The 144,179-nt window shown below is 36.7% G+C and overlaps 1 pseudogene; it reads right to left on the bottom strand.

The window, feature by feature from the left end:
* Window positions 1-53,644: 53,644 nt before the first annotated feature.
* LOC113260660 (ferritin light chain-like) lies at window positions 53,645-117,482 on the bottom strand (annotated as a pseudogene).
* Window positions 117,483-144,179: the final 26,697 nt, after the last annotated feature.

The following is a 144,179-nucleotide window of genomic DNA, read 5'->3' as shown; positions in this document are numbered from 1 at the left end:
AGATTACAGACAGTTAGTCACAACCACTAATAGTTACAAAATTGTGGTGATATTAGAATCTGTGTAGGACTTGATAACAGAGTATCTGAAAAAAGAGTCTACAGGTATTCAGTGTAAATCCTAGTGGGTGAATTTATAATCAGAAGTTAAAACTGAAATGAAATTTGCTCATCCATAATGGGCAGCTGTGTGGGATACTGATGAGATTTGAAGGACCAGAAGTACACTGATCCTGTTTAAGTCCTAAAAGCTGACTCCTGGTTTCTGGTTCCCATGTAAGGAGCTTGGAAATTGCCATTTCATCCTAGTATGTAAAAAGCTGGATAAAATGAAAAACCAACAACTCTTCTTGGATCTATATGAGAGGAGAGGTCACAAGGCAAGCTGCTCCTCCCAAGATTGTAGAGTCTGGCGCATAGAGGGAGTCACAGCATACTGGACAGAGATTCACAAGCAGAAACTGCCCAGGGAGCCAATGCTGGAGTTAGGCGAACCTGAGCTATAACTGGTGAATTGTTGAAGGCTCACTGTAGGCAAGTCTGAGAGTTAAGATCTGCAGAGGAACCCAGTCATGGGGAACCCCACAATATTGTGAGTTTGATCTTTAGGAACTGGACCAGATCCCCACAGTAAATATCAAAGAAGAATCCCTTCCTTCTTACGGCAGGGGGAAGGGAAAAGGAACCATTTGGAAATAGACCAGGGCAATCTGTTCTTAACAAGGCCTGTCCTCAGGAGAAATGAGTTTTTCAGAGCCTAACCTGCTGTGGTATTATCAGAGTCTAACTGATGTAGGGGAAGGCAAATCTGCAACTCTAGGCATTCTAGCCTTCCTGTCCCACCTAAGAGTGGAGAGGAAAATGGAGAAATAGCTGTGAACTCACAGCCCAGAAGAAATGGGGTCAGGAGAAGACTATTACATAATTTTGTAGGACGGTAGACTGTTCCCCCACCCTGCAGTACACATTGCTAAAGGCCTAAAATCACGTTCAAATTATAGACAAAGATAAAAAATCCTGAAAGAAGCCAGAGAGGGAAATATCTTACCTATAGGGGAACAAAGATAAGAATTACAACCAACTCTTCCTCAGAAACAATGCAAGTGAGAGGAGAGAGGAGCGAAATATTTAAAGTGTTGGAGAAGAAAACTACCCACCTGGATCACGGCACCCTGTGTGATGACGCTACAGAACAGAAAGATAGGTACACACACGCAATACTGATCCCAGGCATTGTGTAAGAGAAGGATGGTGGTTGAGACTTTGAAAGGAGAAATATTCGCATAGAAGAATATTCAGAGAACCCATGAGGCATCATGGTTTAGTGAAAAGATCCTGGATTTTAGGTCTAGGTATTCAGGGATCAAGTTCTGAACAGTTTTGGACAAATGACTCCTCCATTAGTCTGAGTATCTTCATTGGTAAAATGGGGATAATACTTTAAGACTTACTATAAAAAATGAAATGTTGGATGAATCTTAGAGATAAAATGTAGAACAACGACAGCAACAAAAAACAAACATTAAAAGGTCCATGTTACATGATTCTTTATATCAAGTTCAAAAACCAGGTAAAACTTACTATGGTAATAGGAATCATGGAAATGGTTTCCTTTTGGGATGGTGGGTTTTGATTGGGAAGGGGCACTATGAAAACTTGCAAGTTGGCTGGAAATGCCTATATCTGGACCTAGTGATTACAAGGATGTAAAAATTCATTAAGCTGAACCATTAAGATTTACGCATTTTACTGAATGTAACCTATTGCTCAATAAACCACTGTGCTTCCCATATTTAACAAAAGAGTTAGTGAAATGGCAAATATAAAGCACATGAACACAGTGCTTGGCACATCACTGGAACTCAGTAAATGTTGGCTTTCTTCATTAAAGAAGACATCAAACATGACATTTAAAAATAGTATTAACAGACAAAAGAGCTTCTATAATAGAAAAAAATACCATAAATATGAATTAGTGTATACATCTTGCCAAATAAAAGTAGTGAAAAGAACTGGAGACATTTGCTTTGGATAAAATACTTAAGATAATAGTTTTTAGACATTTGAGTGTCCCTATACCAAAGAGGGAGTGGATTTCTTTTGTTTTTAGAGTGACTACAACTAGTAAAGGAAAAAAAAAAATCTTACCAAATTGTCTCTTAAAAGAGAGATTTCCCTGACCCTAGAGGTATCGAAGCAGAAGCTGAAGGACCCTATTAGGGATGTGATAAGAGGGTCCTGGCTCAAGATATTTAAGTTTCTGCGATTCTAAAAAATAAATGTAGAAGTCTCAGAAAGATGCAGAATGTTCGGTGTTATTGCCATATCCAAGGAAGCATGCACTCTACCCTATACCCCTGAATTACATGACCCAGATTTATGAATTTTCAGGTCATGAATTTGGAAGTCAGAAAAGTAAGTATGAAGGGAGCATCATATCATTGTATGTAGCTCAGTCAGATGGCAAAAGGAGGAAAGGGTAGTGAGAGAGGGGAGAGGCAGGCTCATATTATCTCAGATGGTAGTGGTTTATTATAAGGATTCCTGTAAAGTGAGAAAGTACAAAAAATTGTTTGAAGGTGGAAGAGTCAGTGCTCATCACAATAACCTTCCATAATATGAGCTTCATAAGCTACTCACAAATCCAATAAAAACATTCTACCATTTTGTCTTAATTTTTTCAACTGAGTAAACCTACAATGTTTCCCTCAATAAAATTTTTTTTTTAAAAGGATGTTAAGTAATCTCTACACCCAACGTGGGGCTCGAACTCAGAACCCTGATATGAAGAGTTGCACATTCTACCAAGTGAGCCAGCTGGGCATTACTCAGTAAAGCTATTTATCCTAAAGAAAAAAAATGAGACCAAAAAACCTTAAGTACGTTGAGGCAGAGCTTACCATTATATGTGAGCCAGCTAGGAATAGTAAATGTGAAAAATCCAAGGCCTCAGAACAATCCTTCAAATAATCAAGTGGAGTAAACAAAATGTGTGTTTGCTATAAAACCTGGATATAGAGTTTTTGTGGCTCTGACCACACTGTTTTATGAAGTAGATTAGTAATGCTATGTCTTATCTGTGATATCCAAGTTCCTAATTTAAAATATATACATTACCAGAGTTGGACCAAGTATTCCATTTGTGAAGCAAAATTTCTCCATTGCCTAAGTACCAGTTGTCAGTGTTCTCGCCACTGCAGTTTAAGTAAGCAAATGTCTTTCTTGAAAAGTCTTGGATGGAATATTGTTAAGAGATGAGAATATATCAGCTCTTCTCTTTACATTCAATGAAAGAAGAAAAGGTCTTTTAAATTTTCCTTACAGATAGAAGAAATAACTTGGACTTTACAAACACACGAGACCCGACTTTGGTCTGATTTTATGGGCAACAGGAAACAGATACTGAGTGCTTTGATCGATGATTTACGTTTCTTTTCATAAAGGACCAAATTTTTCATTCAACAGGCATAATATAGTATTAAAATGCAAATATTCCTTAGGAGGAAACATTAGGACTTACTTGTCTACAGACATTTAATGCATAAACAGATGGAGATGTTTCTTAGGCTATTTGGATAGACTCCAGCAGGATACCTAAATCTTTCTGCAGTGTTCCCAGTGTGTCCTCACACAGACATTACTTTAAATCAGTAATATTAGATTCATCCTGGAAGGCAGGTTTTAGTAAGGATTTGGGGGAAGGAAAACCCAAAAGGACAAAAGAAATCTGAAAATATTTACAGGGTATTGGGTGAGATGAAGAGCAAGAATAATATGGGGGCTCCTGGGTGGCTCAGTCAGTTAAGCATCTGCCTTCAGCTCCGGTCATGATCTCAGAGTCCTGGGATAAAGCCCCGCAGGGAGCCTGCTTCTCCCTCTCTGTCTGACCCTTGCTTGTGCTTGTTTTCTCTTTCTAGTGCTCTCTCTCTCAAATAAATAAAAATCTTTAAAAAGATACAAAAAGGACAGTAGGGTTTTTCCCTCTTTCTCTGTTTTACTCTCACTGTTGGCCCCAATTTAAGTTTTACGCTATATTTCAGTAGTAAGAAGAAACATTAACTCTTTTAACCTGCTAGGCAGTCATTTAGTAAATTAAGTCCAAAACCACCAAATGGGGTTCCATTTCATTATTTCATTAAGGCAAAGGTGTCTGTTAAAATATGAGTTGAAATGGTATGAGCTATTTGAACATCATGTTACATTTTAAAAACATGTCTATAATAATCCCTCAAACACTAATAAAGTTATCATATGGAAGCAAGTTTTACACACACAAAATCAAATTTGATTTAATGACACATAATTTTATACTGCTCTCACCCCAGTGCTTTAAATTTTTCTTAATTCCTGTAATATGCGTTGCTACTTCTAGCCTTCTCATGTACCCTTCCTATTGGAAGAGCATTTAATCTGAGTCTTGTTTTTTTAGATATTTCCAGGTGCTATCGGGGCAATCACTGCTTACTGCCATTTCAATTCCTATGGCACAGTATTTAATGAGGAAAAAATCGTGTATTACTATTGTTCCGTGGTTCTTGTTAGAATGGCCAGTAGTTTTGGATTATTCGGTAATTTCCATCATATTCCATCTGTGGAAAAAATATGACTAAGTTTCAAAACTTAATCATAAGCCCCATAAAACAAATTTATTTTATTGTTCTTCATTGGATGGCTTGTAAGCTCAGATGCACCAAACCATATCATATATATATATATATATATATATATATATATATATATTTTTTTTTTTTTAAGATTTAATTTATTTATTTGATAGAGACAGCCAGTGAAGAGGGAACACAAGCAGGGGGAGTGGGAGAGGAAGAAGCAGGCTCCTATCTGAGGAGCCAAATGTGGGGCTCGATCCCAGAATGCTGAGATCATGCCCTGAGCCGAAGGCAGACACTTAACAACTGCGCCCCAAACATATTCTTGAATATACAATAAATGTGTATATGTCTTTGACTACTCAGAAAAAGACACAATAATTCTCCAAATTGCTTTAAAATACCTTGGGGTATTATATTTCTATTTGAGAACACTTGAAAAGATTGGAAACCATCATGTTTGAATAACTGTTTCTTAATTACATTATCAACTAATTAGATGTTTTCAGGTATTTTGAGTTAAACTAATATTTTGTCTATTAAATGCACACTAAAAGGTATTCCTTATTTACTCTGTTGTTAGGATAATAGTGTTATCATTGTATTTATTGCATTATAGTCTAGAGTATATATAGGATGTTTCCAATGAATTAATGGTCAGTATTTTCAAAATACCCTCAAAGTATTTTGGCATGATATGACCATGAATCTTATTTGGAACGAAGAATTCTTCCCTTACTTTTTCTCTGCTCAAGCAATGGCTTTCTAATTTTTCAATGGTCCTAATAGTCAGAAATTTATTGGACACCAATAATTAGTAACTGCACCAAACATATTAACACTAATTGGCCCTAAAAGCCAGAAGTAAGTTATTTTAAATGATAAAGCCAACATTAATATCGATCACCATGCTAATTAGTCCTTGTGGTAAAAGTAGACAATTTGATCAACAGCAATTAGTTTTAGCTTTTTACCCACTATAATCATCCAGACTCATTTTAGCATAGTGCTAAAATCAGTGAGTTTCTTATAATTTAGATTATCATTTATTTCTTTCATCACCAACATGAATCCTGGCCTATGTATTTGTAGCAGTCCAAGCACAACTGACAGAATCTTACAATAAACTACTGTTAGTTTGGGAATGGAGCAATGTAAAGGCAAAGGCCTAATAATGTCACTGAAGTAATTTGATGCCTTCAAGAGTTCCTCTAGGTCTAAGCCCCCTTTAGCTGATCAGCTGTCGCAGTATACAACAACTATGATCGTTAACATCTTAATGTAACTGTGGCTCTATCCCAAGTAAACTGTAGTCTAAATAGTCTAAATTCAATATACTATGTTCATAAACTGAAGAAGGATATAATTTTCCTCTCTTTCCTGAGTAGACAATGAACATAAATTTATACAAAATTATCATGATACTACTATTTTATACCAAAACTTTCACACATAATAGGCATGTATACATTATGCATTTACATGAGTGGATTAAAGCATTTGTCTGTTTTCACCTTCTTGGACTCTGATTATTTCTGCCTGGAAAGTCTTTGTAAGCTCTGTCAACCTGGAAAATACCTACTTATCTGTCAAGAATCAGCTCACCTAGCATATTTTATGGGTCATGATCTTGAAGGAACAACTTGGGGACCAGGAAGTGCTCCAGGTAATAGAAGGTATGCAATGATTGTTGAGAATCTGGTTCTGCTTTTAAAAGGATCACATCACACTGCCTGAGTTTGTGTAAGCTTCAGCAAATTATATTTTCTGATCCTCAGTATTGTCAACCTAAAGTGAGAATAAAATAGCACCCATGTCAGAGGATTGTTTTGGAGACTGCTTAAGAATATATGTAAATCATTTAAAATAAAGATTATTGCATAATAAGTGCTCAATAAATGTTAGATAGTAATATAATAACAAAATGAATGCATAAATATATTTAAGGGAAAATATTAAATATACAAAAAGAAAGGTTCAAAGGAATTGCAATGAAGATTCAAACATGAGAAAAGACTATAGTAAGCAGTAATCAGTAATTAAAGTTTCTATCTCTTATAAGATAATTGGAGCTATCAAATTAGCATTAGTTAATATTGAAAGATTATATTACCCTCTTGAACATATGTCTCAAAATGTCTTCTTTAAGATCCTTTATTGAAGCACAGTGAGGTGGGCCAACTCAGTGTTTGGTGAGCAACATTTGCTATTCTTGTTTCTTGAACATGTAAAAGAACTTTTCACATTCATCATTGGAATAAAGAACTAGGTCTATTCTAGCACCATTTTCATATCTCATGGCAGCTGATTAAAATGTATTGCTATTTTATTCATGAATTTTTGTACACATTAGTGATCAATTGTGGCATAGACTATTGCAAGTAACAAATAATTTATCATCAAATTGTGTATAGATGTACCCAAGGTCAGACATTTTCTTGAAGCTGCTTAGATTGAATGAATCACCAGGGCTCAAAGTTTACACCCATTTATTGTTAAAGATTACTCTAAAGAAAATCCATGCAATATTTTGCAAATCTAATTTACATTCACTTTTTAAAATTTTTTTTAAAGATTTTATTTATTTATTTGACAGAGATAGAGACAGCCAGCGAGAGAGGGAACCCAAGGGGGAGTGGGAGAGGAAGAAGCAGGCTCATAGCGGAGGAGCCTGATGTGGGGCTCGATCCCATAACTCCAGGATCACGCCCTGAGCCGAAGGCAGACGCTTAACCGCTGTGCCACCCAGGCTCCCCTACATTCACTTTTTGAAAGTTAAATTGTTACTCCTTTGCCCTTATTTTCTATAATATCAGATGGGGAGGGAAACTTTTAAATTAGGTAGATCCAAACTCGTGAATTCTCTACCATGGTGCAGTGCAATGCATGCTTCTTTCCCTGAATGTTTTCTCTTCTGTCCCTCATACTGAGCTGTGCATCCATTTAAATCTCTTTTCAGACTTGACTGAATTAAAGTATTTAAATAGGACTGATGTAAGTGCTAAATGAGAAAAGTACTATAAAGCTAAGGAGCCCGATCAAATGAGTTTGAAAAATAAAGACAGATGGCAACTATTAGAGAGTCTTCTGCACTCATTCGAACCACAATGCTTACTCTTAAAGTTTGTTTTATAACTGGCTCATTTGCAGATGTACATATGCACTAGGCAGTAAATGTTATATACTAAGTATGCTGTATATACTTGGAGCATGGATTCCTGTTTCTCTAGGCCTTGTCAGTGAAGAAAGAGTGCATGTGTGCTGAAGCATGCACACACACAGAGTTGAGATTAAACTGACAAAGATTTGGGACAATAGATTTTACTTAATTTCTATACTTGATCTACTTTTTACCACACTGAGAATTCTCATTTTCTAGGTTAAAGTATAATAGCATTAAAATATCCCATGATTATTCCCATGATCATTTACTTTATCCCATGTTATGGATTAAGTTGTGTCTCCCAAAAGACTTTAAAGTAGACTTCCAATATTTGTGAATGTGACTTTATTTGGAAATAGATCTTTGCAGATGATGAAGTTAAGATGAGGTCATTAGGGTAGGCCTTCATCTAATATGACTGTATACTTTTTAAAAATTTAGACACAAAGACTCACAAAGAAGGAAGCTGCTGTGAAGCTATAGAAAGAACCCCACTGACCTACAAGTCAGTGAATGCCTGAGGCTAGCAGAAACTAAGAGAGGTGTGGAATAGAATCTCCTTCATATTCCTCAGAAGAAACCTACAATGCCGATGCCTTGATTTTAGACTTTTAGTCTCCAGAAATGTGATAATTTCTGTTGTTTAAACCACCCAGTTTGTGGCACTTTGTTACGGCAGTCCTAGAAAACTAATACATCCTACAATAAAAAAGAAAATATTTGAAATTTCAATATTAAGTTTTATCAACCTTATGATTCTTGAAATACTTATTTTGTATATACTTTGCCTATTCACCCATTTTTTAATAGCCTGTTTTCTACATTATAAAAATACATGACCACTGCATACTGTATTTTCTTCCCATTAATTTTCATTCAGTCTTAGTTTTATAAGTAACTATATATATTTGAAATTTATCATCTATTATTAAATCTATGTCTCTTTATCATTTTGTTGTCTGAAGGTTATCTTATAGATTCCTTAGGAGGAGATCACTGGGAAAATAGTCCTTAATCTATCCCATTTTGGTAATTCTTTTATCCTCTTGTACTTAACAATAGGTTTTGCTGCATATAAAAATCCTTGGCTTATTTTTTCCCCCTCGAATTAAATGTGTTAATTCCATCATTTTTTGGCATAAAATGTTGCTGTTGACAAGTCTGAATGTTATTTTTTTTTCCGTATGAGTAACTTCCTCTTTTTTCCCAGATGTCTAAAGAATTTTTTTCCCTATGACTTTGAACACCACTTGTTCCTTGCTTTAGGGATCTTCTCATCCTATTATGCATATGTTGGATCTTCTTAGCCTGTCTTTAGTTATTTTCCATTTTTTTCTAAGCTTGCCTATTTGTAAAAAATAATAATAAAAAATCACTCACACTATATGCATAAGTCTATTTCATATCTATCTGCTCTCATTTCTTTGAGCCAATATAAGCTGCCTTGATTATTGTACCTTAATAGTTTAGAAATCAGTTATGGTAAATTGGCAATCTTGTTCCCCTTTGTCAGAAGTCTATTGGCTATCCTAGCTGTCCTATTTTCCCATAAGAATTTCAGAATAAGGTAATCAGTATTTTCAAAAAGACCTGCTTGGATATTTGTTGGAATTGTGTTGAATTGATAGGACAATTTGGAGTTGAATGACATTTTAATAATTTTAAGTATTTTAAGGGTGAACATCATCACTCTCTTCATTTATTTATGCCTTATTTAATTTATTTTGGCAAAATTTTGTGGTTTCAAGTCCTGTAAAGAATTTGTTAGCTTTATTCTTAATTTGGTTTTTATTCCATTGAAACTTATCTCAAAATTTTAATTTCCAACTATTTATTGCTCACATTAAGAAATACAATTGGGTTTTCTAGGTTGACCTATACCCTGTGATCTTGGTAAGTTACTTAACTCTTGTAACTTTTTTTTGCAGATTTTACAGGATTTACAAATAATTATATCACTTTAAAATAACTTCTTTCTTCACAACTGTGTTTCTTTTCATTAGGTTTTGTTTTTGTCTTTTTTCGTGGACTAGGATATTCAATACAATGTTTAATAGAAACTTGAGATAATATATACTTGGACTGCTAATGATCTTAGGAGAAAATTATTCATTTTCATTATTGAGGATGATGTTAACTGTAGGTTTTCTGTAGATGTTCTTTATCATGCTCTGCCATTCCTATTTTGAAGAAAGCTTTTCTCATGAATGGATATTGAATCTGTTAATTACTTTTTCTGTATATATTGAAATATTGATATTGAGGTACATGTATTCATTGCATGATATTTTTTCTCCTTTTTCAGTTAATATAATTTGCATTGATTTACTGTTTCAAGTAAAGCCAGCCTTTGATGTTGGAGATAAACCCTACTTGATCATCGTGTGCTATTCCTTTTACGTATTGCTGCCTTCATTTGGGTAATATTTTGCTAAGGATTATTACTACTACTCTCACTATAAGGGATAATGGTCTGTAGTTTTCTTTTGATTTTTTTTCTGTTTTTTTTTGTATGACAATAGTCCTTTCTACATAGAATCACTTGGGGATTGTTCCTTTTCTATTTTCTGAAAGAGTTTGTATAGAATTGGTTTCATTTCTTACATGTTTGCTAGAAGTAATTAGTAAAGTCAGAGGACTCATAGTTAACATTATGGAAAGGCTTTTAACTACATATACAATGTCTCCAATTGTAGAGTTATTCAATTCTTTTTGTTATCTGGGCTAAATGTTGGTAGTTTATATCTTTCAAGGAATTTGTTTGCTTTATCTAAATTGTGGAATTCATGACATAATGTCATTTTCAGTAATTTCTCATTAACTTTTTAAAGTGGGGTAATGACATGCCTACTTTTATTCCTGATACTCATATGTCTGCTTTTTATTTTTCTTCAGTCTGCCTACAGATCTATCAATTGTAACAATCTATTCTGAAAACCACATTTAGCTTTATTGAATCTTTATTTTTTTCTGATTATACCTCACTGCCTTATGCTTTTATACTTATTATTTCTTTCATTTTGATTAATTTTATTTTATTTTCATTTTCTATTTTTTTGATGCTTAGGTCATTTATGCTAAAAGTTTCCCGAAAGATCTATTTTAGCAATAGTCTACACATTTTGATATGTTTTTATTTTCATTTAGTTAAAAATAATTTCACCCCTTGTCATTTTTCTATCCATGTCATTTACAAGTATGTAGTTTAATTTGTCGTTTTTCTATCCATGTCATTTACAAGTATGTAGTTTAATTTCTAAATTATGTTAATATTCCAGATATTTTAGTGGTTTTTATTTCTAAGTTAATTTCTTAGTAGCCAGAGAACATAGTCTATGTAATTTCAAACCTTTAAAATTTATTCATAATTATTTTATGGCCTTTCCCATGGGCTATCTTGATGAATGTTCCATGTATACTTGAGAAGAATGCTATTTCAGTTTTTGAGTGGACACAGTGAACCTGTGAAGGTCATTAAGATCAATTCAAGTTGGTTGTTTTTTCAGATTTTTAGAATGCTTATTTTATTTCTGCTTTTTCTATAAATCACTAAGTAAGAAGATTCCAATTTTCCCACAATCTGATTGTGGGTCTATTTTTCCATCTGGTTTTACCAGTTTTGCATTATGTACTTTAAAGCTCTTATATTAGATGCATGCACATTTAGACTGTTATGTCTTCTTGATGAATTTGCTCTTTTGTTCTTATAATACATTCTTCTTTAGCCTTAGTAATAGTACTTGTCCTGAAACCTACTTTGTCTGATTTAATAGAGACACTGCAACATTCTTTTGATTCTTGTCTTCATGGTTTATAGTTTTTTTTTCTAAGTCTTAACTTATAATCAAGATCTTTTCTGATATATAAAGTTGGTTTATTATAGAGAGCATATAGTTGAATATTAAGGTTCTCTCTCAGTGTTATAATTCTGTGAGTTTGGACAAACACATAATGACATGTGTTCACTATTATGTATCATAACAGAGTATTTTCACTACCTCAGCATCCACTGTGCTGTATTCATCCTTCTCCCCAGACCCTGGCCACGGCCAACCATTGGTCTTTTTACTGCCTTTATAGTTTTGTCTCTTCCAAAATATCATATAATTGGAGTCATGCAGTAGGGAGTTTTTTCACATTGGCTTCTTTCACATAGTAATATGCATTTTAGGTTTTTCCATGTATTTTCTTGGCTCATTTCTTTTTAGCACTGAATAATATTTCATTTTTCTGAATATACCACAGTTTATTTATCTGTTCACCTATCGAAGGGCATCTTAGTTCCATGTTTTGGCATTTATCGATAAAGCTGCTATAAACTTCTCTTTGCAAGTTTTTGTGTGGACATGTTGAAAAGCCTCTTTTGGGTAAATACTGACGAGTGTGATTGCTAGGTTGTGTGGTAAGAGTATGTTTAGCTTTTTAAGAAATTGCCAAATGGTCTTCCAAAGTGCCTGTACCATTTTGCATTCCCACCAGCATGAATGACAGATGTTGTTGATCCACATTCTCTTCAGCATTTGCTGTTGTCAGTTTTCTGTACTTTGACCATTCTTATTGGTGTATGGTAGTATCTCACTCTTGTTTTACTTTGCATTTCCCTGATAACATATGACATGGATCATCTTTTCAGATACTCATTTGCCATCTGTATATTTTCTTTGATGAGACGTCTGTTAAGGTCTTTGGCTGATTTTTTAATTGAGTTATTTGTTTTCTTCTTGATTTTTAAGAATACTTGGTATATTTTGGATTACAGTCCTTTACTCATTGTGTCTTTTGCAAATATTTTCTCCCAGTCAGTGGCTTGTCTTCTCAGTCTCCTGATGTTGATTTTATAGAACAGAAGTTTTTAATTTTAATGGAAACATTCAGTGTATCAGTTATTTCTTTCATGGATCAGATCCTTGGTGTTACATGTAAAAGGTCATCACCATGCCCAAGATTATTTAGGTTTTCTCAAGTTTATCTTCTAGGAGTTTTATTGTTTTGCATTTTACATTTTGGTTTGTGATCCATTTTAAATTTTGGGAGGCATGTAAGGTCTGTGTCTTAGTTTTTTACATGTGATGACCAGTTGTAGCAGCACCATTTGTTGAAAAGACTATCTTTGCTTCATTGTATGGCCTTTGGTCCTTTTTCAAATATCACATGACTATATTTATGTAGTTCTATTTTGTGTCTCTCTATTCTGTTCCATTGAACTATTCATCTGTTTTTTCAACAATACCACCTTATATATCTTAATTATTGTAGCTTTATAGTACAATTTGAAATTGGGTAGTGTCAGTCCTCCAACAGGTACATAAGTTATTGGCTGATTGCCATGAACTTGTAGAGGCATTTTTTAACACTTTGTAGGATGAATTCACTTAAGTTTTATCCTTAAACTTTAGGCAAATCCTTAGCCCTTTAATGGAGTATCTACTCAAAAGACATGATACTTTTTTGCATATCAGTGGAAACCCTAGAACTTTTTTCAAGCCATTCCAAGTTGGCAATATTCAAGGTCCAAATAGACTCTTCTCTGATGGGCAACTGAAATCTCTGTCCAGCTTCTGCTGTGGTCCTTGGCTTTTTCTCTCCAGACACAATTCAGGAATGTTTCAAATATTTGAGGGGAGTCCTGTTCATCCCTCAACTTCCAGCTCCTGTTGTGGCCCTGAACTTTGTACTGTGACCACTCACGTCACTAAGACTATAGCCTTCTGTTTGAGTTCAAAGAACCCTTTGCTATGTTATTTGAAGAGGACTTTCAGGAGAAAAACCAAATTAACATGGCTCTCACCCTGTGCATTTACTCCTCAGAAAGCTTGAATTGCCTATAGGGTTGACCCTTGAACAACACAGGCTTGAATTTCACAGATATACTTACTTGTGAATTTTTTTCGATAAATAAAATACAGTAGTATAAATAAAATACAGGAGTATTTTCTCTCCCTTATAATGTTTTTAATATTTTCTTTTCTGTATCTTACTTTATTGTAAGAATACAGTGTGTAATATATATAACATCAGAAATATGTATTAATCGACTGTTATCTGTAAGACATCAAGTCAACAGCAGGCTATTAGTAGTTAGATTTTGGAGGAGTCAAAGGTTAAGTGTGGATTTTCAGCTGTGTGGGGAGTTGGTGTCCCAACTGCCTGTTGTTCAAGGGTCAACTGTACTATCTCCATGCTTTCGTTCAATTCCCAGTGCCTTTAAAGAGTTGTTTATGTTTTATCATTTTTTTCCCCAGACCTTATAATTGCTACTTGTTAGTAGATTAGTCCAATAGCAGTTATACTGAATTTAGAGCCAGAGCCCCAAGACATGGAATTTTAATTGTCTTGGCTAAGTAAAAGCCAAAGTCTGAGCTTACTGATGTTTGCATTCCCTATAGTAACTGATATTGGCCTATGTGCTAAAGGCATACATGAATGTTGGCTGAGTAATAGTTAATTAAATCTGAGTGACTGCACAGTATTGGAGAAAGTGACACCACTAAACAGATTGATATTACTGTAAGTTCATGATCACTGGCTTCAAGTAGGTCCAAAATATTGCCTGACAATTCCTCTGTATTTCTGTTTTCAACTTGGTCTCTCATTTTTGTAACTAGTTCAAACTTTCTCATGCTCCTTAGATTTCTGGCAACCTTGTTTCATCAGGCCCACTGCCTGCATCACTATTAGCACATGACTTCACTTCTTACTGTAGAGTGAATAATAAAGCCATTAGAAAGAAATTCTTTCAACTTTTTGCTGTCAAACCTCAACCTACCTGTATCTGAATCAATCCAAAATGATTGGAGTAGTGACTGACATATAATAAGCACTCAACAAAAGTAATAATAATCATCACCATCATCATTATTATACTTATTGTTTTCATTATTGTATTATTGTTTCCTGTCTTGTTATATAAGATTTTTTTTCCAATTCCTTCACTTGTCCTTCCATCCATATTCTTTCTTGAGTTCTCAGAAATTTTATGTTACCACTTGACCCCCTTTCTCCTTTTCACCTGGATCATTAAATAAAATCTGTACTTAAGATTAGTCAATCAATCAATTGGTCTATCAATTAAGCATATCTTTAAACAAAACTTATTCTTTCTAAAAAACCTTTTTTCTCTCCATACATCTCTTGAAATTTCACCCTATCTTTTCTCTCTTCTCTGTTTTCAATGAAATTTCCTCAGTGAATTATCTGATAGATACTTAAAGTCCTTATCTTCTCATAAGCTATTCCCTCCATAACCCAATCTATTGAACTGGATAAATCAAAACAGCTCTCTCTGTGGGGGCACATGACCTAAACTAACCATATTCAATAGTTCTTTTATAGTTCTCACCTCTTTTGATCTCACAGCAAAATTTGACATAATTGATCACTCTACCTTCTGAAAACTTAGTTTTCCCTTGGCTACTAAGGCATCAGTTGCCCCTGTTCCTTCATAGTTATCTATGAATTCTTTTTATTTTTCTTTCTTTCATACTCATTCTCCTCTGACCTACCACCACATATTAAATTCCTCAAGGTCCTCTCTTCTTACTTTCAACCCGCTCCTTTGGCAATCTTATCCACATATCATCCCTTTCATAATGACTCCCCAACAACACCCGTGCACTGCTTTTACATATAAATACAAATCAATGGATATGTGTATCTCCACCTCAGGCCCCAATTCTGAGTTCCTCATAAGGTTACCCAACTGCATATTTAACATTCCATTTAGATGTCTCAAGGGAAACTTAAATTCAGTATGTCCAAAACTGATCTTCTATTTCCCAAAAAACATTTTCCAGTCACTTCTGACTTCTTTTCATTCTTAATTTCCAAAATTAATCCATAATTATCTTCTTTTAAGTGTATATGCTGAATACTTCTCAATTCTATCACCACCACTACCATCATTGTAATTAATGCTACATCATCTTTCATAGTAACTGTTGCTATAGACCACTTTACTTCTTAAAGTTCTTACCCCCCATATATCATATACTACAGCCAGAGTGATATGAGGAAAATGCACATATGAGTAAAACACCTACTTGTTAAAAAACGTTTAATACTTTCCGATCACTTTTAAGGTTAAGACTATCTAGGACTTGCAAGGCTCTAGATAGTCTGGTCTCTGCATACCTTCCTTGTCTTATCAAAGATCTTGCAAGTACATTGAATTTTTCTCAGTTTCTTACATGCACCATTTTCTTTCTCATTACCTTGTATATACTGTTCACTGCTAAACTTACCTTCTTCCCATCTTGATCTATTCTAAAACATTTAAAGCCTATATTGATCATGTCAGATTAAGCTTAGAATGCCAGTATCGAGGCTTAAGTTTTATAAAAAAAAAAAAATTGTTGCATCATGTATTATATCTAATTCACTCAATTTATCTTTCAGTTTTCAACTGGAGTCACTTTGTCAGGGAAGCCATAATTGACTCTCTATTGTAGGATTGGTTGTTGTTGCTGCTGTTGTTGTTCTTCTTTTATTTTTTTCGTTTTAAGGTTTTATTTATTCATTTGCGCGTGTGCGCGACAGAGCGCGCACACGCGTATATGGGGGAAGGAAAAGAGTGGGAGGGAGAAAGGGGAGGGGAAAGAATCTCAAGCAGGTTCTATGCCTAGTATAGAGCCTGAAGCAGGGCTCGATCCTATGACCCCGAGATCCTGACCTGACCTGACCTAAAACCAAGAGTTGGAGGCCCAACTGACTGAACCACCTAGGCACCCAGATTGGTTTTACTGTATGCATTCTCCTAATAAAACCCTTTCTTTACAGCTTATAATTATTTTTGTAATCATGATTATTTGATTAACACCGTCCAGGTAGGTCAAGGACTCTGTTAGAACATGAACCACGTTGGGTTTTATGCAAAATTTTATCCTGAGAGCCTAGCACAGTCCCTGTTACAATGTTGTTCAATAAATATTTTTCAAGTGAATAACTGAGTAAACAAAAGGATAAAACGAGATGAGACATAGTCCTAGAATAGGATTAAGGTAGAAATAAGAAAGGGGTTAGGTGAAAGAAAAAAAGGAAGCTGATAAGTGAATAACATACCTTAACCAATATTGAAATCTGCCTCAGTTTAATGAGTTAGAAATTAGGTCTGTAGTTGGCATTTGTTCTGTAGGTTGAATTTTTTTCTTTGTTTCTTTTTTTAACTAGAAAAAAACCTAATAAAATTCACTTTAATTAAACATTAGATGAATTAAAATTAAATCTAATAAAATTCAGTTATTAAGTAATCCTATAAATATTTATTAATTATGATTCTCTAGGCATTATACTAAGAACGTGTGATAAGTGTTAATAAATCTTGGTCCCTGGCTTCATGTTGTTGAGTATTGGCTAAAGATAGACATGGACAGAGAGCTGAAGTATGAAAATGGCCATATTGATTCAACAGGAACAGAAGAGAATGTATATCTCAGAAGACGTTAATGACCAGAATTCAGACTGACTGGGATTCTTGCACTCTTCGTGTCTAAAAGGGAAATGAGGAAACAACACTGGCATCCATTAATTAATTAGCCAATCTAGTTATCTTAACGTATGAAGAACTGCAAGCACACCTGGCAAATTCAAGATTACATAATTAGGTGATTCTAAAACTGAGACAAGAATCCAACTCTATTTCTTATTTCACTAGTTATTTTAAAGATAACACTTGATTTGGATGAGCAAAACAATTAGTAGAAATAATAACATATTTATTGGATGTTTACTCTGTGCTCATTAGTGTGCTGAATGCTATACATATGTTATTTCATTTAAATCTCATGATTGTGTAAGATGAGTAGTAGTATTAGGACAGTTTGGCACCTTAGGACACTAGGATTTATGAATCCTAAGTAACTAGCCCAAGATCCATCAGCTAGTAAGAGTTGAGGCTTAAACATAATTTTTTCCTGTGTAAAATCATCACCCTAATCTCCATATCAGCAAACCTATTGTGGTTTTACCTATGTAATGTTTCAGGCAAATCCACTTACAAACATGGTATCTTCTGTCACTTACATAGTGTTCACAATTTCGTGGAGTGCAAGCTGTGCGTACACAGTCTGCCTTTGGAAACTGTATGCTGATCAGTGTAGTGCAAACTACCTTCCCTTGTCAAAATAAAAATGATAGGTACTGCCAGAGTAAAAGCAACCAGGTTTGATTATAGTCTTTACCTCCGTGATACACACTTTAGAGTCTACAGGATTCTTGTGAAATTATAGTTCTCCATGTTTCAGTGTTTCAGTCTAATATGTTCTTTATTTTTACATTGGCAGCATGTCCCAAGAAAGACAGTATTTGTATTGATAGAGTTTTGCCCAATGTGTCCCAGAGAGTTTTTCCACCTTCATTATATACATAACACATACAAATCTCAGATCATAAGGTAGGGTTGGCAAGAATTGTCATTTCCTTTTTCCTCAAAGAAAAAAGTTTTTTCTTGAGCCTCTCATCTAGTGGGAAAATATTTAATCTTAGTCCACCCGAGATAAATTCATTCATTCAGTTCAGTGCTTCTCAGTCCAATTCAGAGTTTTCTCCCTTTCAATTTATCTCCAGGGTACATCTACAATCCATTTTCCACAGGACCTCAAATAGCATCATGGCATCGTTGGAAGTAAAGATGGGCATTGTAATTCTCAGTCAGGACGTCCATCCTGACATCCTCTTAAACTTATATCATGCTATCTGATTGTGGACCTCGATACCTATATGTTTCTATCTGCTGAGTGAGAAATTCATGTTCTCAAGGAGTCTCTGAGCACGTGAAAGGAAGTCCTATGCATTTTATCCTGATGATGAGTCTTCTCTAGTTCCAGCCTTCTCACTCACCACCTCCACATCACTCTTTGGGGTATGAAAATAATTGGTTGGTCTCAATTTTCCCTCTGGGCTATTAAAAGCTCTCTGCAGTTGTTGAAGAACTTTTATGTAGAAATATCAGGCAATAATTTTTCTTCTATAGCCCTTGATGGGTTGAATTGTGTTCCCCCAAAAGATTGGTTGAAGTCCCAACCACTGGTAGCTGGGAATACGATCTTATTTGGAAATAGGGTTTTTGTATATATAATCAAGTTAGGGTGAGTTCATTAGAGTGGGCTCTAATCCAGTATAGCTGATATCTTTATAAGAAGACAATGTGAAAACAGAGACATACAGGGAGACAACAGCTATGGGACTGTGAGGCAGATCTTGGAGGGACATCTACAAAGCCAGGGAACACCAAGGATTGCTGGCTTCTAGCCACTAGGAAGTAGAAAGGAAGGATTTACTCCGAGTCTGAGAGAAAGGCCCTGCTGACACTCTGATTTTTGGATTTCTAGCCTCCAGAACGATGAAGTAATAAATCTCTTATTGTTTTAGGTCCCTCAGTGTGTGGTACTTTGTTATAGCAGCTCTAGGAAACTTACATAAGTCCCTGTGCCTTGTTGGCAGAAGGTCATTTATTAAGACTCTCCAAGTCCCAGGAATTCATCCAGGTGGAGGTGCAGAAGTTCCTTGTGTTCTTGGATCCTAAAACTCATTTGGGGATCTCATTACATAGCCCACCCTGGAAATTAATCTGAGGGGAAAGTGATTAGAAAGACATGGTACACGTCTGTTTCTTGGGGCTTACTTTCCTTTGGCTTCATTTCCCTTTCAGTTCTAAGTCTTCGGTTAGTTTAGGTTCATGGAAATAAGAGTATCAAACTGATCATTTCTTATTCAATGTCTGTTGTTTCTGTATAGACCATTCCTTGAACTGTCAGGATTCTTGTCTTGATATTCAAAAAGAAGTTGCTTAAAACTTACAAGTTTTTTCCCTCGGGGTGCCTGGGTGGCACAGCAGTTAAGCGTCTGCCTTTGGCTCAGGGCGTGATCCCGGTGTTATGGGATCGAGCCCCGCATCAGGCTCCTCTGCTAGGAGCCTGCTTCTTCCTCTCCCACTCCCCCTGCTTGTGTTCCCTCTCGCTGGCTGTCTCTATCTCTGTCAAATAAATAAATAAAATTTGTCTCTGTCACATATTTCAAAATTATATTTTGAAAGTCAGGCTGGGGATTCACCTTCTCATTCGTATGGCATGGACTAAATGGGAAAAGACTAAAAGTAACAGAAATTACCAGAAAAAGAATTACCTTGATTAATTTTGCAAAACATCATGTTATCATTTACAAAATCTTTTCAGATTAGTTCATCAGATTTGGTAGTTTGATTTATTAACAGAGTATGTGGCTTTATAAGCCTTCTCTCTTTGGTGATGTTATCACTGAGAATGTCCACCCAGCTAGTACTCTCTCAATAGTGGACTTGAGCTTGGGTCAGTATGAAAATGTTAAAAGGAATTAAAATGTATAATTTTCTTCCTTATAAAGAGAACTGAGGAAGCTTAAAAGAAAGTGTGAGTTTAGGAGTCAAGTTTTAGATTGTGCTTTACGTTTCACAAACCTTTTTGTGTATGTTGGTTCTATTTAGGACTTTAAGTTGGTTATAGCTCTAGGATCAAGGATTGTATGATTCTTGAAGTTGACCCATTTCTACATGGACCCTGAAGGAAAGGTACACACAGAGGAGAGAAATCAACACACATGAACATATCCTCTCAAAGCTTTTGACCTCAAGCCACAAGTGGAATTCTGATGAGTTAGGATGAACCATGTGGAGGAGTCTGTGTGCATGACTTAGATTCTTCAGCGTTTGTGCTAGACTTTCTGTTGGCATCTTGGCGCAAATCCACCTCTCTTCTATGACATTTTCTGTGCTGTGGAGAATGGAGCTCTTGATACTGTATTTAAGACTTCCTGAGAGTTTAGCTTTTACCCAGGAGAAATAAAGCTGGCTCAGGCAGTCCATCCTGAGCTTTTAGTTTTTGGGTGGCTAACAGAGTTTCAACTCTATCCTCCCTACCTATATCTGGAAGAAGATTATCTTTAAAAATCCCAAGTGATATGTGACAGAGCTTCAATCTTAAAGTAAAGAGATAATTCATTCTTTTCTTTTTTTAAGATTTTATGTATTTATTTGAGAGAGAATGAGAGCACAAGCTGGGGGGGGGGGGGTGTGAGGCAGAAGGAGAAGCAGATTCCCCGCTGGGTGGGGAGTCTGATGCAGGGCTTGATCCCAGGGTCCTGGGAGTCAAAGGAAGATGCTTAGCTGGCTGAGCCACCCAGATGCCTCAAGAGATAATTCATTCTTAACCTTCTCATTAATTTATTAAGTTGGGTATGCCACGTACCCAAATTGGGCTTCCTTTTCTTTTTCTGTAAAATGAAAGAGTATGTCTATTGACTTAGAATTTACCCAAATTAGTCCTTAAACTCTCATAAAGGTTCTTATATAGCAAGGAAAAGATATACTTGTTATAGACATCTTTTTATTTCAACAGGAAGGCTCCATGCTTTAGAGGCTCAGGTCCTGATGAGAAGCTCCCACACTCATGGGTGGTAATCTCATACATCCTTGAGATGTGCCACCTGCTGAGTTTGAACCCTGAACTGACTTCCTTGTCTTGGTCAATCCAGATGACTGCTCCTTGTTGCAGGATGATTTGGAGAGAAAAGGAGGAACCAGGAGTTCCCCATAATCCCTCCATCATATCAAGACATATACATTCTGATTTAATCATCTTCACAGTGCTTTAAAGTGATCAGTTTTATTTCTAATTTATAGATAGTGTAGATAAGGCACGTACCTTGCTAAAGTTTGGGCCTTTATGAGAACTGCACTTAAATCTAAAAAGTTTCCTGGTTTCAAAGCCAACTTTGTGTCTATTATACACTAGCCAATTTGCCTATTTATTGTCCTCTACATCCAAAGAAAAAGGCACTCTCTACTCATCACCTTCTGGGGCTCTTCTTAAGTGTTACTGATTTGATTATACACTTAAACTGCCTCACCTCTCAGATGCTGTGTTCCTTTATTCACAAAATGGGGATAATTATTACAGGCTCCTAGACACTTCACAAGAATAGTTTCAGGTTTAATTAGAAAATGAGCAATAGTTTTAGAAACCTCAGTGCATCCTTGGTTATTAATGGACTGAACTATTTTCAGCCAATTAATAAGACAGTATTTTTCTATTCTAAATTCAAATCTTCCATCATACCTCTAATTGTATACCTCACACCACTCCCTTTTCAGGAACCCTATATAGACTCTCCTCTTTCCTCGTATAAACTTATTCTTTGGAAGAGATCTGAACTCAATTATTTCTACCTTTATTTGAATTTCTCAGTGGGCTAGCTCCTCCAGGATAGTCTATGTCTTGTAAAACTATAGGACTACTGAATTCACCCATTAAAAGGAATTTAGATGTTGGAAAAAATGTGGAGAAGTCAAATTGCCTTCATGCCCTTGAAATAAGGCATGTTTCTACAAATAGCCATCTATACTTTTTCCCCATTTACCATATAAAAAAGTGTTTGATAAAAGCGTAACTATTTTACCATGCTGCACCCCAATTATAGTTTTCAAATTATAATGAGATAGAGCAGGATTCTTATAAGTAAATTTATTATTTGATTCAAGTTAAACCTATTTTCCCTTAGGTCCACGGTTAGGATTATGTTAGGACTTCTAACATATACAAGAACACCTGAGGGGTGCCTGGGTAGCTCACTCGGTTGTGTCCGACTCTTGGTTTCAGCTTAGGTCATGATCTCATGGGTGGTGAGACTGAGCCCTGCCTCTGGCTCCCCCACTCAGCGGTGAGTCTGCTTGAAGATTCTCTTCCCTCTGTCCTTCCCCCTGCTTGTGTGCACACTCTCTCTCTCCCTAAAATAAATTAAAAAACAAAAAACAAGAACACCTGACAGTTTTATTTGTCCTCAGCATTTTACCCTGCCTGTTATGTGGACAGACTCTGCCCTTTCACTTACTATATGGAGATATGGATCCACTTGAGCCAATTATAAGATCATGTCTCTGACTTCTGTGACTGATCCAAAAAGTAAACATGTGGTTAAAGTAGACCAGTCAGGGACGCCTGGTGCCTCAGTCAGTGAAGCATCTGCCTCTGGCTCGGGTCATGGTCCCAGGGTCCTGGGATCAAGTCCCGCATCGGGAATCCTTGCTCAGCGGGGAGCCTGCTTCTCCCTCTGCCTGCCGTTCTCCCTGCTTGTGTGCTCTTTCTCTCTCTCTGATAAATAAATACATAAAATCCTTAAAAAAAGTAGTCCAATCAGAATACTTCCTTGTAGTTTTTCAAAATACTGAAGCTGCTAAAGAGAAATTCTGTTTCTTCTTTGTGAATAGTTACAGAATATGACTAGATTTGCCAACAACCATGTTCTCTACAATGTGGCGAAAGCTGCATGTAAAAACCCACTACCAGAAGAAGTAAAGGGGTGAGGGGGGAGGAGCGTGTAGAAAAACACTGGGTCCTGAGTTACTTAGTTCCTATTGATTTTTCTTTGTCAGGTTATTGCAATGTCATTACAATAAATGCCCCCCTTTATTTTTAGGTAATTCAAGTTGATTATCTGTCATTTGCAACAATGAGTGATGATGAGCCTAAGAGTGTAGAATAACATTGTAAGATAAAGTAATGATGCAAATTATAATCATAGGAAGACAAGGAAGTGAGAAAATTCAGTTTACAATAGTAAACACCCTCTATCCACTAGAGAAAAAATAACGAAATATGTAATAAAAATGTATTTATTGTAATTTTGTTTTATATATATATATTTTAAATGCTTGAAAACAAGGTTATAAGGGAATCGTGGCAAAAAAAATCATCTCTTGAAAAATTAGTTCTCTTCACATACTTTTTAATGTCTTCTAATTTAATTTTTAAACTAACCCTGTGTAAAAGTTATTGTTGTCTCCATTTTAGAGTCAAAAAGTCTGAAACTTGGGGCGCCGGGGTGGCTCAGCTGTTAAGCGTCTGCTTTCGGCTCAGGTCAAGATCCCAGGGTCCTGGGATCAAGCCCCGCATTGGGCTCCCTGCTCGGCGGGAAGCCTGCTTCTCCTTCTCCCACTCCCCCTGCTTGTGTTCCCTCTCTTGCTGCCTCTCTCTCTCTGTCAAATAAATAAAATCTTTTAAAAAAAATCTGAAACTTGAGAAAAGGTGTTTTGCCAAAGATCAAACAGCTATGAAGCGTTTTGGCAGAACGAGAAATAGGTTTTAGGTATATATTGACAAACCCATGTTTTGTATAATACACCACACAATTTACATGGAATTAATGCCAGGAGAAAGAAGATCAATAATGTTTCTAAATGAAATTATTCAGAATGTAATCTTGGGGGACGCCTGGGTGGCACAGCGGTTAAGCGTCTGCCTTCAGCTCAGGGCGTGATCCCGGCGTTATGGGATCGAGCCCCACATCAGGCTCCTCTGCTATGAGCCTGCTTCTCTCTCTCCCACTCCCCCTGCTTGTGTTTCCTCTCTTGCTGCCTCTCTCTCTCTCAAATAAATAAATAAATAAAATCTTAAAAAAAAAAAAAAAAGAATGTAATCTTGGCTATAGTTGTATAATCAGCTAAGTTTAAACATGGGAAGGAGATTTATAACAATTTAGCCTGATCTTCTGTCACGGGTTAAGAAATACACTCAGTAAGGTTAGTGGACTTACCTCAGGTTCAGTAACCCTTTATTTGGAGTAGGTTCAAGCATACATGGCCTCTCACGATCCCTGCCCATCTGTGAATATGTGTGCTCTTCCGATTTCACAGCATGAGAATGCCTTATGTCTTCCCACAGACAGCAGTGACAATAAAGCTGCAAGAAGGGATACTTTAAAATGAACCTTTTAAATTTCATTCTTTAGTATTTGTATGCGCAGAATGCAAATGGTGTCAATTCCATTATCTTCTGCACAAAATGTTCCCTTCTTAGAGCCAAATCAGGGGTAGGAAATATGGAACTGTGCCCCAAGTACCTCAAGGGCAGCTGGCCACTTCTATTTCTAGATCCCAAACACCTGCATTTCTCAAAAGCTGGGACCATTTCAGAAGAGACGTTTGGAAGTCATCAATATACTGCTTGCTTACTGTGGATCTGAGAACCTTGAAATGTCAAGTTTTAGCTCGAGGCCAAGTTGGATTTGTGAGCCCTCATACTAATGGGTGATGAGATCATTTACATTGGATTATACTTCTGGTGTGTGAGCAATTCAGTAAATGATGAATACAGTGGGAATTACTGCAGTACATCTGCTGGACACTTATAAAATAGCTCTCTCATCTCACCTCCTAGGTGTGCAATCTTCAATCAGGAAACATATTTGAAGCGGGAAATCAGTTCTCAAGCCTAGGGCTGTATCGTCTGCTCCTGTCTCTTTTGCAGAGTGTAATTTTGTCCAGTGCCACGTTGGAAAGTAGACAACCCTAGGACAATGATTCATGGCCAGAAAATAATACACTCTGAAAAGTGGTTCCAAAGTTACAGCAGACCATTTGCTGACTATCGTTAGGAAATTATGATTAACATGGGGTGGGGAGGGGAGAGAGACTATTTTATTTTTTTTTTTTTTTTAACACATGGAGAAGTTGGGCACCAAGGTAGATTCTGGGAATTTAATCGCTTATCATATGAACCTGCCCCTGAACCTCACTGAGCTTTTGAGTAGCTGTGATACAGGCACTTTTATTTTTTCTATTATTTTCTATTATTTTTAAAGATTTTATTTATTTGACACAGAGAGCTAGCGAGAGAGAGAGAGAGAGAGAGAGAGAGAGAGAGATACCGAGCACACACAGGCAGGGGGAGCAGCAGACAGAGGCAGGGGAGAAGCAGGCTCCCTGCTAAGCAAGGAGCCGATTTGGGGTTCGAACCCAGGACTCTGGGATCATGACCTGAACCGAAGGCAGATGCTTAACCGACTGAGCCACCCAGGCACCCTGCACAGGCACTTTTAAAAGGGAGTCTGAATGTGCTGAGTTCTGCAACAAATTAAATAAAGAGTGTTAATGAATTGTAAAAATAATTTAAGTCAAGTTACCTGAGGTACTTTTGCACCTGGCTCCTGAAGAAGCTACTTTTAAGTGGACCCTTGAATCAGTGAGGTGAATATTGGGGAAGGGGTGTAGTAAGATTGAATGTTTCAGAAGAAAAATACATATATGTAGGATTAGGGTTGAAAGAAAACTAGAACAGCAGGGAAAACCCAAACAGAGCAGTAGAAAGAGAAACATTCATTTAGGCAGCAGTCATACTGAGTCCATTGTTTGTTCTTACCTTTGCTTGCTGTGTAATGGGGGTTATTTAGGAGAGTCTCTACTGGTGGTTTATTAATTCATTTATTTCTTCATGTATTGAACAATCGTTTGTGCAGTGCTTTGTATCTTTCTAGTGCTATGATGGTCACTGGTGTTATTGCTGAAAGCTGGATTTTATTTAAATTCTTAAGACTTCAAAAAGTCATTGTGTTGACTAGGGGTTGGGTTTTGATGCTAGTAACAGAAATATGAGTATAGTGGCTTAAACACGTAAGGATTTATTCTCTCTGATGGAAGTCTAGATGTAGCCTGTTGTGGAGAAATGAAAGTTTTCTGTAGTTTCTAGTACTCCTATAAAAATTTCTAGCCTCCCCGGTCTCAGATATGTATCTAATATAAAGACAAGAAATGCTTGCTTTTATTTCCCCTAGGAATACTTTCCTCTTTACTTACCATGAGATTTAGATTTGTAGCCATTTTTTTTTTTCCTGCTTACTTGCTGTGATCTGAGAGAACCCAGTGGTTACAGCATGGACTACAACCCTAAGTTAAGACCCAAGTGTCAGGAAGACCACAGCACTATCTCTTTAGGCTTTTCCATTTTAAAAGAGATGAAGCTCAGACCTTGGAGACATCTTCGTGTCTTAGAAGTCATAACAGATACCCAGTGATTTATTTAGCATCTGGAAAGATATATTTGCATTTCAGTAGGTTAGAGTGAGAATTTAGGATTCTTGCCATCCCACCTCAAAGAGATTATCATCCTATCAGCAAAATTTTTTCCTTCTCTTTTCTAGAAAAGTGATGGCTGTCTCTTTCTTGCATATAAATGCAGAAAATCTGTTGTCTGTTTCTCATCTGTGGAGTTTCTAACTACTAGGATAGGGTGTTTGATCTGGCTTTCACCAGATCACTCCACAGGTAAGACCTAGGGCAAGAAGGATGGGGGGATAGACTTAATTATTGCAAGGTAATTAATAAGAAATCAGTCTCTGATTCAGAGCCCCTCTTTTTCATATTCCAGATAAAATTAATAAACGTGAATATTAAAAACTCACCGTCAGTTCAGAACTAGTATCAGGAAGCCATTAAGAACCAGGATTCTCCTGGAGCACGTGGGTGGCTCAGTCAGTTAAGTGTCTGACTCTTGATTTAGGCTTAGGTCATGATGTCAGAGTCCTGAGATCAAACCCGGTACAGGCTCCATGCTCATCAGGGAGTCTGCGGCAGATTCTCTCTCTTCCTCTGCCCCTCCCCCTGCTTGCTCACTCTCTCTCTCTAAGATAAATAAATACATGTTAAAAAAAAAAAAAAAAGAACCAGGGTTCTTTTATCATCTCTTAGCTTGTGATTCCTACCCTCAGGATGGTGATACAGCTTTTGGAGCTCCAGCTCTTACCGTATTCCAGGCAAGAAACTTGAGAGAGTATAGAGTGGTAAAATGAGATTTTCTGTAAATTCCCCCAAACTACTTATATTTAATTGATCATCCCTATATGCAAAGGAAGATAAGGAATATAGTAGTATTTTCACCAAATACAATATAGAGTTCTATTAATAAGGAAGAAGGTGAAAATTGATAATGTTGGTCTCTCCTTCAACCCTATAGTTAAAGAAATAAGAAAACTGATGGAAAATTAGAATTCTTTGAGTGCCAACACTTTATTTTCCTGGGAATTCTAAGGCCACAGGTGGGTACAGGGACTTGATTAAGGACATAGATAATTTGACCATGAATGACTGCTGTCTTAACTGACTTCTTCAGTGAAGTTCTTCTATCTTCCTATTTCATCTGCAGACCTCTGTATTTTCAAATATTTGATAGTTCAGCAGAAAAAGTCATGTTTCCATAAACTATCTGTGAGCATACTCTGTGTGCATGCAATTCAATATGCCAATTCATATCACAGTAAATTAAAAACAATAGGGGAGTTGGTAAGTATTTCTGGTTTTTCATTGTTTCTAGAAAAGCTATTATTCCTAATACAGTTTCTCAGTATCTCTCATTTTTACACTGTTGGCAAATGTATTAAAAAAGGTATTTTGACATCTTTGAAGCATGTGTTTGGCCAGGTTGTAGATGAGGTCAGAAAGTCCCATTTTAATAGGTCTTTTTAAACTGTATTCATTAATTCATACAGTGAGCATTTTATTTGGGACCTGCACCGTGCCTGGCATTGTAGTGGATATCTGCTTTATCCTGGGTAACCTGTAACAGCTGTCAATGAGGGCAATGACAAATGCTTATGAACCCTTTGTTCTTCAGAGAAGTAGGGTTATTGATGGACTTAGGTTTCAGCCATCTCCAAAAGAACTATTTGATTAAGTTATGAATGAAATCTCAGATACAGAGTTCTTATCTCTAGTATGAATCCATGGGCCATGGGCCCCAATGTTGAATTGGTGTTTCTATTCCACCATTTGAATTCGGATCTGGGTAATCTGGGTAAAGTATTCATGTGATAACCACACTAGATACTTAAAAGTGAAAATATGACAACCTGGTTTAGTCGTGGGTAACCCATTACTAACAGCCCATTCTTAATTCCTTTTACTAGTGTCATGACTGTTGACCCAAATACAAGCTCAGTTTAAGTGGTATAGAAAGAAAAGCATTAAAGAGACAAACTTGATTTCAAGTTCCAGTTCTACCACCTTCAAGCTGTGCACTAATTGGATGTTATTTTATCTTTCTGATCTTTTGTTCCTCAACAAAGAGAGAGAGAGGGAATATCATGGGATATTATGGAAAATTAATAAGGGACTTTTTGAGAAATAGGAATAATATGTAGAAAATGCCTATTAGGTTGTGTAGCAAATAGTAGATTCCCTGTAAGCCACAGCAATTACTCCAACACATTTGAACTCTCCCCTGACTTATTCGTTCCTTGTTTCTTCCTCCCCCATTTCTTTATTTTTGTCTTTCTTTCCAGACTTCTTCCTTTAAAGAAATACTACAAATGCAGTTTTATCACCTTTTGTTTTTAATCTCTTAATGAAGTTATAGATGTGTAATGTCAGAATCTAAATGAGAAGGGCCTGTGAAAGACAGGGAGGATTTGTAAATTACAGTCAAACTCAGTAAAACAATACCAAGATGTAAAATGAGGCTTTACTCTCTTTCATTTTAGTGCTTATACAGAGACAACCTCCTGTAGCTCCTCTCAGTTTTTATTTCTCTTTCCCTACCCTGCCTCATTTTTCTCCTCTTTCTCCCTCTTCATTTTTCTTTGTTGCACCTACTATTTCTTTCAAAGGCATGTCATTCATCATTGCCTTATTGGTGGTAAAGATATCAACAAAGGAAGCAGTAAAAGTTGGGTGGTTTGTGTGTATTACATTGAATTTCTTTGTACTGTCTGCCAAGACTGAACAATCTGAACTGATCTTAATCTGGAAATCAAATTGCCTCCCATTCCTACTGATGGTGCAGAAGTGTTGTCTTTGGCATGGTTTGTAGTCTCCCTGAAGTCTTTAGAACCAAATAAAAGTCACTTCAGGCAGACAATTATCTATTATCTTTGTCCCTTTCAGACCCTGTCTTGTGTCTTTGCGTAAGACTACACGATCTGAAGATTGGTCGGCTATCTTTATGGCAAAGAATAATATGATTTTGAACTCACACGGAAAGATGGCCAGAAAACAAATTAGAAATTTGGCTGTATCCGTAGCTTGCCCTGACTTGCTCTATTTAGCCCTGTGACCTCAGCAAAGTCATTTAATTGTTCTGTCTTCACATTTCCTCATCAGTAGAGGGTGAATACCAAAGACTGGGCTGTTAAAAGGAATATATCACCTTAGTTTTGGGTAACGGTTTCAAAAGCTTAATAAGAGCAAGAAGAGAGAATTGCGTTGACTGACTTTTATAGTTGCCCTGGGATAAAAGTTCGTTACTCCCAGGGATCCATTAGAGCTACTAGAATGCATATATTTCAACTAATTCTCCTTCCGAGCATCCAGATTCTTTCAAATTTGGCTACTTTCATGTATATTCTCTGTGCAGGAGTATTTTTAAGTGATTAATAATTCTACCTTCTCTTTCTGCAAGAAATTTGAACTTGATAATGAACATAAGACTTAAAATTTGCCGAGTTGTGGGCAGAGGCATTCTTAGACTGAAATAAACCCCCTCACATCCAAATTCTGCTTTCCTTGGCATCAGGTGGCCATGTTCAGGTAGATATACCCTAGGAGGGATGGATAAAATATCTTCCTTTTCTCTTCTGTAAGGCTAAAGGGAAGCTGGAAAGTCAAATAAATGTAGCCTGTATTGCCAAAGAGTGTTGTTTTTCAGAGAAAAAGGAGGTAGTTTGCCTTTCTGTGTTAAATAACTTTTTTGTATCGACTGAGTTTATTTAGTAACTTCTCAAACCTTTATCTTTGCATATTTCACAACGACCCTCTTCACTTAAACAGTCTAAAATAATTTGAAGGTCTTAACACTGGTGGTGGAAAAAGAGTTGGGGAAGAAATGGTCAAATTTGAGTTCAGTTTTCATCCATACGAAGCATTTAACCTTCAAACCTCTTCTTTCCATTCACAGGTACTTCTTCGCTCTTTAAACTGAACCAAATGCATTGAAATGTTTTGCAAGGTAATAGTGATATAATTCGACAAGCCAAGGACTTGTATTTGATGCCTCAGGCTTACTAAAAATTAACGGGAAATTATTCCCTAAAGCCATTCACTTTGTCTCAATTCCTGGGGCCTTTTGTAGATCTTTCTCAGCAACCCTGGAAAGGAAATTCACTCACCATTTTTTTTTTTTTTTTAAGGCTCTCAGGGCTAACAGTCTATTTAAGGAGGTGCCCCTAAGTAACAACTCTCTCATCATAATACTACAATCATGCATCAGAGAGTGATTTCTCTAATGATGTATTACTCAAAATGCAGTGCCAGCCAGGATATCAGCAAGGGAGATCATAAAATTTTATTTAATCTTTTGTTAATTTAAAGTCTCCAATACTTTCTAATTTATTTATTATGTATGGGAAGAAGGAACTGACAGTAACTTCAAAGGCTATGAGGCCTGCATACTATTTTATTCACTGTGTTCAGAAAATATACGTCACCAGTGGGGCAAGGAAAAGATTTAAAACCGCCAATTAAAAATGCTTTTAAGACTCACAAGAGCACAAGTACTGAATACAGACCATGTGGAATGTATCTGAGATGCAAACAAAGCCTGCCGGACTGCAGAAAAGGGAAGAAAAGCTCAATAATACTATTTTTTGTCTTTCTCTTGAAAAAAATTTAGAATAATATTATGTTTTTTCATCTGTATACCAAGGAAAATAATCATTTCTTAATTCCAGAATGATTCCAAGGCCCCATCTTACCATGGGCCCATGATGAAATGAGGAGCACCAAGCTCAAGGCTGCATTCCATGTAGACATTTCTGGGGCACAGAGGGATCACACGGTATCTCTTCTATGATGGTGTTTTATGTGCAGCCAGTAACTACAGAAAGCTCTTAGCATGATGCCCAGCACATACTAGGAATTCCTCAGTAAATGTTAGCTTTTTTTTTCCCCTTAATTGCCATTTAGTGTTAAGTTAAATCAAGAATGGCACTTTACAATAATAACACATTTATTAGACTAAACACTACTTTTAAACTTCAATTCAGCCTTTAATTCAAAGAGAGCAAGTCACTTCATATTAGTAAGGGCTCTTTTATAGTATCTATCTGTAAAACTTAAATGGAAGTTTATGACACTCAATTATTCCAAAAATTCAATACTAAAATGTTATTCATGCCTAAATTATCTGGCTTCATCTGACAGCAATGTATTTTATCTGAATTATCAGATCAATTATCTTGATTTCTGCGCTCAACTTTGCAAGCACATCTGTACTCTGTGTCCTCTGTAAGGTGCGATTGGATTTCTTCAGGTTGAAGTGTGACCCAGTTAGCTTCCTACAAGGAGCAAAAAACCTGTTCAGAGATGGTGCCTTTGAAGCCTGGGGTGCATTTCTGAAATGGGTCTAGCCTTTTCAGGGATGTGACAATTAGTGATTGCAGAGACAGAACTCAATTATTGAAATCTGCTTGTAAAAATTTCCTCTAAACCACAGAAACGTATACTCACAGTGCTAATATTTGTGCATTAATCTACAAATTCTGTTTTTTAACTTTCATAGATTGAAATTAAAAAAGAAAAATTCTTCCCTTTTGCACAAGCCCCAGTATTTATTTACATGTTTTCTAGGTGATAGTTTAAGTAGAAATGAATTGGCCATTCAGTCCACTTTGAGCTGCGAGCCAGGGTTTGAAAGTATGGCATATTTTAGGGTAGATTCAAGGAGGAAGGAACATAATAAGCAAATCTTCTCAGTATGAGTTTAAATATTCATGATTTGCTTATTAAAAGATTTTAAAAATTGTGTCTCTGAGCATCAGGTTCTTAATATGCAGAACAGAAAGAGCAAAGTACGAAAAACAACAAGCATATTGTCATGGAATTTGCTTAAAATATGCCAAAGCTAAGCTTAGTGTTTCAGTATGTATATATGTATGTCAAAGCTTTCCTTAGAAACTAGGTATAAAAAAATCAATTACCTTTGGGAGTTAATTTTTTTAAGTCAACACATAATGGAACAGAGAAATGGCATGAAAGTTGCAGTAACGATGGATAAAGAGGCTCAGGTGATAGACCTAATTGTGATGGTTAATTTTATGTGTCAATTTGGCCACTGGGTGCCCACATTAAACAATATTTCTAGATGTGCCTGTGAGGATATTTCTGGTTGAGATTCGCATTGAAATTGCTGGACTCTGGAAAGTAGATTGCCCTCCCCGAAGTGGCAGGCAGCACCTATCCCATTAAGGGCCTGAATAGAACAAAAGGCAGAGGAAGGAGGAATTTGCCCCTGTTTTCCTGTCTGAGTTGAGCCATCTCATTTCAACTTCTCTGGCCCTCCACCTGAAATTACGCCAGTGGCTTCCTAGGTTCACAGACCTTCGGACTCAGACTGCATTGTTGGTTTTCCTGGGTCTGCAGCTTGCCGTTGGCAGATCATGGAACTTCTCAGCCTTCATTATGAGGTGAACAAATTCCTATATATCTTTACTGGTTCTGTTTCTCTGGAGAACCCTAATATACGGATTTACTATATTGACATGTATGATTATGCAGTCAGTTAGAAGAGGTTAGTCAACCATGGGAAAGAAGGTGGTTAAGAGTACAGACAAACCTTGATGATGCCCATCCAGCCTTCAGTCTTGGGATATTCAATAGTCTAGTTCCATTAATAAATCCATTTACAAAATAGGAGAGATAGTTTTGGGTAACTCTGGTTAATACCAGTGATCATGGTGTGTTGAACGGACCTCAACAGAAAGAAGCTATAAGCAAATACCAGGATGTCAAAGGTCTGCCTGAGGACTCAAATACAACCAGCTGTATTTACCCATGTCAAGGGAACCTCTCAGCCAAGGGGAGACCTTTGACTCTGGTGAGGCACATGTGTGTCTCTGAAGAATCCACAGAGGTGAAAGGGAGGACAAGTCAATTTTAAATACTTGGCAGTCTCACGGATGCCAGTGTTTCACAAAATCCAGTCAAAATTTCCTGCCCTTCTTCCCATCTGTCTCTCTACTTTGCTTCTACTCTAGAGATATAAAGTCCAACAAACCTGTGGTTGGAAAGATGAGGAATAAGGGAATGAAATGGTTGGGGTTGGTAGATAGTAAAACCTGTTTTCCTGACTGCAGACTTCTTACCTATAGCAGGAAGTCGAAATTCAGGATTTAGATTGTTACCTGAGAATGAACATTTTAGTTAGAGAGGTGTGGGTAACTTTTATAACCTAAAAGGATTGTAGAACTTCCTATTATTTTAGAATAGCCAAGGAAGTGAGGGAGCTATTTGGATTTTTCTTTTTTCTTTTCTTTTCTTTTCTTTTTTCTTTTCTTTTCTTTTCTTTTCTTTTCTTTTCTTTTCTTTTCTTTTCTTTTCCAGAGAAAGAATACTCTATAAATAAATTTAAAGGGATATTAGAAGGCAAAATGAAGTTGCCTTCGGTTTGACATAACGTACACATAAGGTGATGGAGGTTTATTGAAAGGAAACACGGTGATGAAGGCAGATAGGAAGCATTTATAAGCTACATCACCAGGCCTCATGGAAAACTGAAATGATATTTTAGAGTATATTGCAGCTTTACTGGCCAATTGACATTTTGAGTAGTCTGGTGTTTATCTATACTTGGTGCTACAGGACTTACCACTGATTGCTTCTCTTTGCCTGTCTACATGATGGCTTCTGCTTATTCATGATTTTGACTCCCTACCTTCTGCCTGTGTGTCTCTTGACCTTTATTAACTTTTCTATGTCCTTCTCTTTCTTTTCTTGTGAAAACTCCATAAGAGATACGAAATGGTTGTATTTGTGTGTAGAGAACATTCTTTCTGAGCAGAGTTCTTTTGACAGAACACTTGATAGATGACCATTGTCAAGACTGTAGAGCTGTACTGTTCAGTATGGCAGCCACTAAGCACATGTAGCCACTGTTCAGTTAAAATGTGGCTAGTCCAGGGGTGCCTGGGTGGCTCAGTCAGTTAAGTGTCTGCCTTTGGCTCAGGTCATGATCCCAGGGTCCTGGGATCGAGCCCCGCATCAGGCTCCTAAGCAGGGAGCCTGCTTCTCCCTCTCCTCCCCACTCCTGCTCTCTCTCGCTATCTCTCTCTCTCTCAAATAAATACATAAAATCTTTAAAAAAATAAAATAAAAAGAAATGTGGCTAGTCTGAATTGAGATGTCTGTCCTAGGAGTGTAAAATATACACCTGATTTTCAAGACTTAGAAAAGAAAAAAAATTGTAAAATATCTCATTAATAAATCTTGTATTGACTACAGAAAAGTATATGTTTGATTATATAAAGCATTTTAAAATTCTATTTTGAAACAAAACATATTTTTAAAATTAATTTTACTTATTTTTAGTTTTTTCAGTGTGGCTACTAGAAATTCTAAAATGGTATATATGGCTGGCATTTGTGGCTTACATTCATTTCTGTGGTAGTGACATCTACCCTCTTAATCCTAGCATAGTCACCAGAGTGAGATCTTACATGGTAAAGAGCAAGCATGCTTTGATTAAGGAATTGCTTCTGGACACGTTTTTTTGAAAAGGCCATAAGAATGGCAGGCCCTTAGTATTTCATGAATTACTACCCAAAGATGGAAGGAAGTTTATTTATGTTTTTTTTTTTTTACTGTTACTGTATATGTAACATATTTTCTATATTAGATGTTATTTTATAGCACGTCCTAACCTTTTCACAGATACTATCATTTTAACTTCATTAGAGATCTGTGGAGCATGAACTGTCATTTTACAGATGAGAAAACTGGAATTCAAAGAGGAAAAGAACATTACCCCATATACAGATCCTACATGTAGTGGAACCAAAGATACATCCCTAATTTCCTAGCATTAAGGAGTTTGTCTTTGGAGTCAAGCAACCTGGATGTGTGTACTATTTTTGCTATTTACTGGCCTGTGACCTTGAGAAGTTACTTTTATTTTACTTTATTTTATTTTGTTTTCATTTTATTTTTATGTCACAGAAGAGTAGTGAAAGGAATGATAAAGACTGGCACGTAATTTGTGCCCAACATGTTGGTCCACATCTGATGCCAAATTCTGTGCTTCACAATAGGGATAGCTAACCAAAAACTGTTAGATAACAGGAATAATAACTTATAGATAAAAGAGTTAGATTTTTTTGTGTATATATTTCTACATAATGGTATAGCATGTTCATCTATCTGTTAAAAGATATCCTCTGAAACACTCTCTTAGTCAACTTTCAAAAACCCTACTTTATATTATAAAAACATTAAGTGAATCAATAGGCTTGAAAGTGTATAATAATTTGGAAGTAGAAATTCAAAATCCTTCATACTTTTTATCTTGATTAGTGGTAATGACATTATTGCCTGGGGAAAGGAAAATATTTTTATGAAAATTTAAACCACCCCAAAAAGATAAAAAAAAATTACTTATTTTCTAATCTGAACCAACCTAAATGATCGACTGCCTGAATATCACCATTGTTTCCTCTACTGTGAAACTTTCTCAGGGCTTGCCTTGTTTCCATGAATGGTACCACAGTTGTGCAAATTACTCATGTTCAAAATGCCAGGCATTTGATTTTTCTCTCCTTTTTTCCTCCATTGGATTTGATTAATTGTCAGTTTCTATAGTCTCTATCTCAGCAATGTCCACCAAATTTGCCCTACTGGCTTAACTCTTTTTTTTCCTACTCCATGAACTCTTAGACAATATTTGAACTACCTTAATTCAAACTCCTGTCATTCCTCACCTAGATTTTAAATGTTTCTTAAATCTACCTTTAGCTTCCATTCCTACCTGTCTCCAACCCTGTCTTCCTACCCTTGCACTGAGGCCGCAGTAATTTTACTAAAACCCAGTGCTAGTTATATAAAATACAATTCTTTCCGTCATGCATACTTTCTCAAGTGTTCATCATTATAACATTAAGCCCAAGTTCCTTAGTGTGTCAGAGATCCAGCATGATATGATCCTTCCCTGCATTTCCCAACTTCATCTTTCACCATATTTTGACAACCACTCTCTGTTTTTGCTCTCATTGTTTGATTTATTTGCAGTTACTTCCTGATTGTCCCCATCTCACGCCTTCCTTGTGCAACTCCATTTAACATTGTTTGTTCTCTAATCACTGATTTTCTTGCCTTTGGAGTTCCTTGACTTTTTACCCAACTAACCCAAATTTTACACTCATTGAATTATGGTTATTCACATATATCTACACCCAGTACAAGGCACGCTACAGAATATAAGTTCAATAACTTTTTCAATATATAGAGGAAAGAATGAATAAATGAGTGAATACTTGAATACTAGTCCTTAAAATTGATTTCCTTAGAAAGTGAGTCCAAAACAGTATATTTTATTTAAATGTCTATAGGAAATCAAAGCTATTATCTTGGCCCCTTAATTAATTTACTTAAGATTTGTAAATCATATTTCAATCATAGGAATTTAGAATGCCTTAACTCTTAGACAATATATTTAAGGTTCTTTTTAAATAAAAAATTATTGCAGGGAGTAGTTTTAGAGATTTATACTGTGATACTAATGGGGAGGTTATATTTGCTATTCTTCTCTCACCAGTGTGATAGGGAAATGCTGGAAAAGAAAAATGCGTGTGCATGGCATCTTCTAGATAAGAAAAAAAATTTTTTTAATCCTTGCATAATGAATTTGTCACTGTCTAGATGGCTCCCAAATGATTAGAGAAATAATATAAGGAATCCTTGTGTAATAGGAAATAAGATTTAGTAAAGTTCTCAGTGATCTAGAAGTTGTTTCTAGATTGTGATAAGCCACATGAGGAATTGGGGAGTCTGGCTGCTTTTGCCATATGATCTGGTTCAAGGCAGGGAACTCTTACACACTAATCCTAATATCCTAGGGGGCTACAGGAATTCACAATGATTGATTCCTCTCTGTTGAGCTCAAGAAAATGTGCCTTAACCTCTTTGAGATACCACTCCACAGCTCAAGTGATTGACTCCTATTTACTCTTCTAGCTTTAAAATACCTATTTTACCTTTCTTCCTATCTCACCAAACCAAATTTGGATTAATGAACACTGCTCATTAATCCAAATGAACAGTGTTCATTAATCCAAAGTTCTTAAAGCAGAGACTATTTAAATATATATTAAATAATAATTAATACAAATATTTATAAATATAAACATTTGTAAAAAATATTTATAAATATAAATGAAATATGTATAAATATATATATACATATATACACACATACATATATATACATACATATATGTATGTATCTGGCAGGGCCTGTGGACAAAAAGGAAGAAGGGGCACCTGTTCTGTATCTCTTGTTACTCTTCTTAATTGGAAGGCAGGATGTGATCATCGGGTATGCATTTTCCTTTGGGATCGCCATAGCTAAGGATGGAAATATGCTAGGCAAGCCTTGGACCACAACATTATTTGTATCATAGTGTTTCTGCTGTTGAGCACCTTTATGCAATACATGATTAAAGAAAAAAAACAGCCAGTGAGGTTGGTCAGTTCTGAAAATATTATCTGAAAGAGCAGCAAGAATATTTCAAAGCTCCCAGTCCAGGCGCAGTTTTAGCCTGCTTCATTTACAATGGTTCTTCTGGGCAGAGGTGTAATTAAATCTACTCAGTCCTAAAACTGACTTGTCAGAAGTGGGACCTCTTTCCTGTTAGCTCAATTGCTTTATCTATTTTAGGGGATCACAGATTAGCAACTTAAAAATAATAAGATATAAAGCAGTACCTACTGATGAGTATGTGAGCTCAGGTTAACTCTTTTATTCAGAAGAGTGTATTCCAAATATAAATCTTCTTTATTTTCTTGTAATCATCACATTCCCTCTGCGTCATGTGAGGTCATCTAAGCAGTTTTGTTAAGAAAACTTACTTTCATTTGAAGCCAACTATTAGCCTTGATTCTGATTTTGGTTATGCCCTTTAACTCACTAGATGAACTTGGGACAGCCATTTGATCTGTTTGCCTCTGTTTAAACATTCGTAAAATAAAGAAATCCCTGCAACGTTGAGATCTCTGACTTTGAGAGCAAGTTCCTGTATCACGACCTGTTTACTCTGATGCCAGTTTGATGGGAGCCTGGAGTCTGGAGTTTTGCCGACAGGACCTGAGGGGCAGCAGGTTGCTGGAGAGTTAGCACCAAGTAAATCCTAGTGATACCATCAGAATCATTGTCTTCAAAATGCCCACAGCCTTGAGCAAGGGTGTTCCAGTTTACAAAGAGCCTAATCTAAGACCTACCAGACTTTCCTAGATAGATCTGAAGCTCTTTGAGGCAGCTGATGTTTGGGCTCACTAAGGTTCCCCGCTTCCCCAGCACAGAGAACTAATTTTGTTTTATTTATACCAAGACTCTCTGGCTTAACCAACATGTCATAGTCTTCCCAGCAGTGCCCTAGACACTGATGCACCTTTTACAGCCATATGAACAGAAGCTTTTTCTGAAAAACATTGTAACATAATATTTAATATTTTTATTAAAGATATAGAATTTCCATCTGGTAGTTTGGTGTAACCAGCAGGTCCTTTGAATGTCACAACTCAGATTCTCATTCGTATTCAATTTTTATTTAACTGGTATTTCCTGCTCTCCTATGGACACTGAAGTAAGACTTAATTTGAAATCAATCTAATATTGTATAACCAACAGTTTTGATTAATCATAGCTATTATTTGGGACTTAGAGTTTATTATAGTGCAGGAACAAAGCACATTTTAAAAGGGATAATAAAAGTAAAGCTTTCACATGGCTGGGATTTAAGTGAAAAACTCTTGATCTGTAGTTGTGGGAACTATCTCAACTTAAAGTTTTACAGAAGCAACACCTCTCATTTGGGGGAAACTCGAGAGTTAACTCCTAAAAGTTGGAGTAATTAGGCTCTGGATTTTCTGAAGCATTTCCCCATTCTGTTTGCTTTTTTTTGAAACTTTGCAACACTGCAAAAGCCTAATCTTTGCCCACCATCCCCACATTCTTTTTTGCTTCACACTAAAAATAAGATCTTTATCTCTATATTAGAAATGGTGAGATACCCATCTCTCTTGGCTTGGCTGTTTCATCTTTCTGGAGGAAAAGCAACCACCCAATTATACACAGCCATAAATTAACTTGACAGGCCACATGCTGGAACCACCACCGTAGCCCATGCTATTTAAATGTGCCTGAGTTCAGTCTCTTCTTTGTGAAGGAGCATTACATGCCCCAGCGGAAATTGTTTTCCTTTTGTTTTCAGGAGTTACCAACAATACATTCTATGCAGCCAGTTCCGCAGTCAAGTACTTCACTTTCTTGGTGGACTCATTATGCAAAAGACATCTCCTTGGCTCCTGCCCATAAACATATCCCCAGCAAGGAGGCTGAGTTCACCGGTGGCCCATTCATCATACACTACAGAAGGGCTTGGGTCCTCAAGTCTGAGCACTGACTAACTTCACAGGCTTCTTCTTTGGAAATGTCCCCCACCACTTCTCCTAAGTCTTGACACTGCCCTTTCATTGTGAATACTGTTCTGAACTCTGTTATGATATCCAGAGAGGTCATTCACAGAACGTAATGTATAAATGAAATGATACACCAGTTCATGGGGGGACGAGTGAAAATGTGCTTGCCTTTGAGTGAGCCTCTACTGTGTCCTGCGTGTTTACTTGCTCTCCTAATTTAAGACAAATGCAGCACGTAGTTACTTATTTTACAGGAAGAATCTGAATCCATAATGTTATATACATAGTGATGTCAATTTGAAAATCAACCTAAGTGGATCTGCATGTGTATCCCCTGGTCAGTAATGCCAGTTCTTTTACCCACCATCAACTTCTCTCACTCAGTGTCTTCCTGGATGTTTATGCTAATGGCTAAATGCCCTAAAATGGGAGAGGTCAAAGGACAAACCATTGTGGAATACCTTGAAGGACTTATTTCTCTTTCTCCCATTTTCTACCCACACTTTATGATTATAGATATCAGTTCAGTTCTTCTCCCATTTAGATGGGCTTTAAAGAGGATAGAAAAAGGGGCACCTGGGCGGCTCAGTTGGTTAAGCGTCTGCCTTTGGCTCGGATCATGATCCTAGGGTGCTGGGATTGAGCTCTGTGTAGGGCTCCCTGCTCAGCGGGGAATCTAGTTTTCCTTCCCTCTCTGCCCCTCCCCTCAGTCATGGTCCTTCAAATAAATATATATTAAATAAAGAGGATAGAAGGAGAATTTTCCTTCTTAGCCTCCATGTGGCTGTGTTAGTGGTAAGAATCTCCCTCAGAAACCATTTGATCTGCAATGAGGGCCCAGCAACCCTGTCCAATACTCCTTCCCATTTTCTTCCTTTTCCTGCCTCTGCTCAATTACAAATACTTCCTTCTCACCTGAAACACCAATTCGTCAGTGTTGCCTCTGTTCATTCTTCTCCTTCTTATCTAATTCCCAATTCTGCAATCTTTTCTGGAGACTTCTTATACTCCTCTGTCATCATGGTGCAAATAAAAATGTCAAGGTTTTTAGCAAATTTCTGACCCAACATGGTCAATGGCAAGCATCCCCCACACCATGTGAATATGAAATAGCTTACAAATGACTATCAGACTACTTTGAGACCTGGTATCAGTGTGAACGTGTTTCACCTACACGAAACTTTGATAAATTCTCTGGGAACACTGGATTCTTGCCTTTCTGATAACAAAAAAGTCTGAGTAACTCTTAGCTTTCTTCCCTTCCTTAATTAAGATCTTCTGTTGTGTCCAAGTATCCCAAGCTATCTCCTATGACTCCTCCCCCTTCTCAGTCCTTGTTTTGTTCTCCTCAAATGTTTGTGTTGTGCAGGTAAAAGTTTGTTTCTTGGTAGGTTTATAAATTCCTGGACTACCAAGGTGTAGTTGATAATAAACTCTTGGTTATTTTCCAACTCTGAGTCCAATAATAAACAGGTATTTACCTGCCCAAATTCAGAGTACAGCTGTAATTTAATTAATATTTCAGTAGAGAAGGTAATACTACCTTAAAATGAAACAATGAAAGAGCTACCAAGTAGCTTTCTTAGGGCTGCTCTGCTTGCTTTTCCAGACATGGGCCAAGACAGCCCGGCGTGGTCTGTAGTGTGAAAGCACACAGGTTCAGCTCAGGTGAATGCAGTCAGTCCTTGACAGGGTTCCTCCTCCTCCCTTGTGTTGTCCTAGGTCACCTGCTACTCTAAGATCCCCCTGCTCTCCTCACTCCTCTGTCAAAACAGGAAAATGACTACTATCATCCATTTACACATGATTGATTACATTTTACCTGAAACTTATTCTCACTAAAATTTGTACCCTCCAGACATGCATTTTCTTTTCTACCCTCTTCTTTCTAATTTTGGACCACAGACCGCCCCCTTTCAAGTGTCAAAAACATATATATTTTTTTTCCCCACACTCAGGGACAGTGCAGAGGACTCCTCGACATTACTCAACAATTGGCCCTACACAGGCATCTGATCCTGTCTTTGTAGGGTTTTCTAGGTGGTGCTGAGTGAGTTGGAGGAGCTGGTTGGAGGTCTGTCAGATCTGATATCCTCAGAAACCTTGAGGGAGGAGGGGATGACCCACAGGAATGGTTATGCTGGGGCAGATGGAAGAACTGAGCCTGAACATCACCCAAAAAGTTTCCATCCCTGATCTCTGGCTAAATATTTGTTGTTATAAATGAGTAGTTGTGCGAGTCATAGACTTACCTCTTCATTTCTCCTCTCAGCAGATTTGGCACTGCATGCCCCCCTCTTAATCCTGTCCCTTATCCTCTTGGTCTTTCCCTCTGAGTGAAAACAATATATATTAACTGCGGTTCTAAAATACATCTGTAATCCTTCTCTATCATTTCTACCTGTGGTAAAAATACTTCCAACAAGGATAAGCTTTATTGTAACATTGACTAACCACAACAATAACATTTCAAGTAATAATTATTATTTTAGCTATCTTTACTGAGACCTTATTATAGGTCAGGTATTCTGAGAGGATGTTAATATGTACTATTCCTACCTCAGGTAATTATACGAATTAAATGAAATATATGTAAAGGACCTTAGTTTGGCATTGAGCATGTAGTAAAGCTTAAATAGTTAATAAAGTATTATAATCATCATTATAGAGTTATTAATTACAGTTATTAATATTGGTTGCCCATTTAGTCTTTATATCATCCCAATGCAGTAAGAATTATTATGACCCCATTTTGGGAAGGAGGATACAATGCCCATCAGTGAAGTAACCTAAGAATAACCCCACACACTCAGACCTGAAAGCCTGTGTTTTCACAAATGCAGTGGTTGCAATTATATGTGTGTAACTTTCTGATAGCCTGGTTTTTACGTATTTATTTGTTTTTGAATGTCATTAATTTTATTCTGCTTTATTGATATATAATTGACATACCACAGACTGCAAATATTTAATGTTTACAGTTTGATGAGTTGTTTTATGCATATACTAGTGTTATCCTCACCAGTAATGAACATGCCATCACCTCCAAAATTTCCTCCTGTCCCTTTGTTTTTGTGTGTTTTTGTTTTTGTAGTAAGGGCAGCTAACATGAGACAGAGCCTCTTAATAAATTTTGAAGTGTGTATACCGTATTGCTAACTGTGGGCCCTGTGTCTTACAGCCGATCTCCAGAAGTTATTCATCTTGTATAACTATAACTTTATACCCACTCAACAACTTTCCATCTCTAATCTCCTGGGAACTACCATTCTATTTCTGGTTCCATAAGTTTACCTGTTTTCGATACCCTATGTAATAGAATCATACAGTCCTTGTTCTTCTGTTACCGATTTATTTCACTTAGCATAATGACTCCCAGGTCCATCTTTGATGTTAAATATCATCCTTATCCAGGCTCTTTCACTTTTGTCTCTAAGAAGTAAAGCTTCTGAAAAGGAGAAAGTGCTATTATTATTTTTCAAAAATAATTAAAAACATTTTACTCGAGTCATGCTCATTTCAAGTCACAGGCCACTTCATACTCACATTGCCAGGAATTTTCCTACTGAATGTACTACAGTATAAAGTTTATTGTCCTCTGTGCCCCTTTCCCTCTGCCCAGTTTCCTTTACCTTATTTTCTCTATAGCAAAGGACAACCATAAAAGCAATGAAGGCAGATACTCTCCAGAAAGCAATCAGAGCAGAAAAAGAACTTCAAGCCCAGGGGTGTTTTCATGGCAAAGGGAGTTGACATGTGGGGAGCAGGCTAAAAAACTAAGCAAGCTGGCCCAGAAAAGAGAGGAGGCCACAGGACCAGGGTGGGGGATGGTAAGAAAGGTCTTTTAGAGCAGAGAAGGCGAAAGCTCTTAGGAATTGGGGGGGTGGGGGGCAAGGAATTTTAGACGCTAACTTCCTTTTTGTATTACTTGAAATGGTTGAGGAAATTATAGGGGGAGCTTTAAACCTGTATTCGGGCCATATTCCTTTAGCTGTGACATAGTCTGAAACAGAAATGGGCTTGTAATGAGTATGCAAGTGGGTGAGTTTTCGGAGGTGGCCTGCATGTAAGAGCATTATAGATGAAAAAACAAAACATAACATGTAAAGGTAATGTGGATACAGAATAATTTAGGAGTACAGTTTACCCTTGAACTACACAAGTTTGAATTGCAGGGATCCACCTACAGGGGAATTTTTCAATTTTTTTTTTGATGCAACACAGTACTGCAGATGTTTTTTTCTCTTGTGATTTTCTTATTAACATTGTATTTTCGGTAGCTTACTTTATTGTAAGAATAGAATATATCATAAAGATAACATACAAAATACATGTTCTTCTATTTATGTTATCACTAAAGCTTCTGGTCAACAATAGGCTATTAGTAGTTAGGTTTTTGTGGAGCGAAAAGTTGTACGTGGATTTTCCACTGTGGGGGCACAGGGTCGGCTCCCCTAATCCTCATGTTGCTCAAGGGTCACCTGTATTTTAAATACACTGTCTTGTTTGGAGAAACTGTAGGTAGAACAGTTACATCATCTTGATGCTTATGATGTTAAAGGAGGGAGCGATAGGTTTGGTGTGAGGCTTCAGGAATTGATATCCATAATTACAGTACCTGACACAGTGCCTGGCATATAATATGTGTTAAATAGATGCTAACTTCTATTGTTCATTGTTATATTAATGCACAATAGACATGCAGCATTATTTGTGGAAATCGAAATTTAAAAATGTTTATAACTTTGTATTTATTAGTGATAATTAATAGTTTGTTTACTTCTGTTTCCTCCTGGTCATGCAGGGTCCCCTGAATTTCTGTCTTCTCTACACCCAACTCTTGCACTCCAGGATCATAGCACTATTTACATGTATTTCGTATTTTAAAGTTTACAGAAGACTTCTCAGGGAAATATTTTTTAAAAAGTAGAATGCCAGGGCGGTTCAGTCATTTGAGCAGCTGACTCTTGATTTTGGCTCAGGTCATGATCTCAGGGTCTTGGGATCGAGCCTGGTGTCTGGCTCCTCTCTCAGTGGGGAGTCAGCTTGAGGATTCTCTGTCCCTCTTCCTCTACCCCTCCCCCCACAGTCTCTCTCTCTTTCTTTCTCTCAAATAAATATGCCTTAAAAAAAAAAGGGTAGAGTGCCAAAATTTTCACCCTAGGAATTTTTTTTTTAAGATTTATTTATTTATTTATTCGACAGAGATAGAGACAGCCAGCGAGAGAGGGAACACAAGCAGGGGGAGTGGGAGAGGAAGAAGCAGGTTCATAGCAGAGGAGCCTGATGTGGGGCTCGATCCCAGAACGCCGGGATCACGCCCTGAGCCGAAGGCAGACGCTTAACCGCTGTGCCACCCAGGCGCCCCTAGGAATTTTTTTTTTGAACTTGAGTTTGGCTCTGTGGAAAGAGAAGAAGACATAGATAGGTTAAGCATTTCTTGTCTTATTGATCATTTCAAGAAGCACTTATGGAAAATTACTCTCTGAGAAACTGAAGCAAGGCATGTAGCTCTTCTTCAGCTCCCTGATTTCCTCTAGAGGTAAAGGAAACTTGGGTAGGAGCATTGAGTTCTGCTCAAGGTTTGTCTTGTGGGAGAGTAGCATTAGGCACAGGCCTGAGCCCCATGGTAGCTCTCAACAAATTCCATATAAAATGGTTTCCATAACACCTTTTGAAGAACAGAGTTCTCAACAATTAAGTTTTCTTAGACTATCTTCACCATTTGAGCACCCAATACCCTTTGGAGTCTCCAGTTATTTTTTTCCAAGATGTCATGGAAGGAGATATTCATGACACTTTGATCTGCTCTTGGGCATCTATGGAGAATCAGCCTTTCTTGTAGGTAACTTGTGCCTGCCACTATTTTTAGGAATCCACCTAATGGAAATTACCGTTTCTTGAATCTTAGGTCAAACGGCCTCCACATGTTTCTATTTCAGAGCTATAATGGAGAGGAGATTCTGAAATGTGGTTTGCATAGTATAACTAAGGCAGCTAAAGATTTAAACAACAGGTATTTACAATACTTCAAAAAAGTGATGTTACCTGTAGTGGAAACTATCTAGAACATATTCACATTCATTTTAAATAATTTCTGTTAGATAATTGCTTATGTAATGTAATCATTTTGATCATTGTTAAGATGATTATTAAACTTATTAACCTCTTTAAAAAGTCAATTTTACATATTGCAAAGAATTAAATTCATATATATATTGAGAAAGGATATTCACAATGAATTTAATCTAACATAATAAGAAAAATTTCTTAATTAGTGGTATATTAAATCAATGTTTCAGCCAAATTTATTTAAATTACAAGTGACAAAATCATTTCAAAACAGTCTACAAAAGAGTCCTGGGACAAAAATATAGGGAAGCATCTAGGTATTACAAGGAGTAACAGCCTTCAGATCTCTGCCACTCTCTCCTTATACTTTTTTTTTTTTAATCTTTGTTGATTAGCTTAATTTGTATATATACTCAGTAGCTTTCCAATTTACATTTCTCAGTTTATGAGAAGACCCAAAGCGATCCTATTTGAGCCTCATTTCTAAATTTTCAAGAAAGAGTCCTAATTCCCCACCAGCATGGTCAAGTGCCCAGTCTGATCTGGTCAGCTATGCAGGGCCCCTGCTCCTGAACACCAAGAACTCTGCACACAGTGGAGTCTCTGTAACTGTAATCTATATAAAGGGGAGCACTTAAAGCCCAGCAAAACTGCAGTGAGAATGCCTCACTGGGATTCTGCAAAGTCAGAGTCCTGCAGGTGTGGCCAAGGGCTTAGGGTCATATAGAAGAAATGTGGAAGAAGTGGATCTATTTCTGGCATAAAAAAAGTGAGCAAGAGACCTCAACTTTTATATCCTACCACAGACAACAACAACAACAACAAACCCCTAAGATTCTGTTCTAACTTTAGAAAGCACAGATAGATAGAAGTAGGTTTGAACACTTTTAACAGACAATCTTGTTCATGTCCTAGTAGCTAAGTTGGACGTTTTGCGTTTATTAAAAAAAAAAAATCATAAATCCTGGGTGGGAGGGAACTTAAAAAATATTCGAGAAAAAAAATTTTCTCCTTTGGCCAAAGAGGAATGTGAGGCTGAATTAGAAAGAGGGTATGCCCAGGTTTACATAGCTCATTAGTTGCAAAGCTAGAATTAGAAGCTCATTCTAAATCCTGAAGAATATGAGTGGACTGCTGCCTTTGGAACATTGGCCCAGAAGTCTGGTATCACATTTACTTGCTTGGTTCGCTTTTTGGAAATGATCCAGGCCTGGTTATAAACAAGAATTGCTCTTTAATTAGAGTGTCCTGGGTTAAGCCTGTTGCCATGAAAAACTATCTGCCTTTCATTGTTTCCTGACAGTCTCTTCACATACACTATATTTGATATCTTCGATAGCTCCTTGTGTTCTGGGTTGAATAGTGTCTCCCCAAAAGTTCATGTCTACCCAGAACCTGTGCATATGACCTTACTTGAAAGTAGAGTCTTTGCAGATATAATCAAGTTAAGATGAAGTCATACTGGATAAGAGTGGGCCCTAAATCCAATATGATTGGTGTCTTTATAAGAAGAAGGCTATTTGGACAAAGACCCAGATACACAGGGAGAACACCATATGATAATGAAGGTAGAAATTGAAGTGATGTGTCTATAAGCCAAGGAACGAATGCCAAGGATTACAGGCAATAATCAGAAGCTGGAAGAGAGGCACAGAACATATTCTCCTCAGACTCCCCAGAAGGAATCAACCCTGCCAACACCTTGATTTTAGATTTTCTGGTCTCCAGAACTGTGAGAGAATAGATTTTTTTGTTGTTCTAAGACACCTTATTTGTGGCAATTTGTTGTAGCCATGCTAGGAAATTAATTCGCCATGTCACGCATGTGTATGGCATGTATAACTTTCTTATAGATTAGTACTTGGAATTTGTGCAAAATAAACAGGATAATTTGATATTAAAATTAGATGTGTGCAAGGCAGACTTCTGGGTTTTCTTAAACAGCATTTCTAACCAAGACCTTCTTTACCTCTTCTCAACATTTTGTTTAGAATGGCAGGAAAAAGTGTGACAAATAGAACCAAAAGGATGCTGAGTGTCTTTAGTAGCAAACTAGGCATTGTCTAGGGCACCTTTCCAAGTTATCTCTGCCTTTCATTTTATAACTCTATAAGTTGTATAAAATTAATAACAATGCATCTGATTCTGGTTCATATCAATGCAAATGAATTGTATTCAGGGGAGTGTAATTGTGTAGTTTTTCATCTATTTGCGAATTCATTTAGCATTCCTGATTGCCTGTATATGTGTGGTCCTTTGAATCCTCCTTAGAACTGGTTATAACATTACTGGTTCTTTCACTGATTGAGTTAAATAAAATCTTAAACATAAGCTCACTTTATATTTTCATAGGGGTCATGACTTTACTCTTTGTAAAAACTCTGTCCTTTAATAAGAATCTAGGGTTAATTCTTATAATTCTTAATTTTGATAATCTCCATCAGAACTTAAGGCAAAGAGAATTACAAGGGCAAAATTTCCATTTCTCCTTACCCTGTGTTGAAAGCCTTTCTAAACTTCCAAAAGCATTTTTACAAGATTTTAACTTCCTATTTTAACAAGGGGTATCCATTATAGATGACAAAAAGAATATAAAAAAATCTTAAGATATATTCTGGAAAATTAGTCAAAGCAATGCCCTTGGTCTCTTCAGCAGTGCCAATCCGGAGAACAAAGTTCGAAGTTATTCTTTGCTTCCAGTCATACTTTGGCTAAGACAAGCTTTCTAGACCTAACATAACCCCCACGTAAGTTGACAACAGGAACTTAAATCTCATTTTTAAAGCTTCTTCATTGATGTGAAACGGCTTTGAGAGGATAATTGATACTGCCCTTTAAATTCTTAAAAACTGGCATGAGGATCATACTAGCATGAAAGGTGATACAGTGATGAAGTTGTATCCCTGTGACAATCTCATGTCCAACTGGGGCTATAGAAACAAGAATATTCAGAGGGCTTAGGAAGGAAAGGCAGCATGCCAGATGTGTCCTGGGCAGAATGGAGTCAATTTTGCAGAACATAAGGAGAAGTAATGACCCATAAAAACTCCTGGTTACTGCTCTAACACAGGAGGAGACTAGAAAAAAGACATAGCACATTTCCTCGCAGCCTGGGATACCCCAGAGTTTTGGGTGTTTCTTTATTTTTTTTATTTTTGTTTTTTGTTTTTGTTTTGTTTTGTTTTTAGGTTCTTCACATGCTGGGCTACAGAATCAAGAGTCTGGCTTGGAAACTGACTCAATTGTTAGGCCCTGGATATGTTTGATGCTAAATCTGTTTTTTGTTCTCCGTATATAATCTGTGTTCTTTGGATACGACAGACCCACAGCATAATGGTTTAGGATGGCTGATATCCTACCCTTGTGTAGGCATTTTCTAACATGATTGAGTTTATTTTCACTTCTGTTTTTCAGTCCCTGCTGACTTTGTTACTCAGTTCAGAGTGCATGGTTCCTTGGCTGACATGAGAGTCTAGGATATTTGCAGCTCCTCTGGAGACTCCTGCCTGCTCTTGTATCTTCAGCGAGCACCATCTTTGTCTTTCACAGCTCCTCAGGTGGCTGAAATTTTCACAGCTTGTTAGGTGGCTCTGGCTTTCACAGTTTGTGGCCCTGAATGGCTGCTAGGGGAACAGCATTTTCACTTCTTCCCAAAGCCAAGCTTCGCAGTAGAAATGTGTGAGCTGTGCCAGTAGCCTCCCAGAAATCCTGTGGTTGTGGCAGATGCAAGCTAACGCAGCATGGAGATGAGATTTCTTCCAGATTGGGAATTGATGTCCCAAACAGAAAGTGAATTGTACTGACTTTGTTCTCAAGTAAGTTGTGACAAGTCGAAATAAGAGCAGTACCACATAAAATTGCTGGCAAAATAAACAGCGAAGAGCACTGTATGTGGAATATTGGTCCCTGTATATTTTTTTCTTTTAATAGTTGTTAATATAGCCAAGATGCTAAAATGTATTTAATAGAGGTTTCCCTTGATATGGCACTATTTTCAGGAGCCAGGGAAAAATAGTGTTTTATCAGGAAGAAGGTAATAAGCAGGAATTGAAATGTTTTCATTTGGATCCTAAGTGGTGCCTGAGGTAAAATTGCACAATGTTAAAGCAACAATAATTGGTTCCTCCTGGCTTTCTCCATTGAAGGAAATTGAAATTCAATTGACTTTCAATGGAATAGTCATGGAGTTCCAATTGTCATTGCTCTGACTTTGTGCTTGTCTATCCCAAGAATGGTATGGGAGCCAAAAAAGAAAAGGTTCTGAAACAGCTGGGAAAATCAGGGCAATTATTTTAGGACAGACTGTTGGGGAATGAGGTATTCTGTATATAGGAATAGATTTCAGTGCACCTCAGAGCCCATAATTGATACGTTGCCATTGTTGACATTAACTTGAATATGGTTGGAAGTGGGGTGCGGTTCTTGCGTAATTATTGATGATAAAGCAAAGTTTAATATAAAGAGGTTAAACTATGACAACAGTCTAGGCTTGGAAGCAAAATGAGAGATCAACACTGAGTCTCTTTGTCTTGTGGATTTAGATAATTTTAAGTAGTGTTGCAAGGTGCCATTATAAAACAATTACAGTAGCTAATGCTTATATTTAGATATTATGCCAGCTTATCTCATTTATTACTTGCCAAAAAAAAAAAAAAAGTTAGCACTGGCCCTTTTTGTAGATGAGGAATCTCAGACTCAGAAAAGTCAGGTGTCCTTTTCAAGGTTAATATAGCTAGACAGTTGTTGGGTCAGAATTTAATCCAGGGTATGAATGAGTCTTAACCTCTGTAAAATCCTTACTCTAAGCAAGGTTATTTAGAAGGAAACAAAAAAACAAAACAAAACAAAGCTATTGGGACTACAGATTGCCTATTAATAAGAATAAAGTAAGGCACTAGAATTGTTAATGTGATGGTTGAACAAGCTAGTTGGAGAAATATGGTGAAAAAGAGCCATTAATTATTTGATTAAAAAATTGTACTAAAATATCTTAGTTTTATTCAAGGTACCAGATTTAACATGCATTAAAGACATACTTTTAAACATTTCCTTTTGGAACATTTCAAACAAATTCAAAAGCACGGAGAATAATATTAGAAAATCTTATATACTCATTACTTAGTTATCAACTCATGGCGAATTATATTTCATCTCTACCCCCAAATACTTCCCCGCTACTAACAATCTTATGAAACAAACCTGACTCTGTTATTTCATACATAAATATGTCAATATGTATTTCTAATAGATAAGGACTCCTTATTTTAAAAATCACAATATTGTTTTACATATTATAACTCCTTAATATTCAAATATTCAGTCTAAAATATCTAAGAATTTTTAAAAATCAGCTTTACCGATAGGGGGCCTGGCTGGCTCAGTCAGTTAAGCGACCAACTCTTGATTTTGGCCCAGGTCATGATCTCAGGGTTGTGAGATCTAGCCCTGGGTTGGGCTCTATGCTCAGTGTGGAGTCCCCCCTGAGATTCTTTCTCCCTCCCTCTCTCTCTGCCCCATCCCCCACTCATGCTTGCATGCTCTAAAATAAATAAATAGAATCTTAAAAAAAAGAGGTAAAATCAGCTTTATTAAGATACAGCTTACATAAAATAAAAACAACCTATTTTATGTGTACTGTGAAATAATTTTTTTTTTTTTTTTTTAAAGTAGACTCCACATGTGGGATCCAACTTGGGGCTTGAACTCACAACCCTGAGATCAAGACCTGAACTGAGATCAAGAGTCAGGCTTAACTGAGTGAGCCACCCAGGCACCCCCAGTGAAACGATTTTTAACAAATATATACACTTGTATAACCATTACCCGAATGAAGATAGAGAATAATTTCTTCATGCCCCCAGTTCCCACTGGCTCTTTCTCAGTCTCTCTTCTGCTCAACCCCAGCTCCAGGAAGCTACCATTCTGCTTTCCATCATGATAAATTATTATTTTTGACTTGATTTTTGGCTTTACCTTTAATAGTTCTTTTAGTCATTTTAGCTTAATTTTCTCTTCTGTTTCCAGTTTCTTACAGTAAAACTTTTATATGTGATTTGAATCTTTTTCCCAAATACTTAAAATTATCAACATTCCTCTAAGCATTACTTTAGTTGTATCCCATAAATTTTGACACATTGCTTTTTCATTTTTGTTTTGTTCAAAATATTTTCCAATTTCCCTTTGATATTTTTTTAACCCATAGGCTATTTAGAAATTTGTTGTTTAATTTTCAAACATTTGGGGATTTTTCTGTCAATATTCCTATAACTTATCTCTAGTTTAATTCTATTTTGGTCAGAGAATATACTTCCTGTGATTTCAGTCAATTTAGCTTAATTGTGACTCATTTTGTTACCCAGCATACAGCATATCTTGGTGAATGTTCCATGGGCACTTGGAAAGTTTATTGATTATACTGTGTTGAATGGTACGCTCTAATAAATGCCAGTTGGGTTAAGTAGGTTGCAGTGTCATCCTACATTGTTACACATTTTTTTTCTACTTCTAGCAATTAATGGGAGTGTAAGGTAAACTGTGCAGTTATGTTTGTGAATGTATTATGAACATTTTATTGTGTGTACATCTATTTAAAATTTCTGTGTCCTCTTGAGAGATTGCTTTGTCTTCTCTTTCTAATATGCATTTACCATATATATACTATATGTAGCTATTGAAGATTTTTTATCTTTATTGTCGGCATAATATATCTTTTCTCATTCTTTACTTTTCAGCAAACTGCCTTGAGATTTTAGTGGTCGTCTTGTAGAGAATTTACAATCAGGCCTTGTTTATATTCACTTTGATGTTTTCTAATTCTTAGAAGTGTTTGGAACACTTACATTTAACCTAATTATTGATATGGTTGAATTTAAATCTACTACCCTCTTTTGTGTATTCTACTTTTCCATCTATTCTTTGTGTCTGTTGTCTCTTTTTCCCCCTTGTTCATATTTTTAAATTAATTCCAGTATCTTTGTTTTATTCTAATTGTTGCTCTAGTATTTATAATATGCACCTTTATTTTATTACAATCTACTTTCAACAAGTAGTATACCACTTTACATATAAGACCTTTACAACTCTGTACTTCAATTTCTCCAATTTCTTCTCTTTTGCCTTTGTATCATTCATTTTACTGCTACATAAATTATAACCCACAAAATGATACATAGGTACATTTGTAATTTAAACCATCATTACCCTTAAAGAAAGTTTAAAATAAGGAAAATAGTTATAGTCACAAGTATATGTTTGCCTTTCCTAGAGTTATGATCAGTAATTTTCCTTTTTTTTTCTTCTTTTCTTTCTTTTCTTTTCTTTTTTTTCTTTTCTTTTCTTTTCTTTCTTTTTTCTTTTATTTCTCTTTCTTTCTTTCTTTTTTTCTTTCTTTCTTTCTCTCTCTCTTTTTCTCTCTCCCTCTCCCTCTCTCCCTCTCTTCCTCTCTTTCTTTCCTTTTCTTCTTTTTTTTTTCTTTTTTGGTCCATGGCTTGGGAAAGGGCTCTGAGGTAGTTAAAAAGCTGCCTAGTGGCTGCTGGGACAGGCTCAGGCACAAGCCCTGGCACCAGGGTGATGTTAGAGGGGTCCCTGAAAGGCTGCTCGGCGCCAGAGGCTCCTAGTTGTGTTTGAGAATGAGCCTTTGGAAGAGATCCTCACCCAGCCCCGCTGGGGACAGCCAGCCTGTGGAGGTTTGTCAGGTGGTTGCCCATCTTCTTAATGAGTTTCACCTCCTCATCTAGGAAGTGGTTCTCCAGGAAGTCACAGAGATGGGGCTCTGCAAAGCAGAACCCAGGGCAAGCAGATCCAAAAGGGCCTGGTACAGGATCTTCTCCAAAGCCAGGGTGGCTTCCTTGGCATCCAGGGTTTTACCCTACTCATCTTGGGAAGGCTTCTGCAGTCCTGGAAGAGGATGCAGCCACTGTGTGGTTTTGCATCTTCAAGAGATGCTCAGTGCCCTCATGCTTCTCCTCAGCCAACTCACAGAAGAAGTGGCCCACACCCTCCAGAGCCACATTATCACGGTCAAAATAGAAACCCAGAGAGGAGTAGGTGTAGGAGGCCCGCAGATGCATGTTGACTAGGTGGTTGATGTTGGCCTTCACCTCAGTGGAATAATTCTGACATGTCTGGGAGCTCCTGGTTGATCAGTAAAGAAGAGCTAAGCTCGAAATAGAGTATATTGGCTGGTCCCAGAGGCAGAGGGTGGCTAAGAAAATGGCTCTGAAGTTTGCAACTGAAAAAAGATTGGAGAATGGTTGGAGGCTAGTAGAAGGGGCATCCTTGGGTCTGTTCCATCCAAACACTGTTGAAGCAAGAGACAGATACGCAGGACCGCTGGGCACTCTGCCTGATCAATAATTTTTCTAAGGAACACTAGTTTATTCTAGTGAGAAATTAAAAGTCTGCTTTCTGGGTACTAGGGCGCCCATTGTAAGTATGTTAGTCGCTGTAAGATTTTTTCCAAATTGTGAAATATATTAGTTTCTGTTCTTTCATAATGATTATTCCAACCTTAGCAGCTTAAAACAGTATACATTTCATATGCAGTTTCTATTACTTTAAATTTCTTTGCATAGGGGTGCCTGGGTATTGCATTTGGTTAAGTCTCTGACTCCTGGTTTCAGCTCAGGCCCTGATCTCAGGGTTGTGAGATTGAGACGGCGTGGGCTTTGCGTTCAGTGTGGAATCTGCTTGAGATTCTCTCTCCTTCTCACTCTGCCCCTCCTGCTCACAGTCTTCTCTCTCTCTCTCTCTAAAATAAATAAATCTTTAAAAAAGTAAGTTTCTTTGCATAGATACAATTGCTGATCTTGTATTTTTTTCTTTTCTTTGAAGAACTCCATTATAATTTATTATAAGGTAGCTTTTCCAGTGATGAATTCTGTAAGCTTCTCTTTGTCCCCCAAATCCCTTTTGTCTCAATTTTTGGAGGCTATATCCCCTGGATAAGTAATATTATGTTGCATTTTTTTGCTTTAGGCACATACTTTTTTTTTTTTTTTTTTGGTTTGCATGATTTCAGAAAATAAATCTTCACTGTCTTACCTTTGTTCCTCTGTGTGCGATGTGTCTTATTTCTCTGGCTACTTTCAAGAGTTTCTCTTTTAACACACAGGTTTGCAGCAGTTTGGTTGTTAGTATTCTATGACTAGCAATTTTGATGTTGTTTCTTTGTGTTTGTCCTTTTTAATGTTTGATGCACTTCTCACATTTGTAGATTTATTATTTTCATCAAATTTGAAAAATCTTGTTAGTCATTTTAAAAACTTGTTTCTATCTCTATTTGGGGATTCTGCTATTATCTCCCATGTAACCAAGTCCCTTTTCATTTTTTTCAGCCTTTTATTTCCCTCTGATTCATGTGGATGGATTCTATGTCTTAAAGTTCATTGATCTTTTTTTCTGCAGTGTCTAATCTGCTGTTAAGCTCACACATTGGATTTTCATTTTAGATAGGATATTTTTCATCTCTCTTAATTGTTTTTGGTACTTTTGATTTCTTTTCTCATCATATTTACATTTTCTTTTCAGCAGACCTAAGAATATGGTGTGAATCTTCTCTGGTTTCTACTGAATGTCTGGCTATAGTCATGCATTGCCTGTTCCGATTATGTAATTAGTCATTTCTTTAAGAGGCATTAGTTTTTTTAGGGAAAAATTAAGTGTTTGAAGCTGGATATTAGAGTGCCCATTACTATTTAGTCATTATAAGTTTTTAAAATTAAATATATTAGTTTTATATTTCTGCTTAACCACAAATTTCACAGCTTAAAACAGTATGTTTCTTATATCATAATTTCTGTAGGTTGGGTCTCTTGCATGCCTTGGCTTGGTACTTTGCTCAGGGCCTCACAAACGTGCAGTGAAAGTGATAGCCAGGCTGTATTGCCATCTGGAGGCTAACCTTGGAAAGAATATACTTTCAAGCCCAGAGCCTGTTCATGTTGTCAGAATTCATTTTTTTCCAGTGGTATGACTTAAGGCATCAGTTTTTGCTGGCTGTTTGCTGGGAGCTGCTTTCACGTTCTAGAGAGGGTTTCAGTCCCTTGCCATGAGAACTTCTCCATCATGGCCACCCACTTCATCAAGCCAGCAAGAATAATCTCTCAGTCTGATGGAGTCTCCTACAACATAATGTAATCTTGAGAGTAATTTCATCATGTCTGCCATACAATATAATTTAATCAAGAGAGTAACATCCAATAACTGTTGAAATAGTCTATTAATGAGAAACAATACATATTTCACTCATACTTAAGGTGATTATTACAGATGTGTAGACATGAGTAGTGGGAAATCATTGAGGATCTGCCTGCTGTATGAGAGCTAGAAGTTTTTTAAAAGCAAAATAGATCATGAGTTCATACTAATATTTCTTATTCAAATTCAAGAGTACAAGATTTTTGCTTTGCTCACATATCTTATATTTGTATCTCCTCTCTTCCATTTAAAATGCCAGTTTCCCAAGAACAACGTAATTTTCAGTTCTATGTATATAAAAATGCATACACAACAATCTGAGAATTATAGTTCCATCAATATGTTTGAAGATAACTTAAGAATTTTTTCTGCACTGCTTTATTTTTAAAAAATGCCACTGGGTATACGTGTCAAATCATTGTCTTTCTTTATTGGGATGTAACTGACATATAACATTATATTAGTTTCAGGTTGTACCACATAATGCTTCAATATATGTATATAATGAAAAATGATCACCACAGTATGTCTAGTTAACATGCATCACTACACATACTTAAAAACATTTTTTTTTTGGTGATGAAAACTTCAAAGCTCTAGTCTCTTAGCAACTTTTAAAAATACAGTATGTTATTACTAACTATGGTCACAAATCATTGTCTTTTAAATATGTTGGGGTAGTTTCTACAAATGAGTATAAAATAAAGCATTTTTGTTTCATTTTAACTTTCAGGGTCTACTTTAAAGTGTTTATTTTGTTTTGTAAATATATAAAATTTGCATGACTCCAGTGTCACATCTCTCAGACATGGTATATTCAAAGAATCAGCCTAGTTTCTGTCCCTTTGCCTGCAACTTTTCACAGTCAGCCCCCTTTCCCTCCACTCCTTCAGCCCTAATTAACCCTTAGGGTACTTTCTATCCTTACAGATTTGTCTATTTGGACATTACATACAAATGGAATAATATAATGTGGCTTTTTGTGTCTGGCTTTTTTTGCTTAGCATAATGTTTTCAAGGTGCAACCGTGTCATAGCAGTTTTAGTACTTACTTCATTCACTTTTATGGCTGAATGTTCAGTGTATGTTATTATACATTTTATTTTTTCCATTTTGTGGTTGATGGACATTGGTTGTTTCTTTATTTTGAATAATGCTCTGAACATTTGTATATAATTTTTTTTGCATAAGACATAAGTTTTATTTCTTTTGTGTATATATACCTCAGAGTGGAATTGCTGGAACAGTTAGTAACTTTAGATTTAACCTTTTGAGGACCTGGCAGACTGTTTTCCAAAGTGATTGCAGTATTTTACTTTTCCCTCGGCAATGTATGAGTGCTCTGGTTTCCCCACATCCTTTCCAACACTTGGTGTTATATGTATTTTGATTGTAGTCATCCTACAGGTTGTAAAGTGGTATCTCATTGTGGTTTTTGGCTTGCATTTCCTTGATGGCTGAGGATAACAAAATACATTTTCCATGTGTTTATTGGCCATTTGTGTGTCTTCTTTAGAAGAATGTCTGCTCAGATTCTTTGCTCACTCTACCCTATCCCCTTTACTTACCCTATATAACCATTTAAAAAGTCTCATACTCCTATTATTTTTAAAAGAAGCAAATGCAGACACATAAATATGTTCTCTCTCCTTCATGGATAAATGGTAGCTTGTGCTATACAGTGCATTCCACCTTGCTTTAACACTTATCATGTTGATTGTTCCATAATTACATATAGAAAAATTCTTCATTCTTTTTTTAAACTGTATCCTCCTGTGTTGTGATGGCATGTCATGTTTTAGAGTGTGCTCATGCTGTAGTTTACCTAGTTCGTCCCCTAATTTTTGAACATTTGGGTTTCCAATTTCTGTGCCATTTCAAATAATGCTGCATAGAATAACCTTGTGTATGTAACTTAATATTTTTCAATATGTCTGTAATAGATTCCTAAAAGTAGAAGTTATAAATTAGAATGCAAATAGATACTTTTTATAGATATTTTAAAATGTCTTTCCGTAAAGATTGTGCCATTTTTAATGACCACTGATAAGGTGTGAGAATTCCAGTCTTTCAACAACTTCATTCAAGATTATGTTGTCAAACTTTGGGTTTTTACACTGCGACAGGAGAGAAATGACGTTGTCAGGTCAGTTTTAATTTGCATTTTGTCATGGTTAAAAGCCATAAGCAATTAATTTTCCATGAAAGGGCTATTCATATTTCTATCCCATTTTTTCTTTTGGTCTGAGACATAGAGACACAGTTTTCTGTTTGTTTGTTTACAAAATAATATAACAGAATACATCACACACAAAAGGATTTGTGTTTACTGTTATATGTGTAAACCCTTCCATATAGGGCTCTTCCTTGTCCAGTTAACTATTCTAAGGTGACAGCTTCTTGAGAAAATTATTTACATTTCTTCACATTACAAAATGGTGGCATTGGTGCCTATAAAAAATAATGTCTGCCACTCGTTTGGGTCCCTGGGAGTAATTGGAGACCTTTATTGGTTAAAATCAGTTTACATTTTAAGTCCTTTTAAATTCACATTCCTTTACCCAACTCTGTCTTCATGGGTCTTTTTGGTTATTTTTTTTTAAAGATTTTGTTTATTTGACAGAGAGAGAGACAGCATAAGCAAGGGGAATGGCAGGGCGGAGGAGAGGGAGAACCAGGCTCCCCACTGAGCAGAGAGTCTGATGTGGGGCTCCATCCCAGGATCCTGGGATCATGACCTGAGCCAAAGGCAGACGTTGAACCAACTGAGCCACCCAGGCACCCCATGGGTCTTTTTGGGATGAAAACTTTTTAGCAAAGGACACACTGGTATCAACTGGGAATCATCTTTCTAGGAGATTTACAGCTACTCCTAAACATAGGGAAATTTTTAAAAGCACAACCTAGAGTTTTGTCACTATCAATATCACAAAAGTATTGATTGCTTGTTCTTTGTCTTGAATTGTTCTAGGTAACATGTTCGGAAGGGTAGAAAAGGACTACAAAGGACTAGAAATCTCAAGCAGACTCCCCACTGAGTGCTGAGCCTGTTGCGGGGGGGGGGGGGGGGGGGGGGGAGGGGGCTCCATCCCAAAACCCTGAGATCATGACCTGAGCTGAAATCAAGAGTCAGATGCTCAACGGACTGAGCCACCCAGGCACCCCATTAATAATTCTTTATAATAATTATAAAGATTTTTTAAAAGATGGTTGCAGTTTGAGGAGTTTGAAGTCACTGCTGTAGGATAAATTCTTTTAGAGAGCTTTGTTTTTTCATGAGATCAGGTCAGTTGACATCCCTGTCTGTGAATATTGGGTCTTTTCCAGAGGCCTAATCTCAGGAGAGAATTATATTAGTAATAAGAAGGTCAAATAAAAGCTTCAAATCTCAGTGGTTTAAAACAATGTTTATTTCTTGCTTGCACAAAGTCTAATACATGTTCAGTTGCCCTTCTGTATTTTATAGTCTACACATGGAGTTCATGTCCTCAAGAATAGCTTGGTAAGGAAGATAAAGAGGAAGTACATTGGCTCTTAAATTTTTGGCCCTAAAGTGAATCTCATCATTTCCACTCATGACCAATTGGCCAGAGTGGTCACATGATTTCAGCCTAACTGCATAGGAGGCTGGGAAATATAAAGGGGTGTGGATGGATATTTAATGTGTCCATAGGGATGAATTTCAGAGGAAAAGTCTTTTTTTGCACTGAAGTACAGGAATCTGAGAATTGTCTCATGGCAGTTTGAGAAGAAATAGATTTGGAAGACCTGGAGAATAAAGGACAAGTCTGGAGAAATAGAAAGCCACACCAGCATGGCATCAGACCCGTTTATATTGGTCACAAAACAAATAAGAAATTCCTTATTATGGTGATTGAGTGATATGTTTCTAGGAACAGTTTTGTCTGCCATTTTTTTTTTAAAGATTTTATTTATTTATTTGACAGAGACAGCCAGTGAGAGAGGGACACAAGGAGGGGGAGTGGGAGAGGAAGAAGCAGGCTCATAGCGGAGGAGCCTGATGTGGGGCTCGATCCCATAACGCCGGGATCACGCCCTGAGCCGAAGGCAGACGCTTAACCACTGCGCCACCCAGGCGCCCCTGTCTGCCATTTATTTTAAAGTTGCATTTTGCTTTATGCTAAAATTACTTTTCATTACCCACAAAAATTCAGTGAAAATACTACAGAGAACAGGCTTGTGTTGTTGGCAGATGATCATTTAGGGATAACACATGAAGAAAGAGTCTTTTGATGATGGTATAAAATGGGGGTGGTGAAAAAGAATTCTCAGAAATTGAGAAAAGTTATGGAAGATATTTAAATTCAAGCTTTTGGTGAATACAGAGTGAGATTTCAGAAGATCCTAAACTAGCCCCTCCACCCCTCTATATACTCAGTAGAAAAATGTGGCACTGGGATTCCTACCCCCACAATAAACACAGTGTGGTTCTAATCCTTTAAAGGACAGAGTGACCCCCAAGGTTGGAGGATTCAGGATCTTTGTGGTTAAACCAATAAAACTCCATTTATTCACTTGTTAGTATTTAATAGAAGATATATAATTTATGTGTTACTTCATTAAGTCTAACAAAATAGATATTAGCTTCTGTATTTTATAGATTAGATAACTGGGGCTCTGAGAGTTTAAATGACTTGCCTAAAATGCATATGTTGTAGGGGGAAGAGGCAAAATTCCAATCAGGATAAATGCTGTAGACTCTTTTTTTTTTTTTTTTTCTTTTTTCAAAGTATGTGCTGATTTGCAGGATTTTTGCCACCAATAAAATATGCATTTACTGGAACTCAGTGTTTAACCATAGCACATATCGAAGACACTCACTCATTCTGGTTTAGAAATGCAGTGATACTACTGTACTGTCCAAAGTGTTGATAAATCATTTCTAGGTTTGTTGAGAACCTATGTGGAGGTTTGAGATAGTATTTTCTTTGCTAAGTAAGTTGTAACTGCAGCTCAACACTTCCTAGGTTCATAATACACCTTATGTGGCCACAATATATCTAGCTTTTGAGGGGAGGCATTAAATGTTATATTAAAAAAAATATTCAGTGGCTGAAGTTATGGTAACATAGAATGCTTGTTCCAGGAGCTCTAGGAGCCATATTGCCCTAATTCTTCACCTAAAGAACTCATGCTTGAAAAAAGCTAATCTATGGAGAAATCCTTTTACAAATTGCTTGATTCCTACCAGCTACCAGTGGAATAAGCAATCTGTTCCTGCATTAATAGGCTGCTACCTAGAGGAAACACTTAGGCAAGATAGCAAGCTGTCTTTTAAAATTCTGGAAAGCAAAAATGTCAACGAGGCCTGATTTTACCAAGTGGGCCTTTGAATCCTAAACTGCTTATTAAGATTCGTGTGTTTGGAGCATATGTGAAACAAGCAACTGATTTCATTCATGTGGTACAATTAGCCAAAACCCAAACCAATAAATATTTGGTCCTTTGATGAGGGAAAGAAAATTCATATGTTGTCTTACCATTTAGTGGACTCTGATTACCTTCTATTATGCTTGAATGAGCAATATTTTTTTAATAGACTGTCCTACATTGAAAGCTAGTCTCCTCTTTAAGAGAGAGAGAGAGAATGTGTGTATTTACATATCAAGGGACACTTACTGAAATCATGGTTGGGCTCCATTCTGTTTTATAGCTCATCTCCTGGTGGTGACGAAAACTTGTACTTCTAAACTACATTATGTGTTTCAGTACCTATATATTCCTTTAAAAAATGTGCTGGAATAATTCAATTCCAAAAATATACATAGTTATCTTACATTTTCAGTGAGCCATGCTCTCTAACACATAAGAATTGATTACATTACAGAAACCACACAATACTCTCTTAAATTACATAATCTTCATGAGGCAAAACTATCTTTTTTCCCCCCTGAGCAAAAATAAAAGCTATATGTAAGCAATATTAAGCGCGTTGCTAAATGTTAGTAAAAAAAAAAAAAAAAATTCAATTGAAAAAAAAAAGGTAGGGCTGAGCAATCAATTTATATCTGGTTCAGAGCATGTTACAAATACCAAGAGATTTCAGAGTGTTGAAAATGAATCACAGCAGCATTCACGACTGAGCAGCAACAGGGAATGATATAAAATAAGTTCCCAGCTTGGGGTTTTCTGTAGGTTTCTCCTTTTGCCATGCAATCAATCATGTGCAGTATTGCATTCTTTCCATTTGTGCATTCATCACTGTACTAGCAATTGCACTGGGGAAATTGGACAGAGCAGAGGAGGAAAAGAGTCTGGCCGGACTGTTTAGTGACACAGGTGGCGGGTCTTTTCCTTTGAACTTGAGTTTGGGGGTTCCATTTCGTGTAGAGATGCATTTATAGGTATAGAAACTTCATCATGTGCTTGGGAAAATTCAAACACTGTTGGTGAAAAGCAGAGTACACACATGGAATATGGGGACTCTGATATGACGAAGCAAATTTTGATCAAAATGAGGGCTTCAGAGGGGAGGGGGGTGGGGGATTGGGATAGGCTGGTGATGGGTATTAAGGAGGGCACATATTGCATGGTGCACTGGGTGTTATACGCAAATAATGCATCATGGAACATTGCATCAAAAACTGGGGATGGTATTGCATGGTGACTAATATAACAAAATAAAAATTATTTAAAAAAAAGATTTTTAAGAACATTTGTGTTGAAGATCTAAACAAATCCTAGGATCACCAAAATAGAGATTTGTGTTTGAAGTTTGGAAGGATACAAAAGATCTCTTTTCAGGAGTCGGAAATCTTTAAGAGGTACAGGAAAGTGTTATTTTTGTAATTCAGCTGAGTACAGGTTTCCCCTTGTGTCTGAAAGAGTGCTTCTATGAAAACTTTTGTCAGCTGACATGGCATAAAGCAAAGAAGCAATTACCATTAATTTACATGGAAATTTTTTGAGCATTCCTAGACCTATAAACCAGTCTCTTTTAGGCTTTTCTGATACTTTAGTACACATTTTGCTAAAGGATGTACAAAAGAAGTGGACATAAGGTATAGCACGCATGTTCACAGACACAGTTCAAAGCTGTGGTGCTTGATGGTGAGATGCTGAGTGGAGTTTCTGGCGAAGGAGCTGGGTGATGTTACTGTCGCTGTTCGGGGTGCGCACTGCCTTTTTAATGGCTCATTTCAAAACAAGTACTGAATGCTATTTTCACTTTTTGCCCTTTTTTCAAAAAAGTGAAAATCCTCTTTGGATTTCTTTCAGTTAGTTAAAACAGGTACTGATGTAGGTCTTTTGTGAAAGCAAAGCAGTGTTTCATTCCTAGTTGGAATTTAAGAAACAAAACAGATGAACCTAGGGAAAGGGAAGGAAAAATAAAGTACTGTGAAAACAGAGAGGGAGGCAAACCATAAGAGATGCTGAACTTGAAGAAATGAACTGAGGGTTGCTGGTGGGGAAGTAGGTGGGGGGAAGGACAACAGGGTGAGGGGTATTAAGGAGGGCACTTGATGTCATGAGCACTGGGTGCTGTAGGCAACTGGTAAATCACTAAATTCTACCTCTGAAACTAATTAAAAAAAAAAAAAAGAAGAAGCCATGTTAAGGTGAACTTGCTCAAAGCAGGGATTGCCTGTATAGAGGGCTAGGTGAAACTTTTGGGAAAATCAGTATCACAGGTGTTTGAAAAAAGAATTTGGAATGGAGGAAGACTGGGAATGCTTTATAGAAAGCATGAGAAAAGTGACTAGAAAATCAACACAGGGCAACAGACTAGAGATTCGAGAGTGGGCAGTGCACCTGCCTGCGACAGGACGTGAGCCACCCTGTCTGGAACAGGGGCTTTATCCTAACCATGCTTTCTGAGTCTGTTATAGGTCCCAGGGACCACAGGAAGACAATCACAGGTAATACAGAGGATTTTCATTTTCTGGGCCTCTTAAAGCCATCATTGCTTCCTTTGTTATTTATTTACTGTTTTTACGATTCGTAGTGAAGAATATATTAGTACCATTTTCCAGTTAATTCTTAACTTTTTTGAAGAATTGAAAAATGGCTACAGTAGACACACTAGTTGTTTTTCATGCACCAGAAAGCAAGTTCACCTTGTGGGTATTTTGTTTGCCTGGTTTTCCATTTCCTTGCTGTTCTGGATAACCTTCCATCAGCATATTCCTTGAAATGAGCTTGAAGTATTTGTTCTATATTTTATATTGAACTTGGGCTCCTGTCTTTTGCAGACAAATGACTTGTTAACATATTGTTTTTGAAGCCCAATTTGCATTTCTGTGAACCAGGGATTAGGCATTGTGTGTAGATTAGGAATAATTCATGTCTAATTAATAATTGATGTTTTTCCGTATTCTGACAGAGATTTTGTTCTGCATAATATGAGAAGAGCAGATACTCCGTAGTGATGACAAGAGAAAACATTTTTCAAGTGCAAATAACACTAACACATCAAAATCAGCTGCAGTGAGCTTTTTAACCACTTCACTGCTAAATAATTGAACCTATTGGATCTCAAAATCTTTTTTCACTCTTCTTGTCTTCTGAAATTAGAAAATATGTGCATGTAATAATGCCCTATGTTTGCAGGACTGAAAAACTTGGTAACCTCACATATCTAGAGGGTACTGAATAAACTGAAAAGCCACCAAGAAGGCCTCTGGCCTATCAGAAAGGAAGCCATAAAGCTTATATATTAACGCTGATTTTTGCCAGGGGGATGTCCCTTACGTACTCCCTGAAAGCAGTTAATCTATACTATTTTTTAAAATAGGCTTTTTCAACTTAAAAGAAATTATAAATTTATTATAATAATTCCAAATATGTAGAAGTATGTATAGTAAAGGTAGCTGCTGCCTCCCCCGCTCCCATTCAGCTTCCCAGCAGTGATAAGTATTAATTATTTCCAGTCTCTTTAAAATTCAACAAGCCTATTTTATTTCTTAGATGAAAACACCCCATTAGAAGAGCTGAGAAAGGCATCTGGAAGGAGCTAGAAGCCCTAACAGTCTGTCTATAAGAATAGAAATAAAAATTAAAAGCAAAAAACCAATACATCAAAGAAAGGTATTAACACAACCACAAATACTCCAAAATCATGACAATCCGGAACATTTAGTTTATACCAGATTTCAAGTGGTACTGTTAAATGAGGCATTACAAGAGTGTTCAAATGAGAGAAAAGTTATCCGGCAGTGTTTTCCAAAATGTGGGGATTAGAGCTAGTTAACATGTAACATGCTTAGCATGAAGAATAAACCAAAAATCTCTTTTTACTGTTACAATAGATTAATTTGGCCTCAGTTTCTCTAACTTGGTTTTAATACTTTCACTCACACGTCATATCAATGGGTGATGCTGAAATAGTCTTATTCCAAAATGGTTAAATTGCAGTATAGAAATGTATCAGTATTGGGGCACCTCGGTGGCACAGCGGTTAAGTGTCTGCCTTCAGCTCAGGGTGTGATTCCGACGTTATGGGATCGAGCCCCACATCAGGCTCCTCCGCTATGAGCCTGCTTCTTCCTCTCCCACTCCCCCTGCTTGTGTTCCCTCTCTCGCTGGCTGTTTCTCTCTCTGTCAAATAAATAAAATCTTTAAAAAAAGAAATTTATCGCCATCTCCTGTACATTCACCTCTCTGTTTTTCACTAGATATACTTTGTTTTTAGACCTCATAAAAGCACCCAGTTTCTTGATATTTTTGTTATCTTCCGATCCAACACGTATCTGATGGTTTTCTCGTTACTACCACTTCAGCTTGACTCCATGTGTCACATTTTAATCACTCTGTTCCCATCGACCAGGAGGACCTTGATGTTTCTCCCCACTTGACTGAAGTTAGCAGTCTTCCTGACTTTCTTTTTCTTAGAACACCTACATAAGAAAACTTATAAATTCTTTTGTGCCTCTTTGAGAGGTCAATCTTTTAAAATACCTCTTGTCTGCTTTTCTACCCAGTGATGTCTATTTCCAGGACTTGGGAGCCATCCCTTTGAGATACAATCCTCACAGGAGATAGTCCCCCTGTCACCCAGGGGGGAGGAGAAATCCTAACTTCTGCCAGTACTTTGCTCTAAGGTGTCAATCTATCTCCTGTTATGGAAATAGGAAAAATCACACTTTTTCTTTGAGTGTACCCAGTTAGCAAACACAGATAATCTAGGATCCCCTTGCCTAAGAAGAGAGGAGTTCAGATTGAGCTCTGGTTTCTCTCTTCTTTATTGCAATGGCCTTGAATGAAGTCTTCCTTGCCTGTTTAATTTTGTCTAGTGCAATTTTTGCTTTGATACCATCAACTTGCAGATCTACCTTCACCTTCTGCTTTTCTACTTTCAACCCTCATATCAAGTCAGTATTTGACCTCCTTTACTCTTACGTCATGGTCACTTTGTATGACTGTAGAGAATTAGACAATCTTCTCCCATTTACATGAGAGTTTTCCCAATATTTCGCCACTCTCCTCCATCCAAGTAGTTGTCAGCTGTGCTAATACTAGATATTTCCAATTATAAAAATAACTTTATCAGTTGGAAAGCTTAAGTGGTATTTCAAATCAGTCTTCCTTATTATACATTGCTGCCATTGTGATCTCAAAAAGTTAACTGTGACAGAGGAGTTCTATCATTCAACTCTACCTATATCACCATCTTTACCTTTTACCATGTCCTGCTGTATAATCTGGGCTCCATCATAATGGATTGATGGACAATTTGTTAATGTTTCAGAGTGTTTTCTATGTCCTTGATGTTACTGACACAGTTCTATGCCCCCAGGCATACATTCACTCACTCATTCTTTCAAAGATTCCCTTGACACTCTTAGAAAACACACATTAAAGGCCTAAAGTAAGTTTTCCCTCTTGTATCTATTTGTGTCTGATGGCCCTGTCTCCTTTTTCAAGATTCAGCTTAGTCTCTATTTCAAAAAGCATTTTTAACCCTCCCTGTCATCATGTAGAATTAACCTCTCTTTCCCTTCTTCCCAACTCAATGCTGTTACATTCTTCTGTCACAGAATAGCAAACATTTTTGGCACTTTTTAAAAATACCTATTTAAGGATCTAAAGGACCAGAAACCATTTTGATTTCAGCAAACAACATTGTCCATTTTGACTGAATTTGAATTATTTTATTTTTTAATTTAAACCCATTGGTTTGAATGTCTCTGTTGTCTTAATGCTGATACACAGCATCTCTGACACATAGTGCTCTCCTATGCTTGGGTTTGATCCTTGGTTAATGCCCTTATTGAATGATTTTTTTCTTAAACACAGACATGATACATGTACTTCATAAGATAGTCTTTTGAGAAAAAAATGTCCTTGAACCTGTAACAATTATACTTTACAATTACAGAAATATATTTTTTAGTAAGAGTACTTGGTGCATGAATCATTCTGGATAAATAAATTTTCCCAATGGCTTAGCACTTTAAAAGTTTAAAATGTTCTAGCGAAAGAGAATATTTTAGATATTTATTATATATTGCATTGATTTTAATTAGAATATATGGGGTAGAATTTAAAATCTTTTAATATTTTCTTTACCATATATGGTCATCATTTTGAACAGCCCAGGATGTAAAGTTCTGGTACTTTCAGAAGAAGCTTAGTGTTTTAGAACTGTGAGGCCTCTGGCTGCTATGTGCATATCCTGCCTTTCATAGACCTTCTCTATTTATATAATAAACTGCTTTTTGGAAGCCTGTAAACCATACATTCTAATTTATAAAAGTTTTATATGAAACAGCGACAACAGCACACTAGGTCTAGGCCTGAGGGACTTGTTTTTAAAAGACACAATTAACTCTTCAACCAGTGGAATTTCTGATAATGGTAGTGCCTTGCCAAAAGCCAAAAAGAAAAAAAAAATAAAAGGCTTATTTTATTGTCATTATATGGGCTTACAGATAGTTGAGTTTTCTGGACAGTTGAACCCTAGGTAGGCAAATTCAATTTTGATGAGTTTTAATATGGTGATATTAACAACAAAACCAATTCCTTACTACAAAGTCCTGTTTATCTTAAGACTAGAAACCCCTTTTAGGGTATTTTGAATCAAAACAGGTTAGGGATTATGTATGCATTTGGGATGATCAGAAGAAGATATTTTAAAAGGATCATTGTATTTAACCTCCCCTGAACTTGTTAATAATATAAAATTGAAACCTAAACTTCAGTTTACATATTTCACGTGGTCTTGGCAATCTTGGCAATATCCCTAATTTGATATTTTAAAAATTATTTGCAATTTTGTCTCTATAGAACTGTTGGTTTGGAAAATTGGAAATACTACACTACTACAGTCTCTTATTGATTGTCATATATTCAATATATCTGGATTAGTGAAGAAAATGAGTGGGTGGTATGGTCAATTTTATCCATTCCAAAATCTAAAATGAGCATAAGAAGGAATTGCTTGTTTCTGGACTTCTTCATGAACGAATTGTGCAGAATGCTAAGACATCCAACAAAAAAGCATTTCCTTAGGAGTACAGTTATATAATGAGATGGTTTCATGAGAGAATATATCTGAGTAAAGGGGAGAGTGGTATGGATGGTGGAGGCTTGGGGACATTCCGTAGAAGCTAATAGATAGATCTGTACCTGTCACGAACGCCTTCTGAAATTGGAGGAGTATACTTGAAGGGAGGCATTCTGCTATGTGAAGTGTTTTCACTAACAGGGTCCCTAAAGACAAACAATCTATTGACTTGCTGTTATTGGTTAGGACAGAATATTTGAATTAAAAAATCAAGGGTGGATAGTGAAGGGATGGGATCAGAATGGCATGTAAGACCATTCATCTCCATCCCCCTCCCAACCTAAACACTAGAAATGACAGATGATATTAACATAATTATGGACACAGAAATATATAAACATAAGCCTAAGGATGTAGGTACAGATACAATCGTCAGTATTGGAACACAAGTGAACTGTCAGTGGAAATACCTTAAAACAAATCCTCATTTGTTATTCTCTACTCTTCTCCATGCCCTATCTCACCTGCAGACCTAAGGAATAACTAATTTACCTTCTCCTTTGATTTGCCTTTTTTTGGACATTTCATATATCTTTGAACTATTTTTGCAACTCTTTTTGTTGTTTAAAATTACCTCAAAATAAAAAAGCATTATTAACTTTTCTATCAAGTTTTTTGGTATATATTTTTGTAACTAATTTGTTCTTGTGTTTAACATAAAACATTAGCTATGTCGCATAACTATTATGAAAATAGAAGATGCAGAGATATATATCAATGTCTAGTTTGCCTCTGGATATATAAAACCCAGATTTTCTGTTTCAGGAGTCAGCGTTTTATGCACTATTCGGCTTTACCACATAATGCACAGGCCTTGTGTTATTTATGTCTACATTCGCTCCTGTGGGTAGCAGGCTTTCTGGCGTACATTAGGTAATTAATAGATCTTTGTTGAATAAATACTAGTATATCTGCATATGTAAATAATGAATAAGCGAATTAATCATTTCAGTTATATCAGTATGATATATTGGTTTAATTGGCTTTCAGAAACAGTTTTTCTTATGGTCTTTTAAAAATCATTTCAACATCTTCTGTTCTTTGTATTTCTGGTAATCAAAACATTTTAAATTTTAATGCTGGTTCTCTCCTTTACTGTCTTGATAAAATGATCTTGTCTTATAGTTTAGCCTCAGTGAGTTTACCCAACAATGACAAAGATACTATATTCCTATACTACTTCTCATCAATGTTGTGCAGGTCTTGTGTAATGATGTACTTTCTAAAGAATCATACAAGGTATTATTATATAAAGACCTGTAAATTGGGAGATATGTTTTCATATGATGGTATGAAATGTTTTTAAACATTGTTAATGCATTCCTATATAAATCTGCTCAGAATACATAGCAGTAATAAACAGTTGAATTTTCTTGAGTAATATAAAACCATTCTCAGACTTATCTGGCTAACCCAGATGGGTCCTAAAAGAAGATTCTGGCCATAGAAGAGTTTTCATTTGCACATGTGAGTTCCCATTGATGTCAAAGCAAATATCAACCAAGAAAAGAAGCTCTTAAACTATCGAACTGCTCAGGTGTGTGACACAGGATTCACAGGGAAGAAGGATAAAATAAAATATAAAAATAGGTCTCACAGTGTCTGAGAAACAAGTAGACATATGTAAAAAAAAAAAAAATTCTCCAGGAAAAGTGGCCTTCTGACATGAAACAAAAGTACAGGAAGAAAAGTAAAGGTACAACAATGAAGATAAGTCAGTTTAACTATAATTGCTATCAAAAATATATATGAGGAACAGAATAGGAAGTTTTTGCATAATTTAAGTCACACAACAAATCAAATCAGCCAGAGTCAGGGTTACTAAGGGTTCCCAGAAAGGAAGGACGAGGTAAGCATCAAAGAAGATGGCCTGGGTACCAGACAATTCTCCACATTAAAATGTCTCAAGGGCGCCTGGGTGGCCCAGTTGGTTAAGTGTCTGCCTTCGGCTCAGGTCATGATCCCAGGGTCCTGGGATCGAGCCCCGCTTCGGGCATCCTGCTCAGTGGGGAGCCTGCATCTCCCTCTCTCTCTGCTGCACGTGCGCTCTCTCTCTCTCTCAAATAAGTAAATAAAATCTTTTAAAAAATTAAATTACTCAATAGTAAAAATACCTAAAATTATTGTGGGTCTAACATAATCTCAGTGTATCCCAAATGAGAACATGTCTGAGGCAACAAGAGGGAAGGAAACAAAAGGAAGTAGTCTGTTTTTAATATCGTGTAAGGTTATTGTATCATGTTGTCAAGCCATATACCGAAGCTTGTAAACCTCTTGGGTATTTCACAGCTGTTGTTGTCCTCCTTGAGAAAGCCAGTGTTGTTCATCATTAACATGTTTACTAATATACATTGTATATTACTGTCCGCTCATGGTGGCTTCAGAAGATCTGTAAAGAAGTGGCTTGGAGGAGGCAGCCTTCCAATTGGAAGGATTTGTTGAGATGGACTTTGTCTTGAAACCGTATTGGCATAATAATCATATTTTTATTTAGAGGGGATGTTTACTTTGCTGGAGTATTCTCTGGGCCATGGCCTAATTCGGCAAGAGAAACATGCCTAGATGTTAGGAATTCATGCTCCTAGTACAGATGGAGACAGTGGATATTAATAATATAGATTCCAGAATCCAGATGTAATACAACATGGCACTTTAAAGTGAGGTATTTGATTGAAAATCCACACTTTTAGCTGAGTTATCCTTGGTATAATCATCAACCATTTTTGACCAAAGATTCTTCATTGATGAAATTAGGTTACTAATTACATTATAGAATTTTTGTAAAAATTAAATGAGACCACAAGTACTGATCCTGGAGTAGCACCTGAAATACAGTAGCATCCGGTATGTATTAGCTTTCTTTCTGATTTTTAGCAGATACATTGCAAAGGCCGTTAAAGAGAACACAAAACTCTGTATTCCATGATGTGACATTAATAAACAGCGTAAATATGGTACATTGTAATCTTTTCATATAAACTTTGTGGGAAATAGCTATCATTGTCTCCTATGAAATGGCCTTTTCCATTTATCAGAGATGAATCACTAGGCAAGCATATCATTCATCTGACTGTGATTTTTTTATGATATGTACAAGACATATGGATCAATTTCGGGGCTGGTCAGTTTACCATAAGTCTAATGCGATATTGCCAAAATGTCACAGCATATTTTTATTTGAACATACTAAATATTTCCTGATTTTCCTTCACCTCATTGAACTTCTACAATTCATCAAATATCATCAGTTTTCTCAGTCTCCTGAAGAACTGTTTCATTTTTAAGTTAAGGTTTTAGTCTTAAATTGTGCTCTGCCCTTCTCATAATTTAATGATTGGGCTTGGGAAACACACTTGACACTCATGGACTTGATTTCCCTGTCTGTAATATAGTGTCCGTATTTGCCCACCATAGCATTAGACTTATAAAAGATTAACAGCATAAAGTATCTTCAGAATATTGTGGGCTATTCCTTTGCCATTGACATTATCTTCTTTAGAGGCCTCGGATTTTAATTTCATAGCTGGATTTTAGTGCCTATTACTAACAATTTTCAGTAAATTTAAAATTAAAAAAAATAAGCAAACATCTAAAATAAACCTCTGAAATGTTTGGAATACTGTTGTATTTACGCAGTGATTAAAAGGGAGCAAACCAGTTTATTTTGGTTTCTGGGGTTGTCTTTTTCTTTTTTTTCCAAGTGAACTGTAAATCTATGATTGCTTTTGTTTCTTTGAAATTTGAGATTGTAACAATACTATCAGCATTCTAATCTTGGATAGGGATTATTTTGAATGTGCTTTAGTTTTTCCTATATTCTCTGGAGGAGCTCCGTGAATGCTCAGCACTTATGACTTTAGATAGCTAAGAACCAAGTCAGTTGAAGAGCTAGGATATTGAGAAGAGAGCCAGAGGAAGGGAGAGAGCTATGTCTTGATTTAACGATAAAAAAAAATTCTAATTCTTGTGTAAAATGGGAGATAGATGAGACTCCCGTAGCTTCCATTACTTCATATATAAAAAGAGGGAGAAGATTTCCTCTGCTGGCTGAAGTGACCATTTCTGAAACAAAAACAGTAGTAGGTTTTTGGTAGATGAAAAGGGTTGCCCTGTGGTAGACATTGGAAAAGAAATTCCTCTTTGGTGAAATGAAGGTTCTATTGCTTACCATCTGGGAATCAGAGTAAGAGACGAGGATTTTTGAGAACTCTTTTCTGAGAGACTGACAGGTATCAGAAGAGCTGAAAGAGCACACAAACCTTCATGGGCTGAAACTTAAGGCTTCTAAAAGTCCTATGATCTATGGATAAACTCATATGGAAAGCTCCTGAACATCAGCTATTGTGAGGAAAAGGTATAGGATACTTAATGAGGAAATTACCAGTTTAATATACCAACCATTGAATTTTTATCCTATTAATTATACTTCCTAATATAACTTGGCACCAAAAACTTCTGGCAAAATGTAGTTATGGGGGTAGGGGAGAACTACCTTATTTACTTAAGTAGTTATAGGGGATAGGGGAGAACTACCTTATTTAGTTTAGTAACTATCTCTCAGGTGTAATTCAAACCAAACAAAGTGGTATGGAGGTAAAAATATACATATGACTTCAAGAGTCATCAAAGATATTATATTCAAATAGGATTCTCTGGTGTTTTTAGAGGTACTTTTATCTTCTGAGTGCTGGAGTGTTGATTTCCAGAAGGTAGGAACCATGGTTCATATGCTTCTATATTCCCTGTGATCCCTTACTGTTGGGTATGTCATGGTTGATGATCAATAAATACTTAGCACTTGATAGATTAGTTCTTCATTCTCTTTAACCTAAGCCTCTGTTTTCCTCCTCATTTAGATTCCAATACAGAATTCCTGGCGTCTCCTCAGGACATTCCATTTGACTTTGCCTGGAAATGGAGGAACACTTGCAAAGAGGTAAAGCTCTACACTTGTGTAGACTTTAGGAGCTGGATGGGTTCACAAGAACATGGAGACATACTTTTTGAGTATTTGAATAGAGATATCCACCAGATCATAAGGTTTTGCTTCCTGGTTTTAAAGATAAGGAAACTGAGGCGAGAGAGAGTAGAGGATTTGTGGTAGCTGGCACAATTGCTGCAGATGCTTCAGTGTTCTATAATTTTAGCATTGATTTTCTTTTTGGCAATCCTTTCTTCAATTCTGGAGCAATTTTAGACTCTTAAGATCATAATGAGTCATAATTTAAATTGCACTATGATAACTGCATATGTCATTTAAGGTGTTTAAGCTTTGTCAGCACTCCTGTGTCCTATCTGTAAAATGGGAGAGATCATATTAATCCTTTAACCAGTTGGAATCACTAGTTGGAAGATGTGAAACATCCTTATTATTCCAAAAGGAAAGCACAGGATACTTTCTGCTAAGTGTTAAAAGTAGGCTTTGGAGGGGGTGGTCATCCTTCAAACCAATAGCATGTCTTTGTAAACGGGCCTCCTACTGAATCAAAGATTGTGCGGGTGCGGTATGATGAGAGCCTCTTTCAATTTCCTCCTGTGCTGCAAACTATTTAGTCTGAGGCTGTTTACACTTCCTTGGATATAAATGATTTTATCTCCATTGCTGACAATGTTGAATTCAATGTCCTTCTTTTTGATACAGTATTTGCTGAAGAAATTGTATTGATTTACAGAGTCTCTCTTCTGTAATTCCCCTAACATCTCAAGGCCTTTTAGGTTAACCAGTTTCTTTCAAACACCCTTCAAGACAAAAACATATTGGTTTTCAAAATCTCAGCAGGATCTGGCAATGCGGGAATCAGTGTTGGCCTTAGTAATTAATAATTTAAGTTCATATAGCTATCTTTACAAATTCAGTTCTAGCAGCATTTAACTTTTTATACCTCAATTTTTTTTTTAACCACCAATAGTTCTACTTTTTTCATGCTGTATTCTCTTCAGATGTATAGGTGAAAGCAATGATTTATTTGTCTGAAGTAAGGAAGAAGCAAGGGAGATTAACTCCCTCCACCCACTCCCCCTTTAGACAATCAATAATTCCTGTTCTCATCCAGGGTTTAATCATTGCCTGTCTGGATTATTGCAGACTTCTTCTTGGTCTTCCTATCTATGACCTCCCTTCTCACTAGAGAGTTCAAAAACTTTGGCTAAATTCATCTTGCTCTCCCCAAAACCATATTACTAGTCTTCAAGTGTCTCTCTCGCTTTTGGAGTTAAGTTTGAATTTCTTGATTGTGGTCAACCTAGTGGAAACCAATTTAATTTTCTTCTACCCTGAAGTCAGAGTGCTTTTTAGTTCATCCATTTTCTCTAAGTCGTCAAAAGTTCTTTAAGAGAGTTTTCCAGATGGTTTGTTGAATGTGAGAAGTGACTTTTCAATCATACTCTGTTGGTAAAATGTGACTCTTAAGTGTGAGTTTAGCCCAGAAACTATATAATATCATTTCACTGGGTACATACTGTTGCCAATTATGCAAGCAACTCTGAGTAAGCATCTTAGCATTATTGTAGGATGCTTTTTCACATTTATCATTCAAATTGGCATAACTCACATGGTCATGATGACAGCTTGCTGTCTATAATATATTCACCAAAGCTGCATTGTTTTGAATTTAAACATCTTTCCCCCTGCCTTGTGCTCCTCTGGGAATACTTTTGCATAATATCACTTTGCTCAAAAACAAGGGGCAGGGTTATAGGTGACTAAAAGATGAATTAGGAAAGGTGAGAATGGAAGAAAGGACAGAAGTGATGAGTCATATACCAGATACTCAGGCGTTGCCCTTGAAGGTGATGGACAACCATCTAGAATCTTACAGACTCTACCAGGCTTGTTCTGGACTATTTCACCTACACCCACTTGTATTTCCTCTAAGTTTTATTGATGAAACTACCTTTTGTGTGCTTTTTATTCAATTCATTTAATCAACAAATATATAACGAGGTAGTAGTACCATGTTCCTCACATTATTCTGAGAACTGTATGTGGAGTGATGAACAAGGCAGGCAGACTTCTCTAATGGTACTTGGTTTCTAGAGAATATTGGGAGTGGGATTGAAACAGAGTATAAACATGTAAAATAACAAATATACATGATGACTCAGATTGTGCTAAGTGCAAGAGAGGGAATAAAAATAAAGGAGGGTGTGCATCACAGAGTGGCAGCAGAGATCGGGAGAACTTTCAGCCAAAACCTGGGTGATGAAGGGTCTTCTGTGTGAAGAGTTGGAGGCAAAGCATTTCAGGCAGAGGGAGAAGAGAGCCAAAGGGCTCAATCAAGCAGAGACAGGTGAGGAAGTTGAGGCATGTGGGCCACTAAAAGGAGTCTAGTTTTAGATGCAATTGGAAGAATTTGAACAGAAGACTTTGGTTATCTGTTTTACACTTTAAAGTGATGACTCTGGAAGATATATGGAGAACGAATTCTAGAAGAGCAAGAATAAAATCAGTGTGTGCTTTTCCCAGCCCATTGCTAAAACTTGACACCATTCCTAGACTATTAAACTGACTCATCCCATATTCATCAAGAGTTAAAGTAATTCCTTTTAATTCCAAGTATTGTAGGATATTGTACAGTTTCTCACGCGAGCAGAGGTGGTTTTCAAAACTTTTCCATGAGTGTTAGTTAATTAAGAGTCATGAGGTGGCTCGGGTAGCCTTGGAGGCTTCTTGCTTTTACCTATTTTATTTACTTACGCTTTGCTCTGCGTATGGTTTGGGTACACAGACGTTTGTGACTAAAATTCGTTTGGAAAACACGTGTGAAGATACTGTGTACGGCACTGTACCCGGGTATGTTCTGAAGCTCATCTCTCGGCACTCACTCCCTGGCACCTCACGCTCAACCCCCTCCTCTACACACAATTACCTAGAGTCCTCAGAATGTAACTTCCAATTTGGTACTTCACTGCTTTGTACTTTCTGTTCTAGATGGTTGGAATGTCTTCTCATTGGCAAATGCCTTTTCAGCCATTAAAACTCAGTGAAACACTATTCTTTTATTCTTGTTCGTAGCTTATTCCCATGTAACACTTTGCAAGAATCATTGTACTAGAACTTATCTCTTTATAATTCAGTATTTTATTATTTATATTTGTTCCCAAGTTTTATTCAGTTCCTTGATGAGGGGAGCTATGCCTTGTTCACTTTTCCATTTCCATTGCCTATAAGAGTATCTAACACTTAGGAGCTGCAAAATATCATTGAATGAAATAATCATTTATTTAGTATATAAGTGAATAAAAGATATAATCACTTAAGCATGTTTAAGCCACTTAGTGACTTTACACCATCAAACTGATAATATTTGTCTCCATTGGAATATTTATTGTTAAAACTTGGGACCATACATGGAAGAAATGCAATGATAGAGACAATAAGCAGGCTGAAATTTTCAGGTAGCAGTGAAGGTTACTGGAAAAGGTTACTAGAAAATGCAAGCACCTAAAATTTAAAGGCTAAGGTTATTATTGTCATTCCTGAGTAAAGGCCTCTATCCCAGCTTATGGACCTATTTAGACAAATAAACAAAAGGGCGTTAGGATTTGGTTTTTAATTGTATCCTTATCACTGTACCTACTGCATTTGTTAAGCTTGATAAATATCAACTAAGTAATACATTTCAGCAAAGAAGTATAAGACTTGTATATGGAAAGCTACAAAACATTGTTGAAAGAAATTGATGACCTAAATATGTAGGAAGATATCCATTGATCATGGACTAGAAAAATTTATACTGCTAACATAAAAATACTTCCCAAATTGATATACAGATTAAATGCAATCCCTATCAAAATTCCAAAACCTTTTTTTAGAAATGGAAAAGCTATCTCAAAATGCACATAGAACTGCAAAAGACCCAGAATAGTCAAAACAATTTTGCAAAACAAGAGCAAAGTTGGAGGACTTACACTTAACCAATTTTAAAACGTTTTTGCAAAGCTACAGTGATCAAAATGGTACTGGTATAGGATAGACATATAATCAGTAGAATAGCATTGAATGTCCAAAAATAAATCCATATATATCTGATCAGTTGGTTTTCTTCAAGGGTGTAAAAGCCATTCAGTGGAGAAAGAATTATCTTTCAACAAATGGTGCTTAGACAACCACATGCAAAGGAATTAAGTTGAACCCAAACCTTACATTGTATATAAGAATTAACTCAAACTGGATCAAAGACCTAAATCCTAGAGCTAAAACTGTGACACTCTTAGAGGAAAACAGGGTTAAATCTTCGTGAGCTTGCATTTGGCACTGCATTTTTAGATAGGACATCAAAATTACAAGCAACAAAAGAAAAAAAAGTAGATTTTACTTCATCCAAATTAAGAACATTTGTACATCAGAGAACACTGTCAAGAAAGTGAAAAGACAACCTGCAGAATGGGAGAGAATATTTGCAAGCCATATATCTGATAAGGATTGAGTATCTACAATATAGAAAGATATCCTAAAACTCAACGAAAAGTCAGCCCAATTTTTGAAATGGGCAAAGTTCTTAAATACACATTTCCCCGAAGAACATGTACAAATGGCCAATTAACAATTAAAGGTGCTCGATTTCATGACTCATTTGGGAAATGCAAACCAAAACTTCAGTGAGATGCCGATTCCCACCCTCTAACATGGCTATAATTAAAAAAGAGAGAGAGAGAGAGGAAAGGAAAGGAAAGGAAAGGAAAGGAAAGGAAAGGAAAGGAAAATAAGTGTGAGTGATGATGTGGAGAAATTAGAATCTTCATACATTGCTAGTGGGTATATAAAATGGTGCTGTTGCTCTAGAAAACTGTGTCTCCTCCAGAAGTTAAACATAATTATCATACGGATCAGCAGTCCCACTCCTAGGTATGCATCCAAGAGAATTGAAAACCAAGTGTTCAAACAAAAAGCTTGTACATGAATGTTCAAAGTAGTAGTATTCACAGTAGCAAAAAGTAGAAACAACACAAATAAATGTCCATCAACTGAATAATGGATAAACAAAAATGGCTATATGGTATAGCCATACAATGTGATTCTGTTCATCCTTAAGAAAGAATGAAATGTTGATTCATGCTACAACATGTATGGAAATTGAAAAAAATTGTGCTAAGTGAAAAAAATCCAGACATAAAAGGCTATATGTTATATCATCCACCACAGTTCCCCACTATTTATATGAAATGTCTAGAATAAGCAAATTCTCAGAGACAAAAAGTGGATTAATAGTGGTTTCCAGAGACTGGGGGGGCGGTGGGGAAGGGAAAATGGGGAGTTAATGCTTAATGATTACAAGGTGTCTTTTGGGAATGATGAAATGTTTCTGGAAGTAGATAATGGTGGTGGTTGTACAACATTGTGAATATACTAAAACCCACGGTGTTGTATTATACTTCATGATGGTTAGAAAGCATTTTTATAAAGTCTTTTCTAGAGACGTCATTCTACACTGATCTACATCTTCTTGATATTCCACAGTTCACCACTCACTTGATCACTTCTTTTCCTCTTCCCAACCGAATCAGTGGATTTTAATGATGGGGACTGTTTCTTAAAATCTCTGTTATCCTATCATTACTGTATAAGATACATGTTTTTTATTTTCAAATGTGGGGAGGCATTTCAACATTAAAAAAAAATGCTGTAGTTCAGGCATTAAGGTTATCAGTATCTCACTATATTTGGATTTTGGTGTGCTAGATATTCTTAACTGGAGATATGTCTAAGTGAATTTGTCGATAGAGCAGAGGAAAAAATATTGGAAACTGCTTAAATATTGTTTTAAAACAATTGTAAAATTATTTATATTGAATTTAGCTGAGCCAGTGTTTTCATTTAAGAGAGAAAAAAAGGAGAAGGAACCCAAATTTTCAAATAAAACATAATGGAGCTGATCCTAACAATCAGATGGGAGTGAGTTATTCACTTTCTGGAGGACCATTAACTCTTTCAAGTCACTAGAGTGTCATTTAGTGCATTGAAGCTGACAGGTAATAAACACAATTTGAGCACAGGAGAGGTGGCTTCCCTGGTGATCAGCTGGCCCTGGCTGGTTTCCAGGACTGTGGAAGCTCAAAGAAGAGGGGCACACAAGCCTGATTATAGCTCTGTCAGAGAATTCTCTCTGTCTGACTGTAGCTAGGCAGATCTCCTCCACCCATGTAAAAGCCCGCCTCACATATGCATAAGGTTTTCATGAGACGACTTGAGGTTGATCAATATTACAATGGAAACATAATAATAAGGAAGCTCTCCATTATTATCAGTTAGTTTCTGTTTAAAAACAGAAGTTTTGGCACCACTCTCATTCAATTTCCATTGTGTTTTGTTATATAGAAGATCATTTAATATTTTTTTTTCATTTGACAAACATACTTCAAGTACTTATTATGTGAAGGCCCTGTGCTAAAATGCTTTTGGGAATGTGAAGATGAATATTTCAAGATCCCTTCACTCAAGGAGTTTTAATAGAGTTGGAGCAATAAGCCATTATACTAATAACTAAAATACACAGAAATATATATTGATAGCTGTTAACTGGCAAGAGTCCAGGGATGTTTTTCAACTAGAGATGGAACTCAGAGAGCTGCTAGAAAGAGAAGCATTAATAAGAAGCAGAAGTAAGTGTCTCTTTAATCAAGACAAAAAGATAGGACTTGCTGAGAAATACCAAGTTGGCATTATAGAGAAAAGAAAAAGACGTTTTTCCCTTTTCCTTTTAGAAAGCTATGACACCTTGAGGGCTGATACCAAAATAAACCCAAAGATCAAACATTTTGGTAATGGTTGTGATACTATTTTTTGGAGAACAAGAGGTGATGGCCTCAGCTTAGACCCTAGAAAAAAGTGACAGAGGAAGGAATGCAACCCCCTCACCCCAGCCAAGTGACAGGAGTGGGAACAAGTCTACAGATGAAAAATGTAATAGCATAAGATATTTTCAAACCTTTGTGAAAATTCTGGATCATAATTTTTTTGCATGCCATTTTGAAACACTAATTCATTTTTTATTCCAAAAGCATCCCATATTTACAAAATCCCCAAGAGGGAGTGGAGGAGATAATGAACTCAACATGGTAAAATTCCATTAAATAATTATTTGAGGGATTAATGGAATAGCATACTGAGATGGCTGCTACTTTTGTAGGAGACACCCAAAAACAATGCAGTAAGGACTAGAGGCCTTACATCGTAAGAGATTGGAGCCAGGATGCAAACAATGTCACTCTGTTAGCAGCATGTCTGTTTCACTGTCTTCAGTCTTAACATTATTTATTCTCTTCTCTATTTTTAGAAAATGTTTGGAAAAGATGTTGTAATATCTACCAACATTGGAAAATAATATTTGTTGGAGTTGCAATAGAGAGTTAGATTGAACACCAGTTATATATGAATGATTTTTTCCCCATTATGGGGCAATTGAAGCATCTGAGATTCTTTTTTTCCCCTTTCTCTGGTAGTGGAGTTCCTGTATAGCATTGGATAAATTGCAAACACTCAATTTTTTTTCCAAATCTAGTTGCATAGTACTGTCAGTACCTTACAGTTTCATGCAGAAAAACTTAAGGTATTAAGAGAACTTTGATGTTCTTAGATTAAATGCTTATATATAGAAAGAAAAAAAGGATTATCAGCAATTATTTATCTAACCTTAATTAGGTGATTGAAAAAATAAACCAGTGGAAAATTAAAATACCATTTGGAGAAGTTGCATTTGTGTCTGTTTTAAAGTGTTGTTTATGCTATTTATTTTTCCCTCTTGGTAAATGTGTCATTATAAAAATCATTCAGAGTTGTGAGCCATTCCTAGGGGAGAATTAATTCACTGTATCATCAGAGGGGTTTATTTTGTTGTTACAGCTAGGAATGTCAATAAAGACTTGACAAAGGAATTGATATTGAGCTGGGTCTAGAAGGATAAATGATAGGTAGACGGGGAAATCCCAGCATAGTCCAAGGCATGTTTGAAGGGCTAGTTTTATCAGAATCTGGAAAGTTTGAAGAATGGCCGGAAGTTCAACATGGCTGAAATATGTGGGTAAATAGCAAGCGATTAGAGCTTTGATATGCAAATTAGATTGATAACCAGTATTAAAAATGTTACATGTCTTGCTAATACATTGGGAGTTTATTTTTATAGGCAAGTGGGATAATTGAAGAATTAGCTAGGAATGTGATCAGGTTTTCATTTGAAAATCTTAAGTATAGTGCCAGTAGAATGGATGGATCTGCCCTCCAAGAAAGAAGTCAGCAGGCCAGTGCTGTAATCATGAAGGGTTTCAGGATGATCCTTTCGACTAGAGGAGAGAGAGTCTAGAGATATTTACAATTGCCCAGAACTTAGTACATTGGGTGACCTTTTGAATTTGGAAATGAAAAGATGCCAACTTTGAGAATGGAATGCAAAGATCACTCGGTTTGCTGTTACAATTTTCTACCAAATTCTCTTGTCTAGATATGAAAATGTTAATAAAAGCAAGAGACACATACTGCTCGTGTTTGTTGCCAACAGAATATCAGCAAACATCGCAGTTGGACCAGATGTAAAATCAACTGGAAATAAATCTAGGAAGCCAGTTGTGACTGTTATCATGTTTTCCTAGTTCTCCTTCTCCTTTCCACACATCTGTCATTCTGCACTGTTGTTAAACAATGCAAAACAACAACAACAAAAAGAAAATAGAAGAAAGATGAACATTTTTAGTAGGGTAAAAGCCAGTGCAATTTTTGTCTTTTCAAATAATTTCAGTAACTGAAAAGTCTTTCACCTTCATGAAGTGAAACATTTTACAGTTATTTCCATGATTAAAAAAGAACAAGTGATGGACTCAATTTCTCCTATTACTGTAAAGAAGAAATGGCATGGGGGGGTAGGAGTACAGAGGATATTATACTCTTTTAGCCTCACTTTTGTTTGACTTCATATATCTAGGAATAAATTTTGTTTTCTTCTCGCCTAAATATTTGTTAATCATTGCTCTCTGCTTTTCAGTTTGATTTCGTATGATTTCAAAATTTTGTTAAAACCCTGTAATATAGAGAGGGAAGTTAGAGGTGCCATTCCCAAGGCTGCAAGGACAACAGTGAAGACAAGTGACTTATGTCCCATAACAATTGAAAGGAGACTTTCACACTGCAGACTTCTAGATGCTGTGGTTTTTAAACAATAATAACCTGATTTTTGAAAAATGGCATGTACTTGGCTGTGGGTGAGTCCATTTTTTTTTTTTTTTAAAGATTTTATTTCTTTATTTGACAGAGATAGAGACAGCCAGCGAGAGAGGGAACACAAGCAGGGGGAGTGGGAGAGGAAGAAGCAGGCCCCTAGTGGAGAAGCCTGATATGGGGCTCGATCCCAGAACGCCGGGATCATGCCCTGAGCCGAAGGCAGACGCTTAACTGCTGTGCCACCCAGGCGCCCCTGTGAGTCCATTTAAATATACTAACATTTGATATATTTTAATGACAAGAGAACTGGTGGATGAGTCTTACTTTTCCCTTAGTTTGATTCAAGATGTCAGGAGTTTAGGACAGTGCTTCCTAAACTCCCTACCAAAAATGACTGATAGTGTTGGAGAGTAATGCTACTTTCTTGGTCTGATAAGGAGGTAGATGAATTGACCATTTACAAGACAAATATTGAAAAAGTTTCATTTGAATTTCAAAATCTATGAGAATTTGAATTCTGTAATCTATATAATACTATAAGTATTCAAATTTATTTAATATGCAAATAATAACTCTCACTAACTTTGAATGAAATTAAAGTTCCAGAGTGATAGGTATATTGTTGTTGTCACGTATCCCAGAGAAACTCAAAGTTTCTGATCTTGTGGCACATAAACTCCAATTCGAAAATAATGACGAAGTCCTGCTACACTGCCATGTTTGGTAAACTACTCAGAAGCAGAACAGTAGGTCGAATGGATTACCGTAGGACCTGGTAAACACTGTCCAGCCACTGTTATGTTAACCTGCCCAGATTAACCTGCTTATATAATTATATATTTCTTGGATTCAAGGTACGATTTTACCCTCTTCAAGCCAACTTACAAAGAGATAACTTTATTATATTACTATTTACTGATACATCATAAAACAAAAGAACAAAAGAAAGAGAGTCCCTCTACAAAAAAGAAGATGTAAACAAAATAAGAGAAACAATAAACCTTAGTGGTTGCCTTATATCTAAAGAAAATTGTATAGACTCACTAACTTGGTACTACAACTTATTCTCCTAATCATCATCCCCTTTAAGAATTTGAGTAGATCAGGTCCATTTAGTGACTGCTGTTGAACAGTTTATACACTGTCTTAGAACATAATGTTATATGGTACATGTTCATAAGTGGTTTCTAAATTAAAGTACTCAAAACCCAATTCCCTTGACGGAGAAGCAATGGCAGTGTTGAGAATGAAATTCAACATGGTGTCAGATTGCATCAGACGTAACTGGCTGATACCACTGGGGCTTAACATTCAGCAACACTAAAAAATCTCAAAAATGTACTGATTTTTACACTTTTAGTAGTAAAAAATAGAGATTCCTAGAAGTGTAGAAATTATAAGTACCTTGATTGCTGGTAACTACCTTGTCTTTTGAGCCTATGATTTCTAGTCAAGCAAGAACATGATTAAATTTTGCTTCAGGAGGGATAGTAGGTCACTTTTATGTTGGAATCTGATGACTCTTCTTCCGGCCTTTGAAAAATATATACAGTGGTGGTTCTCACTTGGCTGGTAAAGACAATGGGCAGGTCTTAGCCTCAAATATCTCAGTACTTGGAGATGATAGTCTGCTTCAAAAGGTACATCTATTTTTTATTTTAACACGAGGTAAACAGAGAAACCCTATTTGTATAGACCATGGGCCAGCAAACTACACCCTATGTGCAAAACCTGTCCACTGTCCTTTTTTATACATGGTCTGTGAGTTCAAGAGTGTTGTCTACACCTTTAAACCATTGGAAAAAAGAATATTTTGTGACATGTGAAACCTACATAAAGTTGAAAGTATGTCATTAACAGTGTTTTATTGGAACAGGACCATGCCCATTCATTCACATATTATCTAATGAAATGTCTGCTTTCACTACAATTGTGACAGAGTATGGTCCACAAAGCCTAAAATACTTACTCCTTAGCCCTTTACAGAAAAATTTGTTGGCCCCTGATGTATACTGATGAGAAAGGAATGGAAAAGAAAGTGTGATGCCTTCAAAGTGATGATAGCTTCAGAGTGAAATGCACAGAATCTTTTTATTTGCAGAAATAACTTTAAAATGGGATGTAACAAGTGGTCTCCCGAAGAGATCTGGTCCCATCCTGGGTTTCCAAAGGGCCTTGTCAGTAAGAGCAGAGTACTTTCTCCTACGATGTAGCTAAGAGTTGTAAATTTGACAGGTGTTTTCTTTTTTCGTTTCTCCACACCACGGCGTTAGTGCATTATTTGTCTTCTCAGCACCCAAATACAGATGTGAAGCACAGAAATATAAAGCCTATCGATAGGCAGCTTTCTTGAAAGAGGTGGGAGTACAGAGTACATAGGAAACCTCAATTTAGCATCCACAGCTGTCTTTATCAAAAACGATGCCCCAGGCATCAAATTTGACAGTTGTTGTGTCTGACATGGCTATTTTTATCTGTGCACATGCAGCAAGAATATGCCACTGATATGGCACACAAGAAGTTGTGCCATTACAGATTGTGCTGGAAAATATGTCTGGTTTAATGAACCTTGGAAACATTGTCAGTATCGGATAAACCAAGGGCAAGTTATTATCGTGACCATAGGATATTCCATTTGCCAGTTGTTTTAGTTCATTTAGTAGAAATATCACCAAACTAAGTGAAGCAATCAGTCAAAATGCTATTTGGTTCCATGTAGACCACGATGTTTAAATAGATTTTCTGCTTTTAACTAATCATCATCTTATCCATTCAACTTTTGCTCCGAAGTACTCTAGTGAACCTAGAAAGGGGAAAATGGTCTGGAGAAGGGGGATGCAGTTTCAGAAGTTAGTGGAATTCTTGCTGTACGTTGAAGAATGTCCATTGATTTCTTGATCTAGAATAGAGGTTTCCAGCATCAGCAAAAAACATGAATACTGTCAGGGTTATAAGGAGCGAATGCAGTAAAAAGGTAATGTGGCAGCTTAGCTGGTACAAAGCTAGTTTGTCAAAAGAACTAGGGGAAAAAAAAAAACTGTTGGATAAAAACTATGAAGTCAGGTAATAGAAGCCCTGGAAAGTCAGCAGAGGAAGTCGGACATGTCTAAAATTAAAATAGGAAATTGTTCTATACATCTGAGCAAAAGTGGTATCTGATAAAAGCATTGTTTTAAGTCAGCAGGATGTGAATGAGCAGAGCACAGAACACTAAAGATGGAGAGGGGGAACCTAACATTTGGGAAGACTAACATTTGGGAATCACTCATGATCTTGTTTTTTAGCCTCCATTTGTTACCTAAGCATAGGAATCACCAGCAACACATTCAAAACCACAAGTGAGAGACTTAAGAAGTTCCTGTTTTCCCTATCACATCACTTCGACATGTTTGACTCCAGATGTCAGCCATTCCTGATGCAAGTCTGTGTGTTCACCAGGTCCTTACCTACTCACCCTCCTCTCTTTCCAATTTCTCCTGCCCTCAGGTCAAAAAACATAGTTGTGACTAAGCGCCTTTGCCTGGCCCCTTCTATTTGCTCACTTTTATAATCTGCAGTAGAGTTTTAAAGAATATATTAGTCTGTCCTCTGTTTTGAATGATCTTCTTGTTGGCTTTTGAAATAACTCAGGAGTCTTCGGAATTGGTTGTAAATATAGTCAAGTAGAGGCTCAGTTCTGTCGACCTTTCAGAGGCACATCCAGAAACACTTGCAGAGAGATGGAACTTAAAATATGAAGGAGAAATGAAAGCAGGAAATGAAGTAAAAGATGTCTGGACAGACTTCCTGGAAATTTAAGTTTCCATTGGCAGAAGAACTAGGATATTTGGGAGAGATTTTTTTGTTAGGAAACGAAAGAGTAGTTTATTTGAGGCACTCTTTTTTGAGGTGGCAGGAGGAGACTGTCCGAACACAGAGATCCCTGCTGTGATATAACTAGGTTTCGAGTTAGAGGGCAGAATGGGAGATGCCATTTTGGGATTTATCCACTTGGTGACAACAGTGTGATCTTTAAGATGATGATACTTTTAGATGTAGATAATATAGGGGAAAACACTGGAGAGGAGTAACATCTATGGAAGGAATATGAAAAAAAAAAAAGAAAAACAGAGAAAGAATGAAAAAAGGAGTAGTCAAAGATGTAGGGAGCATTTTCAAAGATAGTACTAATTGATTTACTTGGTATAGATTAAAAGACAAATAGACATAGATAAAGATATTTTCTTTGTTTTCAAAATATAGAACTAAACATTGTGGCTCAAGGACACCATTTGTGGTTTGCCTATAGACTTTTGTACTTTTTTCCAACACTTGGCAAATTACTCTGGTAATGAGGGCATCCAGTCTTTTAAATTCTTACCAAGGAGAAAGTAGTAACAACTCACAATATATGTTCTTACCTGATGTAAATGATCTTTATTTTATAGCTTTTAGTGTGCATAATAAACCCATCAGAGAAGTGTTACGGTCAACATTTTATAAATGAGGGAAATGAGATTAAGAAATGTAAATATGGGGATAAATACTTCCCAATGCTTAGATTTAATCTTAAAATCAAAAGAAGGAAAGAACAAAATATATATAGATATGGCTCAGGCCAGTGATATTTTCCAGACATATTAGCAAAACTCCTAGATGTTGCTTACTTCAGTGGTGTTATTGAATAGTTCTCCTGATATTTCTGTTTGCAGAGTAAGTCATACAGCATCGGATGTTTTCCTCTGAAACAGACTAAGTCTAGTTTCCATTTTAAAAATAGCTCTATTAGAGATATGCCTGTGTCCTTGTGTGGTTATTGTGAGTAAATCACTCTTTGACCAATTTCATGATTTTATTGCCCACACTTTTTATTTTTTGTGTGTGTTTTAATCTTTTAATGGCCCCAAGATATCTGTATGCAGTATACATCTGAAAGTTAAATTGCCATCTTTCTTATCTTTTATTTTTTACCCTTCTTTGAACAAAAGGCTTATTTTATGGTCAAATCAATTAGAAATCTTTGAGTATGAAACTGTTATCTCACTGACATGAGCATAAAAGATATTATGGAAATATTCAGTGATTCTATTATTGCTGCTTAGAGAACAGAAATTAGATTTGAACTGTAATGAATATTTTTTGTAGTATGTGCTAACAATAGTTTTCATTAAAGAATGTGGTTTGAATTTGACCTATTTTAGGAGTGAGTTTTTTATCTTATGGAGTTATGTTGTTTCTGCCTTTGTTCGCTTTGCAAGAGGTATTTTTTGTAAATGAAAACCATTAATTTCTTCCTTTAGTCATGCGTTTGTGTGTATGTGTATGTTTGTAATTTTCACTCAAGGAGTTATCAAAAACTTGAAAGTGTAACTTTGAAATATGTCATTATAAAGTCTTAAAGTTGAAATGAGTTTTGTAGAGTATGTTGTCCATAATGCTTATTTTACAAATGAGACTATTGAGACATGGAGTAAGAGGCAGAATGTGTCATAAAAGCCAATAGCCAAACTGTGACACAATGATAGCTCTCACTCCCAGCCAAGCACTATTTTTTGTACAATAATAATAATGATAATTTTTAAAATCATTTTTATGGCCATTCGTGCCCTATAGAGATAGTGGAGAGATATGTTTTTCCCAACATTTTTTTTTGTTGTTGTTGTTACTCCGGTATACAAGGCATTATATCATTCTGGGGAGAGTTCATAATCAACTCTTTAGTTTGTTCACTTTGATTAATGTTATTTTGGAAATTTTCTATAGATTATATAGGAACACTGAATTTGTTTTAAAAAGTGAGTTGTTGCATCCCTCCATTAGGGTCTGTTCCCTTCATTAAGGGCTGTCAAGTTAATTAGGATAAACACTTTATTTGCCTTTCAAAGATCCTACCAGTTCTTTTATATTATGTGTCATTGAAGGTTAAAAAAAAAAAAAAACCTTCTAATTTTATTCATTTATAGAACATGGCCAATGAGAGCTAGACATATTTTGATTAGAAGAAAGCATCCTTTTCCAACACAATAAAATAGATTTTGTCATCTGTAGATAAACTACATTTTAAAAATTACATTTCAATGATCAAGGACTTGATACTGTCTCTGATAATAGCAAATTAAATAATTTGAGCAAAACTTCCAGCTGAAATAGATTTTAAAGAACTAGAACATACTAGTTAAAAACATTAAGAAAATACAAGCAATATTAAATAATAATAGTAAATAAAACTATAGTGATAATTGCCTGATTAAGACCCAGAAGTTGATATGAATCCAGACATTTAGCTTCTTTTAGGGATTTTTTTTTTTTTTTGGTCAGCTGATTAGCAGACTTCTTGAGGTACCGCAGGACAGAGCGGAGGGCTTTAAGTGTAATGTCATCGTGTAGTTTTGGTTGGACTCGAGTAAGAAGAATGAACCAGAAGTAAATGAGATCTTGGAAAAACATCAGACCAGCTAAATAGCTTTTGAGTGGTAAGAAAAATTTCAATGCTCAATTTGGATTAAGATGATCTGGGATTGTGACCCAGGAACTTTGCAAAACTATAGCATATCGTTTCTGGAGAATTAAAGAATCATATTTGTGACACACACACACACACACACACACACACACACACACACATTTCATGTATATGCAGTATTTGTAACATACTAAAAATTATTTGTTGTTTATCTAAAATTCAGTCTTAACTGGGAAACCTGTATTTTATCTGATAACCCTTTTCTTCAGTCTTATGAAATCCAGGGAACTGATTTCTTAAAATCTACTCTTAATGATCAGCAGCCTCTAGACAACTGCACCAAATTTGAAGGAAGGAAAATTATATTTGCCTGAAACTTTTTGTATTTCTGCAGAGGCATCAGAACATTTCAGAATGGATCTACTGACTCTGATTTCATTTGTCTAGGTAGATAAATCCTTGGTATTGAACTTGTCTCCATCAGCATGACAGTACTTCTTGATTTAATTTACAGACCCCCTCCCACTCCTAAGGAAAATGAGTGTTTAAACAATAAATATGAAGGGAATCCAGGTCATCTTATTTTAATAAGGCCTTCCAGGTCAATTTTTGACAAAAATGTTATCCTAACCTGACCATTTCCTCTCTTCCCTAATGCATTAATTTGACTTGTCTTCTAGAGACATTGAAGAATTGGGGAAGGAATTGTTCTTTTATATGAGAACACAGCAGTAACATTATTTTACTTGATGCAGCTGTCTCTTACTAATACTCTATTTTTTGTTATTATTTTTGTTTTTCTTTCGCATAAAATACTTGATAGAGCCTTACAAAGAGACATCACTAAAAAGAATCAAGAAGTATAGGCCATATCTATATTGATTAGAATGACACAAACTAATTAATTGGCCATTGCCATTTGCCTCAAATTAGTACTATTAAGAACTTCTGGGAAAAAAAATCCACACTAATTGGAATTTTTTGGTTTAATTAAACTCAACACTGAATTAGGAACCAAAGCTTGCAGCTTAAGTACATATCTGGGACTAGTGTCAAAATAGTTGTTTGCATTTAGGCAGATTTTCTGAAGGATCCATTATAAAGGCTGAAGAAAATGCAAAGGAGTAATGATGATGATGATGACGATGATGATGATGATGATGATGCTTATTTTGATTTTGGGGAGTAAAACCACCATGCTGGATACTAAGACTAGTATGGGCTTAGACAGTACTGTCTCGGCACTTTAAATATCTTTTCCTCATCTTCATAAAAGCAGTACAAAGTTAGGGATTATTACCTTCCATTTTACAAATAAGGAAGTGAGACTGCAAGGCTAAGCATCTCAGCCAAATTCATAACTGTTATTATCTGCCCTAAGTCACCTTCTGACGGAAAATACTAAGGAATTATTCATGTTAATATAAGTGAACTAGATAAAGTCACCATTTGTACCGGTCCTCCTGGCTTTTATTTATGTCTTTGTTGTACATTTTTCAATGTTAGATTTATAATCCTCTATATGGTTATGCAGCATTTAGGAAAATATGCATTCAAGTAAACAAAGTAACACAACTAATGGCTAATAAATGTTCCCAAACAAAGGCCCTGAATAAAGATTATTTCTAATTTGCATGTGAATTGGTTGCATGCAAATGAGTGTTCCTAAGGCACTTGAAGATTGTTTGTCCTTTAAAGTAGGTTAACCATTCCATCTTGTTTCTCTTACACCGCCTAGTGCATGTTGTCTTCTTTGATGATACAAAGGTGGCATCTAGAGAACACTGGAGCAAAAGCCCAGGGCTCTAGAGCTTCCATTCGCTGTGGATCTTGGGTTTTCTGGTGAATCTCTTCCCCTCTTAAGACTTCTGTTATGTCACCTGAGAAATGAAATAATTGTCCTAAAGTAAGTGTTTCTAGGTGTTTTTAAAACTATAGTAACATTTGTTTAAATATAATTTTATGAAAAATTTCACATACAAGACAGATTAAAAATAGTACTACTTTTAAGGAAGTGTGGCTAGGGAGGTCTTGACTTTAAGCTCCCCTGGGAGGTGCCTGCACATGCTTGATGTCTCTCTCTCTCTCTCTCTCCCTTCTCTCCACATGCATACACACACACACACACACACACACACACACACACCCCAATTAAACAGGCAAGAAAGACTTTATTACTATTTCAGCTGGGGTCAAGACTATTGCAACAGGAGAGAGAGACTGAAGTCAATTCTCCTGCAAAAAAATTGAATGAATGAATGAATGAATGAATGAATGAATGAATGAATAAATAAATAAATAAGAAGGCAGGTGAGATTTTAAGCACTGGGGCAAGCTAGTGGCAAAGTACTGGAGAACATGAGCCAATCCTGTGGGGCTTAGTCATGGTAATTAGGCCATCTGTGTTTATTAATAGGCACTACTTGCAGTTCATCGATGTTAGGCTCCTATCTCCCCACAGAGAGTATGAGAGAGGGTCCCTGTCTTTATATTTCAAAGGGATAACTAAGGGACAGAGAAAGAATTTACAGCTGCAAATTATCTAAAGAAAAAGTTTGACAAAGTGGGAGATCTGGGCCTATAATCAGGAAGAAAGCTTTCTCAAGTTTACTGAAAGGGAACTGTAAGGCCCTAAAATGTGTACACACACACACACACACACACACACACACACACACGGTATAGTCCACAAACCTCCAGGCTTGATGTTTTCTAAGACTTCTTCCCCTGCTAGCAGCCTATGAGCCTGTAAGTCCTCATCTATATTATCATAAATTCCAAGTGAATGAGTCAAAATTAATGAGTTTATATGCCACCTGTACTTAGATTTCCCTATAATTCCATGTTTAGTTGCACTGATTGATTTTTTATGCATTATATAAAACTTAGCACCCTTATTTTAATAAGTTTGTAATTGTCTAAATGTTATAAATAAAATTACAAGGAACTGTTTGTTGCTGATATGACATCCTCATATTTCTATCATACCCACCCTGTGGTACCTGGATACCTTCATATTACTTCAGTGTTTCAGAAAAATTTAAATTCTAAGCAGTACGAAATCCTAAATCTATGGTTCCCATGTCAATTATAATTTAGTCTCTTGGCACATCTGGTTGTAGTATTTTCTATTACTGTATAGACTTATATTTATGCCTTAATATATATTTGCCTTACAGCCCAGTTATGATTCCTATGAGGGCCATAACTTTACATTCCACGATGCTTGTTTTAAAATTCTCAGCCATAAAGTTGCATTAATATATTTTCTGTTGCGGTTTCCTCCCTTTGTTTTAAAGAATATGTAATGGTTATGTGTTCGTCTTTTTCCTGCTTCATACCAAAATGTATTCCAGAATGTGATTCAGGGTTATATTTGAAATTCTCACCTTCATAAGTAAATACATGTGATTAATCCTGAGCGACATGAGGACCAACCTGAAAGAATAATTTTACATAGGTCACACCTAGGGCAATGCTTTCATTCACTCAGAAAATCTGTTGTCAAAGCAAATATTTAGAGAGTTAGCAAAAAAAAAAAAAAAAAAAAAAAAAAAAGAAAAGAAAAGAAAGAAAGAAAGAAAAAGTCCCTCCCCTGGAAGTGCTGCTGAGTAGATGAGTTACTATAAATAATCAAAGCCAATGCAAGTAAATGGTAAGAAAAGCATTGTTATTTGGGGAGGTATGATTGACGCCGTGCCTCTCGAGTTGAATGTGTTCATGTATCCTTTTGAGATCTTGTTATTATGCAGCTTGTGATTTAATAGCTCTGGCTAAGACCTGAGACTCTGCATTTGTAACCAGTCTGGGCAAATATTCTCAAATTTACCATAGCCCCCAGTACTCCCTGCTGTATTACAGCTGGCTAGCTACACTCATTTATTTGTCTATCTGACCCCAGTCGTTGGAGTTTGTCGTAACTGCTAAGATTTCCAGGTAATTAATCTACATTCTACCTCCAAGTAGATCTCCAGCCTGATCTGCCTTCATTTTCTTGTGACCAATTTGGCTCTCACACACACCCGCTCACTCTCTCACATAGCTCTGCCTTTTTTCTCATTGTGAACAGGCACTCCTGCCTCCAAAGAAAAATCTGACCCCCAGCTTGTTACGCCATCTTCAGGGGACCACATCTGTCTCACAAAGTGTTTCAAGTACCTAGCCCTGTGATCACTGACCAAGATGACTTAATATCCCCCTCAGCTTCACTAAACTTTAGACAGTCTTCTTCCTGATCATAGCACCTGATCTTTCTTTTCTTAGAACTTTTTCTTTAGGCCTTATAATTGTAGAGACACGAGTCAATATAGCAGTACGTAGACGAGGTACAACTAAGGGAGAAATCATGCTGACATGCTATTTCTCAGCTCCTAGCCAAGCAAAATCAAAGAAACAAAGTTGAGTGAAGAAGGGTAGCAAACAGAAACTGCCATCACTTCACAACTCAGGGATCCTGTGACTTGGGTCACAGTGCCACCCCAAATCTTGAAAATGGAGGTGAGATCAACACCCAGGGCAATACACATACATACACGCGTGCGCGCACACACACACACATCCCCACACACCCACACACATACCTATCACCACCACCACTACCAGCAACAACAACATACTAAGAATATGTGATTATTCAAGGACAGATTGGAGGACTTTAGAAAAAAGCTATGGCAAATTAAAACAATGTGTAGATGAAAGCTACATTAGAACAACAACAACAATAACAAACCCGGACATGACTGGAAGCACAGTCAGGGACATAATAGGGCAGCTAGAGGAGATTACAGAAAATAAAATGAGAAAGGCCGTAAATACCCTCAAAGTCTCTTTAGAGAAAAGATATGAAATAAAGGCGTAAAATAGATACATATGATAAGTGAGGTTCTTAAGATAACAGACTAAATAAGAAGATCAATCAATTAAAAATAGATAGTATTGATATTTGCAATGATATAGTAAAGACTGATTTATTGAAATAAATATTTGGTGCCACAAATTAAATTGATTTCCTGTCTAAGAAATACTCTGAAGGAATTACTATTCTTAAAATATAAAACAAACTATAAAAATTATACTTGAAGATTATGTATATTCATGTGTGTTGCAAATAGAGATTTTTAAAAATGCAAAAGTAGAAAATAGAGTGTCCAGGATCTCATTTCTAGGTGAGAACAGTAGGGGACAAGATGTTGAAATCCAGCCAACTGAAGGAAAAATTGAGGAATTGAGGGATGGAATAGCCCTACTGGTAGGACTGGATATAGGCATGGATTCATTTGAATATGGAACAAAAAAAAAATAACTGAATATTACAGTTATGTAATAGGGTATAATTGTATTAAATCTTGATAATGTGTAAATAATATAGAGGGCAGTAGAGTTTGGGGGGAATTTTTAGAGAATCAATAACTATGGTCTGAAGTTGAACCTATGATTAAAATAATGATTCTTATGTCTTAGCATTTAACATAGTCTGTCTTTTTTTTTTTATTATGTTAGTCACCATACATCAGTTTATGATGTAGTGTTTCATGATTCATTGTTTGTGTAACATAGTCTTTCATAATGTTAGAACTTTATTTTAGATGTGTATCTGATTAGTAAAACTGTATTTCTCTGATTCTCAGCTTTCTTTAATTTCATGTGAATTTACTTTTATGTTAAAGTAAGATACATTAATTTTATTATAAAATTTTATGAATATCTTTTCCTATATGTATTCATCCTATTAGTGTACCAAGGTGGAGTGGCACTGCGAGGGGTCCCCTCTTATGGAAGGGGTATTTTATCAGTGATAATGTTTAGAGTTGCTTGTAGAGGGTGCTAATAAAAAGCGCACTAACTTTGATTTTATTGATGTTCCCAAATTCTCTACAATCAATGTATTCCCTTATTGCCTACATCCAGAGTAGGGCACTCTCATAGTCTTCCCCTTCCTGCCCCAGATGATCTCTGGCATCACTGATCTTTCTGTTTCCATTAATGCTTAGAAACACGTTATCAGACATTAATAATGTTTCCTTATTTTTCTGGGTGGTACAATTTGGAGATTAATTTTTAATTTCTTTGTTGTACTTCCATGTATAGCTTTGTGTTTTATAATGATCCACATCATATTTCAGATAAAATAAAATCATAATTCTTTAATAAAGGAAATTAAATACCCTATTTTCAAGTGCCACAAACGGGAGTTGATGGCATATATTCTTCAACGGGTATTCAGTTAAAATAAGGTCTGTGGTTTCTTTGGTCTATGACAGTATGCTGCTGTGGGACCTCAGTTTATTAGAACAAAAAGACACATGTTGGAAACAGAATAAATGTATTCCCCCCCATATAATTTGATTGTACACACCTCCACTCAATTTTAAAAGTATATTTATAAAAGTTTCATTTGTTTCTCTCTGACTTCCATTTTGGAATGTATATATCACACAGCATGTGAAAGGCTACTGGCTAAGATATGGGCATAAAATATTAGCAAACCTGTCTGTTTATACTCTGTCATTTCTGAATTTCTATGTTGGAGTATATTTTGAAACATGAACTCCATATTAATACACAAATTGTGTGTGTGTGTGTTTCTACACATATATGTGCGCATTTCTGTGGGGTATGTATATATGCATGCATCTGTGTACCTAAACACAAACTTTAGAGTGCTAGTAAATTTTTAGTAGTGGAGTATGTCATCAAAAACATTTTGAAAGCTAGCATTTGTGTTATATGTTATAATTATATCATCATTACATTAGGAAAAAAATCTAATCTTTGCCTCCCATAAAGCTCTATCTTTTAAACTGTGTTGCAATATTTTCTCTTTACCTTTAGGTCCTATGGTTGTGATATTTCAAAGCCATATCTGCTCTTAGCTCATTAAATTGCTTATTCAGAAAAAATTCTTTCACATTCAAGTTGGAAACTAGTATGCCTGAAGTTGCTACTCTCAAGTTTGGGTATCTTATCTTTCTGGACAATTCCTGGCATATACCAAATTACCTGAACATTTTATTCCTATGTCCAACACATAAATGCAGGTTATAATTCCAACATGTTTTCATGCTTTCTGAAATATAAAGAAAATAGGTTGTCTCCCATCCTGATCTAGAAGATCATATGAATTTTAATTTGTTTTGCTTCAGATTTAATCTCTGTCTTCTCAGTTTGGGTATTTTCTGGGTTTCTTCTTGAAATTTATTATTGTCCTCTCTGGGGCCTTGATTTGGATACCCATGAATTCTCTTGTCTGCTTTCCAGACACATCTTGCTACCTTTCCCTTTTTAAATCATCCTAGATTAGGTCCTGCTAGATTGTTATGCCTTAGAATAGGAGATACATTATCCTCTCTCAAATTTAAATCTCAAAGATCTGAAAGCATAGTATTACTAGGATGCAATCATAATTATTCTAATAATTATTAGAATAAATGCAGTAATACTTTGTAACCCTAAGTAGTAGTCTTCTCATAAAGACCCCAAAATATTTCTGTATAGCTATCTGGTATAATTATTCTTTGGAATATTTGCACTTCAACAGAAACTTATCAAATAGAACTACTTTTTAAAAAAGAAGTAAAACCTCAATAAGAACCTCTTTCCTTTGAAGAAAGTTCAAAGTCCTGATAAAGGTGATATGTGATGACTCTAATTGCTGGATGTGAATTTATTGCTTCACATGCTGGCTACTAAAGGCTTTGAAGTCTTCTCCAATCTAAGAAACAAAAATATCTACAACATTTTCATTAATTGAATTAGCAAACAGACATTTACATTTATTTTTATTAAAAAAAATTTGTCTCAGAGAAAGCAAGACAGCTTTACCTCCTACAGGGAATAATTCAACCTATATGAGAATGATTGTAGGCTTTTTGACTTTCTCTTAACAGTGATCCTTTCCAAATTATTTTATAAGAAAACACATCATCTCAAAATAAATGAAGAACTCATTAGGATTATATACAAATTAAGAAAATTCTAAATTTTCATAATCCTTGAAAAGTCTATAAAATCTCTAGAATCATTTATAGAATTTTATAAAAGTTATAAAAAATGTTTCTATCAAATTGTTGTCAAATGCCACGAACTACCATTCTGTTCATGTACACACGCAACGTCCCGTTCAGTGGAAATGAATGAGTTTAGAGAGTTATAGCAACAAACCGGATATTTGATAGGCTTCGTTTTTTGGCATGTCTGACCAGTCAAATAAACCAGTTCTTAGGCTAATTATGAAATAGGTATCATACATGATATAGCATGACAATATTTTGTGGCCAGCGCCTTGAAGTTAAATATGAACTGGTACATGTCGTTGACTCAGGAACACTATCAATTTGACAGTATAGTAGTTTAAAGCTTAGCCTAGAATTAGACAAACCTGAGTTTGAAATATAACTCTGGTACTTCCTTACTGTGTGACCTTACAGAAATTACTCATTTTTTCCCTAAGAATCTTCCTAAAAGGGTTGTTATGGGGATTATTTTATCTAGTAAACTTAATGATCTTTTTTGCAAGTTTGCGGTGCCCTCCCTATGCCATTGTCTTCTGACTTTATGTTGCTACCCACCGACGGTGGGTTTAGACAATGGGATGTGAGCAGCGTGTCCATTCTAGGCAAAGGCCTTATGGGACATCATGTTTTACCACTCTCGTGCATTCCTGCTATTCATCTTAAGAAAAAACATGATCCAGGTAGGTTTTGGTCCAGGTAGAATGAGAATCATGCAGAACAGACCCAAACCCAGTCCTCAACCTTGTGCCTAGAACATAAAATACAGCTTATCCCTGCTGAGTAGCTACCAACTCGCAACTCAGAGTTAAATGCTTGTTGTAAGTTAGTGAGTTTTGGTGCTGTTTATTATACAACATTTTGCAGTAATAGCTGACCAATACACTTTTTTTTGACCAATACACTTTTTTTTTTTTTAAGATTTCATTTATTTTTGCAGAAGAGAGAGAGAGAAAGAGAGATCACAAGCAGGGGGTAGGGGCAGACAGAGAAGCAGACCCCCCACTGACCGGGGAGTCTGATGCCGGACTTGATCCCAGGACCCTGAAATTATGACTTGAGCCAAAGGCAGACGCTTAACCAGCTGAGCCACCCAGGGGCCTAACCAATACACTTTTAAAATGTATATATGTTATTTAACATAGTTCCTAGTACATTCTAAGAGCTCAGTAAATACCAACAATTTTATTTATCACTCTTTTGCCTGGTTTATAGTAACAAAGGAAACTTACTATCAGGAAGTGACCAGCTCTTTTACGAGCTTACTGATGAATATGACTTCCAGTGTATTTTCCCAACTTCATTTCCATTCCATATAGTCGATAAACTAAAATGTAAATATAATTGTTGCTTTGATACAGGCTTGAGCCCACTTTTTATGTGTGGGACTTTGTACAGTCATTCAGCTAATATGTATAGACAACTTACTGTGTTTCTTTGGGTTTTGAACTCTTAGCTTCCTTTTATATAAAAGGAGGACAAAGATAAACATGTTCTAGAGTTGTAAGGAGATTGGTCGTAATGTAAATAGACAACTTAGCCTGGGTTTTGCCATATAAAAAACTCTGAGCTTATGATGGTTTCTATTATTTTTAGGCAATCTATTATCATGTGTGTGTGTGTGTGTGTGTGTGTGTGTGTGTGTGAGAGCCATTTGACATGGTTACTAAAACATAGGTCATTTTTCATCTGCCATCAAGGTAAAATCATCCCTCAATTCTCTTCTATCAGGTTTAAATTGCAACAGGTTGTCAAGGAGATGCTTTGATAACCTTTCATTTTCTCTGTATTTTCTTGAAAACAGAATGACAAAAATTTAAGACAGTATTTGTTTGAAGAGCATGAATTTTGGCAACAGAAGACCAGGGTTGTAGTTTCTGATCTTTGGGGTGTCTTGGTTTGGGTCCATTACTAAATGGCTGCAGGCAGTGTTTCTCAATTAAATCTCCATTGATAAGTCATACTCATCCCAAAGTCTGATATTAGGCTTTATTGGTTCATTCACAAAAAATGAATTTCCATGGACACAGTCATCCTAGTTTAATTCACATGAGGCCAGTTGTGGCGGAGGCTAGATACGTGCTTACAAATCTTTTCTCTTCTCTCTTGGCGTACAGGAAGACTATATACCCAGCCTCCCTTGTAATTGGGTTGGTCTCTTGTGGTTGGTTTCTGATCAGTATTATTTGGGGTAAGTCATCTATGTTATTCCTAGGACTGGCCCCTAAAACTTTACATGCAACCTTCCATACTGTATTTTAACATTGGCTAGGCAAGTGGAGGGGATCTGGAGAATGACTCTAGAGAGACCCTTGGGTCCCAAAGAGCCACAGGTGACTGGTGAAGGAATCTTTCAGTGACTGCTTGGAGAGACGTCACCAAGGAGAGCTGCCAATTCTCACTTACTCTGGAATGAGCAAGAAATAAACCTTTGTTGTTTGAGGCCACTGAGATTTTGCATTGTCATATAAAGCTTTTGGTGTTAGTTACCCTGGCTAATTCTCTGATACATTGGTCAGGATGTATATTTATCTCCAATGGGGGAATCTTTCTGTTTAGGGGGAGGATGCTCTTATTTCCCATTTAGAAAATACCAACCCCGTGTACAGGATAGCTGGGAGATTAAAGCATGAGTGGGGGGTTTGGATGAGGAAGAACTCAGAACCTGAGAGACAGAAATATTGGCAGTAGGCATATCGTACCTAAGTACTAGAGAAAGAGCTGCTTCATAGTTAAATCTATTTGTCTGGGCAGTCAGGTCTTCTGGACGCACTCAATGCACACTAAAGAAATTTGCCTTTTTAGCCATAGGGTTGTGAGTTTGTTTTGCTTTTTTGCTGATAACCTTTCTTTAATATGAAATTAGTGAAGGATTCTTCATCAAGTTCAGAAAATCCAAATGCATCACACAAGAAATACCAAGTTATGTGGTTGCTTACATTCTTTAGAAACTCAGCAATGTCAAAGACCACACCTTCACCATAGTCTTGTTCTTTCCCTCATATTCACTACGTAATGGTTTCAACATGGCTACTATAGCTCCAGGCATCATCGCAGTAAATTCAAACAGTTAAATAGGAAGAAGAACAGCATTTTTGTTTTTCAGGAGCTGGAGGAAGGAGAGAAGGAGAGAGATGCTTAAGCAGGCTTCATGCCCAGCATGGAGCCCAACTCAGGGCTCATTCACACTACCCTAAGATCATGGCCTGAGCCAAAATCGAGAGTCCGATGCTTCACCGACTGAGCTACCCAGGCACCCCTGAAGATTTTTGCTTAAATCTCATTGGCCAGAAATGAGTCATGGGCTTCTCTTAACTACAGAAAACCTAGATAAGTTTCTTTTTGTTGCTTATGTGTCTTTGGATATTCTAGAATCAACAATATGGAGAGATAGGGGAGAAAGGAGATGGCATAGTTACTCAGCCAATAATGTCTATCAAAGTGTACTAGAATTACTCTTTCCAAGGGCTTAAAGGACATTCTGCCTGTTCTATTATACATTTTTTTGAGTAGATCAACTTTTACTTAAAACAGTGCCTTTACCCAGTGAAAAACAACTTACTATTACTTGGACTAAGAGATTTAAACTTTGACAATTGAAGAGGTTGCAATGTGCGTAGTGAGATACAGTGAGAACTATAGAATATAAGGAAGGAAAGGCTACTTGATAAAATTTCTGTGGCCAGGACAAAGAGCTAATTTGGGATTCAGATGGTTTTAAGAAGAATATCAAGCCAAAGGTCTGGATTAGATAGATAAAACCCAGAGAACTAGAAGGCCTATTCCAATGTTTACGGCCAATTTCCAGTACTACCATGCATATTATTTTCATTGAACCGGTATGATGTAAAATATCTGTGTGTAAATATGATACCAGCTAGTACGTATTGATTACATTAAAAATGCTTGGTGAATATTTGTTTCTTTCCTCTCTCGCTCTTCGCAGAAGAGGAAAAGATCATTGCAATCTTTACTACATGGCATGGGGAAAGCCAGGGGCTTTGGAGACAGACACAGGTTCAAATACTAGCTCCTCAACAATTAAGGTGAATGACCTGGAGCATGACCTAATCTTTCCAAACTATAAAATGCAAACAAGAATGCTGCTTTGTTTCATTGTTCTGAGCATTAGGTAAAAAAAATTTTTTAAAGCAGTGAATTCATATGAAAGATTTTATAAATAGCTGTGATAGGAGTGCTGGTTGGGGCGGAATGGAAAAATTGTAAACCATTGCAATTAGAGCTTTCTTTTTAATTTCCCCTAAAGGATGCCTCTGTGAGTCTAGGTCTAACTTGTTTATTTGTACAGTATTCCAGGTCATAGGACAATCACTCATAATTCACTGTATCCTCAGTCACTAGCATTTGCGTCTCCTCACTTCCCATGACAGAAATTCAGGAAAAAACTGGGAGAGCCACTTGTCTCCAAGTTTTGAGCATGTAGTCTACACAGAAATATGTCAAGGTCTATTTTTAAATGTTTACCTGTCTTTAAATAAGTGTGCTTCATGTATTTTTTAAACTTTATGTTCATCTTTTTAGTATCAATATTTTTCTGGTGTCCATAATAATATTTTATAAAATGGATTATTAAAAATCTCTGTGAAATTTTGCCTGGAGGCAAGCTTGCAATTCAAGAATAATTAAAGTGACAGTTTAAGAGCAAATTACGCAAGCCAGAGATGTGCAGTGGGCTTATTGTCACTCTCATCTCTGTACTTTGAAAAAGGAAAGTGATTCAGCTTAATTTTTCATCAAGTAGCATCTTCCCAGGAGGCATTATGGAAGAGTGGAGTATGAAAGCACATATCAGTTTTCACAAAGTGACGGCATAAATAGCATATGGTATTCATATTTGTGTGTGTGTGCGAAAAGAATGGACAAAGCTCATTTTTACTTCTTCTTTGACATGATTTGAAAAAAATCATGTTGCTTGTGTCAACTGCAAAACAGTATGTTTCTTAAATAAACTAAATTTCCCTCCCTTTTTATTAAAAGCTTTTTAAAAATCTCTTGAAGATTATAGACTTTAATCCCATATACAATTTGATGAGGAGGCTGTTAAAGCTTTCTTTGAAAACTAGCCCTATAGTTGCACCCCCAGATATTTCAGCCTTTCTGAAATGATGTTCTATTTGAGTTACTTATTTTGGAAAATGACCGGCTTTCTAAAAATTTCATTTTGGAAATTAAAAAAAAATTTTTCCTCTTTTCCTGAAAACCTTGTAAGAATGGTTTATTTCAATCAAAGGGTCATGTCCATATTTATTGTTAATCTACATACTACAATACGATCATCTTCTTGATGGTCAGTCCTGATTATGGGCAGATCTGTTGTGTAATGATTTTTTTTTTAATTTTATAATTTTCATGTATCCAGAGACTGGGCTGTGATTGTACTATCAGTCAAAGGCCAGGACTGTCTTCAGGCCCAGGGGAGCCTGTTGTCACATTCTGCATGTATTACTAAATCTGCTGGGTGAGCTTGATAATTATAATAAATGCTGACCTCCATGAGTACCTACTTTATGGCCAACATGGTGCTAGGCATTTTATTCACAATTGCTCACTGAGTCCCAACTATGTAAAGTTGATAAAATTATTATTTCCCATTATACAGATGGGGAAACTGAGGCAACATGAGATTAAATTTTCCCATAGTTATACAGCTGATGACTTTGAAATTCAAACTCTGTTTTTTTTTCTTGGTCATTAAAATACATATATAATATATATATAAAATTTTCTGAGGAAGGAAGACCTAATTCCTTTCTCAGTCTCTACTGAAATAGCAAATTCAGATTTCTTTAAATTGCCTCCTAAGAAATTTGGAGGGAAAATACTCTCTGCATTAATGTCATTGCTTTAGTCTCGTATCCTTTTGAATCTGGGTCTGAATACACCAACAAGTTTGACAGTTTGGAGTGGCTTGACCGATGAGACATAGGCATAGTGTGAAGATCTAGGTAATAGACGCTGGGGACATGAGTAAGTTCTCCACCTCCAGCCGCCTGTCTGCATATTAGTCATCAAAACCTAGGTGCATACATTTGGAGGGAGAGAACAGACCTAGACAATTACTTAAAAGAAAATTGCTATTAAAATAGGAATAAGCTAGAAGAATATGTGGAGGCTACATATAATTAGTCAGTTTTAATAGTAAATTCAGCTGTATGTGCTTTAAACCTACAATTTTCTTGTCCTCAAAATATCTTCATGATTGCTCTTTTTCGACAGCTCAAAGAATAGAATGAACAAAATTAAAAATATAGACTTCCGTGAATTCCTTGAAAATTGAAGAGTGTGCTCTCAGTAAGAGAGATTGAAGTTGGTCCTTATTTTAGAAAATAGTTTTTTTTTTCCTAATCATCATTGAAGGTAGGGTTAGATTAATGGGAGAGTATGCCACAGGATGGGTTAGATTTGGAAGTAATCTCTTTTAAAAATTCGGATGCAGTAAAACCTTTTTCTCTAGAAGAAGCCTATAGGGAAAATACTCAAGTCCAATTAATATTTTTCTCAGAAGAATCTAAGCAGAAAATGTTGACTATTTTACAGGTGGCCATGGCCCGGAAATGCTATCGTCTAACTTTTTTTTTTTTTTTTTTACAACCTGAAACAATGTGAAAACTTGGTCTTTGTTGAATGTACTTCTTTCCTCTCTCTGAGGGAAAAGGGTGCATCTCTATAACACAGATAATTAACTCTTTTTCTCCTCCCTAATGGGAGAGTAAGGCTTGGCCAGTGTGTCGGTGGTGTTATACATCGATCCTTCTCTGTGGTAGATCTTATATCTTATTTTTCCTATGTGAAGCATGAGCTAGAAGAGATAGAGGCTAAGTAAATTGCCAAATTGCATACACATGTAACTGGAGGATTTTTATTCAGATTAGACTCCAAATTCCAAGCTTTTTTCCCCACGGAATCAGACTGGCTTTTATCATCCTATTCGGGGAAATATTGGGCACAAAGCTACAACTAAATAAAACAGTAGCAGATTTTCCACTTTAACATCTAGTATTTTATCAGGAAATAACTTAGTCAAGCCTGCAAAATGGATTCTGTGGCTCACTTACAGGTGAGACTTAGAACAAGAAATGGTAATTGCTAAAAACAACACAAACACCTGGAAACACCGTTGGTGTCACTATAATACACGACAGCTCACTAATTTGATCATAACACAAAACTTTTGTATTCAAGCTGAATAAATATGTGTGCTTTCCTTTGACTTGGTCACATATTCCAGCTCCCGTGGGTACACACACAGCGCCACTGCACAAACACAACTTTGCTTATTCAGAGCCCATTAATACCAGTGTGCTGAGCCATGTATCTCTTCTGCTGCCTCTGTGTGTGTGTGTGTGTGTGTGTGTGTGTGTGTGTGTGTGTGTGTGTGTATGTGTGTGTAACGGTGGTTTCTGGATTTATATTATGATTTCTTATTTCAGTCTACTTTGAATTAGCAGGGTACTGCTTCAAGTACAATGTAAAAGCCATAGAGCAGTGTACTTTTTTTTACCCATCCCATTATCTGTGCTCTTGTTGTTCTGTATTTTACTTCTACATATGTATTAAACCCCACACATTTTTTTATTATTATTTTGGCTTTAAATAGTCTCTTTTTGTCCCTAGGCTTTTTTATTTTATATTTGTGAAAACATATTTCAGACAGGTTTTGCATGTATATCACTTCTTCTGAAAAAGATGAGAGGAAAACATAAGAGAAACTGCATGAAGTATTTCTAAGGTAATGACAACGACATCCCAGCTGCCGTCTGGCTGGCAGCAATCTTAAGACCACCCTGGTTTCAGAGAAAGTAAAATGTGAAATGATAAAAATGTGAACTCCTGTAGGCCTATCACCTTGCTTAAAAGAGTAGAGCAATTCTCAGTACTGTTGAAACCCTGTATATACCTGTCCGATCACATCTCCGTATTTTCATTTAAGAAATAACGACTGAGTTTTGTGTTTATCATTCTCTTGTATTTTTCAGTCTTAATAAATATATAATCAAAAATTTACTGGTCATGTTCTTGAACTGTTCTATGAATGTAACAATATTATATGTATTCTGTGATTTGCTTTTTTAACTGCACATTGTTAGTCCCATCCATGCTTATGCCTGTATCTGCTACTCATTTTTATTGTTATATAGTGTCCTACTATATTCATGTACCCAAATTTATCCACGCTCCTCTTGATAGAATCTGGGGTTGGTTATAGTGATTTGGTATTATAGATAATTTTGTTGCTAACATTCTTTTTGTCTCCTAGAACATGTGAGTTTATCTTAATTATATATCTAGGGATGGGTTTGTTAGGTCTGAATGATAGATTTGAGTTCCCTGACTGCCAAAAAAACACAAAACAAAACAAAAAAAAATAAAAAATAAAAACAGAATAGCCCAACCCCCCAGCCTCCCTGAATATCTTCTTTGGGGTCATAAGTGCTTTCCTAGCTTGGTCTGTGGGTAGGGCTAAACATCTATGCTCAGGGATCTTCAGGAAGAAGAAGATGAAAATGAAAACAAAGAGGTGATGCTTTTTCCTAGCCTGAAGTCTGCGTCTTTTTAAAGTCATTTTTGGAGAACCAAAGCCAGAATGAAAATAAAGCAAGATAAATCCCTAATATTGTCTCTGTTGGGCATGGGTGAGGGGGGGATGCACTTGGCGAATGGTGTCTCAGACTGCAGTTTGTTGAAATGACAAAATACGCTGTGAAGTCACTACTAGGATTTAGGACATAAAAGTTCAAACAGAAGAGAACATTTTATTTTTCTGATATTTGAACTGTGCAGGGAAAGCTGGAATTGGCTCTCTTGGGATACATATCTGAAAGTCTTCATTACAGCTTTCTGCATTGTTTCCTATTTAACAGGCTTCAAAAGGTTACTGTCTCCTTGGTCTAAGATATTATGTGACCAGGGACTTCAGCCTTTTACCTCTCTTGTCTTCCTGATGGCCTCCATGTTGTTCCCCTCACAGTCTTAGACACAATGTGTTGGAATCAGTGATTTTCTGGTAGGATTGGCCTAAGCTTTCCTCAAGAAAGATCTTGTCCCACTAGGTCACTTACTTGAATAACATGAACTAGTTGTAGATTGGCTTTTCCCCAGTTTGTGAGATGTCCTAAACTCCTTTGTGGTGGGTGTGTGGCTGGTGCTTTTGCAAGGACAAGGGCTGTGTCTGCTGGCCTGGGCTGCACTGCCTTTTTCCTTTTAGTCTTCTCTGGTAGTTCCATGGCTAGCTAAGGAGCCGCTGGAGGAGGATTTTCAGGTTGACTTGTCCTCACCTATCCTGCAGTGACTTTCACCCCTCCTGTGGTAAAGGGAATTCCTTGTGTTTGGAGTTCTGGCTTTCTTTTTTTCTTTTTTCTTTCCGTCCATAGAGGCTTAAGCACCAGGCTGGCAGTCTTTGTGGTTCCCACTCCACTAAGTCGTGTAAGTCTTTGCTCTGCAAAGTTGAGATAAGCCGTCCTGCTAAAGAACCTTTAACTGTTTCTGAAGTACCTTTTATAGTTTTGCAGTCACACTTATGCTGCCCTTTGGAGAAAGAATGACAGCTCCACCAACATGCCGGAAGTTCCTTCCAAGAATGTTCTTGCAGTGTCCACCATTAACATGGGGACATGTTGACAGCACACACCAGGGCCATGGTACGTCTGTTTCCTCTTGAACTCTCAGTAGCTGCTCATGCCATTGCTCCTGAATTTATCTGTCCTGGGTCTGCAGACTTGGTTGCTGTCATGCTCATGGTACCTGGTTCTGGGGCTGTGGAGTTCCCTGCTGCTGCTCCCCATTCTTGCTATAGCTGAACACATTAGGGGCTTGTAATTAGAAGAAACTTTGAGGTTAGCAAGTGTAATCTCCCATTTGTTGCAGGAATTTCTCTAAAGTATACTTGTTAAATGATAATTTCTGTTTTGTGTGAACAGTTTCAATGCCAGAGAGAGTATTATTACAAAAATTACTCACATACACTTATATTCTGCATACTTGCACTAATATTTCTATTGAAAGATTCCTAAACAAGGTTAGACATATGGACACTTTACATTTTGATAGCTACTAACAAATTATACATGTGTGCCCACACATATCAGCACCGATTTGCTATCATAATTCATATATCATATTCCCAAGTCACTACGGAGGCTTACCTCTGCCACACACTTGGGTATGTCCATTGGGTGCCGAGCTAGCGTGGCACTAGATATACCTGTCACCCTGTAGTTGTGGGCTGACAAATAAGTGGGTTTTTCTAAAATAAGCAATTGGTCTTTCCTGTGCTTTTGAAGTAGAACAGAGCTATAAGTAAAATGTTTGAGCAGTGGCAACCTACAAGCTTGGCTCCAGATTCTCATGACCAAGGACAAAGGTCTTTACAAATTTCAAGCAAAGTTGTATGGTCATCTCTAAGGTCTCTGTATACTTGTACTTTTTCTCTTGGTGACCCAGCCACATGTGGCATGCTTTTCATGGCCTGCTGTAGGTTGAGCCGGTAGCATGACGGTAAATGGTGGAAGGAAAGGCTGGTGGATGCACTGCCCACAGTAACCTTGGGGACCTGGTTATTTACACCAGTCACTTTTCCTTTTTGCTGACCTGTATAAAGATGGTTTCAAACAATTGTGCATTCTTGAATACATCATTCCTTCCCTTGTATAGTTGATAACGCAGGCCCACTGCTAAGGTATTGAACATGTGACGAAACTACTACTTTGGGTGATATTGGGCAGTAACGTAAATATTCATGGCTTTCTTTTATTAAGACAGCTCTGCCTCCTGTAAGCCACAGACCCAGTAGTGGGGAATGGATCAACTGCTTACTCCCTCGCCTGCGATTCTGTTTTCATGTTGTACTGCTTTCTTTTATCTGTTGTCATCATTCTCTTTATTTCAACAGCCATCCCCTGGGGGTGGAGCCACCTCCACCTCCACAGGGCACAGGTGGATCCAGACGGAGACATGGGCAGGCGTGAGATGTACGTGTATCCCGTTAGTAGTTTTATAAAGGCATTAAGATGGAGAAAACAATGTTTAAAATTACTCATATGGTTACCCTTCTTCTGTTCTTCATTCTTTTGTGTAGTTGTAAGTTCTCATCTGGTATCATTTGCCTTCAGCCTGAATCATATTCTTGGGCTTTACTAATGATTCAGGATTGCCGGTGATGAATTTGCTCAGCTGTTTGTCTACAAATAAACAGCTCCTGTCTATCTAAAAGTATTTTTGTTTTGCTTTTATCTTTGAAGGATATTTTTATGGGATATAGAACTCCAGATGAGATTTTTTCAGTACTTTAATCTTTTTGTTTTATTGTCTTTTAATTTACATTGTTTCTGATCAGACATCCGTGATAATATTTATTTGTTGCCCTGTATGTAAAGTGTGTCTTTTTATTTGAGTCCTTTTAAGATTTTTCTCCTTAGCTTTAACTTTGATCTTTAGTGATTTGACTAGAATAATCCTGGATGTGGTTTTGTGCTTATCTTGCTTCACATTTGTGAATTTTCCTGGTTCTGTAGGTTGATATCTTTTCATTAAATTTGAAAAATTTTTAGGAGTTATTTCTTCAAAAAATTTGTTTCCAGGCTCAGTCTTTTTCTTTCACTTCCTGGGGTTTCACTCGTGTGTAGATGAGATCACTTGATACCGCCACAAAGATCACAGACACTGCGTTCTGTTTTCGTTGTTGCTTGTCTGTTTAATCTTTTTTTGCTCTGTGTGCTTTAGTTTAATGTTCATTAACCTGTCTTAAAGTTCATTATTTTTCTTTAGTCTGCTGCTAAACCCATTCAGGAAATATTAGATAATGCATTTTTCACATTTAGAAAACCATTCAGTTCTTCATAAATTTTTCTTTGTTAGAATCCCCTGTTCACTGATAATATTCATCAAATCTTTTAGTGTTTTGAATATATCTATAATAATACTTAAATAGTCCTTTTAAGCCCAATATCTTTGTCATCTCTTGGTCTATTGACTGGTTTTTTTTTTTCCCTACTGGTTATGAATTACATTTTCCTGCTTCTTTGCAACATTTTTATTACTGGTCCTTATGGATGCTATATTATTATAAGGCTACATTTGCTTATCATCATTTAAAGGATATTGAGCCTTGTTCTGGAGAGCAGTTAATTTTTCAGTGGTTAGGTTCATTCTTTGTGGGGATTTTTAGAATTTTGGGGGGCAGGTTTAATGAAGTGTTTACTTGAGGACTACTCTAGACCTATTCTTATACTGTGGCCTTTCAGGGATCTTAAGTAAATGCCTTGGTTTTTTTCCAGTATTTCTGCCTGGTTCTAATTCTTCTATCTTCTAACACTACGCACCCTCCAAATCTTACTTCAGCTCACAGTCTCAAGGAGCTGTTCTCTGCCAAGCCTCATGGAGTCTTATTTTCAGCATATGTAGCTGAGTATTTGACCAAAGACTCAAGGTAACTCTTGGACAAGTTTCTGTGGTTCTTTTACTTCTTAACTCTTTCCTCTCTGGTACCCTTACATAACTTTAACCTACCTCAGCATGTCTATATTGTGATCTTTGTTCCCTTTTCCTAGTGAGATTGTCGTTCTGTTTGTTTTCTACTTCCCTGTGATGCTATTTAGAAAGTGCCCCAAATTCAGCGTGAATGTAGAGCTCACTGTATCTTTCTCATCTCTTGGGGGTGATATCTCTGCCCCACTTATGGTTCAGTGACTGAAGACAGTTGTTGAACATATTTTATATATTTTATGGTTGGTCACAATCAGACAGTAAACTCAGTAATTGTTACTCTAGCATGCTATATTTTCAAACCTGATTTTGAGTCCAAACTGTACGGAAGTTTTAGTGTTATGGTGTTAGACAAGTTTCTCAGATTTCCTGTGTTTTGGTTTTCCCATCTCTCTGAATAAGGCAGTGGTTCCCAATGAACTAGAAAGCATGTAACATAGGCCTGCCACCATAGTCCGTTAGTAAATATTATGTGCATACCATCTTTCTCCATTTCTTTATTAGTTTCATCTTGACATAAAAGCACTATGCTTAATTGAAATAACTAACCCTTTCAGTTTGTTCTGACTCTTTAGGGACAGAGATTTGAAGAAAAGAAAGAGGCTTCTTGGAGAAAAGTCCTCCTGAGTCCTGAAGTACTTAAAATCCCATGTTTTATGTGGCACTACAAGCTCTAATACTGAGGTAGTCTTGCCAGTCATAATCTTTTTCTTTGTATATGGAAGATTATTATCTTCCTGGGGCTTTCAGAATAACTAATAACATGCCCTAGGCTTAAAGGGAGATTTTGCCTAACTATGTTTCTGTGTGGAAGTTTTTAAAGGAGTGCAGGGACAGTTTAGTGGGGCAAGATTGGAAGGGTTTAAAAAACTTTAAAAATTCTTACCTAATTAAAAAATAAATAAAAATAAAAAATAAATAAAAATTCTTACCTAGACTCCACAAGCTTTGACAACAGTCTTAATTTGAAGGTATTTTTTTTTAATTTTAAAAACTGTTCTGAAGAATGAACATATTTAGAAACGTGCTATATATAGAATACATTAATGCAATGGAGAAATACTTTACAAAGGATTTATGATGTATTTTTAAGTGGTGCTCAGTTATAACACCACAACAGCCATTGCAAATACATTTACTTTAAGTTGCCCCATTGATTATAAATAGCTCACTGAAAATGCTAAGCAATTATATTGAAATGTGACATCCTTTTTGAACAACAAGAGGATATAGTTCTTGCTGATGTTAAAATTGTTTTATTCTGTAAATACATTGTTCTTGGTATTCATAAATTGCTACATGCTATACACAGTGGGGAAACATAAAGGGAAAATTATCCATTTTTTAGAGTAGTAGTAGGACTTGAGAAAAAAAAATCAAAAGTTTGTTCTTAATAATAACAAGTGGAGTTTGCTTCTCTGGCAACTCTAAAGAGCCAAAAAAAGAGATTGTTTTTTTACCTATCTGCCCTCCTACCACCTTCTCATCCCATTATTGGATTTAAGTAAGCAAGAAATGCTTATTAAAAAGTTACTCTGTGCCAGGCCCTGTGCTAAGCTTGGAAGATGAAATATTAGCCACATAGATAAAGTTTCTGCTCATTTGCAATTTACAGTTCAGCCAGTAAAACAGAAGACTACAGAGTATGCTGAGCAAAGTCCCTGCTAACAGGATTGCAGCATGCTGTAAAAACTCATAGCAATGAGACATTCTGGTCTGTGGGGATTAAGGGAGAATATATTCTTTAAACTGAATTGTGCAAGGGAAGAGAAATGCTAAGGGTCCTTCAGACCAAGAGAATAACAGGTCGGCAAGCCTGGAGGCAGGAAAATATGGCCAGATTAAGAAAGACATTTGGAAGGTCATCAATGTAGAATGTGATGTGGAAAGTGGTCATGTTAAGGCTAGAGATGTAGGTAAGAATGAGGCTTTGATGTCTTTTTAGGAATGTGGACTTAATTCTGAAAGCAATATGCAGAAACTGAAGCATTTTAAGCACCAAAGGAATTGCCATCTGATTTTAAGTGGGTCATCTTGACATTGTCAATCTCTACTGAAACAGAGTTAAATTTAGAGATTTATGCCACCCACTTGCTGAACCCAGATTAACCTAGTAAGATCCATTCCCGCTGGGAGAGAAGACTAGTATTTTGTGGGTTTAGGTTTGTTATCCATCCTACCCATCAGGGCCTTAAACCGGTTATTGCTATTGTTTTAGCTTAATGAGACACCTGGTCAACATGGCCGGGTTCTACCTTTATTTCCAATTAATCTTCCAGTTTTCCTGCCCTAAACCATCCAACCCAGCCTCATTGAGTAGAATCTTTGCTGTCTGCCTGTTCCTCATGTCCTCCTAACTTTTTCAGTAGGGTAGGAGATGATATTTCTTTATTTTCTTTCACTGTCTAGGGCTTTGAGCAAAACTGGATGGTCTCTTAAAAAGTGCAGTATATACCAACAGTATTCAGATCTAGGTTTCTCAAATGCTTGGACCTAATCCTCTCAGAACACATTTTCATTTTCTTCCGTGGACCCATACCAGTCAGAATAATTGTACTGTTTTGTATTTTTCTGGAGTTTGGGTTTTTGTTGTTCTTTTGTTGTTGTTGTTGTTGTTGTTGTTGTTTTAAATAACTATACTAGATACACTTTTTCAAACTATACTCTCCCTTTCTCCATCCTTGCTAGTTGATATTTTCCAAACAATTGACTCCTAGTATATGTAATAACATTAAATCTGACCCTATTAAATATTGACTTCAGCCAGATAAATCCACATTTATTCTAATTTCTTGAATTCTGTAATCTGGACTGCTTGGCAATACACCAAAACTCCAAAAGACTTAGCCCTTCAACAGTGTAGTCCTCAAAGTTCCCCTGGAGCAGCAGTAATGTTTACCATAGTCCAGATGGTTTATTTCATGGGAGACTAGAATCATCCTAAAACACTCATCAGGTTCTTACCATTTTGAGTCAAAACAAAGCGGCAGATTAGAAACAATGGAACATACTAGTATGAGAGAGGAAAAAAAAGAGAGAGAGATAGCTATCAACAGAGGAAGAACTCCAATTTACTTAATGGAAGCCCAGAAAATATAAAGCATTGTAGAAGATATACAAAGCAAAACACTTGCTCAATTTAGTACCACACGTTAACAGTGATGAGACCAAATCACCAAGAAATAGTTATATTTTAATTATGTATTCTATTGAAGAAATTGTAGAAATGTTGGTGCATTTTCAAATGATTTCTATTATAAGTGGCTAAAATATAAAGAGGGGGTACTTAAGGTATTATAAATAATTGAATGGAATATGCTTTGGATTTTGGGTTCATTGTTTTGAATAACAGCAATATGTGATGTGCTTTGGATTTTGGGTTCATTGTTTTGAATAACAGCAATATGTTATGTGCAATATGTTATGTTATGAGAAACTCTGTTTCTCATGTAAAATACGAATGTTGTAAATAAGCCACAATTTAATGGAAAGATGATAGGCATAGGTTTATAGTCTGTAGACTTGGGTATTCTGATTTTGTTTCTTACAGTTGAACAGTCTCTGGCAAGATTTTAACCTGAGCCTCAATTGCCTGATTGATAAAATGAGAGTAATTAATAAGCACTTTGCTATAAAGCTCTAAGGATTAAACACTGTATCACTACCTGACATACAATTGCTGAATATGTGCCACCATGAAAGATGGCAAAAATTGTAAAAGGTTATAATTTTTCTTAAGATAGTTTTACCCATCAGGGGACTCATTCTATGAATACTAAAACAAGTTTCATATAAACATCCCAAGGTATATTCTGAAATGAGGCTCAACTTCACATATCCGAGGCTCTCTAGTACAATAGGAGTTGAGACATTCTTCAGACAAGGGGACCAAGGTCCAGGAAGGATGAGAACCTTGCCTAAGAGCATACAGGCAATAACAACTTTGTATCTCCAGCCTAGAATCTTTACTAAGTGTCCACCCTTTCAACGTTCATTTTGGCATCTTAAACACCTTGCTGAGCATTTCTACTTTGTGTTCTAGCATTTCAAATTAGCATAGAGGTGGCCTGTAACTTCTGTGTGTATAACTTAGAGGAAAGCACTTGATGGGGGTATAGAAGAAAAGTATCTTGACACTGCATTTAAACACCAAACATATGATATACTTATATTAGACTTCAAGTTGTTGTTGTTGTTTTTTCTGGGAATGGAATGTGAACCAGTACTAAAAAAAATCTCTCCCAGCCACCCTTAGCAATGCTATTGAATTAGCCATCCTTTTTGTCAAAATAACTGAGATCTAATTATGCACATTTCTTTCCATGAGCTTGCTATGCTTTTACCTGAGTTTGACATTTCCAAATGATCCTTTTCTTTACCTGTTTCTTCATTCCCTACATCCATTTAGCCACTACGTTTATCGATGCCCCCTTTGAAAACATCTCTTGTGCTCTGGTATCCATTTCTCTTTAAGAACTTTGCTGGTTAAACGGGTGCCAAAATCTTTTAATTGGTGCCGTTCTACACTTCCCTCTTTCTCTGTTGGTGCACTGTTTCCGACTAATTGTATGAAAAAACCTCTTTCCTTTTGTCACTGCCTTGTTTAGAGCCCTTTGCTGGGTCCTCCTGGCCTCTAAAATGAAACACAGACTCCCCAGACAAGCATCATCCCTTCTTGTTTCTGATTTCTTTTGTTTCACATTATTGTTCTTTCTAATTTCATAAGACAAATACTTAGTTCTTTTATTCCTTTAATTGTTTTTTTTCTTACATGAATAGAAAGTGTTTCTAAGACCACTACTTGTGATTATGAACCTGGAAAGTATTTTAATGAGCAAAGGTATTCAATACACTATGCTGTATTGATATATTCTTTAAATTCACATGTGTAAAAACTGTTTCTAGCAGTGATACATATCCTCTGCATTGGGATAGAATTGTTTTTATTGTAAAGAATCACATAGCATGAAATCTACCCCCTTTTTTAAAATAATTTTTATTTTGTTATATTAGTCAGGATATACAGTATATCCTTAGTTTTGGATGTAATGTTCCATGATTCATTATTTGCATGCAATCTACCCTCTAAACGAACGTTGAAGTGTATATTACACTATTGTTGACTGTAAGTACAATGTTGTACATCATATCCCTAGAACTTTCTCATCTAGCATGACTGAAACTATAACCTTTGAACAGCTACTCTCCATTTCTTCCTCCCCCCATTCCTGGCAACCATCATTCTTCTTTTTTTGGTTTTCTTGAGTTTGACTATTTTAGATACCTCTTATAAGGGGAATCATGCTGTATATGTCCTTCTGTGACTGGCTTATTTCACTTTGTATAATGTCCTCAAGGCTCATCTATACTAACACATGTGATAGGATTTCTTTCTTTTTTATAGCTGATTAATATTCCACTGTCTGCATATACCACATTTTCTTTATCCAGTCATCCATTAATAGGCATTTAAATTGTATCCACCTCTTGACTATTGTAAGCAATGCTGAAATGAACATGGGAGTGCAAGTATCTCTTCCAGATCCTGATTTCAGTTCTTTCGAACTAAACATACTTTTGTCCATATGATCCAGCAATCACACATCTTAATATTTACCCAGGGAAATTGTTATGTCTCCACAAAACCTGTACATGGATGTTAATAGCAGCTTCGATCATAATTGCCAAAACTGGGAAGCAACCAAGATATCCTTCAGTAAGTAGATGGATGAATAAACTAGGGTACCTCCATACAATGGAATTTTATTCAGCACCAAAATGAACTATCAAGCCATGAAAACACATGGCAGAAACCTAAATGTATATTAGTAAGTAAAAGAAGCCAATCTGAAAAAGATACATACTATATGGTTCCAACTGTATGACTTTATGGAGCAACCAAAACTATGAAGACAGTAAAAGATCAGTGGTTTTCATGGGTCAGGGAAAGGGAGAGATGAATAGGCAGGCACAGGACTTTTAGGGCAGGGAAACTCCTCTATATGGCACTATACTGCTGGATAAATGTCTTTAGATTTATCTACCTCCATGGAATGTACAGCACCAAGAGTAAACTTAATGTGAAGGGTGGACTCCGGGTGATAAGGACGTCAGTGTAAGTTCATCAGTTGTAATAAACATACCACTCCGGTAGGAGATGTTGATAATTGGGGGGATACTGTTCATGTATGGTGGCAGAGAGTATAGGGGCGGTCTCTGCACTTTCTGCTCAATTTTGCTGTGAGCCTAAAACTGCCATAAAAAAAAAAAAGTCAGTTGAAAATATAATTTAGTCACCACCGTTAGATTATAGTATCGTCTGTTTCACCATGTATTTACCCTTCCTGGGGAGCTTTACTATGCTGTTTAGCACCGTTCCATTTCATCTTGTTGGACTCCGGTTAGCGTTTGTTGTAAGGCAGACCTACTGGTAATTGAAGTGCCTCAGTTTTTGTTTATCTGGGAAAACCTTTATTTTTCCTTCACTTTTGAGGGAGAGAATTTTGCAGTATTTGGTATTCTTCACTGGCATCTGTTTGCCTTTTTTAAAAAATAGTTTCTATACCTTTGTTGATATTCTCGTTTTATTCATGTGTCATGTCAGAGGACCTTTATGATGTTACCTTTAATTCTTAGGTAAGTCAGATACTTCCGTTTCTTTCAGGTCAGTTTCTGGAGATTTATTTTGTTTTTTAGATTGGGTCCCGTGTCCCTGTTTTTTCATTTGTCTCATAACTTTGTGTTGGGATTTGTGAATTTGAAAAAAGAGCCACCTCTCTTAACCTTTTTAGGCTGCTTTCGTACAAAGGAAGACGCTCACTAGTTGGCCTGGCTGGGGATTCTGGGGGTCTCTGAGGCGTTTGGGGGGGGTGTGATATGACTTCTCTGGACTTGTGTGTACTGTTTCTCAATGAGAGGGGCTTGCTACATTTTTTTCCAGGAGCTCACAGTCTCTTGTCCCTCTGCTGTCTGTCTGCAGCCCTGCAAGTCATTTGCTTCTCCACAGCGGCTGCCCCACTCTCCCTCTTTCTCAGTAGCGGACACCAGGCTTAAGTCCACTGGCTCCCTGTCGGTGCCCCAAGTCAGGGCAGACAGATACTAGGCCCTTGGCCAACTCTCCCAAAAGCTGGAACAGTGGATGCACATCTCCCTGAGGGAGAAACCTGGAGCTGTGCACCTTCTGCAGATTGTGCTGATAGCCAGGCACCCAGTCCCACCTCCCAACCCTACTCTCCTTTGTTCTCATGGACCCACATACATCCAAATTATGCCAGTTCTGTGAGAGCTGCAGAGCTTCAAGTGAGTTGAGACTGACACAGTCCTTCTGGCAACCCTCTCAAAAGCTGGAATTTTGGACACACGCTCCATGCTTGTCTTTGCCCCCATGGGAAAAGTCATAGCTAGGGCGTTGTCTCCAAGTGCTGGGCTGTGACAGCCTGGGTCAGAGCCTTGTTGCCCATAAAGTAAAATTGCTCTTTCCTGTTTCATTCTTCTCAGCATTGTGTTCATCCAGGGAGCTGCAACTTCTTCACTGGAATATGGAAATCTCATAAAGTTATTTTGGTCCATATGTTGTTGTGAAATCAGTGCTTCCCTGGGGGGAATGAGGGCTGGGACTTCTACCATCTTGCTGATGCCATTCCTTTTGTTTAACTTTCTTCTTTAATGGGTAAGGTATTTAAGGCTTCACATTTTCTTCTAATTAGTGCTTTCACTGTGACCCATAGGGTTGCGGTGGAAGTTAGTCCCAGTTTCCTTAATTTCTAAATACTAATTTTGCTTTTAAATTTATTTTTTATTAAGGGTCATCTAAGGTCTATATCTTAATTTTTAAGTATTCACTTAAATGTGGTCATTTGTTACTTTTCATTTCTATTTCAGTAAAGCTATGATCAGAGAATATAACCTATAAAATCTCAGTTTTTAAAATATATCAAGGTTCTTTGTGACCAAGTATGTGATTAATTTTTGTAAACATTCCATGAGCATAATGAAAATCTATAATCTCTGGCCAATGAACATAGAGATATTTCTATAAATCCATGATATCAAATGTACTGACATCATTAAATTCCTATGTCATTTGTTTTCTTTCTTTCTTTCTTTCTTTCTTTTCTTTTCTTTTCTTTTCTTTTCTTTTCTTTTCTTTTCTTTTTACTAATCTATCCAGTTATTAGAGAGGTATATGACAAATATCACACTTTAACTTAAATTTTTACCACATTCTCCTTGTGCACCCGGTAATTTTTATTTATTTATTTAAATATATTGCTTGATGCATAAGAATTTGTGTCTTCACATACCTTTCTTATCACTTACGCTTTTTCTTTCTTATACTCTTTTTATTCCAGTTAGTATTTTCAAACAAAAATTCTAATGTTATTAATGAAAATATTGTCTCTTCTGATTTTTCTCTCTCTCGGTTTACATTCGCCTATCTCCTTACTTTCAACCTTTCTATTTCACATTTCTTTTAAATGTGTATTTTTTAATAAGATATGACTGAATTTTCTTTTAAATGTCACCTATTCACATGATAGTCTGCTTTTTTATGGGACAAGCCAGTTCTTTCATATGTATTGTATAGACTGATATAATTTATTTTACATCCATAGTTGATGTCTGTTACTTTTTAAAACTCTTATTTGCTTTTTCCCCTTTTACAATTTTTTTTGATCAAGTTACTTCTCATTTTCCCTTTGTAGCTGTAAAACTTTTATTAAAGTTACTAATCTTCAAATGAAGAAAATATCCTATTAAAATGAATATTAATAGCAACCTCAACAGAGAAAAGGAGATCTGAAAAGCATTGTGAGGAAGTTGTATACAAAGAGGAAAGAGTAGCCCAAGCTACTCGGTTTAAGTAATTGAGGATGTGTTCTGTATCACACATAAAAACTTCAGGTTCTGTCTAAATCTGACAATCTTTTCCCTTCTCCATTATTAGCTGCCTCCCAGAATCTCTCTTGAGTCATTCAACATATGCAGTGTGCACAAAGTGCAGTGTCTGGCTTCAGGGGCCATTCACTGGGTGCGAGGCTGGTGAGTTTTATAGCTATTGAACTAAATAACCCCTACATTCCTTCCAGCTCAAGAAAGTTTGATTCTCTAAAGATCCTTATCTCCCCTGAAACAATTAAGAATTATATATCTGGTACACTTTTCTAAATCTTAATGAGAAAAATCAGGAGAAAAGATATAGCAATGTGCATTTACTCAATGATTACTGAAGATCTTTCACCTTTATTACTTTTCTTCCAACCTATTCCTTTTCCTCTTATTGTCTGGCAACTCTCCCAGCTCCATGGAGCATACCCCACTAGAATCAGAACATAGATTTTTACTATGAGCCTTGGGCAGCAAAATGAAGTGAAGGGCTGGAAATTTCCAAGTGAATTCACTCTGCATTTGTAGGAAAACAAAGCAAGTATGAAAAAGTCTTTTAAAAATGTAGATTTCTATACAACAGATAGGATAGCACATTATGATCCCTTTAATATATTTATTTGGATATTTAAGCAGCACATTTATAACTGCAAGAGAGTTAAGGGCTTCTCCTGTGATTCTCAAAACCAACTCTACATCACTGTCTCCTGGGCAGGTTATTTTTAAATGAGAATTTTTAGACTGTACTCCAAACAGCGTGACTTAGTAGATTTCATGTGGGACCCATGAATCTGTATTTGGGAATTTCCTCTTGAAGTACTCTGATCCAGTCAAAGTCCGAGGAACTACTGAGAAAAATGCAAAACTCAATTTGCTCTTTCTTACTCTAAGATTTTTGTGCATAACAATCTTAGGCTCAGAAATTTTGACTCTTGGAATGAACTGTCCGGCCAGTATGGATAGCTTAATTCAATCAAAATAAATAAGTACGCAGCCCATGTAGTTGCGAAACTTCACTGGAAGCTCCCACAATCAGCTCTTCACTTAGGGACAGCCTAAAATTCAAAACAGAGTTTCTGTCTTTGTTTAATTTTAGCATATTTCATGTGATCAGTTTTTTGTCAGATCATATATTTAGAGTAAATAAGAATGTCATAAACACCAAAGATGTAAAAAGTTCAGAGCCACATTAAAGTTGAACACCAAGTCACCTTTCTGCTGTGCAGCATCACAGCCTAGCAGGAACAGACATCTTGCCCATGGAGCAATACTTTTATTCTAGTCTCTCACATGCCCAAGTGCAGTGAGCTATTTTAAAGGAATTGGTGATAAGAGATATTGCAAACATGCATGGTCAGCAAGAACGTGAAAACACAGGCTAAGGTGGATTATTGATTATTCATTGGCAAACCATTCATTCATTCCATTTTGGTCTCGTATTTGGAGATTTAAGAATATATATCTATAGATATTTCTATATCTATATCTATATATATATTCTATAGATATATAGAATATTGGCATATCTATATTCTATAGAATATATATAATATATATATATTATATATATATATAAAATCCAGTGGCGCCTCAGAAAATTGATGCAACTGGTTTTGAGACTGCAAATTTACTTTTAACCTGTGTTCCATATATGCAGATTTAGTTGCAGTGAGCACTCTCCTAGCACATAAATGGAATAATCCAAATTGAAATTACTTGCTATAAAAGCCATCTTTTTATCCAAACTATATCTTTGTTTTGGTTTAAGATGTGAGCTTGGTACCCTCTCCCACTCCTGACCTTGTGTAAAGAGCACTTAAAATGTTCAGAAAGGTGAAGAGCAATCATTAAACCACAAAAACAAGTATTATCAAGGAAGAAAAACGAATCAAGTTGTTTAAAGGCATTGGACTTTAAAGATTTTCATTGTTGTTTAGTATATCCCCACTTTTCATAACAATTGAAGTGTTGCAAACACACACTTGTTCTGTCCTAGGGGTCTCGGATGATCATTTTAGTGTTTCATACACAGGGCAGCAAGTTCGTAGCTTACCTTCCTGATCATCCATATCTATAAAGTGGGTTACTTATAATTTTCTCTTGGCACTTTACAGGCAAATTGATTTTGACATAGTAAAATGGATGTACTGTGTGTTGTTCTGTAGCTTTTTAATAGCGAAGTTGCTGCTTTGTAGAAAGTGAAGTACCTTGGATGGTACATTGATATTTTCATCCACATGGCTTCTATGGAATGTTTTACACACTAATAAGAGGGCACTGTAGCTGTCTGAAAGTACCAATGGCCCACTTCAGCCTCAAGGACCCTCATGTTGCCATTCACTGTGGCTCACTTGAGTAACAGGTATCTGAGAAGTATTTGACCAACTTGGTGTTCTTGTGAGAATTATAATGATTCTTATCCCAGAGACATTACAGGCAACAGCAAAACACACTAAGTAAATGATTCATCGGGTCCCAGGGACCCTACATGGGCTGAGTCTCTTAGATCGTATGTCTTTAATCTACACTTTGATCCTTCATTCCTTCAACAAAACAGAGCAGAATTATCATAATAGAAAGAAGGAAATTCATTTTGAAAGGGTGTTAACTGGAAAAATAGGAAATTCCTGTTTCTATAAAGGGAGATGGGATATTTATGAAATGATGAAGAGCAAGTGAGGGTTGTATGGATTAAGCACCAAAATAACGATACAGAAAATTTGTGGAAAGAAAGGCTGGTGAGCATGAGAATGTTTGAGAAAGGATGTGGGCCTTCTGTTGGTCCTTTAATAGTGAAAGGAACTTAGATAAATGTGAAAGAGAGACAAGGAAGGAAGGTCTAGGGAATATTAATAGCATAAACACAAGCACAGAAATATTACAGCCCTTGGCCTATTTAGAGGCAACTTAGAAATCTCTTTGGGTAACTATAGGTTTGTTGGTTTTGTTTTTACAAGAAAACTAAGAAATAAGGTTGGAAAGAGAGGTTAGGACCAGAAAATGAACAGAAGATATGAATAGACAATTAAAAAAACCAATGGAAAATGCCAGTTAGCATATGGAAAAATGTTCCCAGTCATATTGGTTGAAAGAATGTGCATTATCAAAGTTACCCTTAGATATGCAAAACTTTAAAAGATCAAGTACCTAATATAGAGAAGATACGGAGTCAAAGGTGCTATAATAGAGACACTATTGTCTTCTTCTCTCTTTTTAAAAAAATTTTTTGAGAACAGTTGACACACAGTATTACATTAGTTTCATATGTGCAACATAGTGACTTAACTTGTCTGTACATTATGCTGTGCTCACCACAAGTGTAGCTACCATCTGTCACCATACAACGCTACTACAATATCATTCAGTATATTCCCTAGGATGTGCTTTTTATTCCCATGATTTATTCATTCCATAATTGGAAACCTATATCTCCCACTTCCCTTCATGAATTTTGCCCGTCCCCCCACCCCTCACCCTTGTGGTCTGCTCTCTTGCTGGACACATATAGGATTGCACTCCTTTGCCCTTTTGTAGTTGTATGTGGCTAATCAATGAACAATATGAATAAGTGTGAATTCTGTATCAAAGCACCCAGTTGTCATTGCAGTTAGCTTTTCTCCTATTTCACCTACTATCATGATTGTAGATGAGACTTTACATGATTGAGGCTTCCAGATGATTGTTGAGATGATAGCCCAATATTCAAAGAAGCTTGAGTTACTTCATAAAGAATAATTGGCTTGGAGGATTGCCGGGATTCACATCTGATTTTACATGAATGAAAAATAAAGGGTTTTTGTGTTAGTCCCCTAAAGTTTTGGGATAGTTAGTTGCCACAGCATAACTGAATCTACTTGGGCTCACCCACATAGTTTCCTACATTGATGAAAGAAATGTGAAGAGTTAAGGCTCTTTGGGAGGTAATCTAACAGCACCTAGGAAAATAAAAGATACATAAACTTTTTGACTGATAAATTTACTGTTGGGAATTTATCCCATAGAAATAAAAGTACCAATTAGTAAAGCCATTACAAGGATACTTATTGTAACATTGTTTTTTAATGGCCAGTAAAAGAAACTCCTCCCAAACCAGGGAATGTTTCCATAATTATGCTTTCTAAACCCAGCTACACAAAACGGTATCTTGAGCGGATTATTTTAAAATGTTCATTCCACAGAATATTACACGGCCCTAAGAAAGAATGAATTTGAGTTCTAGGAGATGATGAAGAGTTTTATATAAGCCATAACCATGTACATACTGTGATCCAATTTCTGAAGATAATGATAAAAACTATGTTTAAAAAATTTATTTATACATATATTTCTATAGGATTATATAAGTATGGAGGAAAAACAGGAAAAGAGGCATATTAGGTTGTATATATTGCTTACCTGGGTGGTAGTGATGGGAGGTGGAATATTGACACCAGGAAAGAAGAGTACAAGTTCACCCTATTCTGATTTCTTCATCCCCCTTCCTCCCCTCACTATATTACATTTTACATATATGTAATATTCACATGTAAGAAAAATATTTTAAAGTTTTTTAAAAAAGCGACTCCTCTATTGGAAGGAGTTAGTAACTATAAGGAAAACAGTCACCTGATCACAAGGGGTACACTAATTAACAACAGGGCATTTTTTTCAGAGGGTTAACCATGAGTCCCAATTCTTCCTGGTGCAGCCCTGCGAATACTCAAGGCCGTGAATTGTATATATTGGAGGAAATCTGAAAGAAAAGATATTTTCTACTTCAGGGGTCCCCCCCCAAGATGTTGTCCTCCAGAGTTCTTACTAGCAATATCCCATTTTAATATCAATATAGATTTAACATAATTTTAGTTTCCTATTTAATATCAATTTTAATTTTTACTCCTTAAAACAGAATATTCCTTGCTTCTTCTCTACTTGATAGAAACTTAAAAAAAAAAAAGATGTTCTCTCTCAAATCTTACACTATTCCATTGTAACTCTCTTTGGTCATTTTTTTCATTCTTTGTATTCTTTCCTTTTGCATTTCAGAAACATAAAGTTTACCTGAAATGTTTTTTTTGTTATTATTAAGGGGTAAACAATTGATCCCTTTACTTCCATCTTAGAGACATGTTAAGAGGATTTTCTAAGCCAGAATTCTACCTGTGGTCTTTCACAATATTCTTACAACATATATTTTCCTGGAACATCTGAAGAATGCTAAAGCTGTATTCCCAGAGCACACTCCCATGGATTACTTTCCACATCTTTTAGATTTTTAAATATCCACTTAATTATTTATTTTGATATGTCCCTTTCTTAAATTCACAAATAAAGGAAGACAGTAAGTTTTAATTTTCAAAGATTCACATCGCTTTAGTGTTTTGGGTCAATGCCAACCATTTGGGTTTGATAAGACTAGCATTGGTTGATACACTATTTTAGGCTTTCCAGAATAAATAATTATAGTAAGAAACAACTATACTGACATAATGGTTCATTATGATTAGTACATCATGGTTTAAGAGTCACCTGGTCTGAAAACATTTGACAAACATAAACTAATTTCAATATCTTTCTTAAAAGAAACTGACCTTGTAGTGTCAGGAATTTTGGTCAGTTTAGTAAATTCAAAGAGCGAGCTATCAAAACAGGTTACTTAGTAGCATGCATCCTGCTGATTCCCTTGTTACTTGACTGAGATTTTGTTTTATAACACTGATACTCAGAGCATTTGAATAAATATTAATGTGTTGCTACATACAATGTACGCTTCATAAGAACAGTTTTGTGGTTTTTTTTTTTTTTCCTTTTACTAATGGGTACACTACTGCATACAGAAGCAAAAACAATGCCTAACATGTTGTAGATACTCAACAAGTTTTCTTCAAGGCGATAAAATACAAATTTAGAAAAAAAAACATGGGAAACAAATATGGTGATGAATCTGGAGTGGGGTTTAAACAAGACAGACTCTGTTGAGGTCACTGTATTCTGCTTTTGGTGGCCGGTTGGATAGAACCTTTGGGAAATAATCTTCACATGGTTTGAGGAAGTATCCCATCTTCCAAATTAAAGATCTGATAAAATAGTTTCTTTAAACATTTTGGTAGATTACACATAACATAACAGTTATAATTTTAACCATTCTTAAGTGCACAGTATAGTGGCAAGAGGCACATTCACATTGTTATGCAACCATCACCACTACCTATCTCCAGAACTCATCTTCCCAAACTGAAACTCTGTACCATACAGGCAATTCCACATTCTCCCTCCCACCCCCACATCCAGTCCCTGGTAACCAATATTCTGCTTTCTGTCTATGCATTTGAATAATCTAAGTGGTTCATATAAGTGGAATCATATAATATTTTTCCTTTTGTGTCTGACTTATTTCACTCGGTAAAACAGTTGTTCTTAAACCCAGACAAAGTGTATATACTACGTAATTTGTACCAGTTGAAGAACACATCATCATATTTATAAACAAAACCATTTGTCCCTTCTTAGAGTTTTCCATCAGGCCTGAGTTAAGTGCAGACAATAATTAGAACTCTTTTATTGGAATTTATGATAAACACTTATTTCCTGTCTCACTGGAGGCACAGTAATGGCTCATACCTTGAGAATGATATTTGGGTGTTGGTATTACTAGAACAAGGTATTCTGGATATGTTTGTCATGTCAGGAAATTGTTTACAATGTTTAAGGATGGAAAGTTTATCAGACCTACTGACCTTTTGGAGTATTTCCCAATAAGAAAAAGTTGCTCACATTTCTTAGTAGCATTAATGTACATTTAATTACTTAGTATGCCTGTGGTATAATTTTTCTTTCCTATAAAGGTAGGTCAGCACATTAGAAAGGTTAAGAATCTAATTCTAATTGGAGCCACAAAATATCGTTAATTAAATCCCCACAGGAGTCCCTCTGGATTGAACTACATATATTGAACTCATGGAAGATTACACAGTGTAATCCTTTTACTTCTCTAAAGGAGTATAGCATAGTTTCTTTTTCACTTATGATCTTTAAAATGCACACTTACATCCTTTTTCTAGCTGACTATAAGATTTGTAAATCTCTTTCAGAAGAAAAATGTCTCTTCCAGTGCATATTCCATTAATAATACTAATACTACTAATAGACCATGCAATGTCTTCAACCCTCAAAAAAGAGGCCCAGTGGAAGATTTTCATTTTCTGTTTTTTGATGGGACAAAATCAAAAGCAGGTTTTCTTTATATTTTTAAAGTCCCTTTACAATGAATCCTTGTGTAGACTATAGTAAAGGGTTTCAGAGTCCCATCAGAGAAATTAACTGTCCAAACCTGTTCCTTCTAGCAAAATTGTGCTCCTAATGCAGTATACCCAACTTCCCAAGTGTACTTTGAAATGTTTTTACTGTAGGTAAATTCGAAGTATAATTTTACCTTTCTTTATAGCTCCATTTACCCTCCGGTGATCCATATGAAGTTCAGGCAGTTCTACGTAGTTCTTTTAAAGTTTATGTGGTTTTCCCTGGAAAGAGTTAGATGTGTCAATAACTGTTGCCTGTTGAATTTTTTTATTGTAAATTCCAAAGCAGTGTCTTATATAGAAGTCCTCTACAACTGCTGCCTGCCTGTGAAAGGTGAATGTCCAAACTTGCTTGATATGGCTAATAAAGCTGTTGAAGATATTTTCAGAACCAGTCACTCTATTCCCTGGGGATTTTGAACCAACTGAGAACCAACTGAGAAACAGACATAAAATTCACATACCAAATATAAGCTATTTCCCCCCCTGGAAAAATCTGTATTGAAGGAAATGGCTTGGATTTCTGATCAAAATGGCCTTTTTATGTATTTCTCCCCCCCCACACACACACACCTCCCTATCATTCAGTTACTGAGCAGAGAAACTCTTCTCCCAACCTTTGGGCTCCCACCTGTCCCTTCAAAATCAGAAAGCAAAACACAGTCATTCAGTGTTCTGGGTAAGTTGAGAAAGACGTAGTGTGGGTCACTCAAAACATTAACCCGCCCCAAGAAGAATAAGGACCAGTGGATCCCACATTCTTTTCTTCTCTCTGGTCAGATGAAGAATTAAACAAGGGTTAGCTAAAAAGAGATATCATACAATATCTCCAAAAATTAACACTTGCAGTTTTGTGTACCACCCACAAGTTAGGAAGGAAATGATAGTAGCCCCTAAAGAGAGACCATCAGTGAATTTGTCTTTGTTGGCTTTTCTTTTTAATCTTTTACTGCCTCTTCTCCCCCAATACCATCTACCTTATGGTATGAAATATCTCCAGGGCATGGGCATTTTTCTCTTTTCATTCTGTGTGCACTCATGCTTCACCTGCTAATCCTACTGGTTGTCAGTTGTCCTTTAGGACCTGATTCAAGCGTTAGTTTCTCTACTGTGCCTTTCTTGACTCCATCGGATAGACAGGACTCTCTTATCTCCTATGTCCTCAAGGTACCTTATATTTACCTTACTATACTTATTAAACTGTGCTGCAATTATTTTTTAATGTGTTTGTCTTCCTAAATAGATTGTGAAAACATAGAAAATATCTGGTATATACTGTGCTTATGAATGAATGAATGAATGAATGAATGATAGTGAGAAACCGTAAGTCCAGGGTGCTAATATTAGTTTTGCCACTAACCATGTTACATCCATTATTTTCATTTAATGAATATTTAAAGAATTCATTATATGCTATATGCCATAGGTAAAGTAATCTAATCAACACAGTTATTGGGCACCTATTTTATGTGTGCTGTTGTGCTTCATGTTAGGTAAATAGGAGTTAAGGAGGAAAGCACAGATCTTATCTACTTGCGCTTACATACTAGCAATCAAGAATGCTGAGAAAAAAAGAATATTTCTGTTAGGAAATAAGTACAATAATTGTTGTGAACACTAAATTGAAGATGGAAGAACATGGCACATTAACACATGTTAGATTACAAAGGTAGGAGGAACTATGGCTTATCTGGATTCAGCATGGCAGAATTATAGATATTCTGGGAGGGGGTAAATCCAATAGGTGACATTTAATGGGTGCTCACTATGTACCAGGAAGTGATCTAAGTACCTGCAAGAAACCCATGTAATGCTCACCATGATCTCCTCTCACAGGTGAGAACACCAGTGTAAGATGAGACTGGAGGTAAAAAGAGGGAACAGGTTACACAGAACCTTGTATCCTAAGTTAATATGCTTGAATTTTAGTTTGTGGTAGTGGAAACCACTGTTGGACTTTAAGTATTATTAGATTTATGTCTTAGCAAAATTTGTGGCTACCATGAGGAAAATGCATCAGGTAGGGGAGAGCAACGCCTCAGTAACTCAGGTGAGGTGATGTTAATCATAGTAGCAGTCATTATTAGTAAAGTAGGGACTGTTGGTTTGAAAGTAGTAAATGACAAAAGAGACAGAAAGGGAGAAATGCCAGATTGGATGATTCACTGGATACATGGTTTGAAGTGTGAGGGTTGTGATATCTAATGTGATAGCTAATACTTAATGCCTAATGTGATAGCTGTGGGAATAAATTTTGCCATTCAGCAGAGAATATGTTTATTAGGGAATATGGAGGATTGGGAGGTTTGAGGGGGCATGGTATATATTTTAGTTTATATGTTGAACCTGAGGTATCAGTGTATCACAAGAGGGAATATCCAATATTTATTTATTTGTCTGTACAGATCTGGAGAGGCAGTGTGAGGGATGCTAGGGAAGGAGTGCTGTGTAGAACATGTAGAAGAAACTCCTAATCTGTCATGGCCAGTGGTCAAAGAAGTCTTTCCAGAGAATACGATCTTACCTGCAAAGTCACTGTTCCTGTAGATTGTCTCTGTTCCTTTCTAGTCTTTGTTGCTTTTGGTCTTTCTTTCCCACTCAAAGGGTCCCTGTTAGTATTTCTTGCAGAGCTGGTTTAGTGTTCACAAACTCCTTTAGTTTTTGCTTGTCTTGGAAGTTCTTTATCTCTCCTTCTATTCTGAATGAGAGCCTTGTTAGATAAAATATTCTTGGCTGCCACTGTCTTCTGGCCTGCCAAGTTCTGTGGACAGGTCTGCTGCTAACCTTATGTGTCTACCCTTGTAGGTTAAGGACCTTTTGTCCCTAGTTGCTTTCAGAATTCTCTCTTTATCTTTGTATTTTGCAACTTTCACCCTGTTATGTCTTGGTGTTGACCTGTTTTTGTTGATTTTGAGGGGCATTCTTTCTGCCTCTTGGACTTGAAGGCCTGTTTCCTTCCCCAGATTAGGGAAGTTCTCAACTATAATTTGTTCAAATATACCTTCTGCCCCTTTTTCCTGCTCTTCTTCTGGGACTCCTATGATATGGGTATTATTGTGCTTTGTGGAATTGCTGGGATTCCTTAAGTCTGTATTCATGATCTAATAGTTTTCTTTCCCTCTTCTTTTCAGTTTCATTATTTTCCATAGTTTTATTTTCTATATCACTTAATTCAATCCTCTGCTTCTTTCATCTCACTGTGATTACATCCAGTGAGTTTTGCATCTCAGTTATAGCATTTTTTATTTTGGCCTGGTTAATTTTTAGGTCTTTTATCTCTGCAGCCAGGGTTTCTCTGCTGTCTTCTATTCTACTTTAAAGCCCAGCTAGTAGTCTTATGACTATTGTTCTAAATTCTTGTTCAGATATATTGCCTGTATCTGTTCTGAGCAAATCCCTGCCTGTGATTTCTTCTTGATCTTTCTTTTGAGGCAATTCCTCTGTTTCATCATTATGTCTAGGTTTCTTTTTGTGTATTATGAAAGCTTGTTATGTTTGCTGCTCCTGAGAGTATTACTATATTAAGAAGTGGTTATATACTGTCCAGGGCCTGGTGCTTCAGGAAGTGTCTCTGGTGTGTGCTGTGTGCACTCTTCTGTTGTGTTTTGGTTGCTCTTTCCCACAGGTCAGTCATCTACACAGTTCCTCCTTGATTTCTTGCAGTGGGGAGTGTTTGGGCCTTTAACTAGGTGTACTTTGATTTGTAAAGATAAGACTGATTTAAAAAAAAATGGTGGTGGGGGGGCTTGATCTGAGAAAAAGAAAAAGAACAAAAAAGCAAACAGACAAACAAAAAATATAACCCTGATTCCAAAGAATAAGAAAGAAAGAAGGAAAAAAAAAAGGGAGCCTGATCCAAAAAATGAGAAAATGAAACAAGCAAACAAACCAACAAATGAACAAAAAACTATAAACCTGATGCCAAAGGGGGAAAAAAAAGAGAAGAAGAAGTAAAATAAATACAATATAAAAAATAAGTTAAAAGAAAAAAAAGGAAAGCCTGGTCCTACTTCCACCAGAACTGAAGTTGGCACTTTGGAGCGCTCTGTGATCAACAGACCTGGTACATGAAGCGGTGGTGGGGGGGGAGGGGGGGTCTGTGTTGGTCTTCTGAGGGCTAGGCCCCCTGGGCTGGCTCACAGTGAGATGTTTTTGCAAAGATGCCCTGGCGGGGCAGGATTTGGTGTAAGTGACTCCAGCCTCCACTGGAGGTGCTGTGTTTCTCTCCAGAGTCCAACTGTGCTGGTGGGGTGGAGGTGGGAGTAGGGTAGAAAATGGTGTCACCCTGCCCTCTTGACACTGGGGAGGGGAATTCTCAGTTCAGGAGGCCTTAGAGAAAAGCAAACAATCTTCCTTCCTGTGTCCCAGGCTTTCATCAGATCTCTACCCTCAACCTATCTGTGCCTGGCTGTCAGCATGCCAGGAGCCACAGTTCTCCTGTGTTAGATCTCTGGTGCAGGGCTGGGATTCAAAACTCCAAATCTTAAAGAGCCTGGCAGGGCATGGATCCACTTCACTCCTCTGGTGGAGAGCCTTGTAGCATGCCTGGCACCATTCTGTCTCAGAAAAGCAGTTGCTTAGTGCATGATGACTGGAGTCTATTGTGATGCACAGTGAAAAGCTGAGACCAGGTTATCTGCCCTCTGTGGGCGCCTCTCTCCCCTGCTGCAGAATGGCCACTCAGTGACTTCCAGTGGATCCTTTGTCCTTGGAGAAAGAGAATACCCTCTTCCAAAGGTACAGGAAGGGGACCGATTTCTCCCAGTGAAGCCCAGGGGATCCCCTCGCCGTGGTGTATTGTGCGAATCCTGTGCTCCACTCTCTCCCTCTATCCCTGACTTTGCTTCACAAAAATGGCTGTCTCCCCTTCCTGGCACCATGGCTTTTTCTCTCCCAATTCACAGCTTTGAACCTCCCATCTGTCATGTTTTCCCTCTCCAGTTGTGCAGATTGTTTTCTTAATCCTCAGATTGATTTCCTGATTGTTCAAAATGATTTGAGGTTGATATACTAGTGTTCAAGGGACAAGGCAAGTTTAGGGTCCCCCTACTACTCTGCCATCTTAGTTCCTCTTCTCCCCAGAGAACGTGATCTTAAGTGGTATGCAGAACATCTCTTAGCAGCACTTTTTCAAATTAAATTGAAACACTTGAACCTTAACCTTTCTGCAAGTTTTATGATACTACAATAAGCATTCTTTAAAAATGTAATAAGAATTGACATTTGTTGGTCAGTGAAAATGACTTTGAAATGCTACAATACCCTAGATGCCTTCTAAAATATACAAGAAAAAAATCAATACATGCTTAACATAGTTTAACATTAAATGTATTCCAATATTCTCAAGACTAAAATCTAATTTCTGGCAGATATGGAACTACTAATCAAAATGTTTGCTTAATAGGAATTATAATAACTAATATTTATTGAGTATTCACTACCTGCTAGACAGTAATAATGGTTTCTTACTTGAATTAACTCATGTAAGTCTCATATCAACCTCTTTTTAGAGGTAGGAAAGTTGAGGCATATAAAGGTTAAGAGTTAAGTGAAAGAAACCCTCTCAGAACCTTGACAGGTTGGCTGTAGAATCTGCAGTGCTATTGATCTGTCTTGTGGCATGCCCCTGTCCGGTCCCTCTGAATAAATAGCTGACAGTATTCTTAGCTATGTTGAGCACTGTCAAAACTATATTAATAGTGAAATTTGAAGGCATTAATTTTTAAACATTAGATTATTCGGCCAAAAACAAAATGCAAGTTTTTTTAGTGCTTTACTCAGCACCTCTAAAGTAACTGAACAATCCTAACGGTTTCATATTCCGTTGTAGTTAGAGTCTGGGGATGACATAAAAAGCTGATTTTTGGAATTTAGTCATAGCTAGATAACATATACCGGTAGAGTTAAATAAAGTGTAAAGATAATTAAAATCTCAAACTAATTTTTCTGCATAAGTCCAAATGCTTTATTAGCAAATAATATTATTACATAATCACAAAGATGTTTAAAAAGAAAGAGATTCAGAATATGGTGAACACCAAGCTCCCAATAAACCTATTCCTACATAAATAATGTTAGACCAAACACATCTTCCCTTCTCTGTCTTGTTTCACACTTTCCCTTCCCTGTCTTGTTCCAGATAGCTGCAAGACTATCTAAAGTTAACTTGCTGTGGAATTATATGATCCAAGATCACTTCTCCGCTGTTCTCTGGTAGTCTTCTCCATGTACAGAATATCAACACAATATGCCCTTTTCTTCTCAGTGAATTTTCCATGATGACCATTTCTCACACATAGGCACATCCATCCTTCCAACCATCTTTCTTACTTTTAATTTTATGAGGTTACCTCATGAGCAATTCTTACTTCCTACTTCCTTTGTTTCCCATTCTTCATTTTGAGAATTCAAAAATTTAATGCACATCATAGTTTATGAACACAAAAGCAATGCTGCAAGTAGATACAACTGTATCAAGGAGAACCAATGCCTTATGTTTCAAAGTGAAATAAGACAGCAACAAGAGCCACCCTCCTGAGTTCTCAGCAGTTCCCTTTAGACTCTCCATCAACATCCCCATCTACTCCCTCATCCTCTTTTAATTAAAACTGTGCCTCTATAAGCAGTAGCACTCAAGAGAAATAAACCACTATTTTTTTTATTCAAGTTTATAGGTTTTTCTGTTTTGTTTCATTACTAGTTGCAAGAGAGTTATTTTTCTGCAGCAAATGTGCTGAGTTTCACCTTCATTATGGGCCAAATAAGCTTTTATGTGTTGGCCATGGGACACACCCTACCACCATTTATAACACTGTTTTTATGGGAGAAAATGCTGTGAGTTCCACACAATCAGTTTTCAAATGAACTGCTGGAGCATCACCTGTTTGTCAATTGGGAACTGCCTTTAGGGTTCTGACTCTGTCCCTGCTGATCCTGGATCTGTAATGAAAGTTCTGTGTGTTTGGCTGAGAACTCTCAACCTCAGTTCATAGAATGCAGTTTCTCTCTCCTCCCTCAGCACATCATGCCTAAGCCTCCAGCCCAAAAAGGAGCCTACAGACACCTTGTGTGTGACTTTCACACCAACAATATGGAATTGGATAAAGAAGCTTGATTTCTAGTCTTTTAGTAAATAAATATTTTGCATGAATAATCCCAACTTCACCTTCTTAAATAGCCAAGCTCCCTAGGAACTTGTTTGGCACAGTCTCTTATTCTTCATATATAAATGTGTGTGCGTGTGTGTGTGTGTGTAATATATGTAATTTATAATATGTTATATATATAATGTATATATAAATATAAATATATAACATATAATATATAATTAATATATTATACATTATATAATATATATAATTAATTCCAGACCATAATCAGATTCTTCTAAATTATTGGACAAGCCTTCTTAGAAAGAGTCACAAATAGGTTTTACATCAGTTATTCAATTTATTCGTCCATACACAAATGTGTTAATAGAATAAGCTATACTAAATTGATCCACTTGCATTAACACAGGCATTTAAAATGTTTTTCTGGGGGCACCTGGGTGGTGCAGTCGTTAAGCGTCTGCCTTCGGATCAGGGCATGATCCCGGCGTTCTGGGATCGAGCCCCACATCAGGCTTCTCCGCTGGGAGCCTGCTTCTTCCTCTCCCACTCCCCCTGCTTGTGTTCCCTCTCTCGCTGCCTGTCTCTGTCAAATAAATAAATAAAAATCTTTAAAAAAATAAATAAAATAAAATGTTTTTCTGGCATAGGGAACACACTTTAGGCATGAGTGGGAACAAGAGGAACCACAAGAAGGCTGTTTAGCAGTAATCCATGTGGGAGATGTTGAAAGCTTGGATAAGGGTGGATGTGGGAAAAATGATGAGAAGTGATTGGATCATAGATGGTTTCTGAAGGCAAAGCTACCAAGATATGGAGTATGGAGTGTCAAAGAAGAGAGGAGCCAAAAATAATTTAGAACTTTTTGCTTAACCAAGTAGAAAAATCAGATTGCTGAAAGTTTTCATGGAGAGAAAGTGAGGTGAGACTGGGTACCAACTTGGATTTGTTGGATTTGTTTAGAGATTCCTACAAACCTTCCAGGTACAGACATTGAATCAGAAATTGGATATATGAATGTTAAAAAAAAAAAATCAGCATTAAGAGGACAAAGGCTATCTCTGGCAATGGAGAATGTACATTCTTCTAGAACATTTCTAAGATCTGAGAATAGTGGTAGGTTGCTAGGCAGGGAACCCTGGCAGGGAACCCTAGCAATAGAAGAGAGGGATACCACACTTAGAGAAGTTAAATGACCTGGCCCAAAGTCACACAGAATGGCAGAGTGAAGATCGAAGCTTAGATCTGATGAGCTTGGCAGCCTGTTCTTACCCAGTACAGTGAAATGCCTCATTAGATGTAGCTTATTTTTTTCTTTTTCTTTTTTTTTTTTTTAACATTTCTACAAAGAAGAGTTCTGCCCTCTTTTTCAAAACATTTTACAATCATTTTGAACACGTATGCACCCCTGATCCATCATCCTTCTTTTTCTCTGTAATATCATGGATTCACCAAACATTTGTGCTATTTTCAGGTTTCCCTTTTGCCCTGTATTCACTTTGTCTTCTAGATTCCCTGTCCAACATAAACACACAAAAGAAATGCTTTGATTTTTTACCCAGTGCTAATGGACTGGATTGAACCACCCCAACAATTCATACGTTGAAGTCCTAACCCCCCAGCATAATGGTATTTAGAGAGGGGGCCTTTGGGAGATAATTAGATTTAGAACAAGCCATGAGGCTGGGGTCCTGGTGATGGGGTTAGTGCCCTTATAAGAAGAGCCACCAAAGGGCTTGCTCTCCCTCTTTCCCTCTGTCATGTTAGGACCCAATGGAAAAGACAGCCATCCGCAAGCCAGGAAGACAGCTCTTGCCAAAACCTAATCACAATGGCACCCTGGTCTCAAACTTCTAGCCTCCAGAACTGTGAGAAAATAAATTTCTGTTGTGAAACGCAGCCAGTCTGAGGCACTTCATAATGGAAACCCGAACTCCCAGTAAATTACCTTCTTTAAACATTCATCTAGGTGCTGGGTTATATCCTGGATTTCGTTTCTCATATGTATAAAGCACTTAGCAGTTTGCAAAGAATTTTCCACATCTTTCTCTTGCTTACTTGATCATGACAACAACCCTATGCAGGGGATGCGGATCATGGATGTCTTAAAATCACAACGCATCTGTCCCCCTGGCCTCAACCTTGGTAGGTGGTGGTAAGTAGTAGAGGTGGATGGGAATGAAACTCAACTCTTCTGATTTCAAGCCTTGTGCTCTTTCCATGACAGGAGGCCTCATGACCACCTATTTGCCACGTAGTGATTTGGGAGAGAAGTAGCTAATAGCACAGCCTGTGAAGCCAAACCCTGAGCTTCAGTCCTGCCTCTACTACTTTCTACGTTTGAGACTTTAGGCAAGTTGCTACAGTTTCTGTGTCTTAATTTCCTTCTCTTGAAAATGGGATAATAGTAGTATGTGAATTTTGAGGATTAAATGAGCCAATTGAGGTAAAATGCCTCTAACAGTGCTTAGTTCATAGAAAGCACCCTGTAAGCATTAGCAGTTTAAATACCAATTTATCATTTTTCTTATGATACATCTCTAAGAGCTGTGTAGTGCCTTCACCAAGTCCTTAGTAACAAAAAGGAAGAAATCACTGTTTAACTTTCTCTTTCTCATCTGTTGTTTTGTTCCACATTGTACATATGATATTTATCATCATCTATTTTATTGTAACTCCAAAGATTAATTTTCCATAATTCCTCTTATGTCCAGGCTGAGAGATATTAGTAATCAATTATGTCTCCTCTAATCGTCCTCATTATGGACTGCTGGGCAAAAAGCAGCTAATCTCTCTCTCTTTCAACCTTTGCCCTCTTTCTTTCTCCAGATACATTTTTCTATAGCTTACCATTTAATCATCATAAGATAAATCCTTCTCTCATTAAAAAACAAATTTATTTCCTCTAGAGATCATCATTTACTGTTAGTAACTTTCTACTAATGAAGCCAATCCTTTCCCTGGTTTGCTTTTACCTGCCTGTTTTACTCTGTGGGATATTTTCATAAAAATTGATTTTGTTTGCTCCTATTCTCATTCTCTATTTGAACTGAACAACATGTTTTGTTAGTGTTATCTGTAGCATGTTAAAGTTAGAATCCTTCTAATTTTGAAACCAGTGATTTTATACTATAGTTGCCCTGATCGTTTTCCAAGAGTTAGAAACTCTTGATAGAAGGTGGAACAAGGCAGAGCACCGTTTCTAACTTTAATAAGTGTGGCTCAGTGGAATTACTTGTTTGCAGTAACTTGACATTGGAATATAAAAAGGTATGATTCAAAATGGGCTGTTAATAACTTTAATAGAGCACATAGTATGCACATCCTATGTGACTGTAAGTATCAGTGTGAGTGTAATGGGTAAGAACACCATCTCCAGAGTGAGCCTGCGTGAGTTTGTGGGTGGCCTTACCATGCCCTAGCTTCAACTTCTCTGGGCCTCTTTTCCCTCATCTGACAGTCCTGAGACCATCAGGAAAATTAAGTGAGTCAGATATGTGTTACCAGTCAGGAGATATCTGAGTACACTGAGAGGCAACCTCAAAGCTCTGTGGCTTCGCACCACAAAGGTTGACTTCTCATTTACATGAAGTCACCTATAGGTTGGGGTAGGCCTCCAGGGCAACTACCCTTCCTGCAGCTGCTCAGCATCCAGACTTGCTTGAACCCTGTAGCTCAGCCATCTGGACAGAAAGCCTCCGCTTTGCTGCAGCAAGGGAAGAGATGCAGTAGAAACAGGAGGCCTGGCATGGGCTTCTCCCTGCCACATCCCAGGAGTGACATGCGCCACCTCATACGTCTCTGGCTAACTGAAGGAAGCCCCATAATGAAGAGAAAAAAGGAATATTTGTTGACCATCACCGGTTCCGCCCCAGGATATAAAACACTTAGAATGATGCTGGCCAGAGAGTAAGAAGCCAGTCCATGTTAGCTATTGTTGTAATCCACTGAAGAGCAGAATGTGGTGCGAAGGAGTCAGTAGCTGGGCTCAGGCCAAGGGCTGTTATTAGGTTCTGAAGAAAGGGAATCGGGAAATGAATTTGCATGTTTAGTAGAAAATTCTGTAGTTGCATCTTGGGGTTCTCATCCCTGCCTGCTTTAAATTCAAGTTGCCTTTCCCAATTTTGCTACCTAAAAATCTTGTGTCATTGAAACAGCCTTTGTACCTTTTCATAATTTAGTTATCTCATTTGTAAGGTGGAGGTAATTACAGCTCCTTGCTCCGAGGATGCATTATAAATGGCTAATTGTTCTAATGTTATAGATCACACTTAGAAGTCCTTTTGGCTGTTATTGCTCTAGGATCTATAACTTCGTGTATGCTCTTGATCGTTTTTGTTCTCAGTCTCAACATCTGTATCTTGCTGGTATGGTTGATATTATCTCTAAGAATGCCTACACTTCTTATGTACTAGTTAGTATCTGTAAGTGGGAGAGTCTTTAGGCAGGAGTGTCTGTTTCTAACCTAGGTGGGATTAAGTTCACAGGATTCTCAGTCACATGCCTTTTTCTTTACTCAGTCATTCCCCAATTCCCAGGATTAAAGCTGACTTGAGATATTTTACTACCTCTAGCCCCAGCTTATGAAACTGCACATTAAGTTATCCTGGGTTTTATTTCATCCTTATTCATATTAATTATGCTTATTTGCATCTACCTACTTCCAAAGGTACACCCCCCATATCTCCCATTGCTTCATCATTCAGATGAAGCCCATTCCCTACTCCATTGGATGGATTCTGCTTTCCTCTTATAAAACCTTTCACCAGCATAGAAGCTGAAGCTCAATCCAGCAGGCCAGAGGCTTTTCTTCACTGATAGCCATCATTGTCAAAAATAGTTGCCTATATATCTAGATATCTGGAGATTTTTCCCTTTGAATTCTTTAGAGACACGTTCAGCTCATTAGTTGAGAGATTCTGTTACTTCCCTAACCAACTGGTGACCTGGTCTACAGCAAAAATTACATGTCTCCTGGAGTTCGCCATGCAACTCTAACAGTTAATGGAGGGGTGCGGTCCAGGGCTGTGGTCCAGGCCTAATCTGTCCTGGTCACCTCTCTCTGATAAGGCACCCATGCTGTGCTGACCTGACAAAGTCACATGCATGATATTTGTCAGAGAATCATTGGCAGGGAGGTGCCTTAATAAACGTGTGGCTCCGCTTTATGCCCTCCAGTGGGTTGTTTTGATGCCCAGGAAACAGTAGAAGACACTTAAGAGCTAACATGTCAAAGCAACATCCAGAAATGGCCTGTAAAAGTATTTCTTTTAAGGAGGACTTGCATAGGTAACACATATGAAGAACATTCAGATTCTGAATCAAACAGAACTTGGTTCAAACTCTGGCTTTACCATCAACTGTTTAAGCCATCTTAGAGTAGTGTTTTGATTCCTTGGGTGTTCTATTTCCCTGTCTATAAAATGGAAATAATAATATTAATGAGTTATCAGAGTTGTAAAAGTCAAATCAAATACTGTAATAATCAGCACTTAACGTAGCTGGGTGACTTTCAGGAAGGCACACAAACTATCTCAATTGCCTCATTTGCCAGTGGGGGATAATAAGAGTACCTACTGCATAGGATTATTGTGAGGATTAAATGACATAGTGTGTTATATTAGTTGTTATTAGTCATTACTATAAATTACCCAAGTTCTTTCATAGGGCCATGAAAGATGATGGGAGTGTTACGACTCAACCAGGCCCTGGCCCACGGCTGCTGTTAGGTTGCAATGAAAAGGAGCCAGGAAAATTTTTATTTGAGTTTAATGGTGATAGTGTGAGTTGGACCAACCAAATCCCTGTGGCTCTAGTGCTAACCAAGTGAAACCACCAGCAAAATTCTTATAAAACAGAATCAGTATCTGTGAGCCTCTGCCTGGGTGGTCTTGAGTAACTGACCACTTGAACCTCTGTGTGCCCACATTTCATAGAGGATATTGGATGAGTTGACTTCTGAAATTCTGTGTAGCTCTGAATTGTACTGAATTTCTAGCACATACAAGCCTGTGTCTCATTATTTGTCATACATCTTAAGAAACATTTTTTAAACCATAGTTTTGAAAATGTTTTAAGCAGGGAAGACTAGCCTAGACCCTTGCAAATTAAAAATGTATATGCATGAAAACATGGTAGGTAGAAAAAATTATAGGTTTATTTGTTACTATATTATTATCCTAGTGTCTATCATACAAAGGTATTCATGAATTTCACATTTTGGACTTTCCCATTCTTTTCCATTTTATATACTTTTTTATGCTCTCTTTTTTCTTCATGAACTTCCTTTCACCTTTTTCTTCTCTACATAAAACAGATGCTCTAATATTCAGGCATAAAGCGATATTGCTTGATGAAGGTGGAAACGAGAAGGAGAAAACAGCAGGAATCCAGACTTCTTTCACTGGACTATTAGGAAATTTGAAGTATTATTTGGATTGCCTCCTGAAAAAGGTGGCCCAGGTCAAGTATTATTACCTTTCTGCTTTTGTTTGTGATATTACAGTTCAATCAGACTCTTGGAAAAGGGCTCTCCATCTATTATTTTTGTTTTTGTCATTGAACGTTTTTCAAATGCTACACAAAGTCCCTGAAAATCTAAATGGGACAAAGTTACATTACATATTTTAAAGCCCAGTACTACAATTATGCTAATGTAATTAAGCTTCATGAATATAGTATGCAAATCAAATTGTCAAGAACTATACCAAATAGAATTGTTCTTAAAGATAGAACAGATTGGTTCTGAAATTCTTATAAGGATCACTGTTTCATAAATTCCTAAGCAGAGTATCATTTTGTACAATGCAAAAAGTGCTTTAAGAACATCATCATCAATATTTAATTTGCACATTTTTCTCCGTGGAAGTGACACATTTTGATGTAAAGAAGAGAAGAATTATATCTGTTTGTAATGGAAAAGTTTAAAATATCAGTACCTGGAAAGGGCTTACATGTTTTATCTTTCTTCCCCAGCTTTATTGAGATATAATTGACATATAATATTATGTAGATTTAAGGTGTACAATGTGATGATTTGATATATGTATGTATTACAGAATGATTACCACAATAAGGTAACATAACCACATGTTCATCACCTCACATAGTTACTTTTTTTTTTTGTGGTGAGAATTTTTAAAATTAACTTTCTTAGCACCTTTCAAGTATAGCAGACAGTATTGTTAACTATAGTCACTATGATGTACACTAAGAACTTACTCATCTTATAACTGGAATTTTGTACATTTTGACCACTTCCACCACCTCTCACCTCTGGTGAACACCAATCTGCTTTCTGTTTCTTGGAGTTCATTTTTTTTATATTCCACATAGAAGTGGGGTCAAAGAGGATTTGTCTTTTTCTGCCCCGTTTATTTTACTTAGCATAATGCCCTCACGGTTCATCTGTGTTGTTGCAAATGGCAAGGGTTTTTTCTTTTTTATGGTTAAATTTTCTTTTTTATGCTTAAAGATATATATCTTTATATATTTTCTTTATCCATTCTTCTGTTGCTAGACACTTAGATTGTGTTTCCGTGTCTTAGCTATTGTGGATAATGCTGCAGTCAATATGGGGGCACAGATATCTCTTGAAGGTAGTCATTTTATTTCCTTCAGATATATACCTAGAACTGGGGTTGCTGGATCATATGGTAGTTCTATTTTTAATAGTTTGAGGAACCTCCACACTATTTTCCATAATGACTGTACCAGTTTAGATTCCCAGTGACAGTGTTCAGGGGTTCCCTTTTCTTCATATTCTTGCCAGCACTTATTATCTCCTATCTTTTTGATGTTAATATCTTAAATATGAATAGGCTTTTCTCCAATTGAAACAACATGATACACCACATTACCTTTTAGGAAAAGTAGCTTAAACAGAGATGTTCTATGTGGTGTTGATTTTTACCCCATAAATATAATAACAAAAAAGCTGGTTTGAGCCATCAGAGTGACCTGAAATTCCTCAGCAGTTATCATATGAAGGTCACAAGGAGCTATTCGAAGGGCTCCTTGAAGAGGACAGTGGTAACTAGGTTGTTTCCTCTGCCTTGGTCCTTCCTGCCTCTCGTGTTGGTCCAGCTCTTATGTCTGGCAGTTTGCTGGGACCCTTTTCTGCTGATCACCCCTTGTCCCCCCAGTGCCTAAGCCTTCAGAGAACTAACCCAGAACAGGACCGTGGGGGAAATAAATATGGGCAGAAAGACTGAATTGTTTTGTGTGTAATCTTTTATATTTTATTATAAAATTAACGTTTGTTCATTTCAGAAAAATGAGAAGCAAACTGAAACAAACAAGGAGAGGAGAAAAACCCCCAAACCCTATAACCCCACCGCTAAGAAATCTTCTTTGATATCATTTTAGTATTGTCCAGTTTTTTGTTACCTTTTTAGCATAATGCATACATTTCTGTTTAGGTGATCTGTAGATATATGTGTGTGTGTGTGTGTGTGTGTGTGTGTGTGTGTATTGCTTTTTTAATTGAAATAATGTCCTTCATGTTTTTCTGAAGTTATTTGACATCATTTTTAACGTCATACGGTCCCAACATATGTGTGCAGCTCGGTGTACATAATGCTCCCCCAGTGTTGGGCAGAGGGTTTGAGGGGACTAAAAGACTGCTCCTAGGCTTCCACTTTGTTGGCAGAGACTAAGGAAGGCAAGTGAGAAATCACCTCCCTGTTGTTTAAATTATTTTTTCCCTCTGTCCATCAAAGTGGGATGTTCTGTAAGATGACTATATCCAAAGAATATAGAAGTAATTCTTCAGGCATGCCAAAAATTATATTGTAGTAAGTGCAGCCGAAGTTTAACAAAATTATGAATTTCACTTTGAGAAGAAGGATGAAACTCCTTATTGAAAATATTATCTGCTCAACCAAAATCCATGATTGATTGATGGCAGTGGGTGGTGTTTGAATCAGTTACTCCACATTAGCTTAATTAAATAAACGGTTGTGCTGGCGCAGAGCTTGTGTAGCTTGTGCTGATTCGTTTCTGCCTGTTGGTCATTATGGAGTTGCATACCTTGACATCTCTTCCTCAACCTCCGGTTTTGCAGTAAGATTGTTTTTAGGGTGAGTCACACACTGGCTAGTACTCTGCAACCATTCACCACTAACTGCCTGACCTTTGCATGAGAAGATGCCTCAAATGGTGATTCCTTTGTGATGTAGCATCTCTTTTATCCATGGATTCCCAGAGGCCTCCCTTCAGTGGTTTCTATGAAAACTTTCATTGTAATTTCCTCTAGGCTCTTTGTGGCTGATAATAAATAGAAGTTTCCTTTCCAAAGGGACTAAAGTGGAGAGCTAAGACCATTACATTTTACCAGTGTCTTTGTAGGCATTAGCCTTGCATCGTGAGGGATGCAAGAGGCAGGTGACATTAGGGTGGTTGTATTTTTTCCTCTGCGTGAAATCTCCATCCCCAATTTCTCTCCTGAGCTCCTGTCCTATAGCTGACTGCCTGCTGCCCATTTACTCTGGGTTGGCCTCCAAAGCCTAAAAGCTAGCTACCTCATTCTGAAATTTATCATCATTGCCAACCAATTCTTGATATTTTTTCCCTCTATTTCAGTTGGCTTTACCATCTTATCGATCACCTAGGCCAGAAAACTGGAAGTCACAGAGGTTCCTCTAATTTCCTCACTCGTAACTCTTAATCAGCTAGGAAGTCCTGACATTTCCATCCCTACGTGTTTTCCAAATCTATCCTCTCCTCTAAATGCTCTATTGCAGACTTGTCTCATCACTCGATTGAATTATTTTAATAGGTTCCTAACTAGTTTGCACATTTCCAGGCTTTTCCACATCAAACCAATAGCTCCACAATGAGTTTCCAAAAAAACAAATCTCATTTCTCTGGCTAAAACTCCTCAGTCCTGCCCAGCATCTGTGCCATATTCTTCAAAACGTGGTCTGCTACTCATCTGCTTAAAAATCACTGGGGGAGGGACGTTGTGCAAAGTTCTTTTTTTTTTTTTTTCATAATCATATTTTTTAAATTATGTTAGTCACCATACAGTACATCCCTGGTTTTTGATATAAAGTTCGATGATTCATTAGTTGCATATAACACCCAGTGCACCATGCAATACGTGCCCTCCTTACTACCCATCACCAGCCTATCCCATTCCCCCACCCCCCTCCCCTCTGAAGCCCTCAGTTTGTTTCTCAGAGTCCATAGTCTCTCATGCTTCATTCCCCCTTCTGATTACCCCCCTTTCTTTATCCCTTTCTTCCCCTACCGATCTTCCTAGTTCTTATGTTCCACAGATGAGAGAAACCATATGATAATTGTCTTTCTCTGTTTGACTTATTTCACTTAGCATTATCTCCTCCAGTGCCGTCCATGTTGCTGCAAATGTTATGTAACCGTTCTTTCTGATGGCTGAGTAATATTCCATTGTATATATGGACCACAACTTCTTAATCCAGTCATCCGTTGAAGGGCATCTCGGCTCCTTCCACGATTTAGCTATTGTGGACAATGCTGCTATGAATATTGGGGTGCATATGGCCCTTCTCTTCACTGTGCAAAGTTCAGATTACTGTACCAAAGGTTTTAGAATTAGAATCTAGTGGGGCAGGGGCGCCTGGGTGGCACAGCGGTTAAGCGTCTGCCTTCGGCTCAGGGCGTGATCCCGGCGTTGTGGGATCGAGCCCCACATCAGGCTCCTCCGCTATGAGCCTGCTTCTTCCTCTCCCACTCCCCTGCTTGTGTTCCCTCTCTAGCTGGCTGTCTCTCTCTCTGTCAAATAAATAAATAAAATCTTTAAAAAAAAAAAAAGAATCTAGTGGGGCAAAGCTCAGAGGCCTAGATCATGAACAGGCTCTCAAGTGACTAAGTACTCAAAACATATGCATCCCTGAACTACCTGTAGAATAAAATTCAAATTCTTGCTCAGACCTGGTTTCTGCCTACCTCTGTAGACCCTTTCAGCTTCATGCTTTCTGCCCTACCTAGAAGCAGCTGCTCTGAGCATCCCCACAGATCACTGGCTCCCATACGCTTGTCTTTGCTAGCTCATCTTCAATAAAGTGGCC

This window comes from Ursus arctos, unplaced genomic scaffold (genome assembly GCF_023065955.2).
Source record: "Ursus arctos isolate Adak ecotype North America unplaced genomic scaffold, UrsArc2.0 scaffold_18, whole genome shotgun sequence".
NCBI lineage: Eukaryota > Metazoa > Chordata > Mammalia > Carnivora > Ursidae > Ursus > Ursus arctos.
The sequence above is the reverse complement of the archived record's forward strand: the minus strand, read 5'-3'. Positions and strand labels throughout refer to the sequence as shown.